The sequence below is a fragment of the Lagenorhynchus albirostris genome, chromosome X (genome assembly GCF_949774975.1).
Source record: "Lagenorhynchus albirostris chromosome X, mLagAlb1.1, whole genome shotgun sequence".
In the NCBI taxonomy this organism is placed as follows: Eukaryota; Metazoa; Chordata; class Mammalia; order Artiodactyla; family Delphinidae; genus Lagenorhynchus; species Lagenorhynchus albirostris.
In genome coordinates this window covers 29156100-29277995 of record NC_083116.1, presented here as the reverse complement: position 1 = coordinate 29277995, position 121896 = coordinate 29156100, and the positions used below count along the sequence as shown (strand labels likewise).

The 121896-nt window shown below is 42.3% G+C and overlaps 2 protein-coding genes across 2 annotated transcripts; one reads left to right on the top strand and one right to left on the bottom strand.

Moving 5' to 3' along the window:
- Positions 1 to 15924: 15924 nt before the first annotated feature.
- Positions 15925 to 23846, top strand: PGRMC1 (progesterone receptor membrane component 1). The gene is made up of 3 exons (XM_060137064.1): positions 15925 to 16343; positions 19665 to 19820; positions 22548 to 23846. Exons 1-3 carry the CDS (start codon positions 16019 to 16021, stop codon positions 22649 to 22651), a joined length of 585 nt encoding a protein of 194 aa, XP_059993047.1. The 5' UTR covers positions 15925 to 16018; the 3' UTR covers positions 22652 to 23846.
- A 4699-nt stretch (positions 23847 to 28545) lies between these two features.
- On the bottom strand, positions 28546 to 47395 carry LOC132514093 (A-kinase anchor protein 17B-like). The gene is made up of 5 exons (XM_060138802.1): positions 47313 to 47395; positions 37603 to 38371; positions 36019 to 36146; positions 34378 to 34645; positions 28546 to 30192 (listed from the first exon to the last, which is right to left on the bottom strand). Exons 1-5 carry the CDS (start codon positions 47393 to 47395, stop codon positions 28546 to 28548), a joined length of 2895 nt encoding a protein of 964 aa, XP_059994785.1.
- Between the last annotated feature and the right edge of the window lie 74501 nt (positions 47396 to 121896).

The following is a 121896-nucleotide window of genomic DNA, read 5'->3' as shown; positions in this document are numbered from 1 at the left end:
CAGAACCAATGTGTATATAAGAGATTTATTATAGGAATTGGCTCACGTGACTATGGAGGCTGAGAAGTCCCACAATCTACCTTCTGCAAACTGGAGACCCAGGAGAGCCAGTGGTGTAATTCCAGTCCGAGTCCAAAGGCCTGAGAACCAGGGGCACTGATGGTGTAAATCTCAGTTCAAGGGCAGAAGAAGACCAATGTCCCAGCTCAAGCAGGCAGGAAGGCATGGGGGTGAGGAGCGAATCCTTCCTTCCTCTGTTTTGTTCTATTCTTCAATGGATTGGATCATCGGCCCACTGCCTCTGGGGAGGGCAATCTGCTTCGAAGAGTCCACCAATTCAAATTCAATCTCATCCGGAAACACTGTCACAGATACATCCAGAAATAATGTTTAATCTGGGCACCCCTTGGCCCAGTCAAGCTGACACGTAAGATCAACCGTTGCACCAAGTGCATTAAAAACATTCACAATTTCTGACCCAATAATTCTATTTTTAGAACTCATCCTAGCCTTTGACCCAGAAGTTGAATTTTAAGGAATTTATCCTAAGGAAATGATCAGAAACAGGCAAAATAATTTGTATGCATAGTACTCATCAAAAAAAATTGGAAATAAGCCTAAATATGCAACTAGGAGAATGGTGAAATAAATTATGGTTAATACATATGATGGTATCTTATGCAGTCAGTAAAATTATGTTTATGAAGCATTTTAGCTATGTGGAAAACTCTGACAAAGGAATGTTCAGAGATTAAAGCAGGGCAGATAATTGCAGATATAACTCACTAGCTATATAATCTTCGGCAACTTAACCTCTATCTGTTTACTCATCAGTAAAATGGGGATAATATAACGACAGAACATAGAATGGTACCTTGCACGCACAAAGCATTAGCTGGTGTGCGTGTGTGTGTGCGCGTGCGCACACATGTGCATTTGAGGAGAGAGAGAGAGGAAGAGAAATGGTGGTCAAGAGAAAGTTGTAATAATGGCAACAACCCAACTCAGTGTTCCTATATCTCAGCAAGTCTCTTGGATGTTGGGAAGCAGTTTATGGGGGTGACGGCAGTGGCTCGGCTTCCCTGGATTGCAGCTACGGGGCTGTGTTCTTGAAGTAAATAGTCCTGGTAGAGGCTTTCTGATTGCCCACTTCCCTGACTGGGGCAGAGGCACCTCTGGTGGGCATACGTAGCTGCAGCATCCTGGAAGTCATTCCTGCCGCCCTACTCCTCCAACTCTTCTAGTGATTTTGTGAGTACTTACTTCCCTGTGTTGAATTCCTTTTTCAAAATAACTAAACAGTTTCTGTTTCTTACCACTGAACTCTGACTAATACAAGGATGAAATAGAAAGACTTATTTGGGACATGGAAAGATTCTGATGCCTACTGATGTCAGGTATGCCTAACTGGATAGAAGAGTCTGAAGTCTGGGATAAAACCAGAGTAAATAGTTTAAGTATGTGAGTCGTAAGTCTATGAATCACATTTTAAGTCGTAGGACTGGATGATGGATGAAATTATCTAGGGAGAGAGTGAGAACAGATGCTGGCCCTGGACATACCTGGTGCACTCCAACATTTAAAAATCTGCTAGGGATTTCCCTGGTGGTCCAGTGGTTAAGACTTTGCCTTCCAATGCAGAGCTAAGATCCCACATGCCTCAAAACCAAAAACAAACAAAAAAAAAAAAACAAAAAAAAACCACACCAAAATATAAAAGCAGAAGCAATATTGTAACAAATTCAATAAAGACTTTAGAAATGGTCCACATCCACATACATACAATGGATATTGCTCAGCCATAAAAAGAAACGAAATTGAGTTATTTGTAATGAGGTGGATGGACCTAGAGTCTGTCATGCAGAGTGAAGTAAGTCAGAAAGAGAAAAACAAATACCGTATGCTAACACATATATATGGAATCTAAAAAAAAAAAAAAAGGTTCTGAAGAACCTAGGGGCAGGACAGGAATAAAGATGCAGACGTAGAGAATGGACTTGAGGACAGGGGGAGGGGGAAGGGTAAGCTGGGACGAAGTGAGAGAGTAACATTGACATATATACACTACCAAACGTAAAATAGATAGCTAGTGGGAAGCAGCCGCATAGCACAGGGAGATCAGCTCGGTGCTTTGTGACCGCCAGGAGGGGTGGGATGGAGAGGGTGGGAGGGAGGGAGACATGAGAGGGAGGAGATATGGGGATATATGTATACGTATAGCTGATTCACTTTGTTATAAAGCAGAAACTAACACACTATTGTAAACCAATTATACTCCAATAAAGATGTTTAAAAAAATGGTTGACATCAAAAAAATCTTTTAAAAAAAATCTCGTAAGAGAGGTGGAAATCGTAAAAAGAAAAAAAAAAAAGGCTGAGAAGGAGTAGCCAGTGAGAAAGGAGAAAAACCATCAGAGTATGTGTATCCCAGAAACCAAGTAAGTAAGGAAAGCATCTTGAGGGGCAGAGATCAATTCTGTCAAATGCTGTTGAGAGACTAAGTCAAGGTTACAGAAATGTCCCTGGGATCGGGAGCATAGACAAGAATGGTTTTGAAGGAGTGATGGGAGCAAAAGCCCAACGGAGTGGGTGGAAGAGAGAATGGGAGGCGAGGGTGTGGAGATGGTGTGTGTGAACAGACAACCCTTGTGAGAAGTTTGGAGATCTAGGGAGCAGATAAATGGGGCAGTAGCTGGAAGGAAGATCTGGGGTCAAGGAAAGGGGTTTTATAAGAGAAGAAACACCGGAGCATGTTTATTTGCACAGAGGTATGATCAAGTAGAGAGGATGATATGTATATGCAGGAGAGAGGGGGTGGATAACTGTGGCAGCCAAGGTCTTGAGAGTATGTGAGGGAAATGGATTCAGAGTCCAAGGGGAAGGTCCTTGATAGGAGGAAGGATACTGCACTGCACCAAGGAGGTAAACAGAGAATGTCGACAGAGATGGGGGCGGTTGGTGGTGGGAAGATGATGGAATTTCCATCTAACTGCTTCTACTTTCTTACTGAAATACAATGCAAGGTCATCGGTGGAGAATGAGAATAGAGGGAATATGGGAGGTTTGAGGAGTGGAGGTGGTGTGAGATACTGCTCCCGGAGAATGAGAGCGGGAGAGAGTGAGAGAGTGGGAGAAGGAGAGTGGCAGTGACTGTAGAACATAACTGTTGGACTGCATTGTCCATTTGTGAATTATAGTAAAAAATTTTCAAGTGAGCCCCTCCCCATTCCCCACCCCCAGGCAGCTGCTGAGCTGCTTTCTGTTATTACACATCAGATTGCCTTTTCTGGAGATTTGTACTGATGGAATCACATGTATGCCTTTTTGTCCCAAAATATTTCATATTTTGATGCTATTGCAAACAATAACTTTTTCGTTTCAATTTTTAAGTGTTCGTTGCTATTATATAGAAATAAAATTGAGATTTTTTTTCATAAATTTATTTATTTTATTTATCTTTGGCTGCGTTGGGTCTTCGTTGCTGCACACGGGCTTTCTCTAGTTGCGGCGAGCAGGGGCTACTCTTCGTTGTGGTGCGCGGGCTTCTCATTGCAGTGGCTTCTCTTGTTGTGGAGCACAGGCTCTAGGCACGCAGGCTTCAGTAGTTGTGGCGCATGGGCTTAGTTGCTCTGAGGCACGTGGGATCTTCCTGGACCAGGGCTGGAACCCATGTCCCCTGCATTCAGATTCTTAACCACTGCGCCACCAGGGAAGCCCAAAATTGAGATTTGTCAATTTTGTATCCTTCAACCTTGTTAAACTCACTCATAAGTTCTAGGAGCTTATTTGTAGCATCCATTGGATTTTCTATACAAATGATTGTGTCATCTGTGAATAAAAACAGTTTTACTTCTTATTTTCCAAAAAAATTTCTTTCAAGTGAGACCAGCCACTAGAGTATGATGCCTTCTGCTACAATGTCCAGTCGTTTATGTGCAATTAGGGAATAAGGGGACGATTGGGTTTAACCAGAGTTGTGCTTTCAAAAAGGTCTAGTGTGTGATCAAGAGAGAGGGTGGCTGACGGCGGGCGGGGGTGGGGGGGGTAGAGGAAAAGGTCGTTGGAGCTGAAGAACATCAAGGAAGTGGGAGGGGAAGTGTGGGATGGTTCAGCCATGTGGATGTTAAAGGCACCGCAGAACCTTGGGCAGGACAACTGAGCCTGGAGGAAAAGTCTCCCTCAATACAATTTACACACCTCCCGCTGCAGGCTTCTGGTAACTGAAGGGGTCCAGGGCTTCGATCCTGGATTCTCTAGGACTCCGCCTCCATGCCCAGTGTGGGGCCAAGCTGCGGGGATCTAGCACTCTCCGGGGCTGGCCTGCACTCATGCCCCCCCCCACGCCCTCCCCCCCCACCGCCCCCACCCCCGCCCCAGAGCCCTCCACCCTCAGACAATCCGGCTCTAAGCTCTCAAAAAGTCTCAGTAACCTAGACTTTTTGAAGACAAATGCCTGTTCACTCTCCTCCTGAGGCAAGTAAGGTCCAGACCTCCATGTCACAGGCCTTGGCCACCCTTTGTGGCAAGATTGAGTAAGGGAGAGAAAAATAAATTTTACTTAGTGATGAAGCTACAGCAGAGAAAACAGGCAACAGTCAGATTATGCTGCCGCACAGAAAAAAAAAATCAAAGAAGGAATAATTCCCACATTTTAACACTATATATTTCTGGTTGGTGGTATAGTGGAATCACACCAATATGCATGCAGAGGTATGGAGTGTGTGTGTGTGTGTGTGTGTGTGTGTGTGTGTGTGTGTGTGTGTGTGTCTCGGTAGACACACACAAGCACAAGGAAATAAAGGAAATTTGTCTTTGACACCTACTGTCTGCCACTTATTTGATGATTCCTCCCATTTTATTGGAGTCTCTTGTCCCAGGGCCACTCCTGCCCCTCTACATTCCCTTAGCTACAGAGGATGCCCACTGTGTGCTCTGTGAAGCAGAACTCTCCCTGTTTCTACCCCTACTCACCAGTTCTCTTTTAAGTGACAATGGATGCGAATGGGTTAACGAGATTAAAAACAATCTACTGTTGCTTTAGCAAACCACTGAGTTTCCTAGGCAACATAATGCCTGGATGTCTCCTGTTTCTTCCTGTTTCTAAAAGCCCCTATGGAAGGAATGGTGAAAATATTAATCTTGGCTAACACTCAAGTCCCTGCTCTTCCCCCCAACTACTCCCCACTTTACTCCCCCAGCAGTTGACCTTGCCTCCTGCTTCATGGAAAACATTGAGGCTGTCAGGTGTGAATTCCCTCTGCCTTGAGGTCCCCGCACCTTTCTCCCCCTCCTCTTAAAGGATGAAGTACAATCCCTGCCTCCGATCCCTACCCCTGTCGCCTTGGATTTCATCCTCTTCTGTCTCACTTCCTGCCACAGGGTTGATTAATATCCCCTCTCTTCTGTATTTTTCAACCTCTAAACACCTACTAGCTCTGTGACTACAGCCTGAGTCTATCACAGCTCTCAGAAAAACAAATCAAACCAAGAAATCCAACTACCCTCTGTCCTCCATCCCCTCCCTTTAGTCAAGCTCCTCAAGCTTATTGTTTGAGAGCTGGATCTCCTCCATCCTCACATCCCACTCACTCCCTAGGCCCCTGGAACCAGGCTTTGGTCTTTCTCACGCTCCCACACTCACAGGACTATGGCACAGGTAAACTGGGACTTCCAAGTGGCCTAGTCCAGTTTACTCTTCAGTCTTCATTTTTCTTGATCCCTCTGCAGCACTGTGAACCTCTCCCTCCAGGAAACTGTCTCCCCTCCCTTTGCTTCTGTCAGACCACACTCTCCTAGTCATCTGTCCGTCACTGGGAGTTTGTTTGTTTTTTTTAAAAAAAATATTTATTTATTTACTTATTTATTGATTGATTTATCGTTGCAGCATGCAGGGTCTTTTCGTTGTGGCGTGCAGGCTCTCTAGTTGTGGCACACAAGCTCTAGAGCATGCGGGGTCAGTAGTTGAAGTGCACAGGCTTAGTTGCTCCCCGGCATGTGGGATCTTAGTTCCCCAACTTAGTTCCCCAACCGCGTCCCCTGCATTGAAAGGCGGATTCTTAACCACTGGATCACCAGGGAAGTCCCCCATCACTGGGAGTTTTTAATCTCAATCTCCTTGGTGGGTCCTTCTTCCTGTACCTCTCCCTAAAATGGCAGTCTTCCCCCAAGATTCTACCTTGGCCCTCAGTTTCTTTCTACAACTGGCTAACAACCTATAGATGCCAGGCAAGTAATTTGAATGAGTCATGTGAGGATGGTGGATACGTGACAATGTAGTACGAGCCGGAATTCACAAAGAAACCTGCTCTCTCCTTTTTTTTTTTTTTGAAGCAATAGTAACAACCCTCTTCCCCTCTTCTCTATCTTTCCCCTTCCATTTTCAATGGAGTCATGGGTACAAAAAACATTTGACTCCTCTTTACTATTAAGAAAAACAGAGCAACTATGCTAAAAGACGACTGATATTTGGTCTCGGCATTGGGGACACAGTAGGGAGCAGCTGGCTTCCTGTAGGTGCGCCCTCTGAGGCAGGCAGCTGCCAATCGGCTCTGTCAACTGTTGCCACACGCGGATCTAATGCCACAGCGTCCAACTTTTGCTTTTTTTAACATCTTTATTGGAGTATAATTGCTTTACAATGGTGTGTTAGTTTCTGCTGTATAACAAAGTGAATCAGCTATACATATACATATATCCCCATATTCACTCCCTCTTGCGTCTCCCTCCCACCCTCCCTACCCCACCCCTCTAGGTGGACACAAAGCACCGAGCTGATCTCCCTGTGCAATGCGGCTGCTTCCCACTAGGTATCGATTTCACATTCCGTAGTGTATATGTGTCCATTTCACTCTCTCACTTCGTCCCAGCTTACCCTTCCCCCTCCCCGTGTCCTCAAGTCCATTCTCTACATCTGCATCTTTATTCTTGTCCTGCCCCTAGGTTCTTCATGACCTTTTTTTTAGATTCCATATATACGTGTTAGCATACAGTATTCGTTTTTCTCTTTCTGACTTACTTCACTCTGTATGACAGTCTCTAGGTCCATCCACCTCACTACAAATAACTCAATTTCGTTTCTTTTTATGGCTGAGTAATATTCCATTGCATATATGTGTCACATCTTCTTTATCCATTCATCTGTCGATGGACACTTAGGTTGCTTCCATGTCCTGCGTATTGTAAATAGAGCTGCAATGAACATTGTGGTACATGACTCTTTTTGAATTATGGTTTTCTCAGGGTATATGCCCAGTAGTGGGATTGCTGGGTCGTATGGCAGTTTTATTTTCAGTTTTTTAAAGAAATCTCCAGATCGTCCCACTTTTTAAGAGAAGTCAGAAATATGGGTTTTATGTAAAAATCTTTTGCTTAAGTGTTTACATCTAATATTTTTTAAAGTAACATAAATGCGAGGGTCAAATAAGCATGGATTGGAGCCAGTTCTTGTCACAGGGCCAACAGTTTTCAGCCTTGGGTTAGCACACTGTGCATTGAACCTTGGCAGCACCTCTGCCCTATGTTCTCCCTGGTGATCCGATTCAACGCCCGTGACTTATTTCAACTCCCACTCGCAGCCTGATCCCTCCTGCCTTTATCTCTCCAGTCCAGACCCCTAGCATGAGCTCCAAGCCCCAGTACTCCACTGGCTACTTTACTAGATCTCTCCAGCATGTTCCTTCTGCCTGTGCTTTTCTCTTTTTTGTGTTTTTTATAATTTTAAAATTTTACATTGGAGCATAGTTGATTAACAATGTTGTGTTAGTTTCAGGTGTACAGCAAAGTGATTCACTTATACACATACATGTATGTATTCTTTTTCAAATTCTTTTCCCATTTAGGTTATTACAGAATGCTGAGCAGCATTCCCTGTGCTATACAGTAGGCCCTTGTTGGGTATCTATTTTAAATATATCTGCCGGTGCTTTTCAAACATTAACGTGCAGGTGACTCATGTGGGGTCTTGTTAAAATGGAGATTCTGTTTCGGTGGGTCTGGGATACTGCCCAAGATCGTGCATTTCTAACAGGCTCCCAGCCAACGCTGCCGGTCCATGAACCACACTTTAAGACACAGCCCCCATCTGAAGACAAGGTCCTTTCTGCAAGTTTGCTCTCCCCCCGCATACCTCCTCTTGGTGGATGATAGAGCTTCTGTCCACACACCCAGCCAAGGGTTTGGGACATAAATTGGATGTAGAGAGAGTAGGAGAAGTAGAGGAGGAATCCTAAGCTCTGTCCCATCCAACTACTTAACATCGATCCTATTCATCCCTGCATGTGTGTCCACACTGTCACAGCCTTGATTGACACCCTCGTGCTCTCCTGCGGCTAGGCCCCTCACTGGTGTCCCTGCTCTAGCATTCGCCCCTCCAGTGCATCCTCAGTTGTCCTACCGGTATGATATTTCTAAAAAGTGAAATGATCTCATGGAAAGCCTGGGCCAGACTTGTGGGTTTAAATCCCAGCTCTGCCTCTTAACTAACTGTGTGACTTTGGGCAGGTAACTTCACCTCTATGTATATCGGTTTCCTCATCTATAAAAAGAGAATGATAGTAGAACCTAATTCGTTGGGAGATAAATGAGGCAATATTTGTAAAGTGTTTGTAGCACTCAATAAATGCACGTGTGAGCTGTGATGTTGGCCATGTCACTCCTATAGCTTCAGTAAAGTTGGAGTGTTGAGGGTAAGCAGGAAGTAGAAAGACATAAAGCAGGAGATAGGTAGGCTGAGGCCAGATCACGGAAGGTTAGAGTCTCAAGTTGGGGTCCCTGGGAAAACAGGCTCCGTGATGGAGGTTAGTGCAAAGGAAATTTATTGGTAAGTGTTCTTGGGTTCTGTGCCTGAATGGTCAGGCCAAGAAGCAGGATCAGGCAGAGGGAGAAGTTGAGCTGAGGTGAGGTCACAATACAGCCTCAGTCACTCCCGCAGGGAGTGCCCCACGCGCCATCTGCCTCAGAGTGTTTTATGCAAAGCCCAAGAGTTATCCAACCACTAAAAAGAAATGATAATTAGGTAACGAGATAGAGGTGCTAATTATCGCTAAAATGGCAAATATATTACAATATATAAATGTATCAAATTAACGTTGCTGTATACCTTAAATTTACACGAGGTTATAAGTCAAATATATTTCAATAAAAAAAGGAGCACAAGCGTTATTCCATACAAAGGGTTTAGAACATTGCCTGGCACATAATAAGTGCTCAAATAAGTGCCCAAGTAATGTTAGCTATTACTAAAGATGCAGATTCTCAGACTTGACTTTAGACCTACTGGCTCAGAACCTTTGAGGGCTGATCCTAGGAATAGACATTTTATAAGTACCTTCTCCCCTCTCCAGATTATTCCGATGCTCACTGAAGCTTGAGAACCACTGGTTTCCCTAGAAAAATCATCAATATCCTTGTCCATCTGGCAAACATTTTCAAGACTCAGCTCAAATGTCACCTCTTGTACAAAACCTTCCTGGATCAGACCTCCCATCCCTCCTTTGCCTGCCTCCCTCTTACCGTGTGTAGACCACGATCACAGCATCTATGACACTTTGGCTGTCTGTCTCCCCTTACTAGACAGTGAGCTCCTTCCTTGTGGGCAAAGACTTTGAATCCCCAGCACCTACCACAGAGCCTAGCATGAAATAGGAGTTCAAGAGAGGATGGTCAAGAGGATGTGACGGGCACACCCATTTTGGGTCTCTTTAGAATCTCAGCACCAAGTGCTGCCTACTCTAGTCTCTGAAATTGAAAGTGTGGCATCCATATACTCCTATTACTTAAGACATAGTTGGCAACTTTGGAAATTTTTAAAATTTTATTGACGTATAGTTGATTTGGAATTTTGTATTTATCCCTTAAAAGCTTGAACTTTGTATTGCTTTTTATAATAATGAAAGAAATTTATGCTCACTATATAAAAAAGTAAGCAAAAATTACCCATAATCTCACAACCCAGAGATAACTGTTATTAACTTTTATGTGTATTTCTTTCATATTTTTTCTATACATGTATATTTAACATAATGGGTTGCCATGTTCAAATCAAGTCCACAAAAGAAAAGGGAACCCTCCTACACTGTTGGTGGGAATGTAAGTTGGTGCAGCCACTATGGAAAACAGTATGGAGGTTCCTCAGAAAACTAAAAATAAAGCTACGATATGATCAGCAATCCCACTCCTGGCATATACCTGGACAAAACTATAATTCAAAAAGATACATGCACCCCTATGTTCATAGCAGCACTATTCACAATAGCCAAGACATGGAAACAACCTAAATGTCCATTGACAGATGAATGGATAAAGAAGATGTGGTACATATATACAATGGAATACTACTCAGCCATAAAAAAGGACAAAGTAATGCCATTTGCAGCAACCTGGATGCAACTAGAGATTATCATACTAAGTGAAATAAGTCAAAGAGAAAGACAAATACCATATGATATCACTCATATGTGGAATGTAAAATATGACACAAATGAACCTATCTACAAAACAGAAACAGACTCATAGACATATACAACAGACTTGTAGTTGCCAAGGGGGGAGGGAGGAGGGAAAGGGATGGACTGAGAGTTTGGGGTTAGTAGATGCAAACTATTACATTTAAAATGGATAAACAAGGTCCTACTGTACAGCACAGGGAACTATACCCAATCTCTTGGGATAAACCATAATGGAAAAGAATATTTAAAAGTAATGTATATATGTGTATACCTGAGCCACTTTGCTGTACAGCAGAAATTAGCACAACATTGTAAATCAACTATACTTCAATGAAAAGAAATTTTAAAAAGACAAATCAAGTCCACAAATATTTATTGAGCTCCTACTATATGCCAGCCACTAGTCTAAGCACAGGGGATACAGCAGCGAAGGAAATAAACAAAATCTCTGTTCTCATATAACTCACAGTCACGTTGGAGGAGATGACCAAAAAAGTGAGTAAACGATACTGCGATGGAGAAAAATAAATTTGAGAAGGAAGGAAGGAGAGTTGGGGGAGGGTGTTTTGAGATTTGAAAGCAGTGAGGGAATGAGCCATGAGGCTATCTGGGGAAGAACAGTCCAGCAAAAGGAATCATAAGTACGGAGGAATTGAAATATGCCTGATTGTTCAAGGGCCAGCGAGGTGGCCACTGTGGCTGGACCACAGTGACCAGGGAAGGAAGTGGGAATGAGGTCCTAAAGCCTTAAAGGTAAAGTCAGGGTGGGGCGGTGCAAACCCTGTAGGGCCTTTAGGCGGCTGTAAGAACTTTGGGCTTTTATTCTGAGTGAGATGGAGAGCATCTCTGGATACTTAACATGGTTTCCAGTTCTTTGCTACCATGTATTGGGCTTTGTGATTTTTCTGTACAAATCACTGCTCATATCTCTGAGTACTTCCCTAGAAAAAATTTCTAGAAGATAAATTCTTTGGTCACAGGGTACAAATACTTTGAGGCTCTTGTTGCATATTGCCAAGACTGCTTTCTAGAAAGTCTGCATCCACTTACAATGTAATTTTTTTTTTGATCTTTAAAATCAGTTTTTTAAATTGGAGTAGAGTTGCTTTACACTGCTGTGCTAGTTTCTGCTGTACAGCAAAGTGAATCAGTCATACGTATACATATATCCCCTCCTTTTTGGATTTCCTTCCCATTTAGGTCACCACAGAACACCAAGTAGAGGCCCCTGTGCTATACAGTAGGTTCTCATTAGTTATCTATTTTATTACAATATAATCGAATTCAACAAATATTTATTGATCACCTACTACATGGCAGACAGGAAATACACTGGTGAACAAGATGACTCTTTCATCCTAGCAATTTCACTCTGGCCAGCATTGTGTCAGAGCGCTTGCCAACACTGAGTTCTTAAAAAGCTTCAAGCAACAAAAGGTAGAAAAGAATGCTCCAATAATTTGAATGATGAGAAATGATATGTTGCTATTACACTCCTTTGGGTTTATTTGATTATGAGGGAGGTTGAATTCCTTCCTACACCTTTTCTAGCTAATCAGCCAGTTGTCCTATTTTTCTTTAAGAGTTCTTTAAAACCTTTGAAAATAGTTTAAAGGAGGCAAGAGGTTTGGAAACATTAAAAGATTTAACATATATCTTGGGAAATAAGTAGTTCTCAGGTCAAATACATAGGCTTTAGACACTGATTTGAAGAAAAGAATATATATAATGCGACTCTCATGTTCTGGAGAGGGCTTTTTAGTCAGGAGCACCTGGCTTATTTCCAGAGAACTTGAGAATTGTCACTCTGTACGAGACCTTCCCACTGAGCGCTGTGACATGAGCTGGAATGGTAGGAGGCTTGCCTTCAACAATCTCAACATCTCAGTGTTTACCTAATAGCCCGCTTTATTGAACATCAAATCTGCTTTGAAAGCATTTATATTTTCAAGCTGTATCACTTCTTGAGGTTTTCAATGGCACAAATTTTCTAACCTCTGTATGAAGTAGGACTTTAATCCTTTAACCCTCCGAGGGTGTACCCTGCTACAGAGGTATAGCAGGAAGGACACTGGACTGTGATAAGTGAAAATTTTTAAACCCCCATCCCTCCATAAAAACATTTCCCCCCGCTTTTTATTGAGATATAAGTGACATATAACATTGTGTAAGTTTAAGGTGCATGACATATTGATTTGTTACATTCATATTGTTATAGATTGCCACTGTCGTGTTAGCTAAAACCTCTGTCACCTCACATAATTATCATTTCTTCTAGTGGTGGGAACAATTAAGATCTAGTCTCTTAGCAAGTTTAACGTTTATAATATGATTTTGTTGTCTACCATCACTGTACTGCATATTAGATCTCCAGGACTTATTTATCTACTAGTTGCAAATATGTGTCCTTAAACATCTCTCCTATCCCCCCACCCCCAGCCCCTGGTAACCATCATTCCACAATCTGTTTTTTTAAGTTTAGTTTAGTTTTGTTTTTTTTGTTTTTTTTTTCAGATTCCACATATCAGTGATATCACACAGTATTTGTCTTTCTCTGTCTGACGTTTTCCCCACTTTTAATAGCGGTTACCTTTGAGGAGAGAACCAGGGGTGAGAAGAGGGGATTTAATTTACCTTTTGTATCTTTCCATAGTTTGAATTTTATAAACTTAAACAAATATAACTTTCAAAACTGTCCAACATGGTTTATCTGGGTGGGAGCTAATGGCTTGTTCTTATTTTTTACTTTGTATCTCTGTTTGTCAGGGAAAAAAACCCCTGAAGAATCCTTTATTATTTTAAAAATTTCCGTAGTTTTGTAAAACAAAATCTGTGTGTGTGTGTCTCATATGTCTGCAGGCATATAGACCAAACTGCTAATGTGTGGGCCGGATTTAAAGATTGTTTGGGGAGCTGGGAGGGGGAGAAACGAGTTTCACTTTTTACTTTATACACTTACATACTGTTTAGGTTTGTTGTAGTGAACATGTATTATAATACATTCTACATTTTTTCAGAGAAGAAATAATAAACCATTTTTCCCCCTGAGGCTAAAAGGGACATGTGCTCATTCTGGAAAATGTAGACTAATATAAAGAAGAAGCTAACAATCACAACAGTTAACATTTGAGCATGTTTCCTTTCGGGCTTCCTTTTATGCATTTTTTTTTTACATAGTTGAGTTCATGCTGTGTATAGTTTTGTATCCTGTTTTTCTCTCTTAAGATTAAAACACAAGCATTTTCCTGTGTCATGCATGATCACATTTGGATGGCTGCATCATACACCATTTTATGGTTTTGTCACAATCCAAGTGGATTAGTCAGCTATTTCCTGAAGTTGAACATTTAGGTTGTTTTCAGTATTTCCATATTACAAATGATTCTTTGATGAGCATCTTAGCAATGAAATCTTCATTTGCATTTCTAAATGTTTCCTTGGGATAGATTCCTAGCGGTGGAATTACTGAACCAAAGAGTAGATTTCCAGAAGTGGGATCAGTGGATTGAAAATATTTTTATGGATAACAAAAGGTTATACCAATGTCTACTCCCCCCAACAGTGTACAAGCGTCTAGCGCACAGCTGGCCAGCATTGTATATCACCCCAACCTTTTTTTTTATTGTATATCACCCCAACCTTTTGTGTGTGTGTGTCTTTTATCCTTTCTATAGGAAAGTGGTAGGTGACAGTGTCATCTCCATTTTTCATTGCTATTGAGACTGAACATTTTTCATATGCTTATTCACCATTGGTATCCCTTCTTCCGTGAACTCCCTATTTCAATTTTTGCCCATTCATTGACTAGACTCTTAGATTTTTCTTGTCAATCGAAATGAGCTCTTAAAAGATATTAACCCTTTGCCATATTTGCTGCAAATGTAAATATTTTTCACAAGTTTTTTGGTTTTTTAAATGTCTTGGCCGTACACAGTTGTTTTTTTTTTAAGATAATTAGGTTCTAACTACAGCCGAGTGCCCCCAGTTTCAGCCTGTTTCCCCTTGATTAAATTGAAGAGGTTTGACGGAAGATCTGGAAAGGCCATTTCAGCTAATCCTAAATTTAGATCTGTGAATAAAAGTGTGTGGGCCCGATTTAAAGATTGTTCAGTTCATATGCACTTTTTAAGCGATTTAAGAAGATGGGGTGGGGGCAGGGATGGAAGCAGTTTGTGCCAGAAATTTTTCAAATTCTGAGGTAAGAAGCCAATTCTCTCCAGTCTCCTGCCTGTTGGGAGGGGGAGTAAATTTTGTGCAAGAACTCTTGATGGAAAAGTACTGCTCTGGGCTGCAGATGTGTACATGGCTTGGTTTTAATTATTTTTCCCCCTTCTCTCTATCCTTGCTTCCGCTCCCCTCCCCCTGCCACCATAAAGAGGGCGGCCAGATTAGGACTCTGAAGGGTATAGACTCTGCTTCCTCCGTAAGGCCGCTCCTGTGCAGCCGGTTAGCACATCAAAGGCCGGATGAAATACCGAGGAAACGAAGGGACCAAACCTAGGATCCCTCCAAACTCCCACCTTCCTCTGGGCTCCAGCACAGGGCTATTGTGACTGCCAAGGACAGCTCGACCGACTTCAAATAGAAGAACGCTGCCAAACAAAGAAACTCTGGTCATTACTCTGAGCAAAACAAACAAAAATAAACAAACAAAAAAACGCAACAGAACGTTTTTTGCTGATGCAAGAGCAAATCAGTGATTGCAATGAGATTGAGCAAATCAGTGACTGCAAAAGGATTTAGTGTTCCAAAAACAAACCCAAAGCAAATCGGAAGATCCGATCTGTTTTCCCCAGATATTGGGAGAGCTGTCAGATGAGGCCTGTGCACTGACTTTAGCTATCCCGGGGGTGTCTGCCCCACAGCATCTGGTGGGGGGAGGATTGGAAAAGATCGTCAAGGGCAGCGAATGGGGATTCCCAAGGTGAAAATGGGTAGTCTGGGTCTCTAGGGTGGGAAAGGAGCTCAAGGAGTGAGTTTCCCGTCTCCTAAGAGAGCCTCGTGGTCCCGAGGGTTGGCCGGGGAAAGATGAGTCTTCGGATTGGAAGGCGGGGAGAAGCTTAAAGCAGGGGAAATGGAGTTGAAGTGTTTCGCTCGCATCAGGTGGCGGACGGGGCCTCACACAGAACCTGGCAAGGCCGAGCGGGTCGGTGTGCGACGAGCAACTGGGGGTGCGGAGGAGGGCAGCGTGCTGCGTCGCGGTTAGCTAGAGGATGGCGTGGGGATGGCGTGAGGCTGGGGCCAGGCCTCGCAGGTATTGCTGAGGGGAGTGCTCCGCAATCTCGGCGCCTGGGTATGCAGGATCCGGCTGGGGGAGGGGAGCCACTATCCCGAGGCAAGGTGGGGGGCCTGACCTAGGCGGGGCCCGACTGAGCAGCGCCGGGAGCTTCGGAGGCCGCGGGGAGGCGGGGCTGAGAGGCTCCGCCCATCCGGCCCCGCCACCGCCTGGCTCCGCCTCCTCCGCTGGCTAGTCCCTGTCCGCCGGGCCCCGCGCGCCACTAGCTCGCGGAGAGGGAGGAGAAAGCCAGTTCCGGAGCCCTCCCTATCCCGGCCCAACCTTTGCTCTAGCGATAATGGCTGCCGAGGATGTGGCGGGGACCGGCGCCGACCCGAGCGAGCTAGAGGGCGGCGGGCTGCTGCACGAGATTTTCACGTCGCCGCTCAACCTGCTGCTGCTCGGCCTCTGCATCTTCCTGCTTTACAAGATCGTGCGCGGGGACCAGCCGACGGCCAGCGACAGCGACGACGACGAGCCGCCCCCGCTGCCCCGCCTTAAGCGGCGCGACTTCACCCCTGCCGAGCTGCGGCGCTTCGACGGCGTCCAGGACCCGCGTATACTCATGGCCATCAACGGCAAGGTGTTCGACGTGACCAAAGGCCGCAAGTTCTACGGGCCTGGTACGGCGGCCGGCCGGGGGCCCCAAAGACAAAAGAAGGGGCCCCGGCACGGGGCTGGGTCCCGGAGAGGCGAGGGGGAGCGGGGCGCCCCCGGGGAGGTGGGGGCGGAATGGCGGCAAGCCGGGGAGGGCGGGGCAGGGCGGCTCCCCGGGCGGGCAGGGGGCAAGAGGCGTCCTAGAAGGGCTGCGGGCCAGTGGGGGACGCAGAATTCCCGGTCCGCGCCTCCAGCCCCGGCGTGGGCTGGAGGAAGACGGCTGAAGCGCTTAAGCCGGGGGCGAGTGGGTGAGGTCGCGAGGCTGGAAGGTGGAGGCCGGGGGTGGTGGTACAGCAGAGCGCAGTATTGGGGGGTTTCGAAGGTATCGGGTTTGAGGGTTCCTGGAAGGAGGGGATGGTGTCCAGCTGGAGAAAGGAAATGAGGGTGTCTCGAGGGAAACCTGACGGGGGGGAGGGCGGGAGGAGATAGGGAGGTCCAGCCTTGGAGGGGACGCGAAGGCCGATGACGCCAGGAGTAGCCATGGTGGAATGTGAGGTTCTGGGAGAAGGGAATCGGAGATGGGATTAGCAGCAGGTAGGAGCATTGTGCGTGGCGCTGAGTGATGTGTGTGTGCGTATTCGGTGTATGCGGCTTGTCGTATGAGTGTGTGTGCGTGAGCGCGCGTGCGCTAGGAATGTGGCATGTGTCAGGTATGTGTGTGGCATGTGTTTGGTATGTGTGTGCGCGCGTGCTGTGTGTGGCAGACGGGGAAGGCTGGGAGGTGAACAAGGGAGGCTCCATGGGGGAAGGGAGCCGGATGAGGAACGCTGAATGTAGCGGACGACAGGAATGTGGCAAGACGAGAAGGTAGCACAGTATTATACTCCGTAGCAGGAGAGAAAGGACTAGAAGCCAAAAAAAAAAAAAATTTTAAAATGGAGGGAGGGAGAAATGGGAGGATCCGGAGAAACAAGAGGGGTAGGGCTATGACGGCCGCTGGGTGTGGGGATTTCAGGAAAAGCCAACCGGAGGGGAAATGAGGGGTGGGTGACTGCTGAGCTGTTGGAGGGGGACAGGCTTGACGGGGCCTTGGAGATGAGGCTTTTCCAAGCTTGGTTGCGGATCAGAATCACCTGATGCGCTTGAGGTACAATACAGATTCCTGGCCTAATCTCCATAACCGCAGGAGGGGGGGGAGATCGAGGAATCTGCATTTTAACACACCCACCCCCAGGCAAATTCGAGAAGAATCCAGGTTTGGAAAGTTCTGCTTTATAGAATGTTTGGATCAGAGGAGGAAGAAGAGATTTTAGCTCCTCCAATATGGATGCCTCTAAAAATAAGGGGGCTCAGGGAGTATGGCCACTGGTCTGGAGATGAGGGAGAGGATAGCAGACAGTGACCTGCCTTCATTCCCGCTCCTGGTCTGTTTTACTTTCCTAGTCCAGCTCATCAAAATCAGATGTGCTAAGGTTCTTAAGGAACTCTCCCACTTAGCAGTTTTTCCTCGTGGAGGATTTTAGAAGACCTGCTTTCTGCAGGCATGTAATGGTCAAGATAATTTGAAAACCACACCTACATTATTTGTCACTTACAGTGGCACACCTAAAGGCATTATCAGTAAGCATAATCGTGTCAATATCTGTTCTTACTGAGCTACACCATAAAGCAAGTGAAATGTGTGCCTGGAGCATCATCATATGATTGTAGTTTGCAAAGTCATTGAGAGGAATGTAGGCCTGTGTACAGAGCCCAAAACTGGGAGTCAGGCAACCTGGGTTCTCCGCCTGGTTGGATCACTGACCAGCTGTGTGACCTGGAGCAAAGCATTGTTCTCTCTGGGCCTTAGTTGCCCCTCTTTAAAATGATAAGGATGGCCCATTGTGAGAACTCTCAGTCTCTACCTGCACTATTGTCCAGTGAGGCCATGAATATGTGACAACATCATTTGGAAATTATACTTGATGTTATAAAGGATTCCTAAAAATTATTCATTATTTTTAATGATATTATTGTATGCCTGGCACTTTTGTGGGTGCTGGGAATATAGCAGTGAACAAAACAGGCACAAATCTTCTCCTGGAGCTTACATTCTAGTGACTCTACATTCTGGTGAATAATATATATACTTCAAAGACTTTCAATGCTCCCCTCAGATTGTTTAAGTATTCTGTGACCATAATTTCTGAAATGGTGAGGTCCAAACCAGTACACTTGGCCTATTTACCTTCTCTAGTGGAAATGGTAGTATGTAATGATGATTAAAAATAACCATTTTTCTTTGGCATTTTAAAGTTGATTATACATTTCATCTAATTTGTAAAAATAAAAGAATCCTGGTGGATTGAGGTTTCAGGTGGCCAGGTCGTAATGAAACTTGATCTGTTCTCATACTTGGCATGGTGGTTACCTACAAACTTTTTCATGTCAGACTTGCTACTCAGTCCACCTTTGGGGAAACAACACATTGTTTAAAGTACACTGGCTTCTCTTCATTTACTTGTGCAATATTTAAATACGTCTAAAAATCCACTTTACCTACAGAATGATGCTCTCTTAGACAAAAATTTAGTATCATATATAATAGCATAATACTACGTATAATAGCATTCAGATATCTTATAGAATTTTCACAGTCTTCAAGCCCACCCAAAACAGGGTGACAGACCTGAGCCCCGTGCCATCTCTTCTTTGTTGACACTGAAGATTATGTAACCTGTGGATAGATTTCTGAACCACTGATATTCATAAAATGATTTCTCCTGCAGATGCCACATGTTAATGTTTAACACGGTCTAGTCGTGCAACCAAAGATCTCTATAAGACGCTCTTGACTCATTAAATTGTATCAGAGTATGTTTATAAGAAGATGTTTTCATTTACACTTTAGTGTTTCTTATCTTCAGAATCCGTAACTTTCACTGATGCAGCCCAAGTGCCTAGAACAGAGCCAGGCTCCAGGTTCAATATCCAGAAGTTGAATTCTGACCCACGAACCCACTATTATCTTGGATCATTCCCTACTAACACCTTCCCCCCCAGGAGATAATCATTTATGGCTTTTTTATTAGCTGTTTGAAAATCACAAGAAATGAATGCTAATGTATAGCATTTTGATTTAGTTTTAGTTGTTTAAAAGTTTAATGACAACAGGTCTTTCAGTATCCACTAGGTAATGATCAAAGGATCAACATTACTTATGGTTTCCAAATGGAATCTGATATTCAAAAAGCAGGCTCTCCGTGTTAATGGGTAAGGAAGCCATTTTCTGTGTGTGAACCACAGAGAAATTGACTGCCTAATAAATAATCGACTTTGGTTTTGTTTTGTTTTTTTTTTTTTTAAAGAGGGGCCATACGGGGTCTTTGCCGGAAGAGACGCATCCAGGGGCCTTGCCACATTTTGCCTGGATAAGGAAGCACTGAAGGACGAGTACGATGACCTTTCTGACCTCACTCCTGCCCAGCAGGAGACCCTGAATGACTGGGACTCTCAGTTCACTTGTAAGCGGTTGTTTTTTGTTTTTTTAATTGTGCCTGGATCAAATTTCTACCAGTAATGGGATTCACGGCAGTACAATAGTTATTACTAAGCAGGCTACAACCGGGAAGCATTTTGATAGGCTCCTGAATCTTGGACGGATCAAGTTCATGGCTTGAAGTAATTGCAGCAGTGCTGAGTCACTTGCCGTGATTGCATACCAATTTCTAGCTAGTTCTCTGTGGAAACCTGGGTTTCTGTTTTTTTAAATTTTTGAGAGGTTTGCATAGATTTCACAATAGGATTTGGTGCTTGGTGTGCAGGGGAAAGGAGAGTGGCCATCTTGGCTACAGAAAGAGGGAATTTTCATAAGCCCTCACTTGTAGAACTTGCCGTTTAAAAGCAGCCCACATTTCTGTTAAAGAATGAGAGACTTGTATTCTACAAAACAGCTTCTCTTTGAATCTAATTGAGCCCAACTATAGGCCTCATCTACAAATGATGCTTATAATCTGCCCAGCAACAATGGTGTCTGCATTTTTAAGAAGAAAGCAAAAAGGAGACACTTGTTTCCTGGCTTATGGTATGGGCTGAGGTCTTTGCGGGGAAGTAAGGATGGGGGTTAAGTTCATATTTTGAGATTTGGGGAAGTGGCTTTTGTCCAACCCAAGTGTTTGATGATCACTTTAGCAATATTTCACTGCTAAGAATTTGAATAATAATTTTTCCCAGCTTTGAAACAGTATATAAAGACAGTGACCACTTCCTTGAGGGGGATTTTTCATTGTAAATGTCATTTTCTATTTGCCATTCTCTATAATCTGTTAAATATTATTGGCTTTTTGGGCTAAATCCAACCATTTTCTTTGAAAACAATGCTGACTTCAGAGAGTTCTGGATTAATAATTAGCCAGGTATGGCTCTACCTTTAGAGTCTGGATCCCGAGCAGACTAATAGCTTTCAAGTCCAGAGCAAGTCTTTTTACTCGGAAAACATAATTCAGCTATCTAACAGTCCCTCATTTTTTGCATCTTCAGGATGCCTTTGTAACAATAGATTCTTCTATATGAAACCAATGAGTCGTAATTCATAACTTACAGAGCTCCATTTTCTAGGGCTTGCCTTCATCAGTGGGGTAAAAAGTGTGGTTCCCCCAACCCCTTAAACTAAGGCTAGCCCCAAATACTGTTGTGACACTTCAGCTACACTCAGAGCCGGCGTGGATTCCCCTTAAGGCAGGTCTCTGAGGCGCCACGCGGCTTTTATTTGTCTTGCACAGTCCCAAGCATCTAGGGACTTTTATAAAATGTTCAAATAGGGAAGTTCCAACTGTTCCTGACGATTATTTCACACCAAAGTAGCTCCGGTTGCCTGGTTAAACAGATTGGTTACCCCTCTAATTCCTACCGATACTCAGAAAGAGGAGTTCTTTTGGCCTTTGACATTGAGATGATTAACCCTACGTTAGCTTGGCCCTAATAATACAGGCAATATGGTGGTTGTCTGCTGACTCCATCCCTTCTCAGGTCCCTTACGTTCTGGTTGCCCTCTTAAATCTATTTTCTCCAACGTCTCCAGTGCTCTCTGGTCTCTGTTAGCACTTCCCTTTAACCACGTATAGCTGTTGCCCCGTGTTGGGGGAGAATTCCGTCTCCTGCTCTCCCCTTCACCCACTAGACTGTTATCACTCCTTCCCTTCACTGTCAGACAGCCATCTAGTAATCCGCGGTTGTCCCTAACCATTGCTCCATCCCTCCTTGCTCCCTGCAGTATGGTTTCTAGCCCCACGATTCCATTGAACCTTCTTTCTCAAACGTTTCCAGGGACCTGCTTCTTGCCAATGCTAATTTCACTTCTCCAGTCCCTGTTGTCAGTCTCCAGTCACGTGCCCCTCCAGAGTGGCTCCCTCTCCAGAGTCCCCATTTCGGTCCACGGAATCTCCAGTTTTCACTTCATTTACTCATGTTTCCAGCTTCCTTTACGTGTCTCATAGCCTTCCCTTCCCATCCCCACGGACACCCCCTCCTCCTGGCTCTTGTTCCTCTGCATGTGGATCCACCCGCTGGCCTCCTGGTCACCCTGCTCCTGGGCTCTCCTGACCGTAATCTGCCGTGCCCTCTATACACAGTGATACCGTAGTGGCCACAGCACTGTTTTACCCCGTCATTCCTTTGTCGTAAACTTTCAACGTCCTTTGCCACACCCATGGGACAAGTCTGGACTCCTCAGGCTGGCTTTCCACATCTGTCTTAGGATTTCCCCACCCTGTTTGGCTAGTGCTATTCCCAGTCTACTCCTGCCAACTTGGTCTCTTTATTGCTCCCCCAGATACATTCGGTCACACCTGCATGCCTTTGTGTGTGGTATTTGCATTTTCTGGAACCCCCTCCCTCCCCAAGTCCTTCTACACATTTTCCAAAGCATATCCTTCTCCCACAAAGTGTTCTGCAACCCTTCCACCTAACTCATAACAAGCCCTTGCTCTGCTAAACCTCCTATGCACTAACACAACTCATTCTGACATTACCTTGCACACTCGTCAGGCATCGCTACCTGTTCTATATTTCTGTCTGCTGCACAAAACTCTTAACTCCCTGGGACTTGGCTGGGACTGTGGTATAAACCACCTTCAGGAAGCCCAACGTGCTATTGTGTCGTTCGCAGGCCTCTCACAAGTGCTTTCAAATGAAATGTCATGATTTTCTCGAAAGCGTGAGAGTGACCGTTGTGTCTTCCTCTCTCCTTCCAGTCAAGTATCATCACGTGGGCAAACTGCTGAAGGAGGGGGAGGAGCCCGCTGTGTACTCAGATGAGGAGGAGCCAAAGGATGAGAGTGCGCGGAAAAGTGATTAAAGCCTGCAGTGGATGCATATCTATTTTTGTATTTTGCAGAATCATTTGTAACATTCCAGTCTGTCTTTAAAACACGGTGATTTCAATATTTAGAAAAGTTTTGAACTTGCTGTACATTTTTTTAATTAACATCACTAGTGACACTGATAAAGCTAACTTCTGTCTTAGAATGCATGATATGTTCGTGTGTCACAAATTCAGAAAGTGAACTGCAGTGCTGTAATACAAATGTTATTACTGTTTTTCTTCTATCTGTAGTCAGTACAGGCTGCATTTGAATTTGTTTTTTCCTGAGAGACAGGTAAGACGTGGGTATTTGCCCCCAAACAGGTAAAAATGTTAAATGTGCAGAGTCCTTCAGGCATCAAGGAACAAAGGATCAACTTTTAGTCATGATGTTCTCTGAAGACACCAAATCCCTTACTTCTCAATTGACGTAACTGCATGATTTCTGTTTTATCTACCTCTAAAGCAAATCTGCAGTGTTCCACAGGCTTTGGCATTGATTAAAGAGAGGTGTCCAGTAACAAAACGAAATCTCAAAGCTGGGCTCAATTGCAAGAAATCTACTTTTCTTTGTTTCCAGTCTGCATCACTGTCCTTGTCCTCCTTGGGACCCTCAGATGCCCTCACTGACATAGTAATCTGCAGTGAGGATTAAAACAGGATGTGAACATTCAAAAGCAAGCTTTGGAAAAAATCAGCTGGCTTGCCTAAAAACCTAAAACACATGAATAAGACTGTAGGACTATCTTCCCAGTCCCCACGTTCATGGTTATTTTACATGGTTGGACGTGAGAGAGGGGCATGCAGAACAGGAACAGGTGATTGCTCTCCTAAGAGCCTTCACACCCCTGAAGAATAAGGAAACCGAATACATCACTAGCCAAGTGGTTTTTAAAGTGTATTCATAAAGTAACAGTTATTCTTCTGTTGTTACAAAACTATAGCCACTGCAAGAGTAGTAGTCAAGTGTCTTGGTCTTTGATATTGGTCTTTTGGTTAACAATAAACTTAGCTTAAGTAGACTGTACAGTTGTAAGAGTTTGTAAAAGTATTATATGAACAATTAGTGAGGTTTCTTGTAGTTGAATAGTCATTGTATTTTCTTGTGAACTGTGTTTAATGGTTTTACCTCAAATCAGAAAACAAAACGAAGTGCTTTGGTCAGTTAATAAAATGGTTTTACCCAGTATAGTGTGGTGGGTTGCCCTGTTTTTTTAAACCTTAATCTGAGTAACCAGCTTCAAGAGTTTCACTTTTGAGTGACTTTTTTTGTATTCCAAAAGAGACAAGTAAAGGGGCAGAACTTTACAGAGGCCTCACACTACAAACCAAATACCAGCTTGTCCTGTTAAAAAAATAGTGAATTGAATTTATTTCTTGTGACTTGTCAAATTCTGCCTCTTTAAGTCAGAACTTAATAAACTCAGAGGCAGACTTCCACCTTGAGGTCTACGGCAAGGTCACTAAGGAGTAACTCTAGTGAAGACTGTTACCGAGTGCCAAGGCAGGTTTTGTTTTTGCTGTAATGTATCATCGGATTAGTAAAGTGTTCAGGAATCCTTATAGTAGTAAAGTTGATTAACTTTGTGCCGAAAGAAGGATATCAGATTTGCACGTGCAGTTGGTTGTATAAACACAGACAACCTATTACCCTGAATATTAGTGTTCTGCCATTTCAGTGTTAAAATTGGCAGACTTTTCTTACAGAGGAAGTACTCCCTGAATCAAAGAGGGCTCAAAAGCTTTCCAGCTTTTACGTTCTCAAACCATATTGCCTGTTTTTGTTGTTTTTAAATGTGTCCTTTTCCCCAACTAGTTTTCATTCAACAAATATTCGAGTTGCCCGTTTTGTGCCAAGCAACCTGTTAGGCCATATGCTATGGGGGAAGGGGAGGGAGAGAGAAATTGGGCCACCTTTGCAGCCTGAAATCTCATTTAGATGTGAAGATTAGGCTATTCCTTTTACTAAGTTAAACAGTTGTCTTATGCCAGGAGGAAAACATCCAGAGCCTGGTTAAAAGCTTCAATCACAAATAGCCGGATTCCCCTCCATTCAGAACTAAATCAACATTGTATTGATTACAGGTAAAGTGATATTACCATCAGGCAGGACTTTGATCTAAAAACTCAAATCCAGTTCGCATAGTCGGGTAAGCCATACTATGTAAAAGGCGCCATTTAAGAACATGAGGGAGTGGTGGTTTCAGCGGGGGAAGGGTCCGCTGTTTGCTCCCCACCTGCTTGCTTCTGGCCCCTGCCCAGATACACTGTTCTCAGTCCCAGCATCTGTGGGTCAGAAGCAGCATTCACTATGCGTTTGTGGTATCTGTGGCCTCTCTACACAATGTCCTGTTCACCTTACCTCAGAGGGCCAAACTTCATGCAAATCCTCAATCTAGAACAAGCAAGAACAGCCCTTGCTGTCTCAGAAAGAGCTCTTTGAACCCAACAAGAACCCTTTCAGCTCTAAAGTGCCCAGTTGTTCTCTAAGGTACAGTCCGCCTTTGTTAGGGATGCTTAGAGGCGGTTTGCTGTACATTTCATGTGAAAATACAGCTAAAGCTTGCAGGGTCAAAGACTGATCACTGAAGCCCCTCATGTCTCTGACTTGTTTCTGGATGTTGAGTAACTTCAACACTTCTACCAAGGCAAGGCCTGAAGGGATGAGATGAAATTCTGTGGAGTCCGTTTTGCTACCTTTAAAGAACTAAAACCTTTGCTGAAGGGAGAATAGTCTTGAGTCCAAATACCATGATTTTAATTTATCCAAGATGAAAACACAACTGTGGTTTCATGAGCTCTGACAGGCAATTACCATAAACTGGGGAAGTTGCCTCGAAACCACTGAAACCAGACATATATTTTCATAGAGAATGTTACTGCAGGTGTGCAACCTTCTAGCCAGTACATGCGGTCAATGAACAAAGATTCTATGACTTTATTTTTAATATATCTGAAAATCAAATATGTATTATTTCTCTACCAATGCAAATGACAAAAAGGATCAACAACGTTAGTGCAAAGCAGCATACCACGGGTAGAAATCCCAACCCCCCAAAGTGGAATTATCAGCATTTAGAAGTTAACATTTTGAACAGTCTTGCAACAAGTGAAAATACATTTATTTGGTTCTTATTTTCCAAATTACCAGGTTACATGGCTTTCTACCCTGAGAAATTCAAACAAATTGAACAAAAACGCACTGACAGATTTTTAGCTTTCTTAAAGCACTATTAGCACGTACAAGGAAAAACATCTATTTTAAAAGACACAGCTTAAACTTCAGGCCCTCACTTAATGGGACATAGGAAAAAGATATGAGAAAAGACTTCTGCACCACTTAAACAACAGCACAACAAAGAATAACAATGTTAACAGAAAGTGATTACAACATTTTCGGCTCTGCTTCATTCCTTACTAAGCCAGTTCATTTGAAAAGTTCAGGATAAATTGTTCTCTTCCTTGTTTCAGGCCTACACACCCCCCAAAAAAGAGATTTACCCAAATCTAGAATGCATTACCACGAGACATAAAAATCCAAGGTTGTACGGAAAGTAAACATAAAACCAGTAATTTTACTTTCTTCTAGGTCCCAGGATGGTATTTAGCAAACAAAACAAGACCAAAATATTATATAGAAGTGACTTAGCACCAGTTCTATTATACAAAAAAAATTTTTAATTGCACATGCTGTATTCTGCAATTTATTTTTTTATGTCTGGTTACTGAGCAGCAAATTGTTTTCACGCCTAAAATCTCTGCAAAGAAAAATTATCAAATGACAGAAGAGATTGAGTTGGGGTTTTTTCTTTTTCAAAACAAGCATAGCTGCTTTCCATTACAAACCCATAATGCTCTTTGTTTCAAGGGCACGAAACATGAAAAAATAAGGAGGTGGGGTCTCACTGGAGGAGAATAATACCTGGTTACCAAAAGTTGTCTGACAAAATACAAGCTGTTAGTAGTTTAAAAGCCTACTCCGGACAACAGTCCTCTGAACGTTAATAATCACTGCTAGCCCTCAGAGGAGAAAAGGCACTCGCCCTAGGAGCAATGTTTCAGATTGGACAAGACAAGCCTGGTTTTGATGGCAGAGTCACTGGCTTGCAAGTGGAATTGAATATAAGGGAGCCAACAAATCATTCATTGATAATAAGTATAATCAATCTGCTATGTTACATTCATATCTGAACTTTTGCTTGTACTGGCATACCTCTATTAAATGCTATTAGAGGAGATCAATGAAACAACTTGTGGCTCTTACTTTAGATCAATTAGAAGATTTTTATAGCCATTTCAGATATCAGGTTGCTCAAGAGGGTGGTTATGAGCACACATCGTGCCTCGTCATTCTGGGCAACCACAAGGACTGGCATCCTACCTTGGCTTTACCAGCCTGGTACTTTTCTATGGACTATCAAGTTAGGACTATTTGAAATGAATCATGTCATATGAAAATGTTGCCTTCCACTACTATCAAGTTAGGACTATTTGAAATGAATCATGTCATATGAAAATGTTGCCTTCCACTACTTCACCTTTTCCCCACTGCAGGCAATCTAATCTCATTGAGGTCTTCAATTGCCATGTCAGCTATAGCTTTCTTGGAAGAAAAAAAGTCATCTACTGCCCCCTGAGGTCCTAAATCCAATATAAGGCAGAATGAATCAGCCGAGCTTTCAATAGAACATGCACTGCATTAAGATGTATGTCTTTACGAATCTATAAAATATCTCAATTTAAAAACATATTCAAGGAGTCCAAAACCAGTAGGTAAAAAGATAAATTGCTTATGTTAAGAGTTTACAAATCCGGCACACATACAATTTTCCCCCCGCTAGAAAACTATGGGCTTTACCCATGACTCTTCCTAACTCCATGGCATTATTGAGGATTGAGGAGGCACTTGTTACTGTTTTATAAAAGTCAGTTTTGGGATATTCAGTGGCTTTTTACAAACTGATGTCACCCAACCCTGAGTGAAAGGATTACATAACCTGAAATGGAATACTGTCATGTCCTCTCTTCCCAAGTGCCATTACTGGTGCCCCATGATCGTTCAATATTTCCTTTGGCAAATCCCACGTTATATCGCTTCAATCCTGTTGCTTTTCTAGGAGGGAATGACATGGGGTTCTTCCAAAAAAACAACTCTGCTAATGGTCCACTATCTGTGTAAACCTCAAAGGACGATCTGAGCCCCTTTCAGATTCTTCTTCCAAGGCTTTGTTTCTAAAAGGACAACTCTTTAAGTCCTATGAACATATTAATAAGATTAATTTCTTTCTAGTAGATGCTCATGGAACTGTCTAATGTCATGAAGAAGTCTATCATATGTTCTAGGTGTCATCTCTCCTCTTATCTATAGGTATTTCTAGATAAAAGTCAGGAAAGTTTGTTGCTGCACATGGTGTTCTGACCAAATTAAAGAACAAGTAAAAAGATCATTATTCATTCACTGCCATTCCCTCTGAAGATAAATGATGCTAAATGATAATGTTATGACCACTGAAGAGCCATCGAGGGCTACCTTCACTCCTCTCGGCGTTAATTTGCTCCTTTGACGGCACCGAACTGAAGTTGCAATCGAACTGTAGAAATGTCTGTCCTTGGATAAGGAAGTTTTGCAAGCACATTGTTTTACCAACCTTCAGAATCTGGATGTTTTGTGTTTCCAAAGTTTGCCAACACACCTGCAACACACACACACACTTAGATCTATGCTTTATCCTTTGGCAAGAGAAACAAGGTTTTGCATTTGACCTTGCTCGTGCTCCGAAGTGTTGCTCTCTTGCTCTGTAGTTGCTAACTACATAGGTACATTTGGTCTGAAATCTTCTTCTTGCACATTTTTATTGTGAGTAAGAGTTTCCTGATCTAAGAGACCTTCAAAACATTTGAAAATATAAAGAACTAGCGTGGTTGTTTCCTAAATAGCTTCCGTAGTCAATGTGCTCCTGACTGTTATGTCTGGTATAGTAATTATCACAATTCAGCATGAAATCTTCAGAATTCTCATATCTTTTAAACCTCCTTGCATCCTGGTTATATTCTGACTTCCGTGGAGCCTCTCTTCTTTTGGGAAAATCCCCCAAATAGGAAGCATTAGCACTTTTTGATGATGTTATTGGCACATGAAAGGGCCTATAGTTCACTTTCTGGTTAAATGTACTATCACTAAACTGCATCCTCTTTCTTGTGACAGTGTCTAATTGATCACTGGCACTGGATTCGTGGTGGTAGCTTTTATCAAATAAGTATTTGGGGGCCAATATTTCACTCTTTTTGCTGTTGCTCTTCTCATCTCTAATAGAACTGTTTTCACCCTCAAGCCATGAACATCTCAGTTCATAATCGGACCTCTTGCCTGGTTTCCTAAGCTCGTATTTAGAGTATTTTTCCTCCTCATGTTTCCACTCTGAGTACAAGGTTTGCTGACTTGACCTAATTTCTGGATCGCAAGTGATGATTTCATCAGTGTCAAGAGATCCCTCTTCTGGGGAGCTATCATATGTGGCCACAGATTTCTCTTTCTCCTCTTTGTTTATACTAAGGATTTCACTGAAACATTCAGAATCACTGCTAATTTCCTCTAAGAAATCTGTCAACCTCAAATCAAAGTCTGCTGACCTGTTGGGCGAGGAAACTTGGCTTTGACTTGTGGATATGGAATCTTGGACCTGGTAAGCATGAGTCTGTTCCAACAGATGGCTCTTTCCAAAAGCTGGGGATGGCCGATCGCCAGCTTCACATACTGTGTCCTTGCAATGATGTTTAAACCCCTTAAACATTCTACACTCTTTGGCATAATCCACTTTTCCCCTCTTTTGTGCTTTATGCTCAGGATCCTGAGTACAAATCTTTGTGCAGGAATCGTCTTCTTGCACCCGTTCTCTCCTATCTAGGTTTTGCATTTGGCTCAAACTGGTTAAATGACGCTTATGTTTTCTCAAATTGATTTGAAATCCACTTCCTTTCGCATGGACGGCCCTGTGCCACTGACATGTGCTTGTTATGTGACTTGGTTCTAGGCAGATACGGGCATATTTTGGAGTGTGATAATAGTTAAGAAGATAGTCAATAAATTCATCTGTTTCATAGATCTTCTGTTTCCTGCCATGGTCTCTCTCAACTAATCTGGAAGAATAGGATTTATTAGAACCATGGTAGTCTTCTTTCGCAAGAGATTGACCTTGAATCATGGCAATTTGCAAAGAATTCCCATCAGGGAGCAAACTGTGATTGTATTCACTGGTTAATAATTTTCCAGTTCTCTCTTTTCTAGCTGAATATCTTAATTTTTTTTCCCCAAGGTAGTGGGAAGATTTACGTAAGTGAGCCGTAGCTCTTTCCTTCATTTTTTGTTTTCGCTTGTTATCTGACTTGGAAACCTGATATCTTGGCATTTCCTCCTGATTTTGAAGATACTGAGTGTTTAACTCTTCTTTCTTCAGAGCTCCCAGTGTGGTCCCCGGAGCACGATTAGCTTTGGAGACTGCAACATCTACCTCCCGTGGGTTAAATTGTATAGACCCCTTCAAAGAAAAAGGTTAAAAATCTCACATGAAAAACTAAACAGACTAAAATTTTCAAAGAAAATTGGGCTTTCTAGCATTGTTCTGAAGAGGTTTCTAACTACACCTAGGATAGATTGAAATTAGGAACAATATCACACTGAAGAAACAGGAGGTGCTAAATTAAATGTCTCGGTCTAACAGGAGCTGCTTTCATTAGGTCTGTGCCCGTCTTTATGTTAGAAGGCACCCCGGTTTACATACCTTCAAAAGCACATGACCCTTCGTATACCCAGACAAAACTATAAATGCAAATCAAAACTACAATGAGATATCATCTCACACCAGTCAGAATGGCCATCATCAAAAAATCTACAAACAATAAATGCTGGAGAGGGTGTGGAGAAAAGGGAACACTCTTGCACTGCTGGTGGGAATGTGAATTGGTTCAGCCACTATGGAGAACAGTATGGAGGTTCCTTAAAAAACTACAACTAGAACTACCATATGACCCAGCAATCCCACTACTGGGCATATACCCTGAGAAAACCAAAATTCAAAAAGAGTCATGTACCAAAATGTTCATTGTAGCTCTATTTACAATAGCCAGGACATGGAAACAACCTAAGTGCCCATCATCGGATGAATGGATAAAGAAGATGTGGCACATATATACAATGGAATATTACTCAGCCATAAAAAGAAACGAAATTGAGCTATTTGTAATGAGGTGGATAGACCTAGAGTCTGTCATACAGAGTGAAGTAAGTCAGAAAGAAAAAGACAAATACCGTATGCTAACACATATATATGGAATTTAAGAAGAAAAAAAAATGTCATGAAGAACCTAGGGGTAAGACAGGAATAAAGACACAGACCTACTGGAGAATGGACTTGAGGATATGGGGAGGGGGAAGGGTGAGCTGTGACAGGGCGAGAGAGAGGCATGGACATATACACACTAACAAACGTAAGGTAGATAGCTAGTGGGAAGCAGCCACATGGCACAGGGATATCGTCTCGGTGCTTTGTGACCGCCTGGAGGGGTGGGATAGGGAGGGTGGGAGGGAGGGAGATGCAAGAGGGAAGAGATATCGGAACATATGTATATGTATAACTGATTCACTTTGTTATAAAGCAGAAATTAACACACCTTTGTAAAGCAATTATACCCCAATAAAGATGTTAAAAAAAAAGATACATGCACCCCTATGTTTATAGCAGCACTATTTACAAAGCCAAATCATGGAAACAACCTAAATGTCCATCGACAGATGAATGGATAAAGAAGATGTGGTACATATATACAATGGAATACTACTCGGCCATAAAAAAGAACAAAATAATGCCATTTGCAGCAACATGGATGCAACTAGAGATTTTCATACCAAGTGAAGTCAGTCAGAAAGAAAGACAAATACCATATGATATCACTCATATGTGGAATCTAAAATACAGCACAAACAAACCATCTACAAAACAGAAAGAGACTCACAGACATAGAGGACAGACTTGTGGTTGCCAAGGGGGCGGGGGGTGGAGGAGGGAAGGACTGGGAATGTGGGCTTAGCAGATATGAAATATTATATATAGGATGGATAAACAACAAGGTCCCACTGTATAGCACAGGGAACTAGATTCAATATCATGTGATAAACCATAATGGAAAAGAATATTTTAAAAAAGAACGTCTGTATGTATATAACTGAGTCCCTTTGCTGCACAGCAGAGATTACCACAACATTGTAAATCAGCTATACTTCAATTTTTAAAAATTTTTTTAAAAGCACATGACCCTTTTTCCTTTGTTCACAAATGGATGAGTCTACTTACTGTTCCAGGTATTGTGCTAGGGGCTGGGGATATGAAGAGGCATAAGAAATGCTCTAGAGCCCTCCCTGGGGCTACAGTCCTAGAACAAGAAAAGACTGATGGGTGAAATGTGTGTCTAAAAGGGTCAGCTGCCTTTGAAAAAGATAAACAAAGGGCTTTCTGGGCTATAGTCCAGCCTCTTCCCATGGATTGCAGAGGGGCGTGACCCTGAGCTGCCCACCTCACCCGCCCCAGTTGGAAACAAGACAGCAAGTAGAGAATATGGCTGTGACAGTGGTTCTCTCTGTGGTGCTCTCTGCTCTGCACGACTGCAGGGCAGGTGAAAGGTCCTGCACATGGGCCCTATCTCGCTGGGAGAGCTTGTACTGAGCTCCCACTGACACCTGGCACAAATCAGGGCACAGAGCTTACCCAGGACTTGGAATTAGAACCTGTGGACTGCATAATCAGTGTAAGGTATTGATGAGGCCGAGAATTAGGCACCACACATATTTAAAGAGAGAAATTCTTCACGAGGAGTCACCCTTGGCAGTCATTAAGGTAAACTAAAAAAGATCAAGCTCACCTTATTGTAAAGGGAAATGTGAGGTTTTTCTGATCCTGATTTCATGCAGTTTGATTGGCCACACCAATGAGAACAAAAAGCTGAGATGGCAAATACACATAAAATTAGCTCTATCTAAAATGAATGCCACGGGACCTCCCTGGTGGTGCAGTGGTTAAGAATCCGCCTGACAATGCAGGGGACACGGGTTCGAGTCCTGGTCTGGGAAGATCCCACATGCCACGGAGCAACTAAGCCCACGTGCCACAACTACTGAGCCTGTGCTCTAGAGCCCGAGAGCCACAACTACTGAGCCTGCGTGCCACAACTACTGAAGCCCGCACGCCTAGAGCCCGTGCTCCGCAACGAGAAGCCACTGCAATGAGAAGCACACGCACCACAACGAAGAGCAGCCCCCGCTCGCCGCAACTAGAGAAAGCCCGTGTGCAGCAACAAAGACCCAACTCAGCCAAAAATAAAGAAATAAAATAAATAAATTCAAAAAAAATAAAACGAATGCCATTCACTTTTCATATTTAAGAACACTGAATATGGCTTTTTAAATTAACACTTTGGGAGGCCTTTCTGGCCTTTACTCTGGGACATCTGCTGAGTCTGGTTATCTTTAGGAGGCCAGTAAGTGGGAGAACAAAAAACTTCCGAAACTGAAACTCTCCAAGCAAAACAATTGGCCTGTGATGTGAGACATTCCTTAGCAAATAGTATAAGACTAGACTATGGGACTTCCCTGGTGGTGCAGTGGTTAAGAATACACCTGCCAATGCAGGAGACACGGATTCGAGCCCTGGTCCGGAAAGATCCCACATGCCACAGAGCAACTAAGCTCATGTGCCACAACTACTGAGCCTGCACTCTAGAGCCTGCGAGCCACAACTACTGAGCCTACGTGCCACAACTACTGAGCCTGAGCTCTAGAGCCCACAAGCCACAACTACTGAGCCTGCGTGACACAACTACTGAAGCTCACATGCATGGAGCCCGTGCTCTGCAACGAGAAGCCACCACGATGAGAAGCCCGCACACCACAACACAGTCATCCCCGCTTGCGACAACTAGAGAAAGCCCGCGCACAGCAACAAAGACCCAACACAGCCAAAAATAAATAAATAAATAGTTTTAAAAAGGACTAGACTAACAGGAGCTTGCTCCACCAAGGTCTCTGTTCAAGGTTCTCCCTTCGCATCCAAACCTGTCACAGATGAATGGCCAATGAAAATTAATGGAGGACTACAAACCCAACACCCCCACCACCCATTTCTTCCCCCATGCATTTTTTGTTACCTCAATTAGGAACTTACAAAAGTAGATGCATGAGCTATATCGCCCCGGGTGAAACCATCCTAAAGTTTAGAAACACAAAGTGTGTGTGTGCCAGATGGTTGGGGGTGGGGGTGGGGAAGGGGGTGTGAGACCCAACGCCTTCAGAAAATCTGGGTATCCCTTTGGTAAATGCACAATTGGGGTTATTAGAGAACAGCCTATTGAAAATAAACCCCAATGAATACAGTGAGCCTTCCACGTGTGCTGTTTAAAGGATAGGCCATTGTTTAAAAGTAAAGGTCGTGGGCTTCCCTGGTGGCGCAGTGGTTGGGAGTCCGCCTACGGATGCAGGGGACACGGGTTCGTGCCCCGGCCCAGGAGGATCCCACATGCCGCGGAGCGGCTGGGCCCGTGAGCTGTGGCCGCTGAGCCTGCGCGTCTGGAGCCTGTGCTCCGCAACGGGAGAGGCCACAACAGTGAGAGGCCTGCGTACCACAAAAAAAAAAAAAAAAAAGTAAAGGTCGTGTCTCAGAAAGGTCAGTACCTACCCAAAGCGAGGAACAATGGGGCAAGGGCCTTATTGCGATTTTCCTCAGGAGCGCCCGCAGCAGGCGGAGGGCCTCCAGCCGCCTCCTGGCCAGCAGGCCCTTCCTCTCTTCCCAGTCCTCGGAAGAGCTGGGCCCCTGACGGGGCTCCGCTTTGGCACTGTCCTTCTGTCTCCTTTGCCGGTGTCTGTCTCTTTCCTTCAGGGCGTGCCTCCTGACTCTGGCCTTTCTCCTCTTTTCCTGGGCTTTCCTCTCCTCCTCTTTTCTCTTTCTGGATAATGATTAACAGAGTCAACCCTTCAGAAGGTATTTATCAGTCATTTGCCGCCCTTCCCACTCCCGTCCCCCTGCCAGGGCCCGACAACGCATAACTAAGTTGATGAGTTAGAAACATGTATAGGAGACCTCATGCAGAGAGTATTAAAAAAAGAAGAAGAAAGCAACTGAATTCAAAGGAGAGGCCTCTAGCCTCCACCTTCTCAAACCATCAGCAGGGGCTACTGGATCCAGCTTTCACAGCGAAGATTCCTTTTCTCTTGAGATCAAAACCTTCCGTGAGTTGGTGCCACAGGGGCAAATGACAGTAAGTCAAGGCACTCAGAAAATAAAGGTGAGAACTGGTCTTTGGTGCATACTACTTAACAGAGTACACCACCATAAAAAGAGACTGGCTTAGAAGCACACGGCCTTATTGTTCTGCCATTTTCTGAAAATTTCAGCTGTTTTGGGTAGGCCCTCATGGAAACATGGAAAAGGGGGGAAAAAAGGACAGTGGCCTGAGGGAGGGCTTAGCCAAAAACTGGAGGATTAGCTAAGCTGCATGGTCAATCTGGAAATTTGGGGGGAATCGTTACCTTGACTGGGCTCAGCTTCTGGCCAGGTTTTACAGACGTGACCTCAAGTAACTCCTGGCACTCCGCCAGCCAAAAAAAGTGAGAGGAAGATGGAAGGGTACTCTTAAACTCCTCTTTTGAATGGCTATAATTTGCATAAAAGACTGGAAGAATAAACATGCAAGGGGAGGAGCCGGGAGGTAAAACTGGTTTGGGGAGCCCTGTGGTTCTGGACCATTTGTCCCTTCTTAGCAAACCTTTGGCGATCCAATAGCCCTTTCTAGTCTCAAGCTCCTAAACTGGGGAACGATGATAAACTCAAAGAAGTAAATAGAGAGGCTCCTCAGATTCACAGAAAGAACTTGGGCCCACGAGAAAAACAGTCTCAACAAATCCATGCCTTCTGGCCTGTGGGTTAGATTGATTATTGATCATTTTATGGAAGAAAATCTTTTCCAGACCTAAAAAGAATTTTTCCCCAAAATTTCAATTGATAGGTAAGGTAAAATTTGGTAAATTTAGGTAAACTGCTAGAATTTTCACTCTAAAATTTCCTGGTCTTTTTTTTTTTTAATGACCATTTCCTCCCAGACATCTTAATCTGGCTGGTCCCACAATTCTTCATTACTTGTTCTTCCTGACAAGCATACTTTTTAAGTCTCTTGCTTTCAACTGCTTTCTCTTTTGGTTTTGTAACAGCACAGTGGAAAGACTGTACCAATTTCTCCTCCCCACAGCCATTCACCTGAAGGGATTAATCCATAAATCAAAAGTTTAAAAAAACCCTCTTCATTGAAGTTGGTCTCCTCACCTTTCAGCCTCTTCCTCTTCTCTCTTCTTTTTTTTCCTTTCTTCCTCCAGCTCTTGTAATTTCAGCCTTTCTTGATTTCTCCTCCTTATAGCTCCTTCACTGAAGTGTTTGGTTGTATCAAACATAACCTGCCCCCAAACAATTCAAAGTTTCATTAGAAAAGTTTGCCCGCTGGCTGGGTGTGTCGAAGGCCAGAGAGATAAAACTAATTTGTATGTGGCAGTGCCAAACCAAATGAATTAAAAATGCCTTCTCTGCATCCCAGCACCCAGACTGTTCCACTGCTTCTCAGTTACCTGCCAAACAGTCCTTGTGGGGCTCTAGAATTTTCTTTGGCAGAACCCTTGAGGAGCTCACTTGACAGCCATAGGCGGCATCACAGTGCCATGATGGATGCAAGTTCTAAGGGATGTGAGTATATTGCCTCTGGTTTGTTATAGTGATTAACTGAGTTAACGTATTTTTTAATCACCAGAGACAAAAAGAGTCCAAAAATGGGTGAGAGGAGGGTGGGAGAGCAAAGATGTAAGAAAATTGACCAAATGAGATACAAGATCTGACTACAGTGATTATTAAACAACTTTGCAAATCTCTAAATAAAGTGGAAGTCAGACTGAGGTGCTACAAATAAACTTGCCTAAAAAATAAATGGAGGCAGAAGTAGCTATTTAAATATGCATGAGTGATAAACACCAAATTCACCATCATGGTTACCTTTGAGGGGAGGGAGGGGCCTGAGACTGAGGATGGTACACAGAGGGGAGCATGTTCTCGTATCACTGGTAATGCTTTATTTTTTAAGCTGGGCAGTGGTACATGGGCGGTCATTATAGTATTTGCTATATCTTTTGTCGGACTGAATAGCTCATAATTTTCAAATATATATTTTAACACACACACACACACACACACACACACACACACACACACGAAGCTACCGAAGCTGAAAGTCCAAATTCACACTAAAGACTGATTTAGAGAAAAAGGAGGGTTTAGCTGCATCTTTTCTTCTGCTGGATTAAAGCTTCAAGAAGGAGGTGACCAGGCATTCAGACAGTGATGGAGTGACATGCCTGCATAGACAGGCTGACTCTGAAAGGAAAGGATCCAGGTTTGTTGGGATTTTGTTTCAGCAATTTACCTGACAGACAACAGGAACATATAATAAATTGTGACCCCAGTAGCAAAGAGGGAGTAAACTGCTCTCCTCGTGGTTTCAAGCTGCATGTTGCCCTCTCTCCTGGCAACTTGTCAAATGGAATAAGTATATGAGATACTTCCATAAGGACCATGAAGAATCCTTTGATGCCCCCAAGAAACTGGGGCAGAGCCCCAGACTATAACAACCATCATTTTCAAACCACAGCTGGCAGCATGGCTGATAGCAGAAGAATGTTCAAATCAGGATGATATTTTTTCCCCTAATCATCCATTGATTAACGATAACACAAATCTTTACATTAGCTATTGATCAGAGCCTACTGGGGTCTAAGGAAATTTGTTGCAGATGCTTCCTCCTAGCTTTTACTCAGGACCACCCGAACAGTGGGAAATTTTGTTTAAAAACCCCTGGCTGTTCCTTACCTTAATGTTACATGCCAGAGCTTTCCCATCATCTCCTTTAAGCATCAGCTTCATTCCGCGGAGGGACTCCATGGCCTTTACAAAGTCAGTGGACTCCTGGTACTGTATAAAGGCCTCGAACGTCTGCAAGCCGAAGCTGAACCCCCCAAAGCTCCCACCAGTCATGACTTCTCGGTAGGGGTCGAGCATCGGAATATCCACATTCTTGATCTTCCCAAAACTTTCAAAGACCACCCGAAGGATCTCTTCACACGGCTTCTCCCCGCTGGAACCTTTAGGTGCAAACCACTTGCAGGGCAGGCCTTCGAAGTATATGGAATCTGGGCTCTTATCGTGGTCCTGCTCTTCAGACCCGTCAGTCAACGGTGCCCCCTTTTCTTTGGGGAAGTGTTCCCACTCCCCCTGGGCATCTGTGGCCACTACTCTTAAGTCTGTTTTCAAACCGCTTAGCTTGATGATCTTCCCGTGTAACTTGGCCTTCAGGATCTGAACCAAACTTCGAGTTTCAGCCTCCCCCTCAAATCGGATGAAGTCCTTAGTGCTCTTGGAGAGCCGCACTGTGGTGAACTGGTCAGGACAAATCAGGCTCTTCAGCTGGTCAAGAACTTCCCAGTTAGAGAAGGGCCTCATGGGTTCCGTGCTCTCAGGGAGCAATACATTGATCATCAACTTTGCTATGGGCTTGAGGTAGAGGTGCTGAGCCGCACAGAGCTCCGTTGCCTCTGAATTATCATACACCATCGTGACCGTCATGGTATCTGCGCGAAACCTTAGAGGGCGAAAGGGAACATTTTGATACAAATGGAGCAAAACGCAGATTTAGATTTTGAATGCTGCCATTTGCTGGACTTAGGTCAAATTGATAGGGGAACGTATACTATCGGGAGAATTAAGACAATAGCTTACATTTGTTTAATGTGTTTTAGAGGTTTCAAAGAGTTTCCAAAGACTGTGTCTCAGTTCCCCTAACTGTAAAATAGAAATAATAGGATTTCAGGAAGGAGTAAATGAGTGAGTACAGGAAATCCTTAGAATAGTGCCCAGCACACAGGAAGTTCTCAATCAACATAAGCTATGGCTATTATTTTTTTATTTTTTTTGTGGTACGCGGGCCTCTCACTGTTGTGGCCTCTCCCGTTGCGGAGGACAGGCTCCGGACGCGCAGGCTCAGCGGCCATGGCTCACGGGCCCAGCCGCTCCGCGGCATGTGGGATCTTCCCGGACCGGGGCACGAACCCGTGTCCCCTGCATCGGCAGGCGGACTCCTAACCACTGTGCCACAGGGAAGCCCTATGGCTATTATTTATACTACTTTGTCTCATTTGGTTCCTGAAGCAACCTGTGAGTAGGTATTTTCATGCCTGTTTTAGAGATGGGGAAATTCAGATGGATTCAGGAAAATTAAACGACTTGCCCATATATTGACACTCCAAGATTCCAAATCTCCAGTCTATTGTACAACTGAGCTCAAATGTAAAGTCCCAGAAAAACCAGCTGGGGATGGCACAGAAACAGGGCCGGGGTAAAATACATGTAGCACATTCATGAACACACACCCAGCCGACAGTTCTAACCCAGGTACCTGATCTAGCATCCTTCGTCCAGGCTGCTTTCCAAGTCTCACACGGACATATCTACTCTCATTCCTCCAGTCTGTCGACTTTCACTAAATTGAACTCTAAGATCAAGGGAAGAGAAGACAGCCTCTCCTAGTGAGTGACAAAGAGAATCTGCTCTCTACTTCGGGACTGGAGTACTGCAAAGAAAAAAAAGGCCACCAAAAGCAGTATCTTATATTAGGTTCTAGAAATCCTTATGTTAGCAACACTGAACTGGGATGATATGAGAATAAACATGTGCTCCTTCTCCAAAAACATTATCTAAAGAGCATAATGAAGACAAAATCCAGTCCATTTGCTGCAATTTGCAACATAAATAAGAGTCAACACTAAACTCCTTTAGGAGAAAAATTAATTTGATATTCAATTAAGATATACTGAACCCCCAAATTTATCTGTAATCAAGAGGTATTTATTTATACAACCTAATTTAAAGCAAGGCTTTAAAAAATATTCCAGAAAAAATATTCACAAAATAGTTAATCACTTCAAAGTAACCTGTTTGTCATGCTCTCCATTTATTCCAGTGATACTGCTTTTGTTTTAAACACTTTGGAATGCTTCGCTTGGATTGATTTCAAAGTCTGAGCTACATTCTTTTAAATAGGCTTGATGGAGGTCAATTTTGAAATTCTTTTATTGTGTATTTGATATTTGAAAATCATCAAAAATTATCTAGAATCAAGAATGCTGGATAAAATGAACGACTATAAAGAATAAACTGACTTTTTAATTGGTTCATAAGTCCCCTTACAAGGAGATTCTGAGAAAGGCTCTAATTATTTTTTTTTAATTAGTGCGTACATTGCTGGAACAGGTATAAAGCTTTGAAAGATGGCAAGTTTGAAGGACAATATTGACTGTTGTAGTATAACAGTTGCAGAAATGATCCTAATATTCCACCCCTCCCTGTATCCACACCCTTTGTAATGTGACTTTGAGTTGTTGCTATCAAGAGATAGAGTCTATTTTTCCCCAGCCCTTGAATTTGAGACGGCCTTTTTTTTTCCCTAACAGAATGTGGCAGAAGTGTCCAAGTGCTAGTTCTAAGACGAGGTGTCAAGTGGCCCTCACTCTCCTGGAATCCTGCCATACCATGAGGACAATCCTGGGCTAGCCTGCTTGAGGATGAAAGGCCACATGAAAAAGCCCTCTTGTGACAGATGAGCTGTCCTAGACCAGCCAGCCCCCAGCCAACCCACCAACTGATGGCTGACACATGAGCAAACCCTGTCAAGATCAGATGCGGCCACCACAGATCAGCAGAACAGTCCTGAGAACCTATAGACTTGTGAGAAATAATAAATGGCTTTTGTTTAAGCCACTAAGTTTGGGGATGGTTTATTATACGACAACAGCTAACTGATACAAACATCTAAATTTTAATTAGTTTCAAGATACACAATCCCATTTAATAGTTTTTACACAAATAAATAAAAATTACAAAAACCCATTCCTGGGAGAGTTTGGGGAAGAAAGAAAAACTAGGCACCTTCGTATCTTGCTAGAGATAGTGAAAATTAATTACATCTTTTTTTAGAATAACTTGGTAAAACAAACCAAGAACCATAAAATATGTGCATCCCCTTTGGTCCAGTAACCTGCTCTAGAAACTCATGCTAAGGAAAGAACTAAAAATAAGAAAAGAACATGCTCAAAGCTGCTTATTGCAGTGTCATTTTAGACACAATTTTGTCACAACTATGTATACACAGGAATGAAGTTCAGAATTGCATTATGATTTTTTGCAAAGTGGTTTTAATAAAACTTTTTGCTGACTTACAGTGTTAACAGATGCACCTGTAGTCATTCATTTAAAATTATGGTCAATATAAATGGATTTTATTAAAAACTTCAATTTTTCCTTCTACTTCAGATTAACCTCACAAAGCCCACTAAAAATCATCAGCTTCTTGAGGTTAAATATATGCCTCATATCCTTCACAAGGGTGATTTCCACACAGTGAAACAGTTTCTATATTTTAGCCAGATCTCTCCGCTTTCCTAAAGTATAATAAAGGTTCTCCTCAAATTTGGAGGGAAAACAGCCAGATGGTATTTTATAGTGCTTGATGTGCTGTATTTTTCACATGAAAAAACAAAACAAAACTGGCTATCACTTCCATCTCACACCGAAGCAAAAATAAGCAGTAAATTCTACAGCAGAGGTTACAACTCAGATGATCACAGTGGCCAGCAAGACGGTCTCAGCGAGCAAAAAACACTGAACAGAGGCGGAGACCAGTGCCTCATCTGAACCCCCAGTGAGGGAAGGAGGGCCTGGGGTGGCCGCATCCTCCTATTAATCCAGAGAGGCCAGAAACTGAGGTTCTTATGCGAAATCTGCTTTTTCAGACGCTGGCAATCAAGGAAAACAATTTACAAGCACTGCGAAGTGCCAATAAACAGACCTGCAGGCCTTGCTGCCTTGCCTGCCCACAGCCTCTGCTCTAGGGTCGATGTTTGCTCACCCGGCCCTCCAGTGACAGGACTCTACACCTCAATTCGGAAGCATTTAAGTTATTTTCTGACTTTCTCAAGAGGACCCAATTGGTTTTCAAAAAAAAAAAAAAAACTGGCCTCCTTTAAAAACCTCAATTCCAATTCCTCTTTCCCAACTTCAGCAACAGCAGCAAATTAGACATTGCTTCTCCTCTCTTCCCCTGCTGGTCACAGGCTTTAAAATGAAATGTTTGTGAATATTTCATCTTTGAATACTCTCCCAGAATAGGGAGCTAACCTTCCAATCTTATTTTTTTTTAAATATTGAGGACCTACTGTGTACCAAGAAGCTAGCTTTTTACATATGCCATGGCTTCAATGCTACAGCAATGTCATTGGCAATTTCTGCCAGATCGCTGAAAATGAACCAGATGGTGCCTGGCGCATAGGTGCACGATAATTATGAATTCCTGTTGCGATGCTTTTTCCTTAAAGAGGCCTCAAGCCAAAACTAACAAAAAATGAAGGAGGAAGAGGAGGGGGAGGGGGAGGAGACTTCCTACCAGGAAGACAGGTAGAAGGGGGAAAGGGGGGAGGGGGAGAGGGAGGAGGGGGAGGGGAGAGGGAGGAGGGGCAGGGGGAGAGGGAGGAGGGGCAGGGGGAGAGAAAGAAGGAAGAAAGGGAGGGAGGGAGGCATAGGTGTGTACTTATTGACATGGAAGGACGCCCATGATACTTTTTAGAGGAAAAAATGAAAAGCAAGTTGCAGGATAATAATGTGCAATGTGATCTTGTTTTTGTAAACGTAATATAAAGTAATAAAAGTAATATAAACACACATGCATGGTGGGCGCACGTGCACGCGCACACATACAGACCTCTCTATAAAGTCTGGAAGGATGTACATCAAATTGTCAACATTTCATCTGGGAAATGGATTAGGAGTATTCTTGCTTCAATTTTTGAATGTTTATAATAAATGTGCTAATTTTGTATTAAAATTTTTTATTAAAAAGAGGAAACTCAGGGCTTCCCTGGTGGCGCAGTGGTTGGGAGTCCGCCTGCCGATGCAGGGGACGCGGGTTCGTGCCGCGGTCTGGGAGGGTCCTGCATGCCGCGGAGCGGCTGGGCCCGTGGGCCATGGCCGCTGAGCCTGCGCGGCTGGAGCCTGTGCTCCGCAACGGGAGGGGCCACAACAGTGAGAGGCCCGCGTAATGCAAAAAAAAAAAAAAAAAAAAAAAAGAGGAAACTCACATGATAATAACAAACTATTGAAAGGAAGCAGTTCACAGTTGCTGATACAAACTGGCCCAGAAAAGAATCAAAACAGAGTAATACAGAAGCAACTCCCTTTTCCCATCAAAGACACCCCTCTGTCTGCCATCACTGTAAATGCCCACAGGCATCTGGACCCATGACCCAAGTTTGTGTGAGTCCTGACTGAAGCCTGGGAGATCAGACTAGGGCTTTGGGTGATGACGGAGCACTTGGCCACTTCAATACTAGCTGTACCACAGGCTGCAGAAGTTATTTTTAAAAACTGCCTTATTGAAGCATAATTGATATATGATAAACCACATTTCGTATCAAAAGTGTACATTTTGATGAGTTTTGACATATCTTTACACACTTATGAACCCATCACCACAATCAAGAGAGTGAAAATGCCCCTTCAGTTTCCTTGTGCCTCTTTGTAATCCTCCCCCCACCTCCAGTGACCACTGATTTGCCTGCAGAATGTTTAAGTCTTAACTGATTTATTTTATAGCAAAAGCAGACAGGTGTTTCTGGAAAATACTCATAGTTACAATCCAATACTCAATTTTCACAGGTGCTTTCTTCTAAATCAGGATAGTTTCTCAACTCTAAGCTTAAATGTGCCAATCCTTGAATCTAGTTAAAGCTGTACGAGGCCCTACCTTGCTCTTGAAAAACAGGTTGAAAAAGGTTTGTGCTTTTCTCCCCATACAATCCCTGTTTTTAACCCTGTTTAAACATGTTCAGGAAGTAATCTGTTGCTCACCATTGCTAATTATTAGAGAAATGCACATCAAAACTACAATGAAGTATCACCTCACGCCAGTCAGAATGGCCGTCATCAAAGAATCTACAAACAATAAATGCTGGAGAGGGTGTGGAGAAAAGGGAACCCTCTGGCACTGTTGGTGGGAATGTAAATTGGTACAGCTACTATGGAGAACAGTATGGAGGTTCCTTAAAAAACTAAAAATAGAACTACCGTATCACCCAGAAATCCCACTACTGGGCATATATCCGGAAAAGACAAAAACTCTAATTCGAAAAGACACATGCACCCCAATGTTCACAGCAGCACCATTTATAATAGCCAAGACATGGAAGCAACCTAAGTGTCCATCAACAGCTGAATGGATAAAGGAGCTGTGGTATATATTTATATATATATAATATATGTATATATTATATATGTGTGTGTATATATATATATATATATATGACTCAGCCATAAAAAGAATGAAGTAATGTCATCTGCAGCAACATGGATGGACCTAGAGATTATCATACAAAGTGAAGTCAGACAAAAACAAATATTATATATCACTTATATGTGGAATCTAAGAAAAAACGATACAAGTGAACTTATTTACAAGATAGAAACAGACTCAGGGACATAGAAAACAAACTTATGGTTACCAAAGGGGAAGGGGGGGTGATAAATTAGGAGTTCGGGATTAACAGATACATACTACTATATATAAAATAGATAAACAACAAGGACCTACTGTATAGCACAGGGAACTATACTCATTATCTTATAATAACCTATAATGGAAAAGAATCAGTTATATATATATATGTATATATATGTGTATATATATATATATGTATATGTATATATATATACAACTGAATCACTTTGCTGTACACCTGAAACTAATACAACATTGTAAACCAACTATACTTCAATTTAAAAAGGTAATCTACTTAAATTAGATATATTATTTAGTAGATATAGCTATACATTTTATGTATATTTATACATATTAATAAAAATATATCTACCCAAATAGGTGGAATCACTGAGATCAAGTTATCAGGATATGATTTAAAACTGATTCTTTTTTTAAAATTTATTTTTGGCTGTGTTGGGTTTTCGTTGCTGCGCGCGGGCTTTCTCTAGTTGTGGCTCGTGGGCTCTAGAGCGCAGGCTCGGTAGTTGTGGCACGTGGGCTTAGTTGCTCCGTGGCATGTGGGATCTTCCCGGACCAGGGCTTGAACCCGTGTCCCCTGCATTGGCAGGAGGATTCTTAACCACTGCACCATCAGGGAAGCCCTAAAATTGATTCTTTAGAATGACCTAATTTGCCCTCTAAATACCCTTTATAAAAAATTGAGGTAAATTGGTTTATAACATTATATAAATTCCATGCGTATAACATCATATTTCTACTTTTTTTTTTTTTGGCCGCAGCACGCACCTTGCAGCATCTTAGTTCCCCAACCAGGGATTGAACCCCAGCCCTGAAAGTGCTGCATCCTAACCACAGGACCACTGGGGAACTCCCTTATATTCCCGCTTCTGTATACACTACAGTGTGCTCACCACCAAAAATTTAGTTTCTATCTATCACCATACAGTTGACCCCCTTTACCCATCTCACCCTCCTGGCTGCGCCTTCCCCTCTGTTAACCACTACTCTGTTCTCTGTATCTACGTGTTTGTTTTGTTTAGTTTGCTAATTTATTTGGGGGGTTTCTGTTTGCTTGTTTTTTATATTCCACATGTGAGTGAAATCATATAGTATCTGTCTTTCTCTGTCTGACTTATTTTATATAGCATAAAACCCTATTAAAAAAAAAGATGAAATCTTGCCATTTGTGACAACATGGATGGACCTTGAGAGTATTATGCTAAATTCCCTTTTAATATGTCTGTGGTTCAACTGACAGTAATGGTAGAATTCATTAACAATTTTCCCATCATTTTTACCAATCACTATCATATGCAAAGGTTTAAGAGCCTAATATAAACTGAGCCCTGATGGCAAGGAGTGTCATAAGTACAGCCACCATAAATTATCAAAAAGTTGAATTTTAATAAAGATTTTCAACTAGTCCCATGTTCTAGTATGTTCCACCATGACCTCCCCAGCCCCGTCACATATACACACATCTTTCTTCTAGTCTTGTGATTAAAAGCAACACCACTGAGATCACTTATTCTTTAACGCCTTTGCAGAGACAAATGAGAGCTCCTCTAACCTTCAAAAATTAGAGTTATTCAATAATGTTTACACAGTGCGCATTCCAGCAGTATCTTGTGTACATAGCTCTACCAAAGCATTTCACTCAACCAGCTCTCAATGCCAGAACATTTCTAGCAGCTTCTCAGAGAAACGTGGCTGCTTTCTCTAGTCATGGGTCTGCCTCATCTTCCTGCCTCTATACCTAATAGCAAAGCTGACTGAATAGCAGTAGAATAAGATTAGAGAAAAGGAAACAGTTTTGAGATATTTCCGCAGGCCTAAAACAGTTGTTTGAACCTGCAGTGAAAATTCAATAAATTCTACGGGCTCTGCATCCAAAGTTCCTCCAATACCTTATCTAACTTCAGAAGATACTAGAGAGATTCCTCTGCTACACCTTCAAGTGTTTTAGATCAGAACTATGACCTTAAAACTCTAAAAGCACTTGAGTCATGAGCAAAGTATCCCTCATCCATTTTCTTTCCCTTTTTCTCACTCTCAAATATTTGCTGTCAGAGTGCTAGCAAGGGCATTTGAGTCACGTTTTTTAAAAACAGTGGGAAAAAAACAGGACCATCTGCACAACTCCGTATCCTCTTTCGAAGTAGTCCTTTGCTGCCTTTCTTTTTTCAGGCTTTCGAACCTCAAAGTTAAGTCATTTTGAAAGCATTTAAGATGTATAAAGTTATATCGACATATTTATTGTCAGCGGGACAGCCAAAATGTATTTGGGTCAAATCAACATAGCCAATTTCCAAACCTCCCAACTAGTACGGAATCCCCGTAAGTCTTGACCAAACAGAAGTCTTCCCTGCTTTTTCAGTCAAGAGGTCATGGATGAACTTTCATGTGTTTTGGTACATCATTAGCGCAAACAACAATTTTAAAACTGAGGCTGACCATATGCTCTGATCTTGAAAAATCTTTAAATCACATCATTAAAATGAGCAGCACGCAGTGTTGCAACAAGTGGAATACAACCAATATAGGACCCCCCAAATGATGAAATTCCCAAATTAAGATGGTCCTAAAGGGCTTATTGTGGCACTGGGGGCTTTCAGGGCAGAAAGGCAGTGACTTTTGGAGACCTGCAGGAATGATAAATTTGTGACCATGAAATACTGGAGTCCTACTGAGAGGGAATCTCTTCTACCAGCACTCAAAAAAAATCTGCTCTAAGGTAGAGTTTAGTATGGGGAATTCTGATCTTGAAATGAAGAAAACTGGATTTGTGTTAATTCACCTCTTTGGGCAACTTAATTTCCTGTTTTTGTTTCCCTATTTTAAAAGATCATACGAGCCCACAGGGACCCGGCCTGAGGAGCAGTGGCGGGAGCTTCGAGACTAGGGCGGCGCAAAAGAGATGTTATAGAGACAGTAAATGTGTCCAAATTTTTGAGAAATTGGAACAATCAAGAGTTACCTGTATGGGGAGCCTCCGGGAAGATGGCGGAAGAGTAAGATGCAGAGATCACCTTCCTCCCCACAGATACACCAGAAATACATCTACACGTGGAACAACTCCTACAGAACACCTACTGAACGCTGGCAGAAGACCTCGGACCTCCCAAAAGGCAAGAAACTCCCCCACGTACCTGGGTAGGGAAAAAGAAAAAAGAATAAACAGAGACAATAGGATAGGAACGGGACCTGCACCAGTGGGAGGGTGCTGTGAAGGAGGAAAGGTTGCCACACACTAGGAAGCCCCATCATGGGCAGAGAAGGGGGGTGGCGGAGGGGGGGAGCTTCGAAGCCGTGGAGGAGAGCACAGCAACAGGGGTGCGGAGGACAAAGTGGGGAGATTCCCGCACAGAGGATGGGTGCCGACCGGCACTCACCAGCCCGAGAGGCTTGTCTGCTCACCCGCCGGGGCGGGCCGGGCTGCGAGCTGAGGCTCGGGCTTCGGTCGGAGCACAGGGAGAGGACTGGGGTTGGCAGCGTGAGGTGCGCCGCGGCGAGCCGGGAGGGAGTCCAGGGAAAAGTCTGGACCTGCTGAAGAGGCAAGAGACCTTTTTCTTCCCTTTTTGTTTCCTGGTGCGCGAGGAGAGGGGGTTAAGAGCGCTGCTTAAAGGAGCTCCAGAGATGGGCGCGAGCCGCGGCTAAAAGCGCGGACCCCAGAGACGGGCATGAGACGCTAAGGCTGCCGCTGCCGCCACCAACAGTCCTCCGTGCGAGCACAGGTCACTCTCCACACTTCCTCTTCTGGGGAGCCTGTGCAGCCCGCCACTGCCAGGGTCCCGGGATCCAGGGACAACTCCCGTGGAAGAACGCACGGCGCGCCTCAGGCTGGTGCAACGTCACGCCGTCATGCCAGCCTCTGTCACCGCAGGTTCGCCCCGCACTCCGTACCCCTCCCTCCCCCCGGCCTGAGTGAGCCAGAGCCCCCGCAGCAGCGGCTCCTTTAACCCCGTCCTGTCTGAGCGAAGAACAGATGCCCTCTGGCGACCTACAAGCAGAGGCGGGGCCAAATCCAAAGCTGAGCCCCTGGGAGCTGTGAGAACAAAGAAGAGAAAGGGAAATCTCTCCCAGCAGCCTCAGAAGCAGCGGATTAAAGCTCCACAATCAACTTGATGTACCTGCATCTGTGGAATACCTGAATAGGCAACGAATCATCCCAAATTAAGGAGGTGGACTTTGAGAGGAAGATTTATGATTTTTTCCCCTTTTCCTCTTTTTGTGAGTGTGTATGTGTATGCTTCTGTGCGAGATTTCGTCTGTATAGCTTTGCTTCCACCATTTGTCCTAGGGTTCTATCCGTCTGGTTTTTTTTTTGTTTTTTGTTTTTAAAATTTTTTTCTTAATAATTATATTTTATTTTAATAACTTTATTTTATTATATTTTACCTTTTTCTTTCTTTCTTTCCCTCCTTCCCTCCTTTAGACAGTGAATCATCCCAAATTGAGGAGGTGTTCTTTGAGAGCAAAATTTATGATTTTTTCCCCTTTTCCTCTTTTTGTGAGTGTGTATGTGTATGCTTCTGTGTGAGATTTTGTCTGTATAGCTTTGCTTCCACCATTTGTCCTAGGGTTCTATCCGTCCGTTTTTTTTTAAATTTTTTTTTCTTTTTTTCTCTTAATAAATATTTTTAATTTTAATAATATTATTATATTTTATCTTACTTTATTTTATTTCACTTTATCTTCTTTCTTTCTATTTTTCCTTCCCTCCTTCCTTCCTTCCTCCCTCCCTCCCCCCCTCCCTCCTTTCTTTCTTTCTTTCTACTTCTACTAATTCTTTCTTTCTACTTTTTCTCCCTTTTATTCTGAGCCGTGTGGATGAAAGGCAGGAGTCAGTGCTGTGCCTCTGAGATGGGAGAGCCAACTTCAGGACACTGGTCCACAAGCGACCGCCCAGCTCCACATAATATCAAATGGCAAAAATCTCCCAGAGATCTCCATCTCAACACCAGCACCCAGCTTCACTCAAAGACCAGCAAGCTACAGTGCTGGACATCCTATGCCAAACAACTAGCAAGACAGGAACACAACCCCACCCATTAGCAGAAAGGCTGCCTAAAATCATAATAAGTCCACAGACACCCCAAAACACACCACCAGATGTGGACCTGCCCACCAGAAAGACAAGATCCAGCCTCATCCACCTGAACATAGGCACTAGTCCCCTCCACCAGGAAGCCTACACAACCCACTGAACCAACCTTAGCCACTGAGGACAGACACCAAACACAACGGGAACTACAAACCTCCAGCCTGCAGAAAGGAGACCCCAAACACAGTAAGATAAGCAAAATGAGAAGACAGAAAAACACACAGCAGATGAAGGAGCAAGATAAAAACCCACCAGACCTAACAAATGAAGAGGAAATAGGCAGTCTACCTGCAAAAGAATTCAGAATAATGATAGTAAAGATAATCCAAAATATTGGAAACAGAATAGACAAAATGCAAGAAACATTTAACAAGGACCTAGAAGAACTAAAGAGGAAACAAGCAATGATGAACAACACAATAAATGAAATTAAAAATACTCTAGATGGGATCAATAGCAGAATAACTGAGGGAGAAGAACGGATAAGTGACCTGGAAGATAAAATAGTGGAAATAACTACTGCAGAGCAGAATAAAGAAAAAAGAATGAAAAGAACTGAGGACAGTCTCAGAGACCTCTGGGTCAACATTAAACGCACCAACATTCGAATTATAGGGGTTCCAGAAGAAGAAGAGAAAAAGAAAGGGACTGAGAAAATATTTGAAGAGATTATAGTTGAAAACTTCCCTAATATGGGAAAGGAAATAGTTAATCAAGTCCAGGAAGCACAGAGAGTCCCATACAGGATAAATCCAAGGAGAAATACGCCAAGACACATATTAATCAAACTGTCAAAAATTAAATACAAAGAAAACATATTAAAAGCAGCAAGGGAGAAACAACAAATAACACACAAGGGAATCCCCATAAAGTTAACAGCTGATCTTTCAGCAGAAACTCTGCAAGCCAGAAGGGACTGGCAGGACATATTTAAAGTGATGAAAGAGAAAAACCTGCAACCAAGATTACTCTACCCAGCAAGGATCTCATTCAGATTTGATGGAGAAATTAAAAGCTTTACAGACAAGCAAAAGCTGAGAGAGTTCAGCACCACCAAACCAGCTTTGCAACAACTGCTAAAGGAACTTCTCTAGGCAAGAAACACAAGAGAAGGAAAAGGCCTACAATAACAAACCCAAAACAATTAAGAAAATGGGAATAGGAACATACATATCGATAATTCCCTTAAATGTAAATGGACTAAATGCTCCCACTAAAAGACACAGACTGGCTGAATGGATACAAAAACAGGACCCATATATTTGCTGTCTACAAGAGACCCACTTCAGACCTAGAGACACATACAGACTGAAAGTAAGGGGATGGAAAAAGATATTTCATGCAAATGGAAACCAGAAGAAAGCTGGAGTAGCAATTCTCATATCAGACAAAATAGACTTTAAAATAAAAACTGTTAGAAGAGACAAAGAAGGACACTACATAATGATCAAGGGATCGATCCAAGAAGAAGATATAACAATTGTAAATATTTATGCACCCAACATAGGAGCACCTCAATACATAAGGCAAATACTAACAGACATAAAAGGGGAAATCGACAGTAACACATTCATAGTAGGGGACGATAACACCGCACTTTCACCAATGGACAGATCATCCAAAATTAAAATAACTAAGGAAACACAAGCTTTAAATGATACATTAAACAAGATGGACTTAACTGATATTTATAGGACATTCCATCCAAAAACAACAGAATACACATTCTTCTCAAGTGCTCATGGAACATTCTCCAGGATAGATCATATCTTGGGTCACAAATCAAGCCTTGGTAAATTTAAGAAAATTGAAATTGTATCAAGTATCTTTCCCGACCACAACGCTATGAGACTAGATATCAATTACAGGAAAAGATCTGTAAAAAATACAAACATGGAGGCTAAACAATACACTACTTAATAACAAAGTGATCACTGAAGAAATCAAAGAGGAAATAAAAAAATACCTAGAAACAAATGACAATGGAGACACGACGACCCAAAATCTATGGGATGCAGCAAAAGCAGTTCTAAGAGGGAAGTTTATAGCAATACAATCCTACCTTAAGAAACAGGAAACATCTCAAATAAACAACCTATCCTTGCACCTAAAGCACTTAAAGAAGAACAAAAAACCCCCAAAGTTAGCAGAAGGATAGAAATCATAAAAATCAGATCAGAAATAAATGAAAAAGAAATGAAGGAAACGATAGCAAAGATCAATAAAACTAAAAGCTGGTTCTTTGAGAAGATAAACAAAATTGATAAACCATTAGCCAGACTCATCAAGAAAAAAAGGGAGAAGACTCAAATCAATAGAATTAGAAATGAGAAAGGAGAAGTAACAACTGACACTGCAGAAATACAAAAGATCATGAGAGAGTACTACAAGCAACTCTATGCCAATGAAATGGACAACCTGGAAGAAATGGACAAATTCTTAGAAATGCACAACCTGCTAAGACTGAATCAGGAAGAAATAGAAAATATGAACAGACCAATCACAAGCACTGAAATTGAAACTGTGATTAAAAATCTTCCAACAAACAAAAGCCCAGGCCCAGATGGCTTCACAGGCGAATTCTATCAAACATTTAGAGAAGAGCTAACACCTATCCTTCTCAAACTCTTCCAGAATATAGCAGAGGGAGGAACACTCCCAAACTCATTCTACGAGGCCACCATCACCCTGATACCAAAACCAGACAAGGATGTCACAAAGAAAGAAACCTACAGGCCAACATCACTGATGAACATAGATGCAAAAATCCTCAACAAAATACTAGCAAACAGAATCCAACAGCACATTAAAAGGATCATACATCATGATCAAGTGGGGTTTATTCCAGGAATGCAAGGATTCTTCAATATACGCAAATCAGTCAACGTGAGACACCATATTAACAAATTGAAGGAGAAAAACCATATGATCATCTCAATAGATGCAGAGAAAGCTTTTGATAAAATTCAACACCCATTTATGGTAAAAACCCTGCAGAAAGTAGGCATAGAGGGAACTTTCCTCAACATAATAAAGGCCATATATGACAAACCCACAGCCAACATCGTCCTCAATGGTGAAAAACTGAAACCATTTCCACTAAGATCAGGAACATGACAAGGTTGCCCACTCTCACCACTCTTATTCAACACAGTTTTGGAAGTTTTAGCCACAGCAATCAGAGAAGAAAAGGAAATAAAAGGACTCCAAATCGGAAAAGAAGAGTAAAGCTGTCACTGTTTGCAGATGACATGATACTATACATAGAGAATCCTAAAGATGCTACCAGAAAACTACTAGAGCTAATCAATGAATTTGGTAAAGTAGCAGGATACAAAATTAATGCACAGAAATCTCTGGCATTCCTATACACTAATGATGAAAAATCCGAAAGTGAAATCAAGAAAACACTCCCATTTACCATTGCAACAAAAAGAATACAATATCTAGGCATAAACCTACCTAAGGAGACAAAAGACTTGTATGCAGAAAATTATAAGACACTGATGAAAGAAACTGAAGATGATACAAATAGATGGAGAGATATACCATGTTCTTGGATTGGAAGAACCAACATTGTGAAAATGACTCTACTACCCAAAGCAATCTACAGATTCAATGCAATCCCTATCAAACTACCACTGGCATTTTTTACAGAACTAGAACAAAAAATTTCACAATTTGTATGGAAACACAAAAGACCCCGAATAGCCAAAGCAATCTTGAGAACGAAAATAAGAGCTGGAGGAATCAGGCTCCCTGACTTCAGAGTATACTATAAAGCTACAGTAATCAAGACAGTATGGTACTGGCACAAAAACAGAAAGATAGATCAATGGAACAGGATAGAAAGCCCAGAGATAAACCCACGCACATATGGACACCTTATCTTTGATAAAAGAGGCAGGAATGTACAGTGGAGAAAGGACAGCCTCTTCAATAAGTGGTGCTGGGAAAACTGGACAGGTACATGTCAAAGTATGAGATTAGATCACTCTCTAACACCCTACACAAAAATAAGCTCAAAATGGATTAAGACCGAAATGTAAGGCCAGAAACTATCAAACTCTTAGAGGAAAACACAGGCAGAACACTCTATGACATAAATCACAGCAAGATCCTTTTTGACCCACCTCCTAGGGAAATGGAAATAAAACAAAAATAAACAAATGGGACCTAGTGAAACTTCAAAGCTTTTGCACAGCAAAGGAAACCATAAACAGGACCAAAAGACAACCCTCAGAATGGGAGAAAATATTTGCAAATGAAGCAACTGACAAAGGATTAATCTCCAAAATTTACAAGCAGCTCATGCAGCTCAATATCAAAAAAACAAACAATCCAATCCAAAAATGGGCAGAAGACCTAAATAGACATTTCTCCAAAGAAGATATACAGTCTGCCAACAAACACATGAAAGAATGCTCAACATCATTAATCATTAGAGAAATGCAAATCAAAACTACAATGAGATATCATCTCACACCAGTCAGAATGGCCATCATCAAAAAATCTAGAAACAACAAATGCTGGAGGGGGTGTGGAGAAAAGGGAACCCTCTTGCACTGTTGGTGGGAATGTAAATTGATACAGCCACTGTGGAGAACAGTATCGAGGTTCCTTAAAAAACTACAAATAGAACTACCATATGACCCAGCAATCCCACTACTGGGCATATACCCTGAGAAAACCATAATTCAAAAAGAGTCATGTACCAAAATGTTCATTGCAGCTCTATTTACAATAGCCCGGAGATGGAAACAACCTAAGTGTCCATCATTGGATGGATAAAGAAGATGTGGCACATATATACAATGGAATATTACTGAGCCATAAAAAGAAACAAAATTGAGCTATCTGTAATGAGGTGGATAGACCTAGAGTCTGTCATACAGAGTGAAGTAAGTCAGAAAGAGAAAGACAAATACCGTATGCTAACACATATATATATGGAATTTAAGGGAAAAAAATGTCATGAAGAACCTAGGGGTAAGACAGGAATAAAGCCACAGACCTACTAGAGAACGGACTTGAGGATATGGGGAGGTGGAAGGGTGAGCTGTGACAAAGCGAGAGAGAGTCATGGACATATATACACTACCAAACGTAAGGTAGATAGCTAGTGGGAAGCAGCCGCATAGCACAGGGAGATTAGCTCGGTGCTTTGTGACCACCTAGAGGGGTGGGATAGGGAGGGTGGGAGGGAGGGAGATGCAAGAGGGAAGAGATATGGGAACATATGTGTATGTATAACTGAGTCACTTGGTTATAAGGCAGAAACTAACACACCATTGTAAAGCAATTATACTCCAATAAAGATGTAAAAAAAAAAAAAGATCATACGAATGTTTCCTTTATGCGATAATGTTGGTCAAAGCAAAGTGTTTCTGAGACTAATAAAAATAAATTAACCCAATTAGCCATAAAAAAGAACGAAATGTTGACATTTGCAGCAATGTGGATAGACCTAGAGAATATTATGCTTAGTGAAGTAAGTCAGACAGAGAAATACTAATACTATATGATATCACTTATATGTGGAATCTAAAAAATAATACAAATGAATATATATACAAAACAGACAGCCTCACAGACATAGAGAATAAACTTATGGTTACCAAAGGGGAGAGGGAGGTGGAGAGGGACAAATTAGAGGCATGGGATTAACAGATACAAACTACTATACATAAAATAGATAAGCAACAAGGATATACTGTGTAGCACAGGGAATTATACCCAGTATCTTGTAATAACCTATAATGGAATCTAATCTGCAAAAATACTGAATCGCTATGCTGTACACCTGAAACTAACACAATATTATAACTCAACTCTACTTCAATTTAAAAATAAATTAACCTAAAGAAAGGTTTGTGTTAGGCCTTTCTGTGCATATTGCATTTACGTAACTCTGTTAGTGAGTACAGGAGTCACTCCATGGTTGCAAGAGAGGGAGCTATTTTTTAAAATACGCACAGGGCAGTCGGCAGACCCATCTCACCAATCTTTTGGTCTTTTGCCCCTTTTTTTAGCACCAGGAACATTTTTGTTATAGAACACCTCTCTCTAGTCACTTTCAGCTAGGAATACCACTTTAAACCTTGGATTGATTTACTTTGATGCTACTTAAGTAGACTTATTGCTTTCTCTTCTTCACATTTAAAAAAAAAGCTATCAGGGATTTAAGGGAATGTGGCTATCTTCTGTACTTTTGCCTCACTCACTGAAGGGTCGGAGTATTATTTGTGGGAAATGCATGTCATCAAGTCACCAGTGTTTTGCTTCTCTGAAGATTACCAGCAAAATCCCTGCCCACAAGTCGCCACCTACAGGGGAAAAGCAACCTTTACATGGGACCGTACTTTGCACTTTTAAGCAGTTTGTGAGAACCGCGGTATTCCGCAACCTTTTTAAAATCCCAAGGTAAATTTATTTGAATATAAGGCCTGCAGAAGAGGATATTACCTAATACCTTCTGGCGAAAATGTGATCAAGGGAAGAAAGATTGGAGAAGCCACAATTCATGTGAACTCTTCATGGTGGACCACTGTGTCGTGGCATCCTGACCACAGAACGCTGCCAGAGAGAAAGAGGGACAAAGTCAAAAGCAGATGAGGTGGTTTTAAAAAACAACTGTATATTTATGATTTTCAGCACGAACAGCGTGTGAGGTTTACACGGTTGTACTTATGGACCATCACAATCTGGGTTTTGCACCTGCTGAATAACAATTCCAGATATTCACGTGATCAACACATTTCTCATTTTTCGTGCCTACAGGAAATTTCTGTAGAAATTCTATATAGAGATACAGTCTATAGAAACGCTATAGGGTTACTATATATTTGGTTAGATAGTCCCCCTTCCTGGGGATTTGTGTTTTCCAACATTTTTCTTTTGAAAGAGCACTACTCTCTCCAAAAGAGTACCACTACCACTCTGTACTGCTAGTATAAGAACAAGCAACCCTAATGAAAATCTTTGTACAGATCTTTTCAAAAACTGTTTCCTCAAAATATGTTTCCATGTCAAAGGCTAGGAATACGTTTATATGGCCCATTACATATTGTCAAGTTGTTCTCCTGGAAGATAAAGTCAGTTTATCATGCCATCAGCAGTGTTAACATGCCTGAATTCCTGGCAGCCCTGTTCACATTGGATCCTTATCGTTTTGACTTCTGCTACCTTTGTTAGTATATAGTGGTGACTTAAAGTGGCTCTAATTTGCATGTAATTTTTCTGTAGGCTGAAGCTCCAGCCAAGCCTGACACTGATATTCAACCGCCTATTCAATGTCTCCAAGCTGAATGTTCCATTTGCATCTCAACCTTAATTTCCCTCCCCTGCAAACCTGTCCCCCACCTCAGACTTACTTCCCCCACCCAGTGACTCCCATCTCCCTAAATAGAGCCACCCTTCACGCAGGTGCTCAGGCTCAGAACCAGGCGTTCTTCCTCGCCTCCTCTCGGATTCAGTCCTTCAGCAAGCCCATTCGACTCCACCTTGACCGTACATTCCAAATCCATCTCCGTCTTTGCAGCTACCCCCTGGGTCCGCACCACCATCATCTCTAACCTGGATGACTGCAACAGCCAGGCTTCCCTTGGAGGCGCAGTGGTTAAGAATCCACCTGCCAATGCAGGGAACATGGGTTCGAGGCCTGGTCCGGGAAGATCCCACATGCTGCAGAGCAACTAAGCCCATACACCACAACTACTGAGCCGGCGCTCTAGAGCCCGCGAGCCACAACTACTGAGCCCACGTGCTGCAACTACTGAAGCCTGCGTGCCTAGAGCCCATTCTCCACAACAAGAGAAGCCACCACAATGAGAAGCACACGCACCGCTATGAAGAGTAGCCCCCGCTCGCTGCAACTAGAGAAAGCCTGCGCACAGCAACAAAGACCCAACACAGCCAAAACTAAATATATAAATAAATTAATTAAAAAAAAAACACAAACCCTTCAGTGGCTCCCCAGCATGCTTTGAACCAAATCCAAACTGCTTCTCCTCAAATACAACCCCTGCCTACCTCTCTCAACCCATCCTGTATGCTCTTCCCCTACTGCCCTTGTCCTCTCAGTCCCAGCCACATTGGCCTTGCTTACTGCTTTTTTTTTTTTTGAAAAGCAACATTTATTAGAACCAATACAAGAGTATGAAAAGAGGAGAGTGGAAGAGGGGGAGAGAATGAGGTCTGCATCAGATATCAATTGTGGAAACACATAAATTGCCTACTTTTAAACATTTACATTTAAAAGGTGAACATATATATATATATATATATATATATATATATATATATATATATATATATATATACCACTTATCCTAAAAAAATCAAAAGCAGACATGTTTGGCTTAAATAAAACCAAACCCACCCCACCCCCCAGTCTGTAAGTTCCAGGAGAGCAGGTAGGCACTGTATTTGTCTGCTTCACCATTTTCTCTTCAGAGCCTAGAATAGAGCCTGGCACATGGTAGGGACTTAACAATACTAAGTCTTACCTGAAACAAAGAATTTGCTCATCAACTACATATGAAACAGACTCACAGACGTAGGAAACAAACTTATGCTTACCAAAGGGGAAAGGCAGGAGGAGAGATAAATTAGGAGCTTGGGATTAACAGATACACACCACTATATTTAAAATAGATAAACAACAAGGATTTATTGTACAGCACAGGGAACTATGTTCAATACCTTGTAATGACCTATAATGAAAAAGAATCTGAAAAATAATACACACACATATTTGTATAACTGAATCACTTTGCTATATAGCAGACACTAACAAAACATTGTAAATCAACTATACTTCAATTTTTTAAAAAAAAAAGGTGTTGCTCCCATATTGAAAATACTAATAATAGCACGTGGAGACGAATAGTGAAATGCTAATACAGAGCTGCTTTTTCTTTCAAGGCTCCCAAAGCCACTAACGTTAATCAGTGAACGTGGAGATCAGTCAAGTGCACCTACCAAGCAGCTACTCCTTTAAGACACTTTGGGGGCTACAGTGATGAGCTACCCTCAAAGAACTGTGTCTAGAAACTGAAAGAAAGTAAGACAACTGCAATCTGAGGAAGAAAATAGTGAGCGCCATGGGAAGCACAGGATACTGTGGGCCACAAAGAAGTGATAATGGCTTTAACACTCTTCCTCAAGAAATGAGTGTTAGAATTCCTGGGACTAGACTTCAGTGGTTTTCAAATGTGTTAGCACCGTGCCCTGCAAAAGCGGTGGGATGTGCATAGTTACAGTCGATTGTAGTTGTCACAACAACTGGCACAGGGACAGGCACCGCTGTCACTGGGTGAGCAGGGGGCCAGACTTGCTAAATGTCCTGCAGGACCTGGACAGATCTGCACAGTGAAGACTTCTCACCCCAAATGCCAGCACAGAAATGGCTCGTACCTGTCCCTCTAGAACATACGACGTGCCTTCAGCGAAGTCCAGATTAACCTTTTTTTTTGCGGTACGCAGGCCTCTCACTGCTGTGGCCTCTCCCGCTGCAGAGCACAGGCTCCGGACGCGCAGGCTCAGCGGCCATGGCTCACGGGCCCAGCCGCTCCGCGGCATGTGGGATCCTCCCAGACCGGGGCACGAACCCGTGTCCCCTGCATCGGCAGGCGGACTCCCAACCACTGCGCCACCAGGGAAGCCCTAGATAACCTTTTTAACACACTGCTTCTTAGGTCATCATTTCTGAGTTGGTTTTTGCCCCTGAACTCTTTTCATCATTTTGACCCACATCCTATTCACACGAAGTATTCAGTGGAAAGAAAACCTGAGTCCAAGCAAGGCCCGCCAGTCTATCTCTTGGGGACCCTAGCAGAGTGGGCTTCGAAACCCCAGCCCAGAGGAAAGGTACCACGTAAGGATGATGCTCAGTTCCTGGCCAGTAGCCCTTCCCAGCCATGGCCACAGCATTCCTGTGTGTTAAGACTATTTGCATTTCAGAGTCAGCTCTTCTGCAGGTCTGACAATTCCCTAATTACACAGTAAGAAAAGAAGCCAATCCTGGATTAGCATCTTCCTGAGTGGGGGCTTGTTTCCCTAGAGTAGGGGTCTGGAACCCACGGGGTCAGATGCGTCCCAGGACGTGGGGGACGTGCCCCTAGCTAAGAAGTCAGCACTGCACAGCCCTGCCTAGCAAAACTCTGACCAAGTCTTCTGCCATTTCAAGAGAAGCTGAAAATCCTGATTTTTATTGGGCTCTTTGGTTTTTCAATGTTGGTCCCTAATTCAATTGCTTTATAAAATATTGTACAGGCTGAAGCACACCCATCTAGGGCTGAACTTGACCCTGGACCCCTAGCTTGCTCCTTCTTCTTGGTTACATGTACCCAGTGCTCCCCAGAGGTTCGGGAAATTTTAAACAAGAGTTAAATATGCTGGACTTCCCTGGTGGCGCAGTGGTTGAGAATTCGCCTGCCAATGCAGGGGACAAGGGTTCAATCCCTGGTCCAGGAAGATCCCACATGCTGTGGAGCAACTAAGCTCGTGTACCACAACTACTGAGCCTGTGCTCTATAGCCCACGAGCCACAACTACTGAGCCCAAGTGCCACAACTACCGAAGCCCACGTGCCCTAGAGCCCACGCACCACAACAACTGAGCCCACGTGCCGCAACTACTGAAGCCTGCCCGCTCTAGGGCCCGTGTGCCACAACTACTGAGCCCATATGCTGCAACTACTGAAGCCCGCAAGCCTAGAGCCCGTGCTCCGCAACAAGAGAAGCCACCGCAGTGAGAAGCCCGCACACTGCAATGAAGAGTAGCCCCCGCTCGCCGCAACTAGGCAACTAGAGAAAGCCCACGCACAGCAGCGAAGACCCAATACAGCCAAAAAACAAAACAAAACAAAAACAAAAACAAAAAAACTGGGCAAGGTTCTCAAGAAAGAGCAAGGCAGGGATGGGCTCAGGGACCCAGGCAGGGATGGGCTCAGGGACCCAGGCAGGGATGGGCTCAGGGACCCAGGCAGGGCACACCAAGGGACTGGGACTGGCTTTGCCTTGGTCTTTGCTCAAAAATTCTCAACCTCTCCCTCATTCTTACTGCATCAAGTCACAAGTTCCTTTCAAGGCTCTCCAGAACACGACTCCACCCCACCTCACCAGCCTTATATTTCATCATGCCCTGTGTCTACCCCCCATTCTAGTTGGGCCAGTCTCCCTTGAGTTCCTTCAGACATGTCCACCCCCTCTCTCCAAATGTCCTCTCTCCCTATGTAAGTCCCGCCCACCCTTTAAAGCCTTGCTCACATCCCACCTCATTTATGAAACCTCCTCTGTGACATGAAACAGTAAAATGCTTTCGAGCTCAAGGGCTGGTGTCAACCAGACCCAGGTTCAAATCCCACCTCTGCCATTGACCAGCTGGGTGATTTACCTAACCTCTTTGAGCTTCAGAAGGTGATAATAGTGCCTACCTTACAGAATGTTTGAAGGTTTAAGGAAAATGATGCAAGAAAGTATTTAACGCTCATAAGTGCTCAGTTAAGGTGAGCTTATTATTATTATGGCCGACCACCTTCTCTGTAAGTGGTCCAGCCCTTACGCTGTCTCTTCTGAGCAAAACACCACTGGAGTCCATGTGGTTCACGTCTGCTCAGACTGTGCCCCAGGCATTAGTCTACCTCAGCCTCCAGCTTGCTTTAAAGCATCTTAAAGTTCCAGGAGCATGTTGGGTATAACATCGAACTGACACAGGCCCAAAGGGGACACTGAGAGAGTTGCACAAGTAACACCACACTGGCTCTGGAACAACTCAGCCAAAGTCCCTCTCTCTAGCAAAGGCAGGAATGTATGCTGGGAAGACAAACACGTAGCCAGTCTCCGAGGCAGAGAGCTGCTTCAGCATCTGAAACAAATCTCTCTCCCTCACACACACACACACACACATACCACCACTGCCACCACCATTACCTTCACATTCCCAACTCTCTGCGCCTCGCCTTTCCTTCTGATGCTGAAGATGACACATGAAGCCAGTCAAAGCCCACTCTCTTTGCATGCGTGTATGACAGGGAACCCAGACAAATGGGCCACACTGCAGGTGTGCTCTTTGGCTGGGACTACATGGAAATCTCATGCCCCATCACAGGAGCCAAGATGGTCTCTGCTGGCTCTGCCCCTCCCCACCATGTTACTCCACCTCCAGTCAGCCCTACCCATCCTCTGATATACATGATAGCTGGCATCCCCTGGGCACCCATGCCAGCGGGCCTATTCCACTTGCCACTTTCTCTGTGCTTAACAAGAGCCAAAGTAAAAATATCTTCATGTACCATTACTCCATGCTTCAAGTCATGCTTTGAGGGACTCCCTCCCAAACAAAGAAACAGGGCACAGAACAATGTTACTACTGGAATGCCACCTTCTTTAAAAAGCAAATAAAAAATTCAGAACTGGAGAGATCCCAACTATATTATCCCCAAGAGTGGTTTTCTCAGCATGAAGAGTGAGCCCTATCCCTGCACAAGTTTACTCTTTGGAACAGCATGAAGTTCCAAAGTTAGATCAGAGGCAGGTAGAAGAACAGGGAAAAATGGGCCTGATCTTTGAGACCTTATTCTCAATCTAGAAAAGACACAGAGAAAGTGAAAAAGTCCAAAGGGTAACCAGTCCTCATGCTGGAACCCGGTGTTCCAATAAATCTCACTCCTCGGAGTTAGCAGCATTCAAAAGTTCTCCGGTAGTGGCTGGCTTTTAAAAAAAGCGCAAAATGCAGGAGACCAAATGTAAAGAAGATGCGAGTCCCAAGGACCAAGACTACCTGATTGCCCCGCATTCGGGGATGGCAGTTTCTCCTACAGCATGGGCCTCTCCAACTTGCTTCCTCCCTGGAAGCAAGCTCAGGACCCCGTGACCGTGGGTGAGCCCTGCTACCCCAGTCAGATTGGGAACAGTTTTATTCCACCCGCGCTGGAAACCTCAAGCGAGACTCTCGACAAATCCCTGAAGCCAAGGACCAGGTCACAGGGCGGCGGGGGCGGCGGGGCCCTGCTGCTGATTAATTGGATGAGTGCACAGGAGCAGGCGGGGAAGCGGAGCGCCCGGCCCGTGGCGTGTGGACCAAACAGGAGGGCACCTTCAGTTCCCGTTAGCGGGATGCCACCGCCAGGGGAATGGCGGTACCCCAGAGGAATGCCTCGAGTGACCTCGGCGGGAGCAGCGGCCGAAGCGAGCCCTTGAGTGGGTGCCAGAGCGCCCCCTAGTGCGGCGCCAGGACCGGGGGACTTGCGGCAAAGTCTAGGGTGAAGAGAGAGGACCAGGGGAAGAGCCCAGGTGCATCTCTGGAAACTCTGACTCTGAAGGGGCTGGCGGAGCGACCCGGGTCTCCTGAGCATCCCCTCCCCAATCTCCGCCAAGTGTCCGGAGTAGCCCTGTCTGCAGGCACCCAGCTCCCATAGGCCCGGCCGGCCAGGCGGCCGAGACGCAGCGGGACGTGGCTGCTGCTCTGCAAGCAGAGCGGAGGGCATTTACCGGGAGCCTCGGAAGCCGCTGTCTCCACTCGGGTCTCCGCTGGGGTACCCGGACTGCCGCTGCCGCCGCGTCTTTCCAGTCGCCGCAGTCTCAACCCGCAAGCCTCCCAGTCGCTCCCTGCGACTGTAGCCCGCGAAGCCAGCTGTTGAATGGCTCGCGTCGAGCGCACGGGGCGCAGAATCGTCCCCGCCGCATCCAAGTCGGCGACGCAGGCGCGCGTCCGGGTGCCAACGCCCCGTGCGCCCCTCGCCCCGCTGCGGCCCTGGCGAGCTCGCGCAGCTGACTCCCGGCTCCAGGCTGCCGACTCCCAGCTCCCGGCTCCTGGCTGCGGGCTCGCCCGCCGGCCGGCCCTCTAGCTCCCCTCGGTGGGCTCTCGCCAAGTCAATTGCCTCCCCTCGCGGGCTCCGCCCCCCTCGCTGCCATCCCTCAACTTGCCCGCAGGACCAATGGCAACAATAGACTAGTCCCGCCCCTTCGATTCCCCCGGGACCAATCGCCTTCTCCTGAGGACCCATTCAAGTAACCCCGCCCCTCTCGCGCGGCAAAGCCCCAGCCAAAGTTTATCCCACTGCGCGGTTGCTCTTGACGGTTGCAAGGCTTTGCCAGGCTCCCCCCACACCCCACCCCTGGACGGAATTACAGTGATTTAGAGGCTGCAACTCACCTGGTCTGCCGACCTCCACATGACCTATTTGCTTTGAATAAAGTAGTATAAGAAAGCGAACGAGAGAGGTACCGTTATCCACCTCATCCCTGAGGCAGGACTGCTGAGAAATGTACACGCGCGTGGCCAGCACTTACACACCACAGGGTCAGCAAGAACCTCGAAGGTCATCGACTGACTCTATCCTCGAACTGGTTGTTTTTGCTTTGGGCTTTTGGTTTTGTTCTCCCACGTACAGGGTCCCTGCCCTCTAGTCTGAACAACTTCCAATGACAAGGACTCACTGGCTCCACAGACCACCGCTTGGGTCTCTGCCTCGTGGCTTGAGGCTGAGTGAAACCGGCCCTCTGGTAACTTCACGCAGAGCCAGCTTTGCCCCTCTTCCCCATGGTGGTCCAACAATTTGAAGACAAGTCTTTCGGCCCCACAATTCTTCCAGACTAGAGTCTGCTCCAAAGACCTGGGTTCAAGGCTCTGCTTCGAGTTGAAGCCAATTCCCTTACATCTTTCAAAAGTAGAAAGCAGGAACTGAGTCTAACCTCCCCCCCCATCGCCCCAACCCCAGGGCACAGACGCTTCTGCCTGATCGTGTCCCTTGTCCGGCCACTAGACTCTTCTACTCTAGCTTCTTAAGGATGGCATTTGCCTTCCTGACTGCCATACACATGGCTGATGCATATTAGATTAACTCACCCCGGGGCTACTTCTCACTGCTGCTGCTACCACAAGGGTCTGTTTTCTACTTGATTAGCTGGTAAATGTCATTGGGTTTTGCTTGGGGGCGGGGGTACTAATTTCACTCTCTTCTACTGAGACCTCTTTGCCTGCTCCTTCTGTCCTAAATCTCTCTCCATCTCTGCTTGCTACCACTGCCTTGCTCCAGCCCCCATCCTGTTTGCACAACTGCCAAAGAGCCTCCTAACCGGGCTGCTTGCCTCTAGCCTTGCACCCTCCTGGCTGGCCTTCCAAATATCCTCTCCTCATCCATTTTACACCAGAAGCCAGAGTTGTCGCTAAAACACAAATATAATCATGCCACCACACTCCAACTTCAAAGCCCATCCCAGCTTTGAATCCTTTTCTACCTCCTTTCTGCCCTCCTTTGCTTTCAGGATAAGATCCAAACCCCATGGCAAAGCATATAAAATCCTTGGTGATCTGGCCTTGCAGCCTCATTTCCAGTGGTTCCACCTCCACCACAGAGCTCTGGAATAACCTGCTTCCTACCCTCCTAATCCTGACCTACAACACACTGATGTATTTTTTTTTTTTTTGGCGGTACGTGGGCCTCTCACTGCTGTGGCCTCTCCCATCGTGGAGCACAGGCTCCGAACGCGCAGGCTCAGCGGCCATGGCTCACGGGCCCAGCTGCTCCACGGCATGTGGGATCTTCCCAGACCGGGGCACGAACCCATGTCCCCTGCATCGGCAGGCGGACTCTCAACCACTGTGCCACCAGGGAAGCCCAACATGTGATTTTTAAAAATTTTATTTGATCCCTCCATCAGGTGCTTCCGAGTAGAATGTAACAATTCTGCTTCCATTCACATTGCTACACAGACATCAGGCCACCGATTGCAATGATTGGTTTGGACTTCATCCCATCCAACTAACTGAAGGGTTGGGGGAGACTGAGACTGGGATTTTCTTTCTTGCCAAGTATCATTAAGTAATACTCAAACTTATTCCATTAAGGTTGGCAGTTTGAAGGCCAGAGGTTGTGGCCCTTTTCCTTCATGTTTACATTAACTTACAAAAACCCAGCTTGTTAAAGTGTTCTGCGTGTGTGTATGTGCTTATCATGTGAGTGTGTTGGGTCCTTTTTTCTTTTGCTTTCTCTTTTTTTTTAAGATCAGGATAAATTAAACCACATTGTACACCTCCAACTTACACAATATGTGTATATTTTAATTATATCTCAATAAAAAATGTATATACAGGGCTTCCCTGGTGGCGCAGTGGTTGAGAGTCTGCCTGCCAATGCAGGGGACACGGGTTCGTGCCCCAGTCCGGGAAGATCCCACGTGCCACGGAGCGGCTGGGCCCGTGAGCCATGGCCGCTGAGCCTGCGCGTCCGGAGCCTGTGCTCCGCAACGGGAGAGACCACAACAGTGAGAGGCCCGTGTACCGCAAAAAAGAAAAAAATGTATATACAATAAGATCAGGACAGCAATTTGTGACATATTATAGGTGTTCATGTTTCTGGGTCTGAAGAGAAAGCACATGAACAGGACTGTATGCTGTAAAAATGAATCAACTGGAATCACACAATTACAGAACTCCAGTGTTAAAGGGGGCTTTTAAGCTAATGTAATCAAACCCCACCCTAGATGCTAGAATGACTGTGTGGGCAGTTTTTGGTTCTTTACAAAGTTCTTAGCTCCCTGGCCTCTGAAAGCAGGCTTTGTTCTTACCGCTAAAATATATGGCTTTGCCCAGCTAAGTGCTTTGAGGGGCACCTGGAATGCTTCTCTGTCCATTTTTTCCCTCTAGGGTTAGATGTGTCCTCAGGACCTCCTCTTTCAAAATGCAGATCGCACTTGGAAGATCCGCATGCTAACGTTTATTAGTTATCAAACCTTAGCATAAGGTAAGCAGCATAGTTTAATAGGAAAAATAAATTTTAAGGTACCTGTACAAACAGCAATTTTCAAAGTGTTTTCATTTATTTTGTTGTATTTGATCCTCATAGTAACCTGAGTAAATATCTTGATTTCCATTTTACAGGGGAGGAAGCTAAGACTCACCTAGGTTAAATCATTTCTCAGGGTATTTGAATTCCAGCTCTGCTATTAACCTTGGACACATGACCATGCCACTCTAGGCCTCGGTTTCCCCATCTATAAAATCAAATGAGATGCTTTCCAAGGTTTCTTTCAGCTCTGTCTCTAATCCCTTGTCTCCTGCTGGCTGAGATCAGGGAACTGGGGGCCTGGGCATTTTCATGGTGGCAGGAAATAATTTTGGCACTAGAGATACATTTTGGAAAGGACAAGCTCTGGTGGAATGCCAAAGCTGACAGCATGAGAGCAGTGAACACTAGAAGCAAGGCAATCTGAGAAAGGAAAGACAAGGGGCCCTGAACTCCAAACCCACCTACTCCCTAGCTCTATAATACAACCACTGCCATTCCAACTGTGAACTCAACATTCCAACTTATTTGCTTTAGTGATTAAAGAATCTTCTATGCAAATCTTAATTAAAGTCTGCTTTGGCAAACTATTTTATCATATTCAGACATAATTACCAAAATAAATTACATAAAGAAATCTATCGTGTGTCCCCTCCTTATTCCACATAGCAAAAGGGCCAAAAGGAAACTGCAGCCGAAGGAAGTCATTTGGAAGGAAAACCAAGAGGCAAATGGATGCGTTCTAATAATTTATGCAAGTCCAGTGGTGACACACTCCCCATCCCCCACTCACTCATTTGCTGAGGACTAGAGGAACACTGAGACACAGCTAATCTAAGGGCTATGCATTTGCTTAATATTACCACGAAAATACGGGCTTTATGCCTAATATAAAAGGAATTTAAGATGCCGGGTGAGAGTGGTGATCTTTAAACTGGTTGTGCAAGAAACTGAGAGTTAATTCCTAAGATGATAAGCCTACTTAATAGTCTGTTCTTTTTGGAGTGATTAAAAACATGTTTAATTACAGGAGAATCAGTTTTGGCTTCCAGACATCTAATCACTTTTTCAGTAAATGGCTCTAAAGTCAGAATAAATAACACTAACCTACTTCACTGAGTTCTTACAAGGATTAATTAATTGATTTTAAAGGGTTTCAGAAGTTTTATAAAACAGTGGCCTAGCAATCAGGAGACCTAAATTTAGTGCAGACTCTGCCTTTAATAGCTGTGTGGCCTAGAGTGACTGATTTTTTTTTTTTACATATTGCAGTCATTTATTTCTATAAAATGTTCAGAAAAGGCAAATCTATAGACAGAAAGCAGATTAGTGATTGCCTGGCACTAGTAATAGGAGGGGCACTGACTGCATATGGGCAAAAGGGATCCTTTGGGAGTGATGGAAATGTTCTAAAACTAGATTGTGGTGGTGTTTGCACAGCTCCATAAATTTGCTAAAAATCACTGAATTATATATTTTCAAATGAGTGAATATTATGACATGTAAATTAAAACTGAATGGAGCTGTTTTAAAAAAACACATAAATAAAAGGTTAGTCATTAAATACATTCAACTGATTATGGGTACAGGGAATAAAGCAAAAAAGAGTAAACAAATGAAACAACAGATATACCTTTTGAGGCTCAAATGATGAGACATGAACTAAGGAGTTTAATTCAAACTTCTGCACCAAGAATTTTATAGTTTTAGGTCATATATTTAGGTCTTTGATCCATTTTTAGTTAATTTTTGTACACAGTGTTAGGTAAGGGTCCAACTTCATTCTTTTACATGTAGATATCCAGTTTTCCCAGCACCATTTCTTGAGAAGATTGTTCTTTCCCCATGGAATGGTCTTGTCACTCTTGTCAAAAATCATTTGACCATACATGTGAGGGTTTACTTCTGGGTTCTCTATTCAGTTTAATGGGTCTATGTCTGTGTTTATGTCAGTACTACACTGTTCTGATTACTGTAGCTTTGCAGTAAGTTTTGAAATCAACAAGTGTGAGTCCTTCAGCTCTGTTATTTTTCAAGATTGTTTTAGCTATTCAGAGGCCCTTGAGATTCCACATGAATTTTAGGAACTGTTTTTCTCTTTCTGCCAAAAAATGTCATTTGGATTTTCATAGGGATTATATTTAATCTGTGGGTCACTTTGGTAAGTATTGATACCTTAACAATATTAAGTCTTCCAATCCATGAACTTGGTTTGTATTTCCATTTATTTGTGTCTTCTCTAATTTCTTTCAGCAATGTTTTGTGGTTTTCATTGTATAAGTTAATTATGTAACTTATAATTGTATAAGTTAATCTTTGGTTAACTCCTAAGTATTTTTTAATTTTATTAATAAATTTATTTATTTATTTTTGGCTGTGTTGAGTCTTTGTTGCTGCATGCAGGCTTTCTCTAGTTGCGGTGAGCGGGGGCTACTCTTCATTGCGGTGCAGGGGATTCTCATTGCGGTGGCTTCTCTTGTTGTGGAGCACAGGCTCTAGGCGTGCGGGCTTCAGTAGTTGTGGCTCACGGGCTCAGTAGTTGTCGCTCGTGAGTAGGGTGATTGATTTTACTTCTCTGGGGCTCAGTTTCTCCATCTGTAAAACGAGGGGGAATTGGGCTAGATAATCTCTGTACTTTGGGTCTAACATTGTAATACTCTAGGACTCACCATCATTATATCCTTTTTTTTTTTAGTAGCTTAAAACAGCAATAATCTACTTTTGGTTTTCCAGTTTTCCTAAAATTGGATTCCTGGAAAATTTTCCAAAATGTCTGCCTGTTCCCCAGACACAGTCACTTAGGCATACTGACCCCAACAAAACTGTCCAAATATGAATAGAGCAAAAATATAATAAAAATAAAGAAAGAAGGGAAAATAGAATCTAGACTTTCACAGTCATGAACAAGTAAACAGAAGCCATTTCTTAGTGACTGCAGACCCACACTTTTTTCTTCCCAACTTTTTTCCATGCTTTTCTTTTCCAAGGATTTTATTACTCTTCCTCTTCCCTAAAATGAATCTGGGGCCCTCATTACCAGCTCTAAAAACACTATGAATATTTATAAGAGGACTTGAGAAGAGATGTTTTAAAAGGAAAATGACATTATATGGAGAGGAAGAAAAGCAGAATACAAAATTGTATGTACAATATAATCTCAACTAGGCTAGAAAATAGTGCATATGTTGAGGACTGTATGGCCATACACCAGAAGGTTAACAGGCTGGTCTTTAGCTGGCAGGATCCAGAGTTAGATTTTCCCCTGCACTTTAGCTTTTTTTTTTACATTTTTTTTTACATTTAATGAGCATGTATTGTGCTTAAAGATTATATAATATATATATTACATATATGTATGTATATATGTATAGTTTGTCTTTAACAAAAGGAAGAAGAGTGACTCCTTTTTATAAGAAGCATAGAGGCATATAGTAGTGGTTAAAATGGTGCGATTTAGAGTCTAAGTTCTTCAAGCCCTGTGAGACTCCGTTTCCCTTCTATAAAATGGCAATAATACTAATAAAGGACCTACTTCATAGAGTTACTTTCCAGATTAAATAAGCTACTCCATGCACATTCTTAGAGCGATGCCTGGCACCATTATTAGCCATTATTTAAAATGTTAAACATTTACTGGAAATATAATATGTGCATATGGTAAAAAAAAAGCGCAGAAGACTTTAAAATAAAAAGTAAAATGAAAAAGTAGAAATACTTTTCCCCTCTTTAACCCCCAGCCTCACTCCTAGAAGTAACCACTGTTTACAGCTTCTTATGTATCCATCCAGAATTTTTAAGGGCAAAGGCAAACATATATCCTCTTTTTCACACACACAGGCAGGCACACGCAGAATCATAGCATACATGCTATTTCTCACCTTGGTTTTTCACTTAATTATCTCTTTTGGAGATCTTTCCATAGCAGAACATCTAGATTTACTCCTTTTTTATTGTGATAAAAGACACATAAAATTTACCGTCTTAACCATTTTTCAGTGTACAGTTCAATAGTGTTTAAGTATATTGACATTGTTTGTGAAACAGATCTCTAGAACTTTTTCAACTTGCAAATCTGAAACTTTATAACCACTAAACAACAACTCTTCTTTTCCCCTCTCCCCCAGCCCCTGGTAACAACCATTCTACTTTCTGTTTTTATGAATTTAGATACCTCATAGAAGTAGAATCATACAGTACTTGTCTTTTTGTGAATGGCTTATTTCCCTTAGCATAATGCCCTCAAGCTTCATCCATGTTGTAGCATGTGACAGGATTTCCTTCCTTTTTAAGGCTGAATAATACTCCACTGTGTGTATATACCACATTTTAGTTTATCCATTCATCTGTCAGTGGGCATTTGGGTTGCTTCCACCTCCTGGCTATTGTGAATAGTGCTGCTATGAACATGTGTGTACAAATAACTCTTCAAGACCCTGCTTTCAATTCTTCTGGATAAATACCCAGCAGTGGGATTGCTGGAGCATACAGTAATTCTATTTTTAATTTTCTTGAGGAACCTCTATACTGTTTCCCATAGCAGCTGGGCCACTTTACATTCCCACCAACACTGTACAGGGGTTCCCAGTTTCTCCACGTCCTGGCCAACAGTTGTTATTTTCTGGGGTTTTTTTTAATTAAATAGTAGCTCTTCTAATGAGTGTGAGGTGATTTTCTCCTTATTTCTAACAGCTACACAGTGTTTTGTGATGTGGGAAAACCTCTATCAATGGACAGTTTGTTTGAGCCTGGTCTTCAGCTATTTCAAATAATACTGTAATGAATACCCATGTATCTTAATATACATGTGGGGTACTTTTTTAGCAAAGGAATTGCCAGGATAAAGTGTATGTGCTTTTTTGATAACTTTTGATTATAAAATAAGTTCAGACTTAACAGAAAAGTTGCAGGAACATCCATGTTCCTTTCACTCAGCTTCCCCAATTGTTAATAGTTTATTAATTTGCTTTATCATTTCCTTTCAATATATATGCATATTTCTCTTTTTTTTCTGAACCACTTTAGAGTGAATTTTAGCCATGATGTTCCTTTAACCCTACATACTTGAGCATGTATCTCTCAGAACAAAATGTTTCTCTTACATAAGCACAGTGCAACTAATAAAATCAGGAAATTAATATTGATAAAATACTATTATCTAACCTACAGAAAATATTCATAGTTCTCCTCTTGTACAAATAATATTTTTTTGTAGCAAAAAGTACCGGTTGCGGGGGGGTGGTTCCAGGATGTAATTCAGGATCAGACATTGCATTTGTCATTTCTATCTGGCCTCCTTTAATCTGAAACAGTTCCTGAGGCTGTCCTTGCCTTTCATGACCATGACATTCTTTTCATTATTTATTATTATTTTTTGGAAGCAATCACAAACTTACAGAAAAGTTGGAAGTACAATACAGAATGTCCTGGATTTTTCTTCCTGAACCATTTGAGAGTGAGTCACCAACCTGATGCCCCATCATCTCTGAATGATTTCGTGTGTATTTTTTTGCCCAACAAGGATATTTTCCTATCTAGCTATGACACCACCATCAACATCAGGAAATTCACATTAATAGATTACTAACATCGAATCCTCAGGTCCCATTCAAGTTTTACCAGTTGTCCTCAAAGGCTCTATTATGGCAAGAGGATCTAGTTCAGACCCATATGGTGCTTTTAGTTGTCACGTCTCCTCCATCTCCTTCAGTCTGGAAGAGTTCCTTGGTCTTTTGTTGACTTTCAAGACCTCGACACTTTTGAAGACTATGAGCCAGTTATTTTGGAGAATGTCCCTCAACTTGGGTTTGCCTGATGTTTGCTCATGATTAGATTCAGGTTACATACCTTTGGCAGGCCTATGACAGAAGTGACACTGTACTCTTCATTCTGTCAGGTGGAGCTCGATTTCACTGTGTCCTATTACTGATGAGTTCACTCTGATCACTTGACTAAAGTGGTATGTGCCAGGCTTCTCCACTGTGAAATTATTCTTTGTAATTAATAAATATTTTGTGGGGAAGTCCTTTGAGACTATGTAAAGCTTCCATTTCCCATCAAACTTTCAATTTGTTCACCTGTTTATTTATAACAGTATAGACTTATGGCTTCCTCTTTTATTCAATGGGTTATAATCCATTACTATCATTGTTTACTTTGATGCTCAAGTTGTCCTAGATCTGACCAGTGGGGACTCCTTCAACCTGGCTTCTGTATCCCTTTAATGTGTCCCCATCATTTTTTGTGCACTTCCTTACTTTCTGGCACAAGATGGTCCAGGTTCATCTCATACTTTCAGTTATCCAGTCCTGAAATCAGCCATTTTTCTGAGAAGCCTTGGTTCTCTTTCATGGAAAATAGTATTTAGAAGCCAAATCTGGGCGCTAGGTGTGGATATTGCTATCGGTGTGTTGCTGCTCCCTGGCCCTCTAGAGGCTTCTTTTATACGCTTTTACTCACATGCTTATACACACACAACACTCACACATAATATATCTATATCTATATCCATATCTATCTATCTATCTATCTATCTATTTGGCCATGAGTTCACTCTGCTGTATCCCAGCCAACACCACAGGGTTCATTCTAGTTTTCTCCCTTTCCATATTCTTAACATATTTTCTCATTTTATCAATCCCCCTTATGTAATTGTGCTGGGAGGTTTCTTTTTCATTTTTAATAATAACTACTATTTATTGACTGCCTATCATGTGCCAAGCACTGTTCTACCTGCTTTACAGACAAAATTTTATTTAATTCTCAGTATACCTTGCGAGACAAGCATGATTATCCCCATTTTAGAAAGGAAATTGAGGCTTTCAATTTGCTCAAGGTAGGATAGCTAGTTAAAATGAAGCCTGGTTCAAACAAAGATGTAGATTACCTCCTAAGCACCATACTATTCTTTTTCTCTCCTTTTTTTTATTGTGGTAAAAACACTTAACATGAGATCTACCCTCTTAACACGTTTTTACGGTTACAGTAATCTGTAAGCACAATGTTGTACAGCAGATCGCTAGAACTTAGTCATCTTACATACTGGAAACTATATACCCTTAAACAGCAACTCCATATGCCCTGTTCCCCCAAACCCCTGGCAACCACCATTCTATTCTATTTTTCCACAAAGTTGACTACTTGGGACAGCTCATCTAAGCGGACACATGCAGTATTTGTCCTTCTGTGACTGGCTTATTTCACTTAGTATAACGTCCTCAAGGTTTATCCATGCTGTTGCATATGGCAGATTTCATTATTTTTTAAGGCTGAATAATATTCCATTGTACGTGTATGTATATACAGATATATGCCAGATTTTCTTTATCCCTTCATTTGTCAATGGGCACTTACGTTGTTTCTATATCTTGGCTATTATAAATAATGCTGCAATGAACATGGGAATACATATATCTCTTTGAGATCCCGATTTCAATTCTTTGGGATACATACCCAGAAGTGGCATTGCAGGATCATACGGAACTTCTATTTTTAATTTTTTGAGGGAACTTCATACTGTTTTCCACAGTGGCTGCACCATTTTACGTTCCCATCAACAGTGCACAAGGGTTCCAATTTCTCCACATCCTGGCCAACGCTTCTTATCTGTTGTCTTTTTTGATAATAACCATCCTAACAGATGTGAGGTAATTTTGATTTGCGTTTCCATCATGATTAGTTATGTTGACAGTTTTTTATATACTTGCTGGCCATTGTATATCTTCTTTGAAGAAATGTCGACTTAAGTCCTTTGCCCACTTCATAATCTGATTATTTGATTTTTTTTGCTGTTAAGTTGTAGGAGTTTCCTATATTTTTTGGATATTAACCCCTTATCAGATATATGGTTTGCAAATATTTTCTCCCATTCCATTCGTTGCCTTTTCACTCTGCTAATTGTTTCCTTTGCTGTGGTGAATCTTTTTAGTTTGATATAGTCTCATTTGTCTATTTTTGCTTTTCGTGCTTGTGCTTTTGGTGTCATATCCATGAAATGATTGCCAAGACCCATGTCATGAAGCTTTTCCCCTATGTTTTCTTTTAAGAGTTACTGTATCTGGTTTTACATTTAAATCTTTAATCCATTTTCAGTTGATTCTGTGTGTGTTGTAAAATAAGGGTCCAATTTCATTCTTTTGTATGTGTATGTCTAGTTTTCCCAACACCATTTGGGTTTGTTGTTGTTGTTTTAAATTTTTTATTTTTTACTGCTTTATTTTTTGATGTTTATAAATGTTTTTCTTTTTTCCCTTAAGTTATTACAAAATATTGGCTATATTCCCTGTGTCCCGACACCATTTGTTGTTGTTGTTGTTGTTTTGCAGTATGCGGGCCTCTCATTCTTGTGGCCTCTCCCGCTCTGGAGCACAGGCTCCGGACGCGCAGGCCCAGCGGCCACGGCCCATGGGCCCAGCCGCTCTGCGGCACGTGGGATCCTCCCGGACCAGGGCACGAACCCATGTCCCCTGCAACGGCAGGCGGACTCTCAACCACTGCACCACCAGGGAAGCCCCACCATTTGTTGAAGGAGCTATCCTTTCCTCACTGTGTACTCTTAGCACCCTTGTTGACTATACATGTGTGGGTTTGTTTCTGGGCTCTCAATTCTGTTCCACAGGTCTATATGTCTATTTTTATGCCAGTACCATACTGTAATTTTGTTTGTGTTTTTCTTTGTGGTACGCGGGCCTCTCACTGTTGTGGCCTCTCCCATTGCGGAGCATAGGCTCCGGACGTGCAGGCTCAGCGGCCATGGCTCACGGGCCCAGCCGCTCCGCGGCATGTGGGATCCTCCCAGACTGGGGCACGAACCTGTGTCCTCTGCGTTGGCAGGTGGACTTCTCAACCACTGCGCCACCAGGGAAGCCCAACCATACTGTTTTAATTACTGTTGCCTTGTAATGTGTTTTGAAATCAGGATATGTGATGCCTCCAGCTTTTTCCTTCTTTCTCAGGATTGCTTGGCTATTCACAGTCCTTTGTGGTTCCATATGAATTTCAGGATTGTTTTTCTATTTCTGTACAAAATGCCATTGGGATGTTCATAGGGACTGCATTGAATCTATAGATCACTTTGGGTAGTATGGATATTTTTCTCTAAGATGGCCCTCAACAATCCCTGCCTGGTAGTATTCATCCACTTGTGTAATCACCTCCCCTTGAGTGTGAGCTGGATCTAGTTAATCACTTCTAATGATAGACTATGGCAAAAATTATGGGATGTCACTTCCAAGATTAGGTTAGACTTCTGTCTAATTCTCTCTCTCTCTTTCTCTCTCTCTCTCTCTCTCTCTCTCTCTCTTTCTCCCTCCATCCCTCATGTGCTTCCTCTCTCTCTCTCTCTCTTCCTCTCAGGGAAGCTAGCTGCCCCATGGAGAGGCCCACATGGCAAGGAACTGAGGGAGGCTTCTGGCCAAGAGCCATGGAGGAACTGAGGCCCTCGGTCAACAGCCTGTGAAGAACTAAATCCTGCTAACAACCACATGAATGTGCTTGGAAGCAAATCCTCCCTCAGTTGACCCTTCAGGTGGTAGCTTTGTGAGAGACTCTGAACCAGGGGTACCGAGCTAGGCTGTGCCCAGATTCCTAACACAAAAAACTGAAATAATAAGTGTTTGTTGGGAATTCCCTAGTGGTCCAGTGGTTAAGGTCCTGTGCTTCCACTGCAGAGGGCACGGGTTTGAACCCTGGTCAGGGAACTAAGATCCCCCGCATGCAGCCAAGAACTAAATAAAAACATTTTTTTAATAAAAATAAAAACTAAATGTTTGTTGTTCTAAGCCACTGAGTTTCAGGTAAACTGTTACACAGAAATAGATAACTAGTACAGTAACCACTCTCCCATTTCCATTGTCACCCTCCCTGACACTATGTCTGCTCTTGCTTGGGGCCTCTCATTCTCCATCACCAGCTGCTCCCCTACATAGATTTCCTCCTCATCCTTCGCAGGCTCTGACTCCCCACACCAGGCCTCTCTTCCATGACGACACATCCATCCACCTGTTTGGACTCTGATCTGCCCTCCACAGGGACACCTCCTCACCCTGCTGGGTCTCTGACACCACAGTATGCACCCCTATACTCCCCACCATGGATGCCTACCTTGCTCTGCCTCACCCAATGGCTTTAGGACTGGATTTTTCAGGAAGATGAGTCAAAAGGATAGTGTATGTGCATTTTGATTTTTAATATATATACTGTCAAGTTATCCTCCAAAAATCTTACATCAATTTACACTCTAAAAAAAAGGGACTTCCCTGGTGGTGCAGTGGTTAAAACTCCATGCTCCCAGTGCAGGGGGCCAGGGTTTGATCCTCGGTCAGAGAACTAGATCCCACATGCATGCTGCAACTAAGAGTTCACATGCCACAACTAAGGAGCCCACCCACTGCAAACAAGACCCAGTGCAACCAAATAAGTAAATAAATAAATTTACACTCTAGTCTCTCTCCCTCACCCTGTCCTTTCCTCGTCTCACAGGATGCCAGTTGGTTTTTCCTTCCTAGTTCTGTTTCTAGGTCTCATCCCAATGAAATGTCAAGTGGTTCAATTCTTCTTAAAACCACCTGCTGGGCTTCTCTGTACTGGCATGTCTAAATAGAGAGCATTTTCCTACAAATCCTCTTTCACGCTCACTGACAGTTATGGGCTTCCATCCTTGGTCAGTGGGTTGTAATGCAGAGAAGTATAAAGGAGGAAGAAGAAAGTATTTGTTTATAAAGAAGAGCGGTATGCTTTCCAACAGTTTGTGACAAGGATGCACATTCAAATTGTAGACCTACAGGAACTTTTTCAAAAAGAGTTACCTTGCCCTTTGTTAAGTTCTGAATTAGTACATATCAAGCCAAGAAGGAGCTATTTCTTTCTCAGCGCATCTTTTAGCTTTCAGGTTGCAATTTGTGCACGTATGTGCATTTTCTCTAACTGGAGCTCTAGCTATTCTGGTTTTATGCCTCTGTCCCTTAAGGTAATACATATAATTAATATTTATAAAGCACTTTATGAAATGCAGTTAATTCATCACATCCTTACAACAGCATTATGGGTTTGAAATTTCTGCCTCTCTTTAACACATGGGGAAAAACTGAAACTCTCAGGGTGTGACTTACCCAAGGTCACACAGCTAGTTAGTGACAACACTGGGGCTGGAACTCAAGTCTTCTGACTCCAAACCCTGAGATCTTTCTGCTACGTTGGGCTACCTCTCTGGGTTCTTCTCCTTCAAAGAAGTGTTCTTGAAGACTTGAGCTCCCCTTCCAAAGTGGAGCCTGAATCTGTAGGAACCTCTGCCCAGCCTGGCAGACTCAATTTGGCCAGGCTAAATCAGTTCTTTAGAAGTGATTTGTCCTAGGATTTACCTGCAGCTCCTTATTGCATCATTAAAATACAGTTTTTAAAAAATGTCTGGGGGATACTAAGATTATTACTCATTGAAAAAATACAAATAAAAAGAAATTGGTTCTACTCAATACTCTGTAATGACCTATATGAGAAAAGAACCTAAAAAAGAGTGGATATATGTATATGTATAACTGATTCACTTGGCTGTATACCAGAAACCAACACAATACTGTAAATCAACTATACTCCAATAATAATGTTTTAAAAATTAAAAAAAGAAATTGGTATATTAACCAAAAAGAAAAACAAAAAAACCTCAAAATGTTCATCAATAACACCATGTTGGGGACTGGTTTTGCTGTTCAGTGGTGAACTTTAATTTAAGAAAATAAACCAGATGCCTTTGAAACAAATTAAATGTCCTTCAAAGGGGACTGGTTAAATGAATTGCAGTATATAGATGTTAAAAAAGAATAAGGCAAATCAATATAAAGGTGTGATTTCCAAACTATACTGTTAAGTGAAAACAAATATATATATAAAATAGAATAACTTCAGAAGGATACACAAAAAAATTGAAATACTGAATGTTCCTGGGAAGGACAAATGGGCGACAAGGGTAGATGGAGACTTACTTTTCACTATCTCTTTATTCCATTTCTTTATACCATCTGAATTTTACCATATGCCTGTATTACCTGTTAAAACTATTTTTAGTTATATAGTGCTTTACAATTTTTAGAGTATTTTTAAATATATGATTTTATTTAAAATACATGTAATTCAAAGTAGTAAATCTTATACCTTTTTCATAGAGACCTTCAAACTGGTTTCTGCCTTCAACCTACTTTCCAGCTTCCCCCTCTCCAGCCCCTGCTCACTCCAGCCACACCTTAGAGAACACTGATCTACACTCTTCCTCTCTCCTGCCAGCAGGGCCTCCAGCTCCACTCTCTCACTCCCTTCTAATTAATGTAACTAGGCATTGTGTTCCATAATTACATGGTTTGTCAGTGAAATCAATAGTTGCCTCCCTTGCGACAATGACATTTTAGCTCCATCAATCTCCCCAGAGCCCAGCAGCTTCTCTGGGCCAACAAAACTCCCAAGATTATTAACATGTTCCTTGACTCTCACTCATTTTCATGCATGCAAGTAAATGAGCAGAATCTCAAGTCACATGATTTGATACACCCTACCCATGATTATCTGGAGATAAAATTACTATCAAATGTATATCTTTAAGACTTTATCTAGGTATAGTTTACATATTACAAAATCCAGCATTGTATGCTTATGGCTCTGTGATTTCTAGTAAATGTATAGAGTTGTATTTTTTAATGATGTATTTTTTATGTATTTTTTTGATGATGATCTTAAGAACCTAACGTAAAATATCCTAGATCATATTAGGTTTCTGACATGACTCAATTTATTTCTTCTGGCCTCAACTCCCAAATTTGTTCCCTGCCCTACTCCTTAAAGGAAGAGATCTAATTCTATTGTTCCTTAAAACCATAGCATGTCAGAATTGGAAGGGCCCTTAGAAATCAACTAGAGATGGGAAACTAAGATCCACATAGGGCACACGATTTGCCTAAAGTCATATAACAGGTAAATGGCAGAGTCAGGACTAAAATCCAGGATTCTTGCTCCTAGCCCAATAAACTTCCCATTACAGCACAGAGCCTCTTCTCTTAAGTATTGCTAATGTCCTGGAAATCAATACATCAACCACCATCAATAAATTTGTCCAGCTAAATCTAAAGATATGATGATGGAGGAAGTGCTTGGGTTGAGGTGGGTGTAGAGAACAGGTAGGAAATATAAGCTCTTTCCTTCATGATCCTTCTGGGTGAATTTCTTTCTTATTATGTAGCACAATTAACCAAGAAGATAGGCTCTTTTCTGCCCAGAGAAGGACCTTAGAGTTATCAGTCAAGAGTATCAATTATTATTATTATTATTACTCTTATTATTATTGCATTTTCTCCAGCATATGTTAACAAGATCAAATGAAACCAACATAGGCACTGCTTCCTGCTTTTGCCAAAAATTACGCTAGAATTAGCCTCTGTTCCCCATGGATTTGGGCCAGGGAAAGCAATTTCGCGTCTCATTTTGTTTTTCTAGCAATCAGTTTGTAACAAGTAAACAACTGGCGATAAAGCAAGAAGTACACTGTATATTTTTGTGTGACTGAACCTGAAATTGTTTTCTAGCATCAATTATAGTGGCACTTGGTGTCACCATAGCAGGAAGGACCTTGCCAACAACAGTTTTGAGGTACTATATATGGCGTTCTGAACCTAAGAAAACTCTAAAGTGTTCAGATTGACATGGAATCACTGTCAACTATTTTTTTATTAAAAATCATATATTTTCCCCAGTAATTCCTGTCTAAGAATGTATCCTAAGAAAAAGCAGATATTTATGTACAAAGATATTCATCAGAATTTTTTATGAGTAAAATCTTGGAAATAATTAGAAGCAATTGGAAGTGATTAAATAAAATATGATAATTCCATAAAGGGGAATTTTATGCAGCTATTAAAGTCACCTTTTCAAATATTTTTGTCATTTTTAACAGCTTTACTGAGATATACTTTATATACCATAAAATTCACTGGTTTAAAGTGTAAATTCAAAGCTTTTTAGTGTATTTACAGAGTTGTGGAACTATCACTGTAACCCAGTTTTAGAACATTTTCATCGCCCCAAAGAGAAAATTATACCTATTAGCAGTCACTGTCCATATCCCCAACCGATAAATTGATAAGAAAAATACATAACTCAAAAGACGACTGGACAAGTAAAGGCAATCACAGAAGAGGACATACAAATGAATACTATACATATGAAAAGATGTTCAACTTTACAAGTGATAAAGGAAATGGAAATCAACACAAGATACCGTTTTCCCCCAATCAGATGGGCAAAAATGAAAAAGACTGATAACATCTGGTACTAGTAAGGGTGGGGGGGAAACAGGCATTCTCAGACACAGTTGGCAGGAGTATGAATTGTTAACAACTGTTTCTGGAAAATAATCTGGCGCCATTTATTTACTCTTTTTAAAGCACGTACATACCACTGCGGTCAGCAACCCCACTTTGGGAATCTATCCTATAGGGATTAAAGGATTAAAGTATCTAAGGATATATGTACAAAACTGATTTGTGCAGGGATTGCCAATTGCAGATCATTGTATACAGTATGATCCCACCTTTGTGCCGGGCACTGCTCTTGGCAGAAGCAATACATGCCTACTTTCAGTCCCCCCAGCAACCCCACGATCGCAGATCATATTCTCACTCTCCATGGGGGAAGCTGGGGCTTGGAGAAATGAAGCAACTTGCTCTGGGTCTTACCCGCAGCTACCAAGTGGCAGAGCCAGCGTTCATATCCAGGTCTACCTGGTCCCCAAACCGAGATATCGTCCAAGAATGATAACTTTCTGGTTAGAACACCTGAAGCTCCCTCAGTGGGGGTGGGGCTGATCTTTGGGACATCGGTTTTTAAGACACAAAGTGAACTCCTGTCTCAATGAAAGGCATGGAAGTTTGTGAGGCTAGAACTGGGTGAGAAAGTAGTAGGTGGGGGACTGGATTGTGAGGAACATGTAAAATTCATTCATTTATCCATCCAGAAAATATTTATTAGCTTCTACTATGTGACAGGCACTGTCTAAAGCACTGGGGGAATCATCCAATGAACAAAACAGAGAAAGAAGTCTGCCCTTGAGAATTTACGTTTGGTGGGGATGACGCAGACAATTAACAAATTATGCTTTCTATAACAAAATATACTTAATATACAATTTATTGTATAATATAAAGATAGATAGAGATAATATGTGAGATGGAGAATAGAGCTATGGAGGAAAATTAAGCAGGGAAAGGGGGTGGGAGGACGGGGGTGTTGGAGGGGACACTGTGATCTTAGAAATGGTGGCCAGAAAAGGACTCATCGAGAAGGAAATATTTAAGCAACGATCTGAAGGATGTGAGAGAAGAGCCATGCAGATATCTGGGGGAAGAGCATTCTAGCAGAGGGAACAAGGGACCCACAGTAAAAGCCTATCTATTATGTTCAAGGAGGAACAAGGAGTCCCAGGGGGTGGGACTGAGGGAAGGACGGGGAGAGGAGTAGATGACGAGGTCAGAGAGGGACCTGGGAGCCAGACTATGGGTGCAGAGGCTTGCGGGCCATGACTTTACCTTGTCCTCAGAACGAGATGGGGAACCATTGGAGTTATAAGAAGAGGAGCGACATGATGTGACCTACCTTTTAAGAGGGTCTCTGTGGCAGCTGTGTTGGAAATAAATGGAAGGGAGGCAAGGATGGAAGAAGGAAGACCAAATAGAAGCCTAACGCCGTGACTAAGGAGAAAGGTGATGGTGGCTTAGACCAGGGCGGTAGCCGGGAGATGTAAGAAGGGGTTAGATTCTGAATATATGCTGCAGGTAGAGTCAACAGGATTTGCTGATGATTTAGATGTCAGATGTGAGAGGAAAGCTTTTGCATGAGAAGCTGGAAAATTGGACTTGCTATTTACTGAGATGGGAAGGGACTGTGGGAGGGGCAGGCTAGGGGTGGTACAGACCAAGGGCCTGACTGACTGGTATGAGCTCACAGGGACAGGCCACTTCAGAACACCCACCAGCTTCACTCCTTAAACTCTGTTGTGAATGAGACCCAGATATCTCAGGACTGAAAGGAGTCCTCCTAGGCTCTGCTAGTTTACACTCAGGGATTCCCTGCCAGTGAGGACTGAGGCTATCTTTTTCATCCTGAGGCTCTTCTAACTAAAAGCAAAACAGAAAAGCAAGAAATTCAAAAGCCAAAAGTTTCTTATATATCCGTACAGTGAACATAAACAGAAAGCCCAGCACCAGGCATATGGGAGGTGCCACAGGGAAAGGCATCTGTTGAGGATGGAGAGAAATGGCCTCTCCAGAGAGATGGAAAATCATGGTAGGCAGAATAATGCCACCTCTTAATCCCCAGTGGCTTGCTTTCAGGATAAGATTTAAAGGTTGTGAGCCTTCACCGATTTTTACAGGGGAAGGAGAGTTCATTTCCTTTCCCTGGCAGTTGGCCCTTCCCCAGTTGGGAAGGATTCTCTCTCCTTCACTCAGTGTCATTTTTACAGCCCCTTCTGGAGACCTCCTACGATTTCCGCTCTCAGATTTTCAATGTACGCTGACGCTTGTGTCATACGTGAGAAACTTTTAGAGACCCCAACATAATACACAATTGCAAAGCATTAGTACTGCCTGCCTGTTAAGCACACAAGGTCGTCCTGTGCGACGTGCTGACTCAAGTTGTCCACAAGTAGCACACGTCTAATCGGAGGCTAATTAACGTTATCCACGTTATCCAGAGAAACAAATGCTAAGAGCCACAAGAACGAGATAGAAAACACGTTATGAATTCAGCTCTGCATCACTTCTGTCTTCCAGGAATCAACAGGAGCCAAGGGTGTTGCCAGAGAGGCTTTCAAACCTCCACTAGCAAGGCCATCATTTCTGCCTTTGTTTCCTATTGCTATTCTGACAAATTACCACAAATTTCGTGGCTTAAAGCAACACAGATGTATTATCTTACAGTTCTGGAGGTCAGAAGTCCTACAATCAGAATACCAGCTGGGCAGCATTCCTTCTGGAGGCTCTAGAGGGGAGAATCTGTTTCCTTGTCTTTCCCAGCTTCCATAAGCCATCCACATTCCTTGGCCTGTGACCCCTTACCCCATCTTCAGAGCACATCACTGCAACCTCTGCTTCCATCGTCACATCTCCTTCTCTAACTCTGACCCTCTTGTCTCCCTCTTATAAGGACCCCGTGATTATGTTGGATAATCCAGGATAATCTTCCCATCTCAGAATCCTTAACATAATGACATCTACAAAGTCTCTTTTGCCGTGTGAGATAACAGGTTCCAGGGATTTTTTGTAGATGCTCTCTAGCAAGTTGAGGAAGTCCCCCCTCTATTCCTAGTGAAGTGAGAGTTTTTATTCTGAATGAGTGCTGCATTTTGTCAAAAAAGTCTTTTCTCCATCTACTGAGATGATCATGTAAATTTTCTTCTGTGAATATGGTGGATTACATTGATTAATTGTTGAATATTGAATTATTTTTTAAATTTTATTTATTTATTTTTGGCTGCATTAGGTCTTTGTTGCTGCATGAGGGCTTTTCTCTGGTCGCGGTGAGCGGGGGCTACTCTTCGTTGTGGTGTGCGTGCTTCTCATTGCGGTGGCTTCTCTTGTTGCGGAGCACAGGCTCTAGGCGCGCGGGCTCAGTAGTTGTGGCCCATGGGCTCTAGAGCTAAGGCTCAGCAGTTGTGGCTCGCGGACTTAGTTGCTCTGCGGCATGTGGGATCTTCCCAGACCAGGGATCGAACCCGTGTCCCCTGCATTGGCAGGTGGATTCTTAACCACTGTGCCACCAGGAAAGCCCGAATATTGAATTATTGAATTAGCCTTGCATCCCTGGAATAAATCCCACTTGGTCATGCTATACTATTCTTTTTATACATTGTGGAAATCTATTTAATAATAACCTGTTGAGGATTTTTGCATCTGTGTTTATGAGAGTTACCAGTGTATAGTTTTTTGTTTATTGTGTGATATCTTTGGTTTTGATATCAGGTTAATACAATACTAACTTCATAAAACAAATTGAGAAGTAGTCCCTCTTCTTTTACTTTCTAGAAGGCATTGGTAGAATCAGTATAAATCCTTCTTCACATGTTTTGTATAATTCTCCAGTGCAGCTATCTGGGCCTGAAGGTTTCTTTTCTGGGAGTTTTTAAATGATAAATTCAATTTCCTTAATAGTTATAGGGTTGTTCAAATAATCCACGCAGTTTGTAGTACTATGTTACAGCCACCCTGGGAAAGACATCCAGTGTCTATTGATTGTCTTTCGTCAATCAATTGGTTTGATATCTTCCTGGTTCTTGGTCTGATGAGTGATTTTTGACTGAAACTTTGACATGTGGGGTATTATGTTATGAGACTCTGGATCCTATGTAAATGCTCTGTCTTAGCTGGCTTCCTGTGACACTTCTGCCGGGGGAAGAGGAAATACTGTCATGCTCCTGCCAGGTGGTGGTGAAAGTCCAGGTTACCCCTGAGCCTTCTTTCACAACTGAGGAGGGGCTGCTGAGTGAGGCTGGAAGTCCCAGCTCCCCACTCAGGCTCCGCTGGTACCTCCCTGGCCAAGAGGTGTAGATACCTTGTCACTGGCCTCCACGTGGCTTCTAGTGACACCATGAGGAGAGGCAGCCTCGTTACTGCTGGGCAGCGATGAAAGTCTTCACTCTCCTCCACGCCTCCTCTGACACCACCCTGGCAAGGGGCTCGGGGTGCTTCATTACAACCTGGTGGGTGGAAATCTCAGCTCCCCACTTGGCCTTTGCTGATGGGGGTGGGGTGAGGCCACATTGTTTTCTGTAGCGCTTGGCTGGAGTAAAGCAGTTATTATCTAAACATTTTCTGTCACTCTAGGCTGTCCCTTTTCTGGCCTTTGGCTAAAGAGGCCCCACTTTTCTTGGGGCTTTTTTGCCTGCATTCAGTTCCAGGTTGCCCTCCTCGGCCATTCTGGGGTGTCACCTTCTTCAGCTCCAAGTCTAGGCTATATGAGGCATAAAGGAAACCTGAGGAACTCACCGCAAGATCATTCCTTGGGTCCTAAAATCCCTAGATGATCTGCCTTCTTCTCTCCACCTTTCAGAGTCTTCATATGTTTGTTTCATATACAATGTCAAGAATTTTTAGTTGTATTTCACCAGAGAAATAGCAAAAAGTATGTGTATTCCATCTTCTAGAAAGCAGAAGTCCTGGACTTTAAAAAAAATTAATTTAAACAATATAGAGCAAAGGTAAAAACACTTTCTCACTCTCAGTCGCATTCAGAATCAAGAAAATGGGCAGCCTCAGGACCCAGGGATCTCTCTCTTAGGAAATACTACCCCTGGCTTTGCTATCCCTTAGTCAATTGGGAAACCCCAAATACACACTTTAAAAAGAGTGTTTTGAGCTGCCTGTGTTCATTCCTATTCATCAGGGTTTGTTTGTTTGTTTGCTTTTTCAAATTGAGCTCCACAGAGGACCTTCCTCAGAATCACCTCGAGATACTTATTAAACATGCATTCAGACCTGCCGAATCAGAGTCCAGGACTGGAGACTTGGAACCAACATTTTAACAAGCGTCCTCTGCCCTCAAGAGATTCTGGTGTACCCTAACATTTGAGAACCACTGATCTAAGCCCGTGAGTGATAAAATTACTGAAACAGACCAGGTGTACGATGAAGCCCTGTAACAGTCCAAGAGGCTATCCTTCGGGGACTATTAATCATTAATCAGGGCCCTCTAGACCGACTGGATCAACCAGTTACTAATCCCCCTCATTGTCTTCACAGCCAGTCACTGCTGTGCTTCTTTGCACAAATAACATCTTGAAAGTCCTCAGCTAGTGCTTTGCTACATTTCACTTGCTGCTCAGAGCTATCATTCTGGTAAACCTACCAAAGACAATGAAACTTGTCTGACAGGTTTTATTCTCAGTGAAGTCACACTGGGTCCAGTGAACACAAACCATCCCTTTCAAATAATCCATTTTAGATTGTCTCCTGGAATCAGCATCAAACTTACTGATCTGTCCGTTACACTTCCTCTCTTATTTCCTTTTTTGAAACCTATGATCACATCTGCCTGTCATCAGGCCTCTAGCACCTCTCCTAGTCTCCACATTGATGAAAATAAAAGTATCCTCAAGAGTGGTTTAGGGCTCTCATTTGCAAGCACTCCCAATACTCCGAGAGATGTAATTTGTCCAGACTGGAGACTTGGACTTGGTTAAAGCAATGAGATGCTCTTTAGGTAACCATTTTATCCATCCTGGACTTTTCTTCCTTTACCAATGTTTGGTCTAGACTCTTGTTATTCAGAGTGGGGCTGGAAGACCAGCTGCATCAGTGTCACCTGGGAGTTTATTAGAAATGCATATTCTTGGGCGCCACCCAGACCTATTGAGTTAGAATCTCCATTTTAACAAAATCCCGAAGTGATGCATGTGCATGTTAAAGTTTGAAAAGCCCTGGGCTAGACTTTTCAGTATGAAAATTTCTCCTTAACAGAAATATAGGTACAAAGTGAGCGCAGAGGAGTTCTGCTCTGTTTTTATCATCCATCACTACATCATTGTCAATTGTATCCCTTTCTTGATTTTCTTCTTGCTCTTAACATTACTTGTGAAAAGCTCTTTATGGTGACCTTACCATTCTTTGACAGTCCCAGGTCTACATCTGGTGTTTAGTCTTTTGAACACTGTTTATGCAGGTCTATACCAGCCTCCTGCACTTATCAGTGGCCTTGTGGGCCTCCTTTCCAAAGTTAATCTGCTAAGGACTGAAGGGAAGGGACCTTTCTTCATGAAGAATCCACAAGGGACAGTAATTCTCTGCACAGGGAAATCTGTTGCAGTCCAGGCTACAGAGCCATCAGGAGTTGCTACGTCCCTCTCTTTCTGCACAGACCCTCAAACAACTTTAGATTTTCAAAAGGGTCCCTAAGACTGGACCCTGAAGGATCTTGTACTTATTCCAGAAAAGTAGACTATTCCACCTTTGGCTCCCAGTAAGTTATATATGCTTATTAGGTAAGCATAGACCTGTAAGACCACACACCACTTTCAAGTGTCCCACCCCATCCCATTTGTTTCTGGGAGTCCCACCCTGGTTTGTTTGTTTTTCCTATACTGTTCCAGCTTCCATTTCTCCACCCCCTCTGCTTGCAAGGCTACTTAGAGCAATCTGACTGCTTAGTGTCCATGATGAGATACCAATGTCCATGCTACCAGTGCTTTCTGTAGCTCCTCCCAAAGCTTGCAAGCCTTGGGGTGCCCAAGTGGCTCTGGATTAGATGGGTATCCTCCCAACTCTGTGCCATCCTCTGTCACCTGGGCCTTGAAACAGCCCTGCCTTCGTTCAGTCTCTCAAAGTCTCCCTCCAGCAAGTCCAGCAATTCATGGTTCTCATTTGCTTAACCATGGAAGTTAAAGGTCCAGAAAAGGAATCCATGCCATTTTATCCCCTCAGAGCTCCTCTTACATTTGTCTAGGCCTCTTCACCACCAAAAACTCTTTTCTCTTGGTTACAAAGCAGAAGACCCCACATATATGAATGGAAACAAAAAGACACTGATAGGTGTTTGGGGGAGAGGGAGGAGGGAGATTGTATACTTTAGTAGCAGCTGGCTTCCAGTCAAGTCGATCAAAAGTGCCCAGTTATCACTGCATTTGTTTAATTTCCAAACACTTAGGGAATTTCCCAGTTACCTTTCTAATTATTGATTTCTAATGTAATTCCTTTATGGTCAGTGAACATACTCTCTATTATATTCATCCTTTTAAATTTATTAACATTTTCATTATGGTCCAGCATGGTTTCTCAAGCTGAATGTTCCTTGCGCACTTGAAAAGACTGTGTCTTCTGCTGTCGTTGGAGGGAGAGAGATATTTAAAATGTCAATTAGGAAAAGTTGATTGATGGTATCTTAATGATTGTCTACTTGTTCTATTGATTACTGAGAGAGGAGTGCTAGTCTTCAAATATAATTGTGGATTTGTCTATTTCTCCTTTAAGCTCTACCAGGTTTTGCTTCACATATTTCACAACTCAGAATTATGTCTCCTTATGAATTGAGCCTTTCACGATTAGGAAATATCCTTCCATATCTCTGGTAATACTCCTTGTCTTAAAGTCTACTTTATCTGATGTTAATATAATCACTAGATTTCTTATGCTTCATGTTTGTGTAATATATATTTTTCTGTCCTTTGACTTTTTTTTTTTTTTGGCTATGCTGTGCAGCTTGCAAGCACAGAGTCCTAACCCCTGGACTTCCAGAAAATTCCCTGTCCTTCTACTTTAACCCAAGCATTTAAACTGTTAAACTGGGTTTCTTATAGGGCAGGCTTTTAAATTTATTTATTTATTTATTTATTGCCAGTCTGATAACATCTAGCTTTTATTTGGAGCACTTACTACGTTCACTGTAATAACTGATATGGTCGTTTCCAAGTCTCCCATCTTGGTATTTTTTCCTATTTGTTCTACCTATTCTTTGCTCATTTTGTCCTCTTTTTCTCCCTTCCTTGACATTTCCTGAGTATTTTTAGTACTCTATTTTGGTTTTTTAGCCATATGTCTTATTTTATTGTTTAGTAGTTGATCTGAGCATCACAATATGAATCCGTAACTTATCACAGTGTACTTTGAATTAATATTGTACCAATTCACATAAAATGTAAGAGCCTTATAACAGTACACTTCCTTTTACTCCTCCTTCCCATTGTAACATTGTTTTCATGCACTTTTACTTCTAAATAGATTACAGACCCCACAATACACTGTTATTCTTTTTGTTTAAAACAGTCAGTTGTCTTTTCAGTACATTAAATGAAAAACAAGCCTTTTATGTTTACCCAGATATTAACCGTTTCTAGTGCTCTTCATTCTTTCACGTAGCTCTGAATTTCCAGCTGGTATAATTTCCCTTCAGTCTGAAGAATTTCCTTTAATATTTCTTATGGAACAAGTCTGCTGGGGATGAATTACAATTGGTTCTCATTATTTGAAGTACTGTAGTTATGTTCTATAGAGTCACCACGCATGCTGAGGTAATGAATCCTGAACCCGTGCCCCTAGGGGAAATACAGGGTTAGGTTCCTACTAGCCTCTGGTCAAAACATGTTCATCAGTGGATCAGTAAGTAACCTTGTTTTATGTGTTTCTGTTTAAAGATACCTTATTTAATATACAGTTGGTTCATTAGCATTGAACTCATGCCTAAACAAAACTTCTCTAACACACGGACTTTCTCTGTGAGGCACATCAAGCCTTCTTGCACTTGGGAATACTAGGCAGCACTTCAGCACTACCCTTGGGGGTCACTTTAAATAGCAAAATCACCAATAAAAATGTGGCACTAAATAGACCACAGCAATGACATTTTTTTTTACAACATGAGAGCTGAAACGAGAAGGCATTGCTCTGCTTGACCTCAGCTGAGAACGTACACTTCTGGCAATTCAAATTTTTGCCACTCTGTGCGTGCCCCTGAATGACTTCAAAAGTGCCACAAGAGGGAATTCCCTGGTGGTCCAGTGGGTGAGGGTGTTCACTGCAGCATTTCTTGAAGTAGTGAAACACAGGAGCCAATCTAAACGGCAATCAACAGGGACTGGCCAACTGATCAAGATTCAACTAGATGATGAAAGAAAGAAAGAGATGCATCTATATGTACATTGATATGTGGTCAAAATATACAGTTCAGTGAAAGGAAAAAAAAACAGGAGCAGAGTAGTATAAATAACATGATCTCCTGTGTTTGTGTGTGTGTGTGTTTAAAAGGGATACACACACACACCAGATGCTTGTATATAAAGCAAATTTTCTAGAAGGATAAACAAGAAAATGGTAACAATGGTTACCTCCAGGGAATGGAGCTGGGGATGAGGGTGAAGGGAAAGATGATTTTACTTTTCAATTTTGAGGGCTTATTTCTATTTTGGCTTATTTTCTCAATAAAAATAGGGCCCTTTTATTTTTTTGGTTCTTTTCCTGATTACATAAGTAATATATGTTTATACATTTTTCATATTTAACTCATTTTTTGAAATAATCTCAGACATATAAAAGGCGCAAAACAAGAACAAAGAATTTCTTATATCTGTCCCCCAGCTTCCCCAAATGTTAACATCTTACAGAACCACAATCAATTATCAAAACTAGGAAGTTAACACTGATATGATACTTTTGACTAACCCACAGAGCTCATGCAGAAGTTGTCAGCTGCCCCATTGCTGCTCTTTTTTTGGTCCAAGACTCAATCCAGGATACTACTTTGTATTTAGTTGTCATTTTTCCTTACTCTCCTCAATTCTGGGATAGCCCCTCGCTCTTTCTTTGTTTTTCATGATCTTGACACTTTTGAAGAGTAATGGCCAGTTATTTTGAAGAATAGCTCTCAATTTGGGTTTGTCTGATGTTTTCTTGTGATTAAATTCGGGTTATGCATTTTGGGGAAGAAAACCACAGAAGTGATGGCAGGCCCTTCTCACTTCATCATATCAGGAGGCGCACGATGTCAATATTCTCATTCCAGATGATGTTCACTTTGATCATTTGGTTAAGGGGTGTCTGCTAGGTTTCTCTATTGTAAAGTTACTACTTTTTCTTTTGTAATTAATAAGTTTCTTGTGGGGAGATAGTTTCAGACTATGTAAATATCCTGTTTCTCATCATACTTTGCCCATTAATCTTAGCATCCAGTGATGATTCTTTTTTTTTTTTTTTCTATAGTGAAAGTTTTAGCAAGTGTCATGGAGATAAATGCCTCCAGGACCAGGCAAGGTGGCAGGTGGGGCTGGTGACCCACAGGTGAGGTCTCATCTAGAGGGGGTGTCTCAGGTGCAGGATGCAGACCCAAGGCTGCCGGAACTTATTTTTCAAGAGAATTGAGAAACCCAGATTTTTATATGGGAGGTCCTTTTTTTTTTTTTTTGGCTGCGTTGCGTCTTCGTTGCTGCAGGCAGGCTTTCTCTAGTTGTGGTGAGCGGGGGCTACTCTTCCTTGCAGTGCGCGGGCTTCTCATTGCGGTGGCTTCTCTTGTTGTGCAGCACGGGCTTTAGGTGTGTGGGCTTCAATAGTTGCTGCGTGTGGGCTCAGTAGGTGAAGCGCGTGGGCTCTAGAGCACACGCCCAGCAGTTGTGGCATGTGGGCTTAGTTGCTCCGAGGCATGTGGGATCTTCCCCCACCAGGGCTCAAACTCATGTCCCCTGCATTGGCAGGAAGATTCTTAACCACTGCGCCACCAGGGAAGTCCAGCTCTTAACACTTCTTCTATATGTAATAGCTCAAAACAGAACATTCCAAATGTCCAACAATAGTAAACATAACTAAGTTGTGGTATATTCCTACAATAAAATACTATACAGCAGTTCTTCTTAAAAATGTGGTCTGTGGGACTTCCCTGGTGGCACAGTGGTTGAGAATCCGCCTGCCAATGCAGGGGACATGGTTTCGATCCCTGGTCCAGGAAGATCTCACATGCCGCGGAGCAACTAAGCCCGTGAGCCACAACTACTGAGCCTGCGCTCTAGAGCCCGCGAGCCACAACTACTGACGCCCGTGCGCCTAGAGCCCATGCGCTGCAACAAGAGAAGCCACTGCAATGAGAAGTCCGTGCACCGCAAGGAAGAGTAGCCCCTGCTCACTGCAACTAGAGGAAGCCCGCATGCAGCAACGAAGACCCAACACAGCCAAAAATAAATAAATAAATAAGTAAATTTATTTTTAAAAAATGTGGTCTGTGGACCCCTGGGGAATCCCCAAAACCCTCTTAGGGGGTCCTCAAGGTCAAAGCTCTTTTCATAATAATACTAAAAGGATATTTGCCTTTTTCACTACATTGACATTTGCACTGCTGGTGCAAAAGCAAAGGTAGATTAAAAAAAACTGCTAGCGCCTTAGCACATATCAAGGTAGTGATACCAACTGTACTGCTATTCACTGCCTTCTTCACCCCACACACTCACAATGAACAAAGTCCTTGATGAAGCAGTATAAAAATTAATTGTATTAAATCTCGACCATTGAGTACATTTAAAAATTATTTTCCATGGGATAAAATGGGAAGCATGCATAAAGCACATCTGTTACATATCAATGTGCAATTATTGCCCAAAGGAAAAGTACTCGTTTTTGTGAGCTGAACTAGATGCTTTTTTTCATGGAACACCAATTTTGCTAGAAAAGATGACTGACAGACAAACTCTAATTATTCAGATTGAGGCTTTTGGCAGACAGTTCCTTGAAAATGAACGAGGTGAGTCTGTTACTTAACTGACAGTGTTTGCTTTCAAATAAAAACACAAATTTTGGAAAAGCTATCCACCACCATGAACTTGACAGCTTCCCAAATGCTTAAAGACTTTGCTGATGAGATCTGCGCTAATACTAACAAATGTGATTTTTTTTGATAATGTATAGTAAAATGTGTCAACACTTGGAAGGTCTGCATACCTGAGTGAAACAATATTTTCCAAATGACCAATAGAGAATGTTACAAAATCAAGCATGGGCAAAAGATTGATCGAAGTGCAGGATAGATTAATGGATTTTTTAAACAATTGTATTAAGAACTGACACACAATAAACTGTACATATTTAAAATATACAATTTGATGTCTTGACACATGTTGACACCCATGAGCCCAGAACAATAATCAAGATAATGAGCATTATCTAAAACCCGCAAAGTTAGCTCATGCCTCTCTGTAATCATTCTCTTGCACCTCTCTCTCCTCCCCACACCATCCCAAGGCAACCACTGATCTGCCTTCTGTTACTATAGATTCGTTTTCATTTTCTAGAATTTTATATGAACAGAATCATATAGTGCATACTCTTTTGGTCTAGCTTCTTTTACTTAGCGTAATTATTTTAAGATTTATCCATATTGTTGCATGCAGTATTCCATTGTATGGGTACACCACAATTTATCCATTCACCTATTGATGGACATTTGGGTTGTTTCTAGGTTTTGGCTATTATAAATAAAGCTGCTACGGACATTCTTGTACAAGTCCTTGTATGTACATTGGCTTTTATTTCTCTTGGGTAAATACCTAAGAGTGGAATGGCTAAATTATATGGTAGGTGTAACACTACCATATGTAAAATAGATACTAGTGGGAACCTGTGGTATAGCACAGGGAGCTAAGCTCAGTGCTCTGTGATGACCTAGATGGGTGGAATGGGGGGGGAGAGTGGGGGGGAGGTCCAAGAGGGAGGGGATATATGTATACATATAGCTTATTCACTTCGTTGTACAGCAGAAACTAACACAACATTGTAAAGCAATTATACTCCAATTTTTAAAAAAAAAACATTTCTAGAAACTGCCCAAATGTTTTCCAAAGGGATTTCCTGACCTTTAATCGACCTTTAAACGAGGACTGTTTCTTGTCTATCCAGCTCCAGAGGCAACTTGACAATGGAAGGTTAATTAACCAGCCACCGACAAAGTAAATGAACACGACCTGAGGTTCTCTGAAAGGTTCAGACCAGTCTGCTCCACCCATCGCAGATAAGTCAGTAAATATGTACTGCACACCTATGTGCAATGCCTCGTATGAGACATTGCTGTGGACAGAGAAGCAGGTGCCACTACCTGTCTGGAGCTGTACTAGGAGTTAGGGACTCACAGGTACGTAAGACCCATGGCTTGCCCTAGTTCATGGTCTAGAGGGGAAGACAGACACTTGGATGATGATGACAAAAGATGTCAAGTTCTAGGACAGAGGTGAGCACAAAGCGCTATGGGAGCATGGGAGAGCGAATATTAGCTGGAGGGGGGAGGTGAGGGAAGTAGTTTGGTGCCTGGGAAGGTGCTCAAGAGGAGGCATTTCAGGTAGGTCCCCAGGGTCACTAGTTTACCTGGTAGTAAAGAGGGGGAGAAGGATGCCACTGCAGGTAAAGGAAGCAGCACGAAGAGGGGACGACATGGGTGCATGTGTCTGTACATATCTGGGGAAGGAAATGGCTGGGGCATCGGACAGAGTGGCAGGTGGGCCTGAAAAGCCGACAGGGGCCATGAAAACCACACTAAGGGTTTTACCTTCACCTTGACAAGTATGTCTTCTGCCTCCCAAACAAACAATATTATTTTCTGCCACCATTCCCTTCTCCACTTGCCTGGACAGTGCCTTTCTATCCTCTTCACCTCCTACCCAAATCGGATCAACTTTATTCATTAAGTCATACATTTACACATTTACCAGATTTATTGGGTGTTTTGCAACATACTAATGGTATGTCTCTTTGGCCCACTCATTTGTATCTATTGCTAATTGATGCACAAAACTCAAAGATAGCAAAACAGTGCATGGTCCCCATCCTAGTGCCTCCCCATCATCATTCCTGTGCCCTCTGGGGTTTGGCCAAGACCTCTGGAAGCCAGGCCTTCCCAGCCCCACCCAGTGTCAGTGTTCTGACATATTTGCCAAGACTCTCGTTCATACTCACTACCACATTTCTCACTAATTCTTTTTTGTTTTGTAAAATACAACTATTTTCATTAAAATGTGTTACAACTATTTTCATTAAAATGTGTTATATATATTAACATGTAATGAAGTTGTTATTTTGAAATTAATTAAATAATTTTTAAATTTCTCAGTTTTAATTTCCAATACAGTAAATATCAATAGACATAACCCACAGAAACAAAAGTTCTTTAGGTTCCTCAGTAATTTTTATAAGTGGAAAGGGGTTCCAAGACCACAAAGTCTGAGAACTGCTATACAGCAATGAAAATGATCAACCACTGCTATTCACGACAACATTTATAAAATTCACCCACACAGACACAAAAGCATAGATCCTGGATATTCCATACATATAAAGTTCTGAAACAAGGAAAACTAATTTATGATGTCAGAAATCAGGATGGTGGTCACCTGGGGGAAGAAGCGGGTAGTGGTTCAGAAGAGGGGCACTAGGGGGTTCTGGGACATTGTCACTGTGCTGTTCCTTGGCCTGAGCGCTAGTTATCCAAGAGTGTTCAACTGGTGCTAATCCACTGGTGTTTCATGCATTTTCCTATCCATGTGCTTGGCTTTGCTTTTTGAACAATTGAAAAAATATGCCTCCGTGAATCTTAGCTCTGCCATCTTCTTGTTGTGAGTTGGAAAAGTTACTTGGCCTCTCTTCATTTACTCAACCAACAATTCTTGAGGACTTAGCACCAGGCAGTGTGGTACACAGCAGGCGCAGGACAGCATGGAATGCGCAGCCTCAGCTTTGTCTAGTGCAGTGCAGGAGAGACAACCACTGAAAACGTCATCACAGGGGTGCTAAGTCTTGCAAAAAGAGAGGTACGGGTGCTGTAGAATGTAGGAGACTTAAGCTTCACAGCGAGTCCGGGATGAGGAGCCGACACTTAGCTGAGCTGTGAAAGATGAGTAGGAGTAAAGCCACAAAGGAATGGAGAGAATTGCCACTTGACATCTCTGCTTGGCTGTTTAACAGGTGTCTCAGTCTTTTTTTTTCCTTGCGTAATCTTTTCTTTTTTTTACTTTTTTTTTTTTAAAGAAGATGTTGGGGGTAGGAGTTTATTAATTAATTTATTTATTTTTGCTGTGTTGCGTCTTCGTTTCTGTGCGAGGGCTTTCTCTAGTTGTGGCAAGCGGGGGCCACTCTTCATCGCGGTGCACGGGCCTCTCACTATGGCGGCCTCTCTTGTTGCGGAGCACAGGCTCCAGATGCGCAGGCTCAGTGGTTGTGGCTCACGGGCCCAGTTGCTCCGCGGCAAGTGGGATCCTCCCAGACCAGGGCTTGAACCCGTGTCCCCTGCATTGGCAGGTGGATTCTCAACCACTGCGCCACCAGGGAAGCCCCTACTTTTTTTTTTTTGATTGAAGTATAGTTGATTCACAATGTCGTGTTAGTTGCAGGTGTATTGCAAAGTGATTCAGTTATATTGTTTATCTTCTTTTTCAGATTCTTTTCCATTATAGGTTATTACAAGATATTGAACATAGTTCCCTGTGCTATACAGTAGGTCCTAGTTGTTTATCTATTTTATATATAGTAGTGTATATCTGCTAATCCCAAACTCCTAATTTAGCCCTCCCCACTTCCCCCTTTGGTAACCATAAGTTTGTTTTCTATGTCTGTGGGTCTCTATCCATTTTCTATATAAGTTCATTTGTATCATTTTTTGGCATCTCAGTCCTAATACGATCCTGCCAAACTCTTGGTCTCCCCTCCCTTCCCCCACCACTTGACCAGCCTGCTCCTACCATCTTCACCACATCAGAAATGGCAACTCCATCCCTCTGACTCCTCAGGCCAAAAACTTTAGAATCATCCTGAATGTTTCCCTCTGTCACACCCCATATCCAGTGCCAGCTTCTCTTGAAGCTGATAAAGTTTTAGTTTCAGGGACCCTCACATTCCAAGGCCCTGGACAGGTCCCTAGGAATGTGTTCACATTGTCATACATTTTTGTATAATTGGGAAAGATATTTTAACTGCGGTCAGTTAAGACCACTGTCTCCTTCCACTCCAACTTTCCTTCCATCACATTTCCCCTTGTGTTGCGTGGTATTGAAGTGACCATGGACATTTTGGGGATCCTGCTTAGGGGAAGTTAAGATGGGGACACATTTAGCTGGGCATTTATGTGGTTTGCATTCACTTCCTGGTGTCATGACAGAACACTGGGGGACCACAAGTCATGTTGGGATGGGAATCTGTCCTATGGCACTTGGCACGGGCAGTATAAAGGTCATAGAAGTGACACAAGGTTTGATATGTACACAGCCAGAACCTAGTCTATGGAGAATTCTCCCAAATTATAGAATTACATGCAGAGGATTTGGTTCTTATTGATGTCTAAATAAAAAATGGAATTTCTCTGGGACTTCCCTGACAGTCCAGTGGTTAAGACTTTGTGCTTCCATTGCAGGGGGCACAGGTTCAATCCCTGGTTGGGGAACTAAGATCCCACTTGCCACGAACCCAAAAAGAAAAGAAAAAAAAGATGGAATTTCTGTCTTGCTAAAAATATACTGGATAGGGACTTCCCTGGTGGTGCAGTGGTTAAGAATCCGCCTGCCAATGCAGGGGACATGCATTCAAGCCCTGGTCCGGGAAGATCCCACATGCTGCGGAGCAACTAAGCCCGTGCGCCACAACTACTGAGCCTGCGCTGTAGAGCCTGTAAGCCACAACTACTGAGCCCACGAGTCACAACTACTGAAGCCTGCGCACCTAGAGCCCACGCTCCACAACAAGAGAAGCCACCGCAGTGAGAAGCCTGTGCACCGCAATGAAGAGTGGCCCCTGCTTGCCGCAACTAGAGAAAGCCTGTGTGCAGCAACTAAGACCCAACACAGCCAAAAATAAAATTAATTAATTAAAAAAATATATATACTGGATAATGCAGCATACACGATTATAAGTGCAGCCTGCTCTTTTTTTCTTTTTGATGGAAATCCCATTAAGTAAAATGGACCAGAATTCCTATGTTTGTAGGGCACACACCTGTAGCAGTACTACAAGCATTGAGTATGTGTGTGAGGTGATGTTTGCTTGATGAATCCCAGCATACAAAATCATGTCTTAGAGTATCTGACCCATCCGTCTTGTCTTGACAAAGCCTGACTCATTGTTGTGATTTTTTTCCTCACTTTAAATACGTACTCACTTTCGTACTTAATTTTGTACTCTTTTTTTAAAAACAAGGTCCCACAAATCTTATAAGCTTCAAGCCCTACACATAGACTGCAGCCCTACTCATACTCTATATCCAACCAGCAAGTCCAGATGGCTGCACTGTCAAAATATATCCATAATCCAACCCCTTCTCACCACCTCGACTGCTACTACCGCAGCCCCAGCTGCCACCATCTCTCACTTGGCTTACTGCAGTAGCCTCCTGACAGTAGCCTCTCCCTGCTTCATCCCCATCATCCCCCACCCCCGACAGTCTATTCTCCACATAGCAGACAGAAGGATATTTTCACGACGTAAATTAGATTATTTAACTATTCTGCTTAAAACCCTCCGATAGCTTCAGATATCTTTTTTTTTTTTTTTTGTGGTACGCGGGCCTCTCACTGTTGTGGCCTCTCCCGTTGCGGAGCACAGGCTCCGGACGCGCAGGCTCAGCGGCCATGGCTCACGGGCCCAGCCACTCCGCGGTATGTGGGGTCTTCCCGGACCGGGGCACGAACCCGCGTCCCCTGCATCGGCAGGCGGACTCTCAACCACTGCGCCACCAGGGAAGCCCAGCTTCAGATATCTTGCTCGGAGAAAAACGAAACTCCGTAAAGCAGCCTGCCCGCCCCTTCATAATCTAGCCTCCAGTGGCCAATTTAGCATCATCTGCAAGCATGCTTCCCCGTGCTCACTCCACTCCAGCCAAACCATGCTCCTTGCTGTCCCTCAAACACACCCCACAAGGTTTCCTCCTCCCCACCCCTCCACAGAAATTCTTCCTTCAGACATCCATATGGCTTTTTCTCTACCTCCTTCAAGTCTTTGCTTAAGTAGCACCCTCTCAGGGAGGCTTACCTTGATCGCTCCATTAAAAATCTCACCCACCCACCCTCCTTTGCACTCTTGATCCCTCTTACTCTGCTCTCTACTTTTTCTTTCTAAAACACTAGGCAGTTTACTTATTGATTATGTTTATTCTCTTGAATCTCTCTCCTCCTAGACTGCAAGCTCACAGGCACAGGAATCTTAACTTTACTTACTGGTATATCCTCAATACTTAGAATAGTGTCTAGCACCTAGTAGGTACTCAATAAATATTTGTTGAATGAATGAATAAATGAACCAAGGGTGGGAAGAACATGTGAAAAGTTCCAGAGATGAGAGATGTGCGGCTTATTCAAGGAATTCAAAGAAGTCTCAAGGAGTAAGTCAAAAAGGAAAGTGGCTCAAGCTGGAGTCGGGCCAGGCAGGCGGGAGCCAGAGGGGGGAGGAATCTGTAGACCAGGATAAGGATATTGAAGTTCAGAGCAGGGAAAATCCATTGAGGAGTTATAACCAAGGGAGTGGTGTGATCGTAGTTCAGAGACATCATTGGCAGTTGTATAGAAAAGGGAGCCCTGTGATGGTGATGGCAGGGGTTGGGGAGGGGGGTAAGGGGGTGAAGACTGGAAGCAAAGAGACCGGTTAAGAGGTTATTGAAGTAGTTCAGGCAAGAGGCGATGGTGTCTCAGACTATTTTGGATGGTGACAATGGATACGGAGAGAAGTGGAAAGACCTTTTATTTAGGAAGTAGAATCAGAAACCTCTGATGATGAACCAAAAGAAGAAGGACGTTTGATAAGAAGGGTGTGGTCATCTGTGCTGACTGCTGCTGGGGGTCAAGCTAACAAGGACTGAAAAGTAAGTGTCCATTGGAATTTAGTGACACGGAAGTAACAGGCGATCTTGTCAAGCGCATTTCCACAAAATATAGATGGTTAAAGTCAGCCTGGGCTGAGTGCATGGACAAGTGAGTGCGGCGTGAGGAAGTAGAGGCCACTTGACATATCGACAAAGCCCCTGACACCTAGTAGGCTCTCAATCCATACCACTTTCCTCCCTCCTTTCCCTGCATCAATGATGTTGCATAACTGCGATAATATTGCTAATTAAACTCTAGGTAAAAGAAAAAATGTTAAATTAAAATAATATCATAAGTAGTTAAATATTTACTGTTCGTTTGGTATCAGATTTCTTATGGTAAAATATTAAATTCAAATATTAATAAGAAAAACAGCTGGTTCTGAATATTCAGACTCCCAGAGGAACACAGTAATGAATCATTTTTAAAGCCGGACAGCTTCACACTTAATCTGCTCAAGGAATAGGAACACAGTCATTTTTCAATAATCGTTTTATAGAATGCATATAAATTTCTGATTAGTCTGTTCCCAAAATGGAAACGGCCTTTTAACATCATTATGATAAATATTTGTTGTAAGAAATTCAGGCATTAACCTAGTGTATATAGAAGAAAGGAGATTCGGAGTTTCAGTTTTGCAAGCTGAAAAATGTTCTGTAGATGGGTGGTGGTGATATTTGCATAGCAATGTGAATGTATTTAATGCGAATCAGCTGTACACTTAAAAATGGTAAAAACAAATATCGTAAATTAACGCATATTGGTGGAATCTAGAAAAACGGTACAGATGAACTGGCTTGCAAGAAAGAAATAGAGACACAGGTGTAGAGAACAAACATATGGATGCCAAGCGCGGGGGGTGGGATGAATTGGGAGACTGGAATTAACATATATACACTAATATGTATAAAATAGATAAGTAATGAGAACCTGCTGTATAGCATAGGGAGCTCTACTTCACTTTGCTATACAGTAGAAACTGTCACAACACTGTAAAACAACTATACCCCAATTAAAAAAGGCAAAAATTTAAAAAAAAGGTTAATAGGGTAAACTGCATGTTGTGTATATTTTATAATTTTTAAAATAAATAACTTCTAAACAAAAGAAGAAAGGGAAGATAGCCCTCTAATCCCACTGCTTAAGTTGGCATATAGGATTCATCATTCATTCATTCAACAGATATTTACTGAATGCCTGCTATATGCCAAGCACATGTCTAGGTGCTGAGAACACATGAGTGAACATTAGTGAACAAAACAACGTCCTTCCCCTTGTGGAACTTACTCCTAACGGGAAAGAAAGAAAATAAACAAACAGGAGAGTATGTATCATGTCAGATGGTGATAAATGATAGAAAAATAAGGCAAAGAAGGGAGATAATGAGGTTGAGGTTGTAATTGTATATAAGGAAGGCCTCACTAATAAAGTGACATTTGAGCAGGGACCTGAAAGAAATGAGGGAGCGAGCCATGCAGACATCTTGAAAGAAGGGCTTTCCAGGCAGAGCGAACAGCCAAGGCCAAGATCCCAAGGCAGAAGCAGGTTTGGCATGTTCAAGGAACAACAGAAAAGCCAGGGTGACTGGAAAGGAGTAAGTGAGGGGAGAGGAGTAGGAACGGAGGTCAGAGAAGTGTGGAGCGTCTCTGAAGGCCATAAAAAGGACTTTGGATTTTACTCTGAGTGAGGCTAGAAATCATTGGAGAGTTTTGAGCAGAGGAAGGACCTGATATGGCTTCAGCTTAAAAGAGATTACTCTGGCTGCTGCGTGGAGATCGGACTGAAAGAGGGCAAAGCAAGAAGCAGGGAGGAAAATTAAGAGGCTAGCACAATTATCCAGGTGGGAAATGATGGTGGCTGAGACCAGGGTGGTGGCAGTGAAGACGGGGAGAGGTGATCAGATTCTGTACGTATGTGGCTGGTGGCGCCAACAGTGTTTGCTGAAGGGCTGGATATAGGCAGAGGTCGATCTAGGCTTTGAAAGACCTGAAGCTTATACAATTTGGGGGGTTCTCTATTAAGAAGAAGGATACAAAATTAGATACAAAATGAACATTTATTTAAAATGAGAAAAGAAATCACAATATATCACAAATTTATAAAAGTTGACAAATACTCCAAACATCAGAAAGCCTAGAAAATAATTTAATATTAACTTCCTGACACACCCTTATAAAGCCTTTTACTATATAGTTTGTTGCATACTATTTATTCACCTGTCCATATGATAATTTTATAATATCTTCTATAAAATATCAGTAAGATAATTTTCTCTTCTAGCATAGTTGATCAAAATTTCTATTTTATCATCAAAAAGTCTACAAACAATAAATGCTGGAGAGGGTGTGGAGAAAAGGGAACCCTCCTACACTGTTGGTGGGAATGTAAATTGGTACAGGCACTATGGGGAACAGTATGGAGGTTCCTTAAAAAACTAAAAATAGGAACCTCCATATGATCCAGCAATCCCATTTCTTGGCATATATCTGGAGAAAACCATACTTCGAAAAGACACATGCACCCCAATGCTCATAGCAGCACTATTTACAATAGCCAAGACATGAAAGCAACCTAAATGTCCATCAACAGTTGAATGGATAAAGAAGATGTGGTACATATATACAATGGAATACTACTCAGCCATTAAAAGGAACGAAATTGGGTCATTTGTAGAGACCTGGATGGATCTAGAGACTGTCATACAGAGTGAATTAAGTCAGAAAGAGAAAAACAAATATCGTATATTAATGCATATATGTGGACTCTGGAAAAATGATACAGATGAACCGGTTTCCAAGGCAGAAATAGAGACACAGATGTATAGAACAAACATATGGACGCCAAGGGAGGAAGTGGGGGTGGGACGAATTGGGAGACTGGGATTAACATAAATACTTATCTAAAAAACAGAAACAGACTCACAGACTTAGAAAACAAACTTATGGTTACCAAAGGGGAAAGGCGGAGGGAGGGATGAATTAGGAGGTTGGGATTAACATATACACATTACTATATATAAAACAGATAAACAACAAGAACCTACTGAACAGCACAGGGAACTCTACTCAGTACCCTGTAATAACCTATATGGGAAAAGAATCTGAAAAAGAATAGATACATGTATATGTATAACTAAATCACTTTGCTGTATACCTAAAACTAACACAACATTGTAAATCAACTATACTCCAATATAAAATATTATTTTTAATTTCTGTTTTATTGATACTTTTATTTCAGTTTTATTATCGCTAGAGTTTTTAATTGCCATTGTGGTAATAATAAGACAGGTTTTGACAGGTGAGTCTTCTTTCTTTCTTACATATTAACTTCCTTCCTATCATATTTAAATTCTTATTCATCAAAAATTCCAGAAAACAAATACAAAATTGACCTGAAAACAAGATATTTATATGAGTGATATGAATGTATTTAAAAATTGACACTGCACCACATTGAGTTATGTAATTGTATAAAAATCACTCAATATTCCATATACTGAGCTATTGATTAATATGTTTTGGCTTTTTGTGACAAGAAAACTTGTTTCTTCAGGCTGCCTGCTGTGTCCATGATACTTTCATGTGCCATTTCATCAGAAACTGCCAGACTTCATCAGAACAAGATGAGTCAGATACACTAAAACATGATCCAATATGTTAAGATGCACAAAATATGCAAATTCATACATAGACAAAATCACAATGTGTAGTACTGCTACAGGCTGGTGCTCTGCAAAAACAGGGTTTCTGATCAATTCTATTTCAAGATTCCCAGAAAAACTTGCTGTAGCCACTATGGAAACAGTATGGAGTACTTAAATGTAAGACCTGAAACCATAAAACTCCTAGAAGAAAACATAGAAAAGACTCCTTGACATGAGTCTTGACAATGATTTTTTAGATATGGTATCAAAAACACAGGCAACAAAAGCACAAAAAAAAAAATCATCAAGTGGGATTTCAAACTAAAATGTTTCTGCACTGCAAAAAAAATCATTCAACAAAATGAAAGGGCACCCTACAGAATGGGAGAAAATATTTGCAAATCATCTATCTGATAATGGGTTAATATCCAAAATATGTAAGGAACTCACAACTCCATAGAAAAAAAAAAAAAACAACAACGAATAAAATCCAATTTAAAAATAGGCTGGACCAAAAAAGACATACAATGGACAACAGGTACATGGAGAGATGCTCAACATCACTAATCAACAGGGAAATGCAAATGAAAACCACAATGAGATATTATCTCACATCTGCTAGAATGGCTACCATCAAAAATACGAGAGATACGAAGTGTTGGCAAGGATCTGGAGAAAAGGGAACGCTTGTGCACTGTTGGTGGGAATGTAAGTTGGTACAGCCACTATAGACAACAGTATGGAAGTTCCTCAAAAAATTAAAAATAGAACTACCACATGATCCAGCAATCCCACTTCTAGGTATATATCCAAAAGAATTGAACTCAAGATCACAAAGAGACATATGCACTCCCATGTCTACTGCAGCATTATTCACCATAGCCAAGTTATGGAAACAATCTAAATGTCCATTGACAGATGAATGGGTAAACAAAATGTGATAGAGAGATAAAAAGATAGACGCACATACACACACTCAATGGAATATTATTCAGCCTTAAAAAAGGAAATCCTCTCAAAAAAGGAAATCCTTTCACACACTACAACATGAATGAGCGTTGAGGACAATATGCTAAGTGAAATAAGCCAATCACAAAAAGATAAGAATTGCATGATTGAACTTATATGAGGTATCTAAAATAGTCAAACTCGGAAGCAGAGAGTAGAATGGTGGTTGCCAGGGGCTGGGGAGAGAGGGTAATGGGGAGTTGCTCTTCAATGGGTATAAAGTTTCAGTTATACAAGATGGGTAATTCCTAGAGATCTGCTGTACAACATTGTACCTACAGTCATCAAAAATGTATTGTAGGGCTTCCCTGGTGGCACAGTGGTTGAGAGTCCGCCTGCCAATGCAGGGGACACGGGTTCGTGCCCCGGTCCGGGAGGATCCCACATGCCGCAGACCGTGAGCCATGGCCACTGAGCCTGCGTGTCCGCAGCCTCTGCTCCGCAATGGGAGAGGCCACAACAGTGAGAGGCCGGCGTACCGCAAAAAAAAAAAAAAAATGTATTGTACAATTAAATATTTGTTAAGAGGGAAGAGCTCATGTTAAGTGTTCTTGCCACAATTAAAAGAATGGATGGTGCATTGAGTTGCATATGCCACATTATTGCATATTCTGTCACATGAGTGACGGGAGTCCCATTCCGAGTAGGCAGTACTGAATCCTCCATATATAGTTTTACAAGTCCAGTGAGCGGAAGAATTTTCCACAGGCTGGTTTTTGCTCTGTACATTCCCAACCTTATTTCCTCTCAGCTACACATATCTCCAGCACTGGTGCTGCAGGACACATTAGTTCCAAGATACGATCATTGGCTCTACACCATTAGTCAGCATAGTGAGAGATAAGAGTATTCCTGGATGACATTCTTATGCCGGGATGGCTAGCAGTGACATAGAAGTGACTGCAAGCCATGTAAAAATATCTGATCAAACCCCAAATAAATGTAAACCCAATTCAACTTCTCCTTTGTATGACCCCAAAATGTCCACAGCCATCCAATACCAACCCTACCACAAGGGGAAGAATGACAGAGGGGAAGTTGGAGTGGAAAGAGACAGCTACCTTTTTTTTAAAAAAAGATTTTTTTCATTTTTAAAGTCTTTATTGAATTTGTAACGATATTGCTTCTGTTCTATATTTTAGGTTTTCTGGCATCGAGGCATGTGGGATCTTAGCTCCCCGACCAGGGATCGAACCCGCGCCCCCTGCATTGGAAGGCGAAGTCTTAACCACTGGACCGCCAAAGGAAGTCCTGAGACAGCTATCTTAACTGATGGCAATTAAAATATTTCACTTTTGCAAATTTTACAAAAGCGTGTAGCAGTGTTATCCCATTGTTGGGGCCTTGTAAGAAGCTGCCGCAAGTGAGGGGCTCCGACACTTAAGCTTCATTAGCGTCACAGTAACTATAATACTAGATGTGGAGTGAGAGACAGGAGTCGAGGATGATGTCCAGGTTTGGGGCCTGAGTCACTGGGTGAGTAGAGCTGCCGTTTACTGAGATACGGAAGATTAAGAGAAGTTTCGGGGGGAAATCAGAAGTTCAGTTTGGGATAGGAAAAGTGTAAGATGTCTATTAGACAGCTAAAGGAGAGATCAAGTAGGCAGTTGGATATACAAGTCTGGAGCCCACAAGAGAGGACTGGCTGAAGAACTAAATTAAGGCGACAACAGCACATGGGATGTATTTAAAACCATGAGATTGGATACGGAGTGAGGAAAGAGAGAGAGATTAGACCTAAGGTTAAATGTTAGCATCACTGAGGTCAAGGTAACAGAGAATTTGCCCAGAGTTGGCTGGAGTGAGTCAGAGTATGGAAGGAGTAGAACTAGAGACAGTGGTCATACTTGGTGTTTTGGAAACGACTTTTCTCAGTAAAAGCTCTTGGGGTTGTTTCCTATTAGCATATATAGATTTATTTCATTATTTTAAAAAGTTCTTTAATGTAAGGATCACTATAATTTATTCCTCCAGTTCTCTTTCGATGGACATTCAGGCTGTTAATCTTGGTGGTTATAAATAATCCCGTAACGAATATCTCTGAACATACATTCTTGTGCACGTGCAAAATATGCCTCTAAGATTCTGAATTCTGAAACTGCTAAATAAAGAGTACAGTTTTCCCTTGGTAGCCACAGGAGATTGGTTCCAGGACTCCCTCGGATACCAAAATCCAGGGATGCTCAAGTCCCTTAATAAAATGGTGCAGTATTTGCATATAACCTACACACATCCTCCCATATACTTTAAGTCATTTCTAGATTGTTTATAGTACCTAACACAATGTAAGTGCTATGTAAATAGTTGCCAGAGCAAGGCAAGTTCAAGTTTTGCTTTTTGGAACTTTCTGGAATTATTTCCCCCCAATATTTTCTATCTGCAGTTGGTTGAATCCACAGATGCGGAACCTGAGGGTATGAAGGGCTGATTATATGCACATTTTCAGTCTCACACAGACTGCAAAATTGCCTTCAAGTGACTTTCTTATCAGTAATATGAGAGAACTGCTCCTCCCCCACACCTTCCAAAGCACTGCATACTAATAATCCTTTAATCTTTGCCACCCTGTAGGTGTTTTAAATAGCAGTGTTATTTTAATTTGCATGTCTTTGATCACCAGTAAAGCAGAACAGCTTTTCATATTTATTTCCATTTGTATTCCTTCTTTTGTATTACAACTGGGGCCTTTGCCATTTTTCTGTTTGAGGATGTCTTCTTTTTATTTTAATCAGTTTGTCAGAAACATGTCATAAATGTTGCAAATATTTTCTCCCCAAAATGTGTTTGACCTGCAAAATTATTTATGGTGTTAAATGTCCATCAACAGATGAATGGATACAGAATGGTACATATATACAATGGAATATTACTCAGCCATAAAAAGAATGAAACAATGCCATTTGCAGCAACATGGGTAGACCTAAAGATTATCATACTAAGTGAAGTAAGTCAGATAGAGAAAGACGAATATCATATGATATCACTTATATGTGGAATCTAAAAAAGAATGATACAAGTGAACTTATTTACAAAACACTAGCACTCACAGACTTAGAGAATGAACTTATGGTTACCAGGGGGAAAGGGGGGAGATAAGTCCGTGCCCCCCGCCCCGCAGTGGAAGCACAGAGTCTTAACCACTGGACCACCAGGGAAGTCCCAACATACTATATTTAAAATAGACAACAACAAGGACCTACTGTGTAGCACAGGAAACTCTGCTCAATATTCTGTAATAACCTAAATGGGAAAAGAATTTGAAAAAGAATAGATACTTGTATATGTATAACTGAATCACTTTGCTGTACACCTGAGACTGACACAACATTGTAAATCAACTATACTCCAATATAAAATAAAAATTTTTAAAAAATTATTTATGGTGTTCTTATAGAGTTTGGTTTTTCTGGGGGCTTTTTTTGGTTCACTTTTTGTAATGTGTTCCAAGCTTTCATTGTTTTCATTTAGTGGCTTCTGCCATCTATGTCACATCTGATTGTTTTTTAACAAGAGCAGCAGAAATAGATTTTAAGATTATTAACCCAAAGCTTAGAGAGAACACGTTCTCTTTTCATAGCTAATCAGACATCTGTAATGGGGACAAAACTGCCCCTTCCCACCCCCAACTTTAATCAAGATGTTTTTCTTTACGTTGTTGGCAAAGACTACTGCCTAATTGAGACCTCTGTGTATTCAGTGAATGCTTCTGTGTATTTGGCCTCACAAAACTCAGGGGCAAATGGGACCATGTGCTTTCTCTAACAAACACAAGAACAAACACAAGTAAGGCAGCCTATTAGGAGCTTTTTCAGCTCTTGTGTAAAATACATATAACATTTTCAGCATGCAATTTGCATAAAATGGTAGCAATGCGGTTTTCTAAGTTTGAATGCATTTCGGTTAATTCCGTGTATAAAACACACTTGAAATAAAGTACTTCTATTCCAAAATATTTTTTAATCATGAGTTTTTTAAAGCTCTTTAGGTAACAGGTTTTTGCCTTGCGTGGGTTAGAAACCACAACTGGTTCATTAAATCAAGTGGCTTCCACAGTATTTGAATACTGCAAGTTGAACTTTCTTTAAACCTAAAAGCTGAAACAAAAGAGTTTCAGTATGAGCTGAATTGTTAAGAGTAATTTTCTTAATGATTAACAAGTCAACTCAAAAAATTGCTGTCAACTACCCACAGAAGAAAGGCTCCTCAATCTTGTTTCTTTCCCAAAGTATTGCAGGTGTTTCAGAGGTAAATTTTGAATTCAATAAGTGTCTAAAATAAAGAAAACCAAATAAAGCATCTGGACTCAATTATTGCCCCCCAAAAAAGTTTACAAAATCTTTCAGATCGCAAGAAACTGCGAAGTTGTTCAACTATCAGAATGCAGAAACAGACACTTCAAGCATTCTTGTTAGGGAAGCAAACTAGGAAAAAGAATGTTCTCTATTTAAATTTTTTTCCTCATACTTATCATCTGAGATGGCTGGTTTTGAGATTATCATATAAAATCGATAACCAGTTAGAACTTACAACAGAAGAAATTATCCCATTCACAATAGTAGTAAAACCCATAAAATATCTAGAACTAAATGAGAAATGAGCAGGAAGACTTCTATAAAGAAAACTCTTGTGGGATATAAAATAAGACTTCAATAAATGGAGACATTCTTAAATAGGTAGACTCAACATCATAACCATTTTAGTTCTCCATAAATTGGTCTAGAAATCCAACACACACCCAACCAAAATTCTAGAAAGCAATTCTCTGAAGGGAGAGATGGAGAACTTGACAAAATCATCATAAAATACATTAAAATCTGGAAAAGAAGGGTAATAAGTGGGGATTAATCTTACCAGATAGTGAAGTGTATTATAAAGCCACAGTGATTAAGAGTGTGATACAGGAATTGACAGGAACTGACAGTTTAATGGATCTTAAATGGAGAAGAAATGGAAAGAAATGGACTTAAATATATGGGAGAACATAGTCCTATGTGATAAAGTTGGCATCCATTCACTCAACAAATATTTACTGAGCTGTATCTGATGGAGACATGCAACATTCAAAATTTCTGCTTTGAGTGGAGCTTAAATTCTCGTGGAAGACACCAACCAACAAACAAACAATAAATAAAATATATAGTACATCAGACAGTAATCAGTGCTATTGAGAAAACTCAGGCAGGAAAGAGAGATGGGAGTTGGAGGGAATTGCAATTTTAAATAGAACAGTCATCTCTGACAAGGTGACATTTCAGCAAAGACTAGGAGGTAAAGGCATGAGCCATGTAGATACCTAAGGAAAGAGTAGGTCAGATACGGGAAGGTTTCTCAACATGGGCAGTATTAGCAGTTTGGGCCAGATGATTCTCTGTTGTAGGGGAGGCCGTCATGTGCATCATAGGATCTTTAGCAGAATCCCTGGCCTCTACCCACTGGATGCCAGTAGCTACCCTCCTCCCGGGTGTGACAATCACAAATGTCTGTGAACATTGCCAAACGTCACCTGGGGAGCAAAACTGCCCCCAACTGAGAACCTCTGGTTTGGAGAGAACAGTGAGGGCAAATGTCCCGAGTGGCTGAGGAGAGTGGTTGGCATGTTAAAGAAACAGCAAGAAAGCCATTGTGACTGGAGTGGAGTGAGCATGGGTCAAGGATCAGGGTGGATGGGGGGCTGGGAAGAGAACTAGTAGAATATGATGTAATATATTTGGGGGGAGGGGGTGGTCTGTGGCAGATCATACAGGACCTCGTAAGACACTGTGATGACTTTATCTTTTATGTAGAATGAGATGAAAAGCCATTGGAGGATTTTGAGCAGAGAAGTGATTTGATGTCTTCTGTTTTCGGAGACCCAGTCAGTCTGTTGTGTTGAGAATAGGTTGTAGGTGAGCAAGGGAAGAGCAGGGAGACCAGTTATTGCGATAAGCCAGAGAAGAGGTGTCGGTGGCTTCAAAAAGGCTTGGACTAGGGTGATAGTAGTGGACGTGGGGAGAAGTGGTAGATTCTGGATATATTTTGATGGTAGAGTCAACAGGATTCGCTGACATGTGAATAAAAGAGGGGCATCAAAAATGACTCCCAGGGACTTCCCTGGTGGTCCAGTGGTAAAGAATCCACCTTCCAATGCAGGGGACGTGGGTTCAATCCCTGGTCAGGGAACTAAGATCCCACAGGCTGCGGGGCAACTAAGCCCACGCGCCACAACTACTGAGCTCACGTGCCTCAACTAGAGAGCCTGCGTGCCGCAAACTACAGAGCCCACACACCCTGGAACCTGCATGCCACAACTAGAGAAGAGTAAACCCACATGCCGCAACTAGAGAGAAGCCCATGCACCACAGTGAAGATCCCGCGTGCCACAACTAAGACCCGATGCAGCCAAAAATAAATAAAATAAATAATTTTTAAAATATATATATATATATATTAAAAAAAATGACTCCCAGGGTTTTAGCCTAAGCAACTGAGAGGTTGAGTTGCCATTTAGTGTTATGGGGAAAACTTCAGGGGGTGCAAATTTTGAGGGAAGGTTAGAGTTGGGTTTTGGACATGTTGACTTTGAGTGGTCTTTTGGGCATCAGAGTGGAGGGATGCAGTTGATTGGATACACGGCTCTGAATTTCATGGGAGAGGTCAGGGATGGAAATATAAATTTGAGGTCACTAGCATATAGGTGGTATTGAAAGCCATGAGACCAGATAAGATCACCATGGGAGTAGATCAGACAGAGAAAGGTCTAAGAACTGAGCCCTGGGACAGCCCAATGTTAAGAGGTCAGGTGTTGGGAGGATGGCATGGGAGGGGGTGGTAAAGGAAAAGTGGTAAAGGAAACTGAAAAGGCAAGTCAAGAGAGATGGAAGAAAACCGGGAAAATGTGTGTCCTGGAAGCCAGATGGAGAAAACGGTTCAAGGAGGGAGAAGTAATCAATGATGCAAATGTCACCAATAGGTCGCTGGATTTAGCAACAGGGAAGTAATGAGTGACCTTTATAACAGCAGTTGTAGCAGAATGGTGAGCGTGAAAGAATGGCTGAAGTTGGTTGAAGAGAGAATGGGAAGAAAGGAATTAGAGACCACAAGAACAGGCAACTTTATAAGGACTTTTGTTTTAGAGGAGACCAGAGAAAGTAACTAGAGGAGGAAGTGAGTTCAAGAGAGTTTCCAGATGGGGAGTAGAAATAGCATCTTTGTATGCTGATAGGAATGACACAATGGAGAGAAAAGCTGACGAGGCGGAGAGAGAGGGAAGCTGCTGGGGGGAGGTCCTTGAGTAGGAGAAACGGGATGAAATCTAGTGCACACACAGAGGGAGGGGCTGTACACAGAGTCACGGACAGTTGGTTTACAGCATTAGGAAGGACAGCAGTGAATACAGACAGAGTTGTAGGTAAGAGGGCAGGTGTGACAGTGAGAGCTTGTGGAAGTTCTCTCTCTTTTTTTTTTTTTTTTTTGCGGTATGCGGGCCTCTCACTGTTGTGGCCTCTCTCCCGTTGTGGAGCACAGGCTCCGGACGCGCAGGCTCAGCGGCCATGGCTCACGGGCCCAGCCGCTCCGCGGCATGTGGGATCTTCCCAGCCCGGGGCACGAACCCGTGTGCCCTGCATCGGCAGGCGGACTCTCAACCACTGCGCCACCAGGGAAGCCCCGGAAGTTCTCTTTTGATCGCTCCTATCTTTTCAGTGAAATAGGAAGCAAGGAGAGAAGATGAGAGAGGGGGTGCAGAGGCTTAAAAGAAGAAAAATTATGTGGGCTGTGAGGTTAATGCCAGTAGGTCTAGAATTAGTCTGACCTGTTTTACTGAAGTTCCTGCATGGCACTGACCCCTCATCAAGGCATGAAGCATACTGATTAATGGTGTTGCTGTGTAACCATGGGTCTGAGGAGATGTAAGGGGGTTTGTACACATTATGTATTGATAACAGTGAGATTAATGATTTGCACCTGGCCTCAGTATGACACCTGCCCCTTCCTCCCAGGGCTCTTCCGTTGAGGCTGGAATACGCCTATATGAGTGGCAAAAAAAAATTTTTTTTAACCCCAAACAAGACTCCATTTTCGACTCCCTGGTTCTGAGGTGTTCCATGCACATGTCAGTGGCTCCTGGTCCGAGTGAAAAGATGTCTTGCCACCACACTTACAGAGGAGGGCAAGAGGACCCCTTGCTGTATCCTTTTTCTGTAGTAAACTGTACATCTGTAAGCATTGCCATTGGGTCCTGTGAGTCTCCTTTAGCAACTGAACCCTGTTCACCTGCCACTGTGAATGCAGCGTGATATAGTTACCCAGGAGAGTGGGAGAGACGTTAGTGGGGAGAAGATACATTTTTCAAATAAGGCACTGGGACAAGCGGTGTAGTAGACGTGTCTGCCCAAATCAATTCACAATGATTCCTCCTAGAGAACGCCCACCCTCTAACTTCTCCGTTCCAATCCATAGGGTCTCAGGATTGAGTTCACAACAGCCATGTTTATATTAAATGACCCATGTCACCGATCAAATCAAAGGTGAACCCCTGACCTAAGCTGAACTAATCAGAGTCTCTGCCAGTCTGAAGAGCTGGTGTCTAGAAGGGAGGAGACCTAAAACCTTAATTGTTGAGCTTTAGTATGGCTAGCCTCCACCACAGGACCAAGTAGCAGAGAAAACCAATCCACAAAGAGAGATGAATGAAGCCAATGCTCAGAGAGTAGCAGATGAGAGATGGAAAGAAACTAGTACTCTTTGCATTCCTGACACCCTTCCCTTCCCAGATTCCAACCCTTTTGGAAATTAAACTCCATCCTAGAACTAGGGTTTCAGGGAAATACTCCATATTCTCATAGTAAATTTTCTTTTTTTCCCATCTAGTTAGTTTAAGTTAGCTCCTTTACTAGCAGCTAAAGATCCTTAACTCATTAGTCATTTAGAAACATATAAAGCTGTATCCCTATCTTACATCCTACACAAAAATGCATTCCAGATGGAGTTAAGGTTTCAATTTAAAAATAAAACAATACAGGGAGTAAAATAAAATATAAGATAATATTTTTACAATCTTGGAATCCAAAAACCAAAATGGAAAAAGATTTAAACACTTGGCTATATACAATTTTAAAAAGTGTAAACAGCCAAAACATCATCAACAAAGCCAAAGGGCATAAAATCGGGGAAAACATTTGCAACAAATGTGAAAAGCAAATGACTAACATTAGTAATACACAAAGAACTGCTATAAGGCAGTAAGAGAAGACAAAACAAAAGTAGACAAGTTGGTAAGGGACAAAAATTGGTAAAGCACAGAAAACCAATTATAAACGGCCAACAAACAAATGAAAAGATGCTCAACCTGACCCTTAATTCAGAAATAGATGAAAACTATAGATCAGCAAATATTAAAGAGATTAATAACCCTAGTGTTGATAAGGTTTTGAGAAAAACCTTACTATTTTGAAAAAACCTTTTACCATTGGTTAAAAGGTTTGAGAGTGTAGTTTGGCAACATCAATCAAAATTCTAAATGCACAAAACCTTTTGACACCAGCAAGTCCACTGCTAGGAATTTACCCTACAAAAATATTCACATAATTAATGTAACAATATTTATAAGATGTTTATTATAAAATGGTTTATAATAGTAAAATTTAGACATACCCAAATACCTATCACATTGCATTGCATTTAAAAAATATATATATATATGGTATATCCACGGAGTGTAATGTGCTGCAGCAATTTAAAAAGATTGAGGCAGCATTGTATATGCTGACACAGAAAGTTACTCAGGGGATATTTAAAGTGGAAAAAGCAAATTGCAGATCACATGAAAAGCATGATCTTACTTTTTTAAAGGGGAAAGAGGAGGAGGGATAAATTAGGAGTATGGGTTAACAGATACAAACTACTATACATAAAATAGATAAGCAACAAGGACTTACTGTATAACACAGGGAACAATATTCAGTATCTTATAATAACATATAACGGAAAATAATCTGAAAAAAATATATATATATACACATATAAAACTGAATCCGTTTTCTGTACACCTGAAACTAGCACAATACTATAAATCAACTCTACTTTAATTTAAAAAAAAGAAGGGGGAGGGGAGACTAAAACATCATGACTGTAGTAACAGTCATGGGCAGTGGGAATGGGGCAGGAGATGGGAACAGAAGAGTTTAATTTTTACTTTATACAGTTCTAAGTGGTTTAAACTTTCTACAACAGACATTTATTAATTTGTAATAATGTTTAAACCAAATATTTTTAGAAGCCTCAGGCAAAAACTTAAATAGAAAGGCATACCATATTTTCAAATAGGAAGATACAACATCAAAATATGGGGGATAGGGAGGGTGGGAGGGAGGGAGACGCAAGAGGGAAGAGATATGGGGACATATGTATATGTATAACTGATTCATTTTGTTATAAAGCAGAAATTAACACACCATTGTAAAGCAATTATACTCCAATAAAGATGTTTTAAAAAATATATGTTCATTCTTTCTAAGTTAACTTATAGATTTAACATGATCCCAGGAAAACTGCCTACTTTGGGGGCTCAAGAAGCTTATCTAATGTTCATATGAAAAAATAAGCAAGGAAGAGCAACCAGAAAACTGCTGAAAAGGAAGAATAATGGGGCAGGGCAGACTAGTCTACTAGATATTAAAGCATACGTAATATATATAAATAGCAAAGATGCTTATTACAGCAATGCTCGTATTAGACACAAACCGTGGACCACTGAAATACTTACCAAATAAGACTAGTTAAATAAAATATGGTATGTCCGTGTTATGGAGTACTAAACAGTCATTAATAATAATGAAGTACATGAGCTGATGTGGAAAGATGCTCATAATATATTGCTAAATCCAAAAAACAAGTTGCAAAACCATAAACATAACGGAATCCCATTTATGGAAAAGAGGAAAGTCATATGCTCATATGAACACACATTCATCACATGTATGTAAATATATGAAAAGTAGGTGGGAATTATGCCCACTGAACTGATAACAGTGGTTACCTCTAAGGAGGGGACTGGGATTCAGATGGTAGGAGGGAGGGTAACATGGACTATTGTTCTGTATACTTCTAGAATGTTTGAATCTTTTATGATGAGAATGTATTCATGTAGTACCTGTGTAATTTTTTTCGGAAGAAGCTCATAACTTTACTGAAAGAGCAGTTACAACCTGCTTTCTTGTGAATGTTTAGGCATATCGGATCACAAGCAAAGTTTACAAATGAGTCTTCAGTGATTCATTCAATCACGTGTTCATTTCCTCATTCATTCAACAAATACTTCTTGAGTTCCCGCTATATGCCAGGCACTTGCCCTGATCCAAAGCAGCTCACTCACCTGGGTGATCGCTAAAGGCAGCAGTCAAAGTGACTGAGCCACAGGAGCAGCTGATATGGCCCTGACCAAGTGTGTATGATTAACGGCAACCAATAAAATAAGATGTTAACGCTGATCACAAGAATGTCCAAAAGTGAGACAGAACATGTCAGAGGCAGAAAATTTGGATCTAATGATGCCAAAAGCAAGCGACTTTGAAAAAATCCAACATGTTTCTCATAAAACTTTTGCCTAAAGCCTTTCTGGCTCTGGGAACCGACTATGGAATTGACTCTGCCATTCCTTGTGCTTTTTGGGTTGCCAAAGTGGAAACCCACCCATGGAACTCTGCATTCTCCTTCTGTATGTATCATCACAGATTCAGGGAGTAGAGAGGGGCAGGGTCTTGCCAAGGCAGCTGTGGGGCCCTCAGAAACCATAGATTTGTGGCTAAGGTCTGAATTCTCCCTTCCTGGGGAGGACTGGGTTTTATGGGGCCAGAGCCAGAGTGTGAGGCTTCTAGCAGAGGTAGCAGAGGCTGCCAAGAACATGAAGGTCAGGTCAAGTGGTGGTGCAGTGGTTAAGAATCCGCCTGCCAATGCAGGGGACACAGGTTCGAGCCCCGGTCCAGGAAGATCCCACAGGCCGCGGAGCAACTAAGCCCGTACGCCACGACTACTGAGCCTGCTCTCTAGAGCCTGCGAGCCACACTACTGAGCCCACGTGCCACAATTACTGAAGCCCCCGTGCCTAGAGCCCGTGCTCTGCAACAAGAGAAGCCACCGCAACGAGAAGCCCGCGCACCACAACAGAGAGGAGCCCCCGCTCGCCGCAACTAGAGGAAGCCGGCACACAGCGACGAAGACCCAGTGCAGCAAAAATAAATTAATTAATTAATCAATTAAGTTAAAAAGAAAGCCCATAGGAGAGAGCCGAGGTCTGATCACCAGGATGACCTCCCCCAGGCCCAGATCCAAAGAGTTGGAGGCAAGAGTCAGACTGAGCTAAGAATTTGGCATTGTGTTTCCTCTCAGCTCGCTGGCCCGGTCCCTCTGAGCTACCAAATTCCCTCCTCATGTTCCCCTCTCTGTCCTCCCACATCCTTTGGATTCAATTCACGATGCTGGCTCTCCTGCCAGAACCTTGGCTCTTCTCCACGTGGTGCCTGGCCCTCTGCCTCAGGCTGCAGAAAAGTCCTGAGACAACCCAGCCCCTGGGACCCTGCTACCAGAAGTCAAGCCTGTGCCACCACTCCCACCCCATGGGCCCTGGTCCCTTTTGTGGAGGGGGTAGACCAGGACCCAGACTGTGGGCATGAGAATCTCACCGAAGGACCCCTGGCAAGGCGCTGACTGAGCAGCTCTTCCTTTCCAATATTGCTCTCTTGGCAATATTTGCAACACTTGGCAGGCATACTTCTCAGTGTAAATTCCCAAATTGGTATTCCGGATTAGCAATCAACCCCTTGTAAATTCAGACAGGGGAATTCTGACCCTAGACCTGAACACTCCTGGGGATGCCAACAAGACAAAGTTTCTGAATCCTCGAATCTGAGAAACAAACCCTAGGCCCCTGGAGGCCCTGCTTGTACAATCAGCTGGTTTCTTTCTTTACCACCTCATCATGCAACAGGCAGAGTCCAAGGGATGATTCTGAAATGGGGGACCCTCTCTGGGAAGGTGGGTGGCCTCCAGGAGGGTCCTTGGGCAAAGTCTAAAGGTTGTGCAAGCATGGTGGTGGGGAGAGGTCAATGGCCAGAAGGAAGGTGCAGAGTAGCAAAGTAGTTAAGAATGTGGCCTCTGCCTGTGTTTGCATCTCAGCCTGGCCACTTGCAAGCTGTGAGACTCTGGACAAGTTAATTAACCTCTCTGAGGCTCAGTTTCCTCATTTTTAAACGGGATCATCACAGCACTTACCGCTATGTTACAAGAATTAAAGGAAATGGTGCCACAGAAGACTTAGCACAATGCCTAGCACACAGGAAGCACTCCGTAAGTATCAGCTGCTTCTGGAGGAGAGTAGAGCTAAGGAGGAAGAGGGGAACGAAGGAAACGGAAGAAAGCCTCAGGTAAACTTTGCCTGATTTCCACTTCTTTCCTAGGGCCAACCTTGAATGTCGCAGGTGCTTAACCCAGAAACAACTTTCTTAAGCATCAAAGTTAACATGCAGATCAATGTGATCCAAAAATACTTTTAAAACTTATCAAACAACTTGATATACCTTTTTTTTTTGCCGTACGCGGGCCTCTCACTATTGTGGCCTCTCCCGTTGCGGAGCACAGGCTCCGGACGCACAGGCTCAACGGCCATGGCTCACGGGCCCAGCCGCTCTGCGGCACGTGGGATCTTCCCGGACCGGGGCACGAATCCGTGTCCCCTGCGTCGGCAGGCGGACTCTCAACCACTGCGCCACCAGGGAAGCCCTGATATACCTTTTAAACTCAATATATCTATACCATGAAGTAACGTTTCTACCCTGAAATTTTCACAAACTGGAAAAAATAACCTTTAACAAATTCTTTAGTCTTATTTTTCTGACTTCTTGGGCATTTGACAGCAATTTTGAAACATTCTTTTTTATAGCAGCCTGCAGATTTTGACTTCCTATTCTTTATTCATAAAACAAACTTTCTAATTGACTTTAATGAACTTTGTATTAATACAGTAGAACGTATATAAAATCACACTGCTTCTTGGGTTTAGGTTGCTGAGTTGAAAGTAAAGCTACCGATTGTTAAATATCAGGGTGTCTGGAAGGTGGTCTGTGAAATAGTACTAAGAGCAGCCAAAAATTATAACCTCAAGGAAACCATAAAGTTTAGAGTGCATTAATTTTTAACATTTCCAAGAAGATGTTTTAACACATGCTTTTGTTTAATCAAAAAAAAATGTGGTGGTGGGGGACTTGCCTTGTGGTTCAGTGGTAAAGAATCCACCCTCCAATGCAGGGGACACGGGTTCGGTACCTGGTCAGGGAACTAAGATCCCACATGCGGGGCAACTAAGCCCGTGAGCCACAACTACTGAGCTCTCGCGCCTCAACGAGAGAGAAGCCTGTGTGCCACAAACTACAGAGCCCACGGGCTCTGGAGCCCATGCGCCACAACTAGAGAGAAAAAACCCGCACACCACAACTAGAGAGAAGCCCGCGCACCGCAACGAAAGATCCTGCATGCTGCAACTAAGACCCAACGTAGCCAAAAAAATTAAGTAAATAAATAGATGTTTTATTTAAAAAAGAGAGAGAGGGAACTTCAAAAAAAGAAAGAAAGAAAGAGAGAGAGAGAAAGAAAGAAGAAAGAAAGAGAAAGAAAGAAAGAAAGAGAAAGAAAGAAAGGCACAGGGAGAAGGCGGCCGTGTGGTGATAGAGGCAGAGATTGGAATAATGCATCTATAAACCAAGAACACCAACCAGCCGTCAATTGTCAGCAAAAGACAGAAGCTAGGAGACAGGGAATGAAAGATTTTTCCTTACAGGTTTCAGAAGGAGCATGGCCCTGCTGACACCTTGATTTCAGACTTCTAGCCTCCACAACTGTAAGAGAATAAATTTCTGTTGCCTTAAGCCACCCAGTTTGTGGTACTTTGTTGTGGCAGCCCTGGGAAACTAATCCAGAAAGTTTTCCCAAAAGCATGTCTATCTTGTGCTATCAAACCGTTGTTTCCAAGGGTCCTGCCTGCATTCATATCTCTATTTCTAATTAAAGAAAGCTTAAGCACAGCATTCTAAATTCCTGATTTAGTAATTTCATTAAATGTTAAAAATAAATGCATGATATACCAGATATTCAGAAAATGTAAACTACTAGAAGATTGTTATAGCAACGTCCATACTAATTAACATGTCTTAAGAAAGGCCGTGCATGTTTATCAACTAATTAGAATCACACAATCAAAAGAATAAAGAATGCTTCCTTGGGGTATAAAATAAATAAATAACTACAATATTTTCATTAAATAGTTGGCAATGTTCCTTTGAACCTACTCGAGTGTGAGAAATTGATGTATAAATGAAATGCTTTTATAGTTCAGATTTGATATTTAGAAGAGCCTTAGACCATTAGAGAAAATTGTTTTAAAATGTATCATATGTTTGAGAAAAGCTATGATGCTTATGATGCTATGTGAAGAAAATAAGATGTAACACATTTCAAATTTTAAAGAATGTTTTAGAGACTCATTTCCATATTCTAATGAGATCTGAAAAATTATCAAAAGTTTAGATGGTTTGATTAAAAAATGCACCAATTCCTAGATCAGGGATTGCCAAGTATAACCGACAGGCCAAAATTCATCCCACCACTGGTTTTTGTATAGGCCATGAGCTAAGAATGGTTTTTATATATGTAAACGGTTGAAAACAATCAAAAGAAGAATATTTTGTGACACATGAAAATTACATGAAATTCAAATTTTAGTGCCCACAAGTCAGGTTTTATTGGAACACAGCCTCCCTTGCTCACTCACTTACCCATTGTCTATGGCTCCTTGCATTCATTTTCTACTGTTGTATAACAAAGTCTCACAAACTTAACGGCTTAAAACAACACCATTTGATGACCTCACAGTTTCTGTAGGTGTGAAGTCTGGGCAGGACTTAGTTGGTTCCCTGTTCGGGGTCTCCCCAGGCTGAAATGAAGGTTTTGGCTAGGGTGGCAGCCTCATGTAAGGCTCAGAGTCTTTTATCAGGCTCACGAGGTTGTCGGCAGAATTCAGTTCCTTACAGCTGTAAGACCGAGGCCTCCTTTCTCTTATTGGCCATCAGCCCAGAGCTGCTCTCAGCTCCTTGAGGTCACCCACATTCCTTGCCCCATGGATCTCCCATCTTCAAAGCCAGCAAGAGACTCTCCCTCAAAGCTGAGTCTCTCCTCTTATCTGATTAGGTTAAGCCTACCAGGGATAGTCTTAAGCTCAACTGATTTGGGATCTGAATTACATCTCCAGAATCCCTTCTCAGCAGCACCTGGATTAGTGTTTAATTGAACAACTGAGATAAAGTGTATGTACATCAGGGGCCAGGAAGCTTGAGGGCCATCTGAGAATTCTGCCCACCACATTGCTTTCCAGATACCATGGCAGACTTGAGTAGAAGCAACAAAGAACATGTGGCCCACAAAACGGAAAATATTTACGAGCTAGGCCTTAACAGAAAAAGTTGGCTGACTCCTGTCCAAAATTAAGCTGAGTTTCAAGTTCAAGAACTGTGTGATCCCTGTTCAGCAAGTAACTCTAAAGCTGGGATAGTATAAACAGAAAGAGGAGGCCATGAGGGTGGGAAAATAGTAGCATTACCAAACTGGTTAAGCATTTAACTCGCACATACCCAAACACAGATGATACTGAACTAATGGTAATTTCTTCAAATGAATCATTTCAAGCACACACTAAGGGAATAATGAAATTACTACTCATGTCATGTCACGATATGATCACTACCCTCCCATCTCTGTCAAATTTTAATATATTTGCTTCTTCTTAAAGTAAAAGAACACAGACAGTTGAAGCCCCCTGTTGTGCCCTCTTCTAATCCCATGCCACTCCCTCCCACTTCAGAGTTAACCACTACCCTTTGACCACATGTCCATCTATACATAGACAACATATGGCACGGTCTATCGTATTTTGAAACTTTACATAAATGGAATTATACGACATGTATTCGGCAATTTGCTTCTTTTGCTCTGTGTGTTTATGAGATTCACCCACAACGATGTGCGTAGTTACACAGTTGTTCTTCCATATCCACAGGGGATTGGTTCCAGGACCCCCCATATATCTCAAGATCCATGGATGCTCAAGTGCCTTATATAAAATGGTGCAGTATTTGCATATAACCGACACTATCCTCCCCTGTACTTCAAATCATGTAAGTAGGTAACACCTAATGCAGTGTAAATGCTATGTAAATAATTGTAAATACAATGTAAGTGCTATGCGAATAGTTGCTAGTGTGCAGCAAATTCAAGTTTGGCTTTTTGGAACCTTCTGAAATTTTGTTTTGAATATTTTCAATCCGAGGTTGGTTGAATGTGCGGACGCAGAATCTGTGGTTATGGAGGGCCAGCTGTAATTTGTTAATTTTTATCGCTGTAGAGTATCCCATTTTATGACTATACCATGGTTTGTCTATTCTACTGGTGGTATACATTCGGTTTATATCCAGTGGTTTGCTATTAAAACAATGCTGCTGTAAACATTCTTGTGTAGTCACTTGACTCAAATATGAAAAAGCATCTCTAGCATATTTGCCTGGGAGTAGAATTTCTGGGTCTTAAGGTAAGTGCATGTTTATCTTTATTAGATATTCCCAAATTCTTCTCCAGGATGGTTGTGAACAGAGTTCCTCTTCCCTTAAGTCCTTTCTGA

Excerpts from the sequence above, each read along its gene's own strand:
- PGRMC1 (XM_060137064.1), top strand. The coding sequence starts at position 16,019 with ATGGCTGCCGAGGATGTGGCGGGGACCGGCGCCGACCCGAGCGAGCTA. Across the intron at positions 16,344-19,664 it reads CCGCAAGTTCTACGGGCCTG|AGGGGCCATACGGGGTCTTT; the intron begins GTACGGCGGCCG and ends TTTTTTTTAAAG. Across the intron at positions 19,821-22,547 it reads CTGGGACTCTCAGTTCACTT|TCAAGTATCATCACGTGGGC; the intron begins GTAAGCGGTTGT and ends CTCTCCTTCCAG.
- LOC132514093 (XM_060138802.1), bottom strand. The coding sequence starts at position 47,395 with ATGTATTTCTGGTGTATCTGTGGGGAGGAAGGTGATCTCTGCATCTTA. Across the intron at positions 34,646-36,018 it reads GAAGAGGAAGAGGCTGAAAG|AAAGAGAAAAGAGGAGGAGA; the intron begins GTGAGGAGACCA and ends ATCATTATCCAG. Across the intron at positions 30,193-34,377 it reads CCCATTGTTCCTCGCTTTGG|GGGTCTATACAATTTAACCC; the intron begins GTAGGTACTGAC and ends TTTTCTTTGAAG.